General features: G+C 46.7%; 3 protein-coding genes, 1 long non-coding RNA gene and 3 other non-coding genes across 11 annotated transcripts; 1 reads left to right on the top strand and 6 right to left on the bottom strand.

The window, feature by feature from the left end:
* Positions 1 to 56,484: 56,484 nt before the first annotated feature.
* On the bottom strand, positions 56,485 to 91,979 carry Mobp (myelin associated oligodendrocyte basic protein). Of its 4 annotated transcripts, XR_008215068.1 has the most exons (6): positions 91,845 to 91,977; positions 86,491 to 86,571; positions 69,858 to 70,067; positions 64,704 to 64,926; positions 58,313 to 58,392; positions 56,485 to 58,224 (listed from the first exon to the last, which is right to left on the bottom strand). XR_008215068.1 is itself a non-coding variant. In XM_052724386.1 (4 exons), exons 3-4 carry the CDS (start codon positions 70,061 to 70,063, stop codon positions 69,397 to 69,399), a joined length of 486 nt encoding a protein of 161 aa, XP_052580346.1. In that variant the 5' UTR covers positions 70,064 to 70,067; positions 86,491 to 86,571; positions 91,845 to 91,979. The 4 variants fall into 4 exon arrangements, 2 of the variants coding, with proteins under 2 accessions (XP_052580346.1, XP_052580356.1); XR_008215071.1 differs by lacking the exons at positions 69,858 to 70,067; positions 86,491 to 86,571; positions 91,845 to 91,977 and adding an exon at positions 69,401 to 69,515; XM_052724386.1 differs by lacking the exons at positions 56,485 to 58,224; positions 58,313 to 58,392; positions 64,704 to 64,926 and adding an exon at positions 69,397 to 69,676 and having other exon boundaries at positions 91,845 to 91,979.
* On the top strand, positions 70,074 to 111,821 carry LOC128101355 (uncharacterized). The gene is made up of 4 exons (XR_008215075.1): positions 70,074 to 72,769; positions 102,642 to 102,965; positions 103,501 to 104,836; positions 104,986 to 111,821. It is a non-coding gene; the product is annotated as an uncharacterized LOC128101355 (long non-coding RNA).
* Positions 111,822 to 111,946: 125 nt separating this feature from the next.
* On the bottom strand, positions 111,947 to 116,552 carry Rpsa (ribosomal protein SA). The gene is made up of 7 exons (XM_052724408.1): positions 116,419 to 116,552; positions 115,645 to 115,810; positions 114,732 to 114,865; positions 113,105 to 113,350; positions 112,565 to 112,693; positions 112,306 to 112,471; positions 111,947 to 112,108 (listed from the first exon to the last, which is right to left on the bottom strand). Exons 2-7 carry the CDS (start codon positions 115,775 to 115,777, stop codon positions 112,014 to 112,016), a joined length of 903 nt encoding a protein of 300 aa, XP_052580368.1. The 5' UTR covers positions 115,778 to 115,810; positions 116,419 to 116,552; the 3' UTR covers positions 111,947 to 112,013.
* Positions 112,899 to 113,047, bottom strand: LOC128105716 (small nucleolar RNA SNORA62/SNORA6 family). The gene has a single exon (XR_008216460.1). It is a non-coding gene; the product is annotated as a small nucleolar RNA SNORA62/SNORA6 family (small nucleolar RNA).
* Positions 114,483 to 114,684, bottom strand: LOC128105697 (small nucleolar RNA SNORA73 family). Its single transcript, XR_008216454.1, has one exon. It is a non-coding gene; the product is annotated as a small nucleolar RNA SNORA73 family (small nucleolar RNA).
* Positions 115,089 to 115,241, bottom strand: LOC128105712 (small nucleolar RNA SNORA62/SNORA6 family). The gene has a single exon (XR_008216459.1). It is a non-coding gene; the product is annotated as a small nucleolar RNA SNORA62/SNORA6 family (small nucleolar RNA).
* Positions 116,553 to 119,511: 2,959 nt separating the features above from the next.
* On the bottom strand, positions 119,512 to 135,135 carry Slc25a38 (solute carrier family 25 member 38). 2 transcript variants are annotated; one of them, XM_052724366.1, is made up of 7 exons: positions 134,762 to 135,135; positions 128,655 to 128,776; positions 127,289 to 127,373; positions 124,315 to 124,494; positions 123,904 to 124,078; positions 121,356 to 121,527; positions 119,512 to 120,259 (listed from the first exon to the last, which is right to left on the bottom strand). In XM_052724366.1, the coding sequence occupies exons 1-7, from the start codon at positions 134,888 to 134,890 to the stop codon at positions 120,136 to 120,138; spliced, it is 987 nt and encodes a 328-aa protein (XP_052580326.1). In that variant the 5' UTR covers positions 134,891 to 135,135; the 3' UTR covers positions 119,512 to 120,135. The 2 variants fall into 2 exon arrangements, with proteins under 2 accessions (XP_052580326.1, XP_052580335.1); XM_052724375.1 differs by having other exon boundaries at positions 121,361 to 121,527; positions 134,762 to 135,133.
* Between the last annotated feature and the right edge of the window lie 8,188 nt (positions 135,136 to 143,323).

Below are 143,323 nucleotides of genomic sequence, written 5' to 3'. Positions count from 1 at the left end.
ACATACTGGGGTGGCCTGAGGTGAGAGGGAGAGGTGGAGTCTGTGGGCTGAAGGAGAAGAGGAGGATTCGTGGACAGTTTAGATGCAGAGGATCTAGCCAATGAGATTTCACCCCAAGCACCACAACGTTTTCCTAGCAAGGCCAGAGTGAGTCACTGCATTGCTCATGGCTGAGCATGGGAAATGGTCACACCCAGACTCCAGGCTTCATGCCTGTGTCTTGGCCACTACTCTCGTCACTGTGTCAAACTCCTGACAAAAGCAACTGGAAGAAGGAAGGATTACTTCTGACTCACAGTTGCAGGCTGTAGTCCACTATGGTGGGAGAAGCATGGTGGCCGGCTGAGTGTGGGGCAGCAGGTCACACTGAGTCTGCACTCAGAGAGAGCGGAGAGATGAACGCTGGAGCTCAGCTCACTTTCTTATTTCTATTCAGTCCAGGACCCCAGTCCATATTTAGGGTGGGTCTTCTAACCTAATCTAGAACTCCCTCACAGACATGCCCAGAGATGTTTCCATGGTGATTCTAAACCCCATCAAAGTTGACAGTGAAGGCTAACCATCACACTGTCTCATGCAGAACACCTGTGGGTACGAGTGCATGTCTGGGGAAGGAGACAGGAAGACTTCTCTCCAGGACCTTGTAATCTATGCAGGGGTATTTTTTTTACTTCAAATTAAAGCCGAAAGAACATAGGTAGTGAGCAGATTCACGACTCATCAGCAAGCTTAGCTGAAGTTATGACAGAACCAGTTTCCAGCATAGATTATGTTGCTGTGGTTGGGAAGGCTTGGGGATGAGTGTGGGTGGCTCACCAGCTTATGCTGGGCCTGGGGAAGTCTCAGCAAAGACAGGCCTCTTGAAGGAGCTTGCACAAGAAATTGGATTCCTGGGTTAGCATCTTGGCTGCTAAGTTTAAGGTGTTGAGGAAAGCCCCAGTTTGGGAGTGAAGGGGAGCAACTATGGATGGTCTCGTGAAACTCATGAAGGGTCCACTGTCTGTGTCCTCAAGGTCAGGACGCTGTGTGGCCTCTTGGAGTCACTTTTTGGTGACATGCAATCAGCTGAGGTTAAAGGTTCAATTTCTCAAATACGTGCTTTGTGAAGCCACCCCTGAGCCAGGCTTCCAGCACTCAAGAGGCTAATGCAAGGATAGGCAAGTTCAAGGCCAGCCTGGGTAACATAGTGAGACTATCTAAAAAAAAAAAAAAAAAAAAAAAGACTACAATCCAAAATTTGTTCTAGAGACAAAGAAGGCCATTAAATAATGATAAAAGGATCCAATGGGGAGGTATAATAATCATAAAAACATGAATTATATTCTTTATCCCAGGCCTTCATGTGCTCTCCGGCTGGAGTATTGGATCCTGATTATGTGCAAGAGCGCCTGACTTCCACTGGTGGCTCATCAGTCTCTGGGCTGTGAGGACACTCCTTATCAGAGACAAGGCTCCTTAAAGAGCCTCCTCTGTGACCCCAAGGAATAACCTGAGAATCTGTGGGAGCTCCATATTCCAAGCACCAGGACGAAGGAAAGGGGAAGGAAGAGCCGTCTCTTCAAGGGTGGCTCCTGGAAGCCACACATCTGTGTATGCACCATCAGCTTGAGCTGTGGCATGGCCTCACCAGCAAAGCCAGGCCTGCCTGGGCTGCTGTTGTTCTGGAAGGGCAGCGATTCTGCAGTTTTACTGTGGGGAAAGGAGAGTGTACCAAGAGGGCGGTATTCCACTTTTTACCTCTTGACTGGGACACCTCTGAAACTGCTCAAACTGATGACAACTCTATCCTAGAATCCCACTTTAAAATGACCTTCTCTGTGGTCAGTACTCCTGGTCCCAAACTCCATCAATCAAAGTCCGATGGAGTCACTACAAGTATTAAAAAGGAATTTAATTCCAGAAACAGGCAACACAGGTGATGGAAAAGCCTGAGACGCCAAGGGAAGATCTCACAGAAACTCGGAAATTAGCCTCAGCAGGAGCGAAAGGCCAATTTCCCTTCACCGTGAGGATCCTTCACCCAGGCAGTAGCCATCCCTTTGCTGGTGTGCCCGGCCAGCCTCTGTCTTCCGCATAATGGGCCTCCGTCATGTGCTCTGTCCCTAACAAGGCCATTATGTCAACAGTCAAGGCTGGGGACTAGAGAGGAAGCTTGTCAGTGGGTTTCTGTTCAGTGTAACCACGAACAGAAAAGACTTCCAGTCCGTCCCCTGCTTCTCTGTGTGACAAGTGGGGATCCAGTATTTTCAAGGGCAACACCCTGACCTTCCTTGAAGGATTTTCTTTCCTACTGAGCATCACAACCATTTTAAACCAGCTCCTTCTCCATGCTGGGGCATTTGGTGAGTCTAGAGGATTCCCAGGCTGAGAAGTAAGTAAGAAACCCATTTTAATGAAGAAAAATCACTACCACTTCCATTAAGTGGTCCAGTGTTATTCTGTGTTCTGTAGCTCACATGAAAATCTATTAACCCCTCATCAAAATTTGCATTAGGATCATTCTGGAAGAAATAAATTTTCTGTGTGTATACACATGTTTATTTGTAGCTTTCATTCAATACATGTTATTTTTAAGTTTATTGTTACATTTATTTATTTATTTATTTATGTGCATATTGTATTGGGGGGTGTACAGGCCAGGGGACAATTTTTGGGACTTGGTTTTTTCCCTTTGCTGTGTAGATTCCAAAGATCAAACTCAAGTCATCAGCCTTGCTGATAACACCTTTACCCACTAACCTATCTCACAGAGCTCCAAAGAGGTTTTCTTTTTAAGATTTATTTTTATTTTATGTGTATGAGTGTTTTCTTGTGTATGTATATGCACCATGCGAATGCAATACCTGAGGAGGCCAGAAGAGGGTGTTGGATCATCTGGAACTGGAGTTACAGGCTGTTGTGAGCTACTTGTGGGTGCTGGGAACTGAACCCAGGTCAGCTGCAAGAGCAGCCAGTGCTCTTAACCCCTGGGCCACCTCTCCAACCCCAACCAGGATATTTTTAAGATCTACCAAAAAATCTACCAAAAAGAAAAAAAGAAAGAAAGAAAGAAAGAAAGAAAGAAAGAAAGAAAGAAAGAAAGAAAGAAAGAAAGAAAGAAAGAAAGAAAGACCAGGCTGTGGTGGCACATGCCTTTAATCCCAGCACTGGGGAGGCAGAGGCAGGCAGATCTCTGTGAGTTCCAGGACAGCCAAGACTACAGAGAAACCCTGTCTTAAAAAACCAAAAAGAAAAAGAAAAATCTAAGAACCTGGGTAATCAATAGAAAAAAGGAAGTTCTAAAAAGCTTACTATTGTGGAAAACAAGAGTGCCTTGCTGAATTACAGTGTAATCCCTTCTCCCAGCCTGTGGCTCACACACCTAATAAAGTCAGTAGCCTACCCTCTCAGAAATGGCATCCATCGGTTAGAACCCAGGGCCAGGCGTTCGCATCCCATTGGAGAGGCCACATGCCTCAGTGTGTCTTAGCTGTGCTTGCACAGGTGGTGTGGCCGCAGTTGAGAACACCAATCTACTGCAAGATATTTGTATTTGGGGAGTTTTTCAACCATGACAGGGACTCAAGTTTTCAAGGAGATAGTGTGTCTTTAGGGGATAATTAAGTTTAAGGCCTTTTAAAAATCTGTTTAAACATCTGGAAACTCAGAGGCTTAGCTCTGGCTTGAGATATTCATTCATTTATCCTTTTACAGAAGAAATGTGTCAAATGTTTAGCTGGACATGGCGGTTCTTGTCAATATCCCAGCAGTTGAGATACTGAATTAGGAGTACTGCTGTGAGTTTGAGGTTAGCCTAGGTTACCTGCTGAGTCCAAAGCCAGCCTGGTCTACCAAGTGAGACCACAACTCAAAAATAAATAAATAAATAAATAAATAAATAAATAAATAAATAAATAAATAAATAGGGGCTGGTGAAATGCCATGGCAGGTAAGAGTACTTGCTGCTCTTCCAGAGGACATGGATTTGGTTTCCAGCACCCACATCAGGCCACTTGCAAGCCCCTATAAACTCCAGTTCCAGGGGATCTGATGCCCTCTTCCAGCCTCCATGGGAACCTGCATGTATATGATACACATATAGAAAAGCAGGAACACACACATACACATGAATAAAAATCATTTTTAAATTAAAATTAATTGGTTAATTTAAAAGCTCCAGGTACTTTGGTTATCCTATCTCTCTGTACTTTTTCTCTTATTCCCATATTTTACTCTTCCTTTATGACTCAGGCTCCTGGACTTGCCTGAAGGGACCGACTCTAACCTGGAATCCTAAGCCAAACGAACCCTTCCTCGGCTTGTTTTGTTGGGATGTTTGTTGAAGCATCAGAAACAAAATTAGAGCACCTTCTTATTAGTTCTCCAATGGCCCCAGGCTCTTTAATGATGCTTTGCTCTGCTTTCTAGTTTCTTGGTGAGAGGTCAGTCTGAATTATTTAGACATTTTTACTAAAACTAAAAATTACCAGAATGCAGTCTTTGCCTCGAAAAAAATCTAAAATTCTATCTATGTTCCTGGTGTGTGGTTTCTCTACAGAGAGGGCCCACAGACTCTAGCCATAGACCCAATGACCTTGCTCCTGGCTTTGGTTATCACTGTGGTTTTGAAGAGGCTTTTTTCCCAGTCTGTTAAATTCATTGGTGGTGGAGATAAATGCTGCCCTTCTCTTCTGTACTAAAAGCCACATCGCTCAGAGTGGGAGCTGGGCTCAATGTCCTCATTCTCCAAAGGCAAGTCATGTCAAATCTGCAAGCTCAGCCTTGATGTTCCATACGGGAGCTTGGATCACACACCACTGGGTTTTCTATTGATACGAACACTCTGTAGAGGAAGAGCTGTGGCTGCGTTGGGGGGAGGCAACTCAAGTGGCAGAAGTTGAATCCAATTAGTGTTCCCATTGCAGAGGGTTAGACCTGTTGACTCTTTTCCTAGGGAAGAGACTTGGGAGATTTACCTCTTGTTTCTATTCTACAACAAAGCTTTCTGAGAAGGGAGAATGTGGTCTCCTGCATAAAAAACAGATTTGTGCTGGTCCATGGGGTCTAGGGAAAGTTGATGTTCATGCTAATCCAGGTTGTGCTTTCTCTTCAGCCTCATGGACTCTATCCACTCTGGAAGTTGGGTGACGCAGGAGGCATGCTGAGAGTGGAGTACGCGGGTGGCTCCTGGGTGATCCTTTCTAAAGACATCGTGTGTGGCACTGCATCATCATGGGTGGCGCTGCAGCTCCAGCATCATCATGGGTGGTGCTGCATCATCAAGGATGCTGCTACATCTCCAGCATCATCATGGGTGGCGCTACATCATCATGGATGCTGCTACATCTCCAGCATCATCATGTGTGGCGCTACATCTCCCAGCATCATCATGGGTACTGATGCATCTCCAGCATCATCATGGGTACTGATGCATCTCCAGCATCATCATGGGTGGTGCTGCATCTCCCAGCAACACTTCCAATGCCCACTTGTGAGACTTCTCATCTCAGTCATTTTTGTTGCTGTGCCAAAGATACTTGGAGAAACAACTCAAAAGAAGAAACTGTTTGAGCCGGGTGTGGTGGCACACACTCAGGGAACAGAGGCAGGTGGATCACTGAGTTGTAGACCCACCTGGTCTACAGAGTAAATTCCAGGACAGCCAGGGATACACAGAGAAACCCTGTCTCAAGAAAACAAAAAAAGAAAGAAAGAAAAGATAAAAGAAAAAAGAAGGAACCGTTCGCTTTGACATATCGTTTCAGGACTGACACTCCTTCCCTGGCTAACGCCCTCCTTTCCAGGTGGTGGGGGCAGAGACTGTGGTGGAATAGGGCTGCTCACCCCATGGCATCCAGGAAACGGAGAGTGACAGGAAGAGGCTGGACGTGAGATGTGACCTACTTCTTCCTTAATGCCCCATTCAACTACGAACCCATCAAGGGGTTAATTGGTTTTATCTTAATGAACATTGAGGTTGTTACAAGATTGTCACTACTGAGCAGAGTGAAACTGTATTCTTTAAGACTATTTTATTTTATTTTATTTTATTTGTGTGTGTGTGTGTTCATGCATGCATGTGCATGCAGTGCCTACAGACGTCAGAAGGGGGTGTTATGTCCCCTGTTACAGGCATTTGGGAACCACTAACATGAGGGATAGGAACTGAACTTGGGTCCTCTGCAAGAACAGCACTGAGCCACCTCTCCAGCCCCCATTATTGAATTCTTTACGACAAATCTTTTCCCATATCTTCAATTTCAACCCAGATCCCCTCCAACAAGCCATGCTGCTAAATGTGCTTCTCCATATAGAGAGCTTTTAAAGGTGCTAATAAGGAAATATGTTCAAGACATGGTCTTAAGTAATAAAAACATGTTACATAATGGCATATATATATATATACATATATGTATATATATCCTGCATCTGTTAAAATGTATTTATGTATTCACATAAGCATGAAATGTCTAAAGTCACACTTTGGATCAGTTTCTTCTGCAGAGTGGGTTCTGGGCATCCAATACAAGAAGAAGGGAGCCTTGTTTTCTGGCTTTTGTTCAGTTATATTTTTATCACCTGCATATATTACTTTCCTAACGCCTTCACTGCAAAGTATTTAATGAGAACTAGTGGCCATAAGTTCTAGTGGCAGCAGAATCAGCAGCAGCCGCCATGTTGTTAGAAGAGGCAACTCTAGCACTGTCTACAAGACTCAAGAGCAGCCAGCCCTGGAAGTTGGAGGTCCTCTTACCATTTTCCTAAGGGTGGAGATGCTGGTCACTTCTCTGCCTCCTGACAGGAATGCCTGAAGAATTAAATTATCTGGCTGGAGAATACCCTCTCCAGATCTGCCACCCCTAAATCTGCCTGAGGCCCAGAAAGGTAGAAGAACAAACTATTCCTGAGGTCCCCAGTAGGGTCTGGAAAGCACATTTCTTTTGACACAGTCACTGCTTTTATAGTAACTATTTTTGTGGGTTTCCTGTTCTCCCACCAAATGGATTCTCTAGGTGAAGTCAGGGGTTTAATGTGAGTAGAGAATGTAGGGGAGCTAGTGGGAGACACCTCTAGAAGACAATGTACTGTCTGGTGTCCCTAAATTATTTCCATGGCCCTGTGGAGATTATTATCAAGATCTCGCTGGAGTCTGCCCACCTCCTCTTCACCAGCCTGGAATCAGATGAAGGACATGAAGAGCTCATTTGCCCTCTGGCCACATCTTTCCCTTTGTATACTAGAAAGGATGTATGCTGTGCCAAGCGTGACCTCTACCTGCAGGTTTCAGAAGGCTGTTTGATTTTTCTGTCCAAGGATAGCTGCGTAACCCTGGCAACCAGACACTGTGGTACAGATGGGAAATCTAATATCCAAAGGCTGTTTGAAGGAGAAACACACCAACGCTACCGGCTCTGGCGACTCGTTCCTGTGTTCTAACTTAACCACAAAATAGAGTCATCCTTTTCCTGGAGGTGGAGCAGGGCCAGCTGTGGTGTGGAGGTGGAGCAGGGTCAGCCGTGGTGTGGAGGTGGAGCAGGGCCAGCCGTGGTGTGGAGGTGGAGCAGGGCCAGCCGTGGTGTGGAGGTGGAGCAGGGCCAGCTGTGGTGTGGAGGTGGAGCAGGGCCAGCTGTGGTGTGGAGGTGGAGCAGGGTCAGCCGTGGTGTGGAGGTGGAGCAGGGCCAGCTGTGGTGTGGAGGTGGAGCAGGGCCAGCTGTGGTGTGGAGGTGGAGCAGGGCCAGCTGTGGTGTGGAGGTGGAGCAGGGCCAGCTGTGGTGTGGAGGTGGAGCAGGGCCAGCTGTGGTGTGGAGGTGGAGCAGGGCCAGCTGTGGTGTGGAGGTGGAGCAGGGCCAGCTGTGGTGTGGAGGTGGAGCAGGGCCAGCTGTGGTGTGGAGGTGGAGCAGGGCCAGCTGTGGTGTGGAGGTGGAGCAGGGTCAGCTGTGGTGTGGAGGTGGAGCAGGGCCAGCTGTGGTGTGGAGGTGGAGCAGGGCCAGCTGTGGTGTGGAGGTGGAGCAGGGCCAGCTGTGGTGTGGAGGTGGAGCAGGGCCAGCTGTGGTGTGGAGGTGGAGCAGGGCCAGCTGTGGTGTGGAGGTGGAGCAGGGCCAGCTGTGGTGTGGAGGTAGAGCAGGGCCAGCTGTGGTGTGCCAGTTTCAGCAGACACTCCACCACCCTGAAATCTGCTGCAGTTGAACATTTAGTTCCTCCCTGGCCACAAAATACAGAGAATAATATTCAGTGAATGGGCCAGACACTGGGCCAGTGAGCTGGGGGCCAGTTTGTCAAATGCACCAGCCTTTGGGATGAGCAAACTTTGCCTCCCTTGTCAGGGCCACAGACAACTTGGAAATTTGATCCTGATGGCGAGGCCCAGATTGGAGCATCAGCACCCCACTAGCTGATCACTTGGGATGCCTGCATTTCCATATTTCATCACATCTGAACTGGGGTGTTAAATATGGAAATGTATACATCTTAATATGGATTGGATAATAATAGAAAGGATGGGTAAAGGGTGTAACAAATAAACCTCTGAAAGTCAGTGGTATATCTCAGGGATTGGTGATTCCTGGTGTCTAGTACATGGCTGTCCTTTTGGTGTAACCTCGTCTGGAGGAAGGAATGATGGGGCGGGGGGTGTGTGTGTCTGGAGCATGCTTTTAATACCAGTTTCATTTGTGAGGGCTGCTGGGATCAGAAGCACATGCTACCACACTCAGTCCTGGAGTGATGGTTAGGGGTCATTTGGAGGTGGAGCTGGAACATCATGGGGGCACATCTGCCCAAAAAATGAAAATGAGGTTTCCCAGGATAATCTCACTCCACCAGCCTCCATCTATTAGTGTCCTTCGGTCACATGCAGGATGCCAAACAGGGCTCTGCCCCTAGCTCCTTTGTCCTAATTGTCCTATCAGTTTTTGACCAAGCAATCCCATTTCCAGAAATCTCTTCCAAAATACGAGAGAAGGGGAGAGAGAGAGAAAGAGAGAGAGAGAGAGAGAGAGAGAGAGAGAGAGAGAGAGAGAGAGAGAGAGAGACTACCAAGCAGCTGCAGTATTGATAGCAAAATCCTTAGGAAGAATTAACATTGCTACCGACTGTGTGCAGAGCTCCAGGTGGATTTGCAGCACTCAAGAAAGAGCAGCTATGGCTACTCCTGGGTGAGATCAGAAAATGGAGACAGTTTGGAAGGAGGCTATAAGGAAGTGCAACACCAAAGCTTAAAATCCCCACTGGAACTCCCCCTCCTGCCTCCCTGGAGCCTTGGCACTCCTCCTTGGAAGGCCCTTTCTGATACTGCTCAGTGGCTAACATCGCGACTCTAAACGGCCATATTGATTGTTTTCTTCCCTTGGTGAGCAGAGTCCTCCGGGCTCTGTTGACAGAACAGAGTGCCTGCACTACTCTGCCAAGCTCTCTTCTCATGTAGTGCCTGCTTGCGTCTTGGTTAGAATTGAATCATGAGGCTGCAGGATGGCTGCAGAGGGCCAGTCCCTTCCTAGCCAGTGTGTGCAATAGTTGGAGCTGACTCGAAGTCAGAACTGGAGATGTTCACAGGCGCTTTATGGTGCCCGGGAAAGGCAGACAGATGGCACCCGAGCTCTGGTTCATTTGTCTTTGCCCCTCAGACCTACCTTGTTGGCCACACTTACTCTGCCTGGAGAAGGCAGGTGGCTGCTGTCATCTCCTGCTGAGACAAGGCCCCGGAATCCAGAGGCTGAGCCTCACCTCACTGCTTGTGACTCAGCGCAGCCACGTAGAAGACAGCTCAGCCCAGAGACGTGCTGTGAGGATCAACACTAGATGTCTGACCTGATGCCACCTCCCTCATCATGTTTTCTAAAAATGCCTGGCTCTCACAAGATGACGCAAAGAGGCCACCCCCAGGTGCCCTGCAGTGTCATCAGACACTCCTCAGAGCTCTGGACACAGCCCCTCAGCAAACCAACGTGGCAGCTCTTCAGTCCCTGAGATGGAGGAGGAGGCAGGTCATAGGATGACTCCATGATGGAGGAGATGCAGGAGGGAAATCCACAGAGAGAAGATCTCTTCTCTTTCCTGTCCCTCTTGCCCAGAAATATCTGAGAAGTGCCTTCAGACTCGCAAGAACTCTGGAGGGCTCGAACATTCACTCACTTGGGGTTTTGTTGAATTCATGCTTGATAGTTTGAAATATGGAAGAGGCGTGCAAAACACCATTCTATCATGAGAAATATGCATGGGATCATCATATTCCTCAGGAAGAGAATGTTAGGAAGGTGCCAGGAGCCTCCTTAGTCTCTTCCAGTCCTTGCCTCTCCCTACCTTTCCAAAGGTTGTGTGATGAAGGGTTGGCTGAGTCAGCTTGGTCTGTGGTCATGTCTGGGGGGGGGGGTGTCTCAATTGCTAACTGGTGGACCAGTCCTTGAATGTGGGTGCTGCACCCTAGATATGCAGAGAGGGACCTGAGCACAAGTAGGCCGATACGCACTTACTCTCTCTTTGCTCTTGACTGTGAGTGTGATTAGCTGCTTCAAGTTCTTGCAATGATGAGCTGTAACCTTAATTTGGAGCTAAAACAAACCCTTTATTCCATATGCTGTTTGCATTGGGTACTTTGTCACAGTAACAGAAAAGAAATGAAAACGGGCCCTCCCAATACTGACTTGTGTCCTCAGTTACTCCTGTGTCTGTATTGTTGAACTATCTGAGCAGTCTTCTCTAAACAATATAGACAGTTTTTCTAGAGAAAAAAAAACACTTTAATAAATATAGTGTGAGCATCTTCTCATGTTCAGCTTTTTTGGTTCAATATACCATTCATGAGATTTATTGTATTACTTGTTTATCATTCAGTATCATTGTTCTACCATATTTGAGTACATGGTTAAAGCGTGCATTATTTATTCATTTTACTGTTGGTAGACATTTCTGTTTCTTCCAGTTTTTGTACCCTAGGAATAGTGTGTGCTGCCATGGACACTGGATATCCTGGGTAGCTTTGGTTGACAACTTGACATAGCCTATAATCATCTGAGAGAAGAGGCTCAATTAGAGATTTCACACATCAGATTGTTTTGGCTCACAATTCAGGGGACAGCACCCATCAACGCAGAGAAGGCATAGTGGTAGAAGTGTCACAGTCCACAGGGCAGGAACTTGTGACTCAAGTTGTTCACATCTTGACCTTCAGATTTTATAGTTTCAATACTGTCCAAAACTCTAGTTCACTTCTGAGAACTCAAAGCAGTCTCTCAACTGTGAACCCTTGGCAATGTCAAGAAACACACTGTGTGCCTCCAACACACACTGGCACAGGATACATGTTCCTATTGCAGAAGGGATGAGTGAAAGGACACCAGGGAAAATTCACACCAAAGCAGGACAGAAACCAGGAAGGGCAAACAGTAAACCTTGCAGCTCCATGTCTGATACCAAGGGCTCATGGTGGCCTCATCTGGGCTCCAACAGGTGTGTGTAGCTCTGTCCCTCCAAGTAGGTCACCTGAAGCACATAATGGCCTTTTTAGATAGCTTCACTAGGTGGCCATAGTATTTCTTTTCAGACATCTCAGGTCCTGGTGTCTCCAGTGTCCTAGGGTGTGCACTATAACTTGGATTCCTCTGTGCATAGACCACTCAGGGGCTCCACTCAGAAATCTGACTGTACTATGCATCACTCGGACTCAGCAGTTTTAAGAAACATTATTACAAGTCTCATTGACCCCATAACACTTACATTTTATGTGCTTGTAACACTGAAGGCACTACCATCAAGCTCCCACGCCAGCTTGAGATGTTGCCTAGACCTCTTTCACAAGTCCCTGCAGCCTCCTGTGTATAGCCCACAGCCTCATACTCTTCCACATTCCTCCCACAAAACAGTTGCATGGGTCTAAGCATCACATGACTAAGTTCCTCACATCAGCAGCAGTGCCCGTATTCTTGGTATCGATTTTCCATATTAGTTATTTTTCTTATCACCATAACCAAATACATGACAAAGGAACATTTTACTTTAGTTCATAATTTCATGGCGGGCTCATGACAACAGAGGTTTCCAGCACGGCCTGCCCACAGCTCACAGAGGAAGAAGCCTAGGCTGTGAACAAAACAAGATTGTACTATAACCCTCAAGGCTCCCTCCCCAAGACCCACTTCCTCCACCCAGGTCCCTCTTCTCAAAGGTTCTATAGACTTCTAAATCATCAACACCAGCTGGAGGCCAAGAGTTTAAAGATATAAACCTGGAGGTGGGGGCATTTTGCATATAAATTGCACATGCATATGGTTCTTAATTAATTGACTTTAAGTTAATCAAAGGGATAATCCTTACCAAGGGAACCATTGAAGAGATGAGCTGGAGTCCTGCTCTAATTTCAGAATCTCCTTTTAGTTGGGGGTAGTAGTGGTGGAGAGAAGTTGGGGCTGGAAATGGCTCAGATGACAGAGTGTCTGCCTCATGCACATAAGAACCTGAGTTCAATTCCCAGACCACACGTAAAAAGCTGGGTGCGGTGACTGTACTCATAATCTCAGCAGCAGTAAGATGGGAGAGACAGAAAGGCCCTGAAGCTCACTGGGCAGCTCTCCTGGTGATGACAGCAAAGGTCAACGCCAGTGAGAAACTTGTGTCCCAGCTGGCTTTGCCAACTTGACACACCTTCAGTCATTGGATGGGAGAGTCAGCTGAGGAACTGCCTAGGTCAGATTAGTCTGTCTGTGGGAGATCGCCTTATCAATTGCTATAGGAAGATCCTGTCCACTGTGGGCAGCACCATTCCCTGGGCGGGTGGTCCTGGCCTGTATAAGGAGACTAGCCAAGCATGAGTCTGTGGAAGCCGGCCAGTAGCATTCCTCCATGGTTTCTGCTCCAAGCACCTGCTTGAATTCCTGCCTTGACTTCCCTCAGTGATGGACTGTGACCTAGAAGTGTAAGCTGAAGAAAGCTTTTCCTTCCGAAGTTGGTTTTAGTCAGAGAGTTATTACAGCCACAGACTAGTAACCTATGCTGTCCTCTGACTTACACACACACACACACACACACACACACACACACACACACACACGTGCACACACACCTGTGACCTGCTGTTCCCTTCCATAGCTATTAGAAAAATAATTTTACCACCTAAACTTGGGAGGTGACCTTGGTTGATACCACAGGTTCATCTGGCACGTGGCCCTGTGGGCTTTGCCTGGACTCCCGACCCAGTGAGGCCGTTAGGTATAAATGTGAGTCATTTAAGCTGCTTGGTTGGTGACCATTTGTCAGGAGGAAAAAGAAATGAGCATATAGCATATATTCTGGACTCTTAAAGTCTTATTAATTTTACATAAATTGTATCACTAGTGAATAGTATTAGTTTTGCTTAATCATATCTCATCTCCGTAACCTTTCTGCGACCTGCAGCCTTGATTAAGCCCTCCAAAACAATATAATCATTGACTAGAACCAATGAGGATGGGTGTCTTTGACTCGCTGCGCTGTGGGAGAACGCCTTTCACTTGGTCCTCACGCAGTGTTTGCCGAAAGCATCGGGAGACATCTTTCCTCCCAATGTAGGACCTTTACTCAGTTCCCAGTTTCCCAGTTCTTCTACAGTAATCCACGTTGACAGGCTGGGGGGATGGCTCCATGGGCCAAGTGCGTGCTGCACAGGCATGAGGGCCTGAGCTTGGACCCCCCACCATGAGTGCACATCCCTGCAATCCCACAGCTGGGAGTGCAGGGGGAGGGGTGAGGAGCAAGACAGGAGGGCGGCTAGGGCTGCTGGCTGCCAGCCTCCTCAAATAAATGGTAAGCTCAGGTTCAGTGAGAGACCCTGCCTATGAGGGATATGGTAGAGGGTGAAGGAGAAAGACCCAAATATTCTCTTTTAGCTTTCATGTGCACCTGCACACACACACACACACACACACACACACACATGTATACACTCACATATATCACACACACACACACACACACACACACACATACAACACATACACTCACATATACCACACACACACACAAGTAAATGTTTAAATGAATTATATTTTTTAAATGCTTCTGGGGCCAGCAAGGTGGCTCTGTGGGTACAGATGCCTGCATGCAGGCCTGATGACTTTTGACCTCTAGGGTCCCACAAGGTGACAGGAGAAAACCAACTCCTGATAGCTGTCCTTGGACCTCCACATGCACACCATGCAGCTGGGGAACAAATAAATAAATTTCTGAATCTATTGAGATAGTCAGGTGATTTATTCAGCTACATTTCATTAATGTTGAAAGTTTCATTGTTTGAAAGTAAATTAAATTTGATTTTAATTAAATTAACCACACATCCCTAGAATAACATTTGGCTGATGTGCACTGCTGCTGGATTTGGTTTGCTGATATTTAGATATTTACGTCTTTATTGAAGAGTGAGGTTTACTTCCAACCTTTCTTATAATATACACATGTAATCTACGCATCAAAGCTCTGTTTAGCTCATTCAGTGTGTCCAGTGTGTCAACCTCTACTGCCACAAGATCTTCCCAATGCCTTGCTAGCTCTTCTGCCTGAAGAAAGAATTTTTCCCTTTATTTGGGTCTCTACTCTTAACTGAGAGATGAATTATCCAGTCCTCCATGATGAAAGGAAGCAGCCTCACCTCACAGACAGGAAGAGAAGGAGGGAAAGAGAAGGGCCGAGCATCACTATTCCTTTCCACAGGCATGCACACACACACACACACACACACACACACACACACACACACACACACTCCTCCTGTTTTACTTTGTCTTTTATTGCTGAGATAAACAGTGTCTGCTAGGCCTGGAAAGCTGACTGCACACTGTGTCTTATAGTTTTTAATAAATGCAAAGTGATGTGAAGACGAAAGAAGCCTGATGGTTGTCATACATACACTCAGGACATGAGGACAGAGGGAGGGAGCAAATAAAGCCAGCCCCGTTCTGTCTGTTACACGAGACAGATTTTGCAGTCTAGTCCAAACGAAAAATAAAATTCACCACTGGCTTTTTTTTTTATGAAAATAGAGTTGGATAGCTGCCATATCTGCCTTCCTGCTCTCTACACACAGAACCCCAAGATCAAGAAGAGAGTTTGTTTTAAATTTCAAACATACTGAATACTCACATGATTCGGGGCACGCATGTCAATCATCTGCCATCTGGTAAAACATCGTCATCAACAACAGCAGTGAGCAGCTGGCTCTCAGCCCAGCCGAGGTCAATTGTCTGAAAACTCAATTTGTCATAAATGACTAGCTTTTAATTACCTCTCTCAATTATCTGCTGATCAATCAATGGTGTTTTAACTAAATAATAATTCACTGGAAAGACTAAGGCAATCAAATGGCATAGGAGTACTTACTACAGGATTCCCTACAAGTGGTAAGCCTAAAGTTGTAGGCATGGAGGACAGTGAGACAGTTTTGCAAATCTGTGTGGGTTTTTATTTCTGTTCCTCGATACGAGACTAAGAATCTGGAAACACCTGATCCCAACCAGTAACATGCATGTCCTCTGCAAGGGCAGCTGGTGCTCACAACTACTAAGCCATCCCTCCAGCCCAGGCCCTCTAACCTGATTGATAGATTAGCTCATATCATCACTTCTCTAATGGACATGTCTCCATAATGCATCTGATTTTAATCACTGCATGACCAATTATCTTATATGCACAGGCATAAAATGGTCAATGGGTTCTCCCTAGAAATTCACTTGAGGACAGTTTTGCTTTGTTGCATATTGCCGTTGTTTGCTTTCTTCTTTAATTTTTTTTAATTTTTATGTGTCAGTGTTTTGCCCGCGTGTATGTATGTGCACCACATGGGTGTCTGGTACCTACAGAGGTGAGAACAGGGCATGGATCCCCTGGAACTGGAGTTACAGACAGTTGTGAACTACAGTGTTGGTGCTGGGGATCAAACCCGGGTCCTCTGGAAGAGCAGCCAGGGCTCTTAACCAGTGAGCCATCTCTCCAGACCCCAAGGTTGCTTCTGTTGCTGTGTAAGCACCATGACCATAATCAGCTTGGGTTTATTTCAGCTTACAGGTTACAGTTCGTCACAAGGGAAGCCAGGGGAAGAACCCAAGGCAGGAGCTCCAAGCAGAAACTGAAGCAGAAGCCATGGAGGGGCCTGCTGACTGCCTCCAAGGCTCACATTCAGCTACCTTACTTATACAACCCAGCACTCCCACCCCACCACCACCACCCCACCCCTACCTCTGGCACAGGGGTGGTACCACCCACAGTGGGCTGGGCCTTCCTACATCAATTAACAATCAAGAAATAGCCCCACAGAGTTGCCCTCAGGCCACTCTGGTCCAGACTACTCTTCAGTGGAGGTGCCCTTTTCTCCCAGATGTGTCTGGTTGACAATAAAAACTAACCAGCACACGTATACCCCAAACCATTTCAGCCAGTCTGTGCTCAGGCCGGGTGTAGTCACTGGGAATCAGTTTAAATACAGACTGTCCGAGCTGGAGAAATGGCTCATTTATAAATGGACATGGTACACATTCATAAATGTAGGAAAAACACTCAGACACATAAAATAAAGTGAATATCCTAAAACATTTAAATAGAAACTGTCCAAGTTTAGTGGTCACCAAGAGAAGGAGAAACTGCTCTCCTGAGGTTGCCTGGGATTGCTGGGTGCACCATTAGGAGAGGGGGTGTGTGTGGCACACAGGCAAAGGAGCTGGGCTGCCTGCTGCATTAATAAAAGAGGATCCAACCAAGTAGACTCCCAGGTTACAGAACAACTATGCATGCCTGCTTCACACTTTCCACACATGAGAACATGTGTCAGTGCACACCATGAACATGTACTCACACAGTAATAATAATAATTAATAGTTAATAACAGTAATAGAACATTACCCTTTCACATTCACTCTCTGCAGACAGCCTAGACAAATTTGCATAAGACTGCTGAATTATGCTCTAGAAAAGCTGTTCCCATTTTCACTCCCCCAAACTGTGTCTGTGAAATGACAAGAGGAATCCCTTCCTGCTTGGAAACAGGTCCTGTGTTTGTACAGTTCAATGGCACTCTGCGGAGCACTAAGCCAGGCAGCATCATTTCCTGAGTTCCTGCCGACAGCAGCTCCCAGGAGTCCTCAAGTGTAACTAGAAGGATGTACGCAGTACCCACACAGCAAGTGTTTACGGAATGTTTCCTGGCCTCTAGCTTCCTCCAACTCAATTAGACCCCTTGCACTGTTCTCCTAGGAAAGACCAGTCCCATTTTTCCAAATGTGACATCACAAAGAACTGCTTTATTACACCAAGACTCCGCTGGCCCCGGGTTCCTGACTCCACAAACAAGCCCTCCTGCAGCTTCTGTAAAACTTCTCTCATTGCTGAGGCTGTAGATCAGGGGTACCGTGCTTATCTGACATGCACAAGGTCCCGGGTTCGATCCCAATACACCACAAAACAACAGCAACAAAAAATATGTTCCAAAAAATGTCTATAAAGATTTCTTTCACATTTTCTGATTAAAAGACAATCCCAGGGTTGTACACATGGCTCAGCTGTAGAGTGCTTGCCTAGCATGCACAAAGGCCTAGATTTGATCCACGCACCACGTCAGTAGGCCATGGATACACATGCCCATAATCCCAGCACTTACATGGAAGCAGGAATCAAATCCATTCTCAGCTACATATTGAGTCTGAGACTAGCCTGGGCTGCATGAAATCCTGCATGTAAGTTAATTAATTTATTTATGTATGGTGGCTTATGCCTGTGATACTACCATTTGGGATGTAAAGACAGAAGGATCAGGAATTCAAAGCCATCCTTAGCTACATAGAATTGGAAGCTAGCCCAGGAAACAGAAGATCCTGTTGAAGGGAGGGAGGGGAAAGGGAGGAGGAAGGAAGAAAGGAAGAAAGGAGGGAAGGAAGGAAGGAAGGAAGGAAGGAAGGAAGGAAGGAAGGAAGGAAGGAAGGACTTCCCAAAACATCCTAAGTTTAATTACATGAACTGGAGGATGGAGAGGGTGCGGACCAAGGAAGTTTCATAGCTGTAAACATAACCAACAAATAGGCCATTTCCCATTTGGGAACATATGTTGAAATCTTCACTGAAATTCCTGCGTGACTGACCACAGAGCCACTGTGCCTGCCCATTTACATACGAGCTTTCTGGATTTAGTTCCAAGCAACCCAGAAGCAATGATCTCTAGCAAGACAATGATCCTCCTGCCTCCACCTCCAGAGTACTGGAATTACAAGTGTGCATCACCACACCTAGTTTATGGGATGCTGGGTATCAAACCCAGGACCTTGTGCATGCTAGACAAGCTCTCCACCAAGCAAGCCCAGTCCCAACAAGTACCTCTTAGAGCTGTGGAACTTATTCCAGAATCGGTCCTCCCTTCCACACCTGCACTGTCTCAATCACTCCTTGTTGCTGGCTAATGTTTGTCTCTGTTTGCTCCTCTGCTGCCAACTTGACACAACCTAGGGTCATCTGGGAAGGAGGAACCTCAACTGAGAAAATACCCCCATCAGACTGGTCTGTAGGCAAGTCTGCGGGACATTTTCTTGATCAATGATAGATGTGGGAGGGCCCAGCACACAGTGGGTGGAGCTGCCCCTAGGCATGTGGTCCTGGGTGGTATGAGGAAGCGGGATGACCAAACCATGGGGAACAAGCCCGTAAGCAAAGTTCCCTTGTGGTCTCTGCTTCAGTTCCTGTCTGCAGGTTCCTTCCTGAGTTCCTGCCCTGACTTCCTTCATGGTAGACTACAAGCTGAAATAAACCCTTTCCTCTTCACACTGCTTCTGATTATGGTATTTATTTAACAAAAGCAAGCAAGCTAAGACACCATTTTTGGCAATGCCTTGATCTCAAGATCAACACCCTTGGCCTTTTGGCTATTCCAGCGAAAACCCTTTTATTTCCAGGGATGACTGTGTGTCAATCCAACCATAATTATCATAACCCAGCAGCGACTCCCTCTGGAATGTTCACTGTCATGACCCCCATTCCATAATTAGCAACTCCCAATGCAAGGTCTATACCCTCTTGACACAGTTACAATCTGTGACCAGGGTCCAGCTGACTCACAGTCCTGTGTCATTGAATCATGACCCACTGATGACTCAGCCATCTTTCCTTTGTGGAAGTAACAAGAAATCTCTTCAGAGAGCCACAAAATCATTCCCTGAGAGAAAACACTCTGAGATCAGTGTATGAATACACTTTATTCATTATAGTGGAAAGGTCTTATCAAGCCAAAAACAGGGGAGAAAATCACAGACTCTTTGCTGATCTTACAGGGAGTGACACAGACCGACGTGTCCTTTCTGAGTGGAACCAGATTATTCTCCTCCCCATGAGAGGTCTGACGACTGCCACAGTGGCTGAGTTGTTGGGCTGGGAATGTGGACCGGTGGTGTGGGAATAGCAGAAAGATATTAAATGTGATTTGGATCCCTGACGCACTAAGAATAATGACTCAAAAAAGGATGTCTAATAGCCTCAGGCTTTTACAAAGCGCTCTGTTCCCCGGACATGGACAGTCTGTCTCCAGCTCTTCCTCTTGAATTTCTGAGTATCTACCCAGGACCATTTTGGTATTCTGCAGCATAACGTCTCTCGTATTTAGGCTTCGTCCCTGGTTCCTGGTAGAGTTCCTAAAACCTGCTGGATTTCCAGAGGGATACTAATACCTTTCGGTATTCATAAGGAACTATGTGTGTAGTTGTGTGTCTGAGTGTGGGTTCGTACACTGGATCTGACAACACCCTCTTCTGGCCTCTGCGGGTACTGCATGTACGTGGTACACATACACACCCACAAGTCAAACATTTATACACATAAAATAAATTAATCTTTTTTAGAAGAGTGAGGAAAGCCAACTGAACTAAGCAGCAATCAAGAAGACCAAATAGGTGTTGTTTCTCTCTGATCCTGACTACAGCTGTGCTGTGGGATAGTTGTGCACTGTGTGAAGATGTGTTGTTGTGGTTGGTGTAACAAAAAGCTGAATGACCAATCGCTAGGCAGGAGAGATAGGCAGGATTTCCAGGGAGAGAGAGGAGGATGAGGAGGAAGCTGGGCCCACGGATTTTGCCAGCAGACTTGGAGAAGTTGGATGTGCTGTACTAAGAAGAGGTAACCGAGCCATGTGGTAGATTATAGATTTAAAAATATGGGTTAATTAAGTTGTAAGAGTTAGTTGGGGAAAAGCCTAAGCTAAGGCTAAGCTTTCATAATTACTAAGTCTCTGGGTTATTATTTGTGGGCTGGTGGTCCAAAGATAGTGCAACCAGAAAGCTTGCTACACAGCTGTGATATGACTGGCCAGCTGCTTCAGCTCCTGCCTTGACCCATAAGCCCTTGCCTCGTCCTGTTGCTTCAGGTCAGGATGTGTTACCACTATGATAGAAAATGAAATCAGGTCAGTATCCAAGACTGAGCTTGCATTTCTGATCCTCCTGCCTTACCTCCCAAGTGCCAGTGTTACACACACGCACCACGACACCCAGCTCACAGACTCTTGCACAACAAGGTTTAATGATGCTCTGGGTTGCTGCTGCCCTTGGAGGTGTTGGGGGAATGGTCCATGGAGAGGGCCTAAAGTTTAACTTTTCCCATGTCTGTGTGTGTGTGTGTGTGTGTGTGTGTGTGTGATTTTGTGTGTGCAGTGTACATACATGTATGCTGACTCGCATGTGTGTGAGTACATGTGAGTATAGAGGCTATTCATTGAGGAAGTCTCAGTCAAACCAGAGCTGGCCCATATGGCTAATCTCAACAGCCAGCTCAGTCTAGCGATCCCCACATTCCAACACTGGAATCACAGGTGGACCTACACTACGCAGAATTTGCCTGGGTTCTGGGGATCCAAACTCCGATCCTCATGCTTGTTCGGCAAACACTTTAACAGACTCCAGAATGTCTTTTGCTTCTGCTGTGCCTTCCCATGTTACTGCTACATTCTTTTCTCTGGTATCTGACACGGTATATATGATGTGGGGAGTCCCCCACTCTCTATCTGTATTATAGTGTGTTTATCTCATGAAAACATCCCAATCTACTGGACATTTATATCTGTGGATTGTCAAAAAAAAATCATTTCCTCCTTAAGCTGTATTGTCTAATTGACACAGAGTTTAGATGAATAAAAATAAATACTAGGGTGTGTTTCATAGCTAAGACCTATTGTTCCATGAGGCCTGTGAGTCCCACGTAGGAGCTGCTTTAGATCACAGCTCAAAATTATGATTTAGGAAAACATTTGAGTCTCGGAGCCAGCATGGCTCAGTTTCCTTTAATGTTGTGGCTGAGCACCACTAGCTGATATAAAGCTTCAAGAGAGCTTTAGATTAGAACAGATACCTTGCTAATGGTTTTTCAGATAAACATTCTCAATCTCAGCCCACAAGGACACACAGCTGTACTGTTTGACTAGGTTATAGATACAAAAACAGCCTAATTATTGCTAGCTGGTAAATGATTAATTCCTTGCACCCATTCCTGACCTCAATTTGTGAAAATAGGCTAATCAAGGCTACAGAAAATAATTTGACTCTGTAGCCCCAAATGAGGGCTGCAGGTGTTCTTGAATAATCAGAAGTTGTACACAGGTCAAAAAATACACCTTAAGTTTAGGCATTATGGCCATAGTATTGTGGAAAGTGCCTGCTGAGCTGGTATTATAAAATATACAGTAGCCTCTCCTGAACAGAGAATCTGTGACACCCTCAGCTCTTTTTGTCCAAAAACCTAACACTCACCAGGCATCTCGAAGTAAGATTACTTCTCAAGATAGATAATAAAGTAATTGATTCTTTCTTTATAATTACAATTTACACCCTGTCAATTAAAAGAGTTGGTTGAGAAAATATGCTCCTTGTTTGCTCATGACAGGCTACTTAGATGTATTGCACGAGAGTTGTCAGGATGTCTCTGTTTTTAGTCATGTCTTTATCTAGGAATGCAACTTTTTATGACTCCTGTATTGCTTGTAAGAGCTTTGTTGGGATACATAAGCTGGAAAAAGACACGAGAGAGCACAGCAATGAGAGAGAACAGCGTGAGAAAATAAAGAACAAGACCATCAAGAGAATGTGTGAGGGCTTTCCTTCCGTAAGCCCTCAGAGAGAAAAGTCCTGGCTTTGACAGTGCCGTGCATTCCTCTCAAACCCTGTGAGCCGCCCGAAGGCTGGTCCTTCAGACAGCGTTATGTATGTGCATACACACACAGGTGATACACATGAATGAAAAATAAAATAAATCCTATTTTTAAATAACAGTTCTGAAATCATGCATCACAATAGATCTTTTCCTCTTTCCAGGTCGATGTCACAAGTGCTTTGTCACATGGCGGGAAGCTAGCACAGGCTCACCCAACTGTTCAAGTCTGAGGTGAAAGTAATTGCATGTTGACCTTTGGACTGGAACTCTAGCTTCTTCCTGTCTCTGTGAAGATAGCTGCTCTTCCCAAGCCTTCAGCCTCCTCCAGAAACTTACCCACGCCATCTCCTGAGTTCTCATCCTCCAAACTCAAGCCACAACCAAATCATTCTCTCTCCTGGATAGGTAGCTTTCTGACTCACCCTCAGATATTGACACTTTGTCATACTCCATGGTCATGTGATCCATTCCCTTATGATAAATATGTGTGTGTGAAATGTAATACATGATAACAATATTGTTATAGGTGAATGGAATCAACCATTGCAGAGAACTATGTTGTGCTGTGGGATGGTCTTTCTGTATGCTGTGAATCTGTGTTGCTACCACTGATTAATAAAGAAGCTGTGTGGCAAAGCAGGAGACAGCCAGGCAGGGAATCCAAGAGAGATACAGAGAGAAGAAAGGTGGAGTTGGAGGAGACGCTGAGGGCTGACCAGGAAAGCAAGATGTAATGCAACACAGGTAAGTCACAGAACACGTGGCAATACATAAATTAATAGAAATGGATTGAGTTAAGTTGTAAGAGCTGGTTAATAACGAGCCTGAGCCATAGAGCAAACAGTTTGTAATTAATATAAACCTCTGAGTAACTATTTTGTAAGTGGCTGTGGGACTGTGGGTGGAAAAGATTTGTTCAGACTGCGGGACTGGGCGGGACCAAGAAACTTCTGGCTACAGTGTTGTTCAGTAGACTTTCTGGGATTGTAGAAGTGTGTTATATTTGTTTTGTCCAGGTGGGTGGCCACTAACCAGGGATGATGACTAGACAATGCCTAGTAAAGTTGATAAATAAGGTTATTTTCACATTTTTATCACAATTAATTTAAACATGTATTACATTTTTATTATTTGAATTTATATGCTTATGTGTGCACCTGAGTGTGTATATTTGCACTATGTGTGTGCCAGGAGCCAGCAGAGGTCAGAAAAGACATCAGATCCCCTGAAACTGGAGTTATAGGTGGATGTGAGCCACTGTGTGTGTGTGTGCAAAGCGCTGAACCCAGGTCTTCTACAACAGCAGCCAGTGCTCTTAACCACTGAGCCATCTCTCCAGCCCCCTGAATGTATATTAAAAACAACCATTTCATGGCTAGAGATTATCATTGTGAACAGCCCAAAATTAGAATTTCTCCTCTTTATGTAAATCTTCCTTATCTGCTATAGCGTGTGAAATATTTATCAGTATCCATAGTTACAGGTAGAAGGAGAGGCAGCCAAACTGGGGAGGGGAGAGAGCTATTTTCTATTTCCTGCCTTGCCCACAAAAAAGTAAGGTCTTTCAGAGGACAGGGATACCTATGTCATTCCTCACTCTGTCCCCAGCACCTACACTAGGACCCTGAAGGAAACTGAGGCTTCATTAAATGAATGATTTTTATTTACAGATATTTGATAATGAGCTTGATGCAAAATGCTTTGAGGGATCCAGAGATGTCCACGGGCCCAGTTGACATAGATTAGTATCTACCCACTACATACATTTTGACACTGTTCCCAACACAGTTCTGATCCATCTCTCTAGCTTTTAAAGTTTTGGGAAAACCTTGGGGTCATCAAATATGAGAAACTGTTCTGGACCCTGCAAAGTCTGAGCTGAGAAAACGTTCTGAGGAAGCAGCTGAGTGCTTCCACATGCAGAAGGATGTGTGTACCCAAAATAAACAGGCCACAAAGAGGAGACTGATGTAAATCAGATCCCAGTGTGCTCATCTGAGAAAAAGCTGGCAGCATCGGTTTGCTTTGTCAGATGGAGTCTCTCGGGTTCATGGGGGTAGAAGCTGTCCCAGGCAGGGATGAGCCAGCTTGCTTTGTGGATCCCCTGGTTCTCTCTCCACAGCTTTTGGGGAAAAGATCACAACCTCTCTTCGTTCCTCTCCCCAGCTCCTTCTATTCACATGACCTCTCCTGTTCCCTGATCCTTTCTAAAAGTCAGCCATTACAGAGCCAGGGTGAGACCCTTCCAGAATGACCCTAGACGACCTAAGTCATCAGCACACTGCCCTCCCTAAACCCTGAAAAGACAGACATCACTGAGGAGTTTGTTAAACTGTGGGTCATAGGGCTGGTGGGATGGCTCAGCAGATGGAGGCATCTGCCACACAATCTGATGATCTGAGGTTGATCCTTGGGGCCCGTGTGGCAGGCAACAAGAGAGAAGTGATGCCCACAAGTCATCCTCTGACATCCACAGGGGCGGTGTGGCATACATGCACACACAGAAAGGTAGTAAAACAATAATAAACTGGGGCTCCCAAGCTGTCTTAGATTTCTATTGCTGTGGTAAAGTACCATGACCAAAGGGGGTGTGGGAAGGAAAGGGTTAATTTCAGCTCACAGCTCTCAGGCCATACTCCATCACTGAGGGAAGTTAGGGCAGGAACTCAAGATAGGAACTCGGAGGCAAAAACTGAAGCAGAGGCCATGGAGGAACTCTGCTTCCTGGCTTACTCCACGTGGCTTGCTCAGCTTCCTTACACAACCCAGGGCCATCTGCCCAGGGACGGCACTGCTCACAGTGAGATAGGTCTTCCAAGTAGGAATGTACAACCATTTATTAAGAAAATTAACACAGGCTAATCTGGTGGAGGCAATTTCCTAATTGAGGTTCCTTCATCTCAGATGATCCCAGCTTGAGTCAAGTTCACACACACACATACACAATCCAGCGCACAACCCCCGGAGAGGGTCATACAACCGGATTATGGGTGTCATAAAAACTTGGCGATGGTAAATGTTTCTGAACATTCAGCAGTCAAACATGAACTCGAAGTCAGATGCAGAACAAACCCGCATTATTCCTGGCATCACTTACCCGTGATGTGTCGCATGTTGTCACTACCGTTCTGGTTGTGAACACACAACGTGTGCACTTTGCCCTGTGCATACCATCACACCAGGCAATGCCGACACGTGCTGGCTGAGGAGGCGAGGTGGGTGGCGGGTGTGGCAGTGCGTGCTTGTAACCCCAACACCGGGGAGGCAGAAACATTTCAATAATGGTTGAAAATGCTGCCCTGACCCTGATCCCAAGCCAAAGCCCACTGAATGAAACTCAAGTCAGCAACTGAAACAGTAATCCTTAAAAATAAACATTTGGACACAATAGGATCCAAAGATACACTGATCTGATTGATAGTCACATGCTGACAGTAAAATGATGTAAAATTCTTATTTTCCATAATTGAGTCATTTTGTTTCTATTAAAGCAGAAACCTCGTGATGCACTGTAAAAACATCACAGTATATAATGTATGAAGTCCCACATCTGAGCTGAGGGCTGCAGCTCAACAGTAAATTGCTTGCCTTGCAAGCATTAAGACCCAAGTTGGATCTCCAGAGCTGATGTGAACATGTTGGGCATGTGGAACAGGAGTGGGATCCCAGCTCTGGGATTAGAGACAGGGGCTCCCTGGGGCTCCTGGCCAGGCAGCACAGCCCAATTGCCATCTCCAGGCCTGTAGCAGTTTAAATGCAAATAGGCTGGATGTTTTTGAGCACTCAGTTGGTATGCTGTTTGGGGAGGTTTAGAAGGAGCCGCTTTCCTGGAGGAAGTGCATCACCAGAGGCAGGCTTTGAAGCAGTTTGCTCTTTCTGCTTCCTGCTGTGGTTAAAGATGTGAGCGCTCAGCTTCTGCTCTGGCCTCCATGCCTGCCACTTGTTGCCACACCTCTGTTCCACCAACAAGGACTCTTATCCCTCTGGAACCATAAGCCAAGATAAACTCTCTCTTTCTTGAGCTTCCTTTGGCCACAGTGTTTTATCACAGGAACAGAAAATAATTAATACAAGGCCAATAAGAGCCCCTGCTTCAAAAAAGGTAAGTGATGTTCCTGAGGCTGACACACAAAAAATTGTCCTCAGGCCTCCGCATGCACGCGCGCGCACACACGTAAATACACAGATTTATTGACAAGCATTAAAAGAAGAAAAACACATATGCACACACATACACACTAACAGGGCCAGTTAGAACTCTTCCAACCATTGTCCCAACAAATATTTATTTATTCTCTTTGACATGAGATGACCACATTTTTTTTTTCAGACAGGGCTTCTCTGTGTAGCTTTGGAGCCTTTCCTGGAACCCACTCTGTAGCCCAGGCTGGCTTCGAACTCACAGAGTTCTGCCTGCCTCAAGGGTGTGCACCACCACTGCCTGGCCTACATTTGTATTCTTAGAGATGCTTGGGGAGCAGAGAAGGGGCTGAGTTAGAGAGAAGAAGACAGAACTGTTTGGGGAGCAGGGATTTCAGTTGGTGAGGCTATGAAGGAATTCCATCTATGCACAGACACTCTCACACTGTCATGGGCCATGCTGCCCCTGTCTACCTGGGTGGGCTCTGGTTGAGTCATAAGCAGTGAGGTGGGGCTCAACATATGAATTTCTGGGTTTTGCCTTAGCAGGAGATGATGGCAGCCACCCCCCTCTCCAGGCAGAGTAAGTGCAGCCAACAGAGTCTGAGGGGCAACAACAGATGAGCCAGAGCTCCCAGTGCCCTCTGTCTGCCTTCCTCTAGCATCCTTAGGAGCCTCTGAACATCTCCAGTCCTGACTCTGAGTGAGCTCCAACCACTCATGACTTGCACGTGTTGGCTAGGAAGGGACAGGTCCTCTGCAGATCTGTTCGTTTCTCCCACCAAAGGTGAGGAGCTGGTGCTGGGCACTGCATGCAAAGAGAGCTTGGAGAAAAAGCAGTGTGAGCACTCTGGTGTGTCAACAAAGCCTGGAGGACTCTGCTGGTCAAGAGATGGGAAAATCAATAGACTGTTTAAAAATGTAATGCTGGTTGCTGAGCAGTATCAGAAAGGGCATTCCAAGGAGGACCATCAAGACCTGAGAGAATGCCATGCCCCTCACCTGGAGGAAAGAGTGGACGTGGGAGGAGGGGCCCTCGAGGGAGGAAATATCCAAGACACTCGGACTTTTCCACGTGATTTTTCTTCTCGTTCTCAGTCACCCTTACCACAAGAGCCCTTGAGTCTCGTCAGACCCACCCCACTGCAACTCACAGACCTTGAGCTTGTGTCAGATTTATTCTGTACTGACCCCGCCCTGTAAAACATGCCAGACACTGTTCACCAAAATTAGTTGCAAATATTCTCACTTTACTCCCTGGTATCTCTCTTCCTCTCTCTCTCTCTCTCTCTTTCTCTCTCTTTCTCTCTTTCTCTTTCTCTCTCTTTCTCTCTCTCTCTCTCTCTTTCTCTCTCTTTCTCTCTCTCTCTCTTCCTCTCTCTCTCTCTTTCTCTCTCTTTCTCTCTCTTTCTCTCTCTTTCTCTCTCTTTCTCTCTCTCTCTTTCTCTCTCTCTCTCTCTCTCTCTCTCTCTCTCTCTCTCTCTCTCGTGTGTGCTTATATGTGGTTTTTGCGTTTGTGTGGGTGCACTTATGTGTGGGCACACGTGCATGTAGAGGCCCAAGGTTTGTGTCAGGGACCCTCCTCCTTTGCTATTTCACTTTATTCATTGAGGATCTCTCAGTCAAACCCAGGGCTCACCAACGTGGCCACTCTCACAGCTGGCTTGCTCCGGATCCCCTATCTCTGCCTCAGACTCTGACATCACATGCAGGCCACCTCCTCAACTTGGCATCGTGGATTCTGAGGATCCAAAGCCCATCTTTACCCTTGCTGGGCAAGGCAAGGGATTTAACCACTGAGCCATCTCCCAGTCACACTTTACATTTGAGGAAACTTGGTTGAGAGACACATGACTAACTAGGGAGTAGCCGGTCTGAGGATTTATTTTTCTTATTTAAATTATTTTCCCTTTGCATTTAAACAGAAATTCAACTAAGTATTGCCTTCTTTTATTTATTTTTACATGAATTACATGTGTTGGATTCTTACTCTTTTGCTTTCTGCTGGATTGTTGGAATTCTTCTCCAGTTTATCCTTAGTTTGTTGTGGGTGTTGACCCTGTTCACTGATAGGAGAAACCTCAACATTCTGCAATACTTCATCCTAAAATGCCATTATTAGCCAATTACAGTAGATTAATGACATTTATATCCACCTATTTTTAAGATTTATTTTAATTATGTGGGAAGGTGTAGTGCCCATGGAGACCAGAAGAGGGTATCAGTTTCCCCTGGAGCTGGAGTCACAGGCAGCTTTGTGTCACTCAGTGTGAATGCTGGAATCTGTAGTCTGTGCTCTTAACTGCTGAGCCATCTCTCTAGCCCCTCACCATACTCTGTATGACTGCTGACATGTCTTTTTAATTCTACAGATGGTTTTACCCCTAAATACACAAATGTGCACATCGGCATTCACCCATAGTACACACTGATTTCTCCTTGGTAACAGGTCTTCTGGCCTTGCTAAGACCCCAAGAAACAATGGGGTTCTGAAGCTGGGTCTTAGCATTTGTTCTGGAGATTTCTCTCAGGGCACCATCCTTCAGATGGCAGGCCGTAATCCAGCTACCCACTGGCATCAGGAAGTTTGAAAATGGGAGCATGGAAAACAGACACACAGAACTACCCTTTGCCAATCCTTGGGGCCCAGAAGAGGAGTCATCTGTGTCCTTTAGTAAAAAAGCCAAATAGTAAAAAAGATCAAATCCCTGTGACCTTGGACAGCGTCCACAAAGCCCCAGGGAACAGGTGCTGTGTGTGGTCTCATCAGCTTTCACTTTTTTTTTCCTATTATCATCTGACTTTATTTTGTCTATTTTGCTTTTATTCCTTTTTTAAACTTTTCTTTTTATTCTTTTTTTGTTTTTCCAATTTTATGTGTATTAGTGTTTTGCCAAGGAAGTTTCAAGTCCCTTGAAGCTGGAGTTACAGTTGTGAGCTGCCATGTGGGTGCTGGAACTTAAACCCAGGTCCTCTGGAAAAACAGCCAGTGTTCTTAATCACTGAGCCATCTCTCCAGCCCTCTTTTTATTCTTTCACGCAGTCTATGTGTCTCTAACTGCCATCAAATCTTTGTACAGAATAAATGAGAGGAATGCGGGAGATTTCATAGACTCCAGTATCTTCTAAGCTCCCTTTCCTACCATCACAAAGAGGCAGCTTGGAGAGCCAGGAAGGATCTGGTCCTAGAATGTTCTGCCACAGGAAGAGGCAGTGAGTGAGTGAATCCAGCCTTTTGCATTCTTTGAAGGACTCAGCTGCTTATTTCCAGCTACTGGCCAGGAGGGATCTGCTCACAACGGGGTACTTCAGAATCCTCCCTGGATCCCCAAAACTCTGATTAGGATTATTGGAATTATTTCCTTTTTAACATTTATTTTGGAGGTGGGGCTGGCATGCTCTGGCACATGTGAAGATCAGAGGACTACTTGTAGGGACCAGTTCTCTCCTTCCACTGTACATCCCAGTAATCAAAATCAGTCAAGCTGAGCAGCAAGCACCTTTACCCACTGACCAATCTCATCAGTCCTTGGCTGTATGTCTCTAACCCTGTAGCCCCCATAGGTGAACATCTGAGGGCCAACTGTGATTCGAGTGCCTAGCTGAGCACACTGGCACACTTACACACAGGCAGAAAACACATGGCTGTTTTGTGTGTGAGGCCAAAGACAGCTGGCCAGGTTCTGTCTCTGCCAGCAGCAAAATGTGCTGTCAATACAAAATGGTCTTTGGGCAGAGAATGCCTTGCGTAGCTGCTGCAGAAATGTTATGATGGCCAGGCTCTCAGCCAGGACACATTGGAAGTTGATAATAGTGTGGTATTTTTGTCTCTCCAATGCTGCTCTTTCTGTGTGCAAGGACCCTGCCAGCTTGGCCACGGACCACACACCACAGACACATTCAGGACTCTAACCAAGGTCATATCATTGGTCTCCAACAGGCCACCAATAGGCCTATTTACATTATATACTACAATAGTATCCCATTTACAATACCTGCCTTTGGTCATTACAGGTGCCACTGTGAGACAGGTTTGCAAAGACATGGTTGACTTCAGTTGATATGGCTCATCATAAAAATGTACTAACTTAAAGAGACCCTCAGGGAGCCAGAAAGATGGCTCAACAGTTAAGAGCGCTACTCTTCCAAAGGTCCTAAGTTTGGCCACCAGAATCCATATCAGGTGACTCATGGACACCTCTAGCTCCAACTCCAGGGAGATCTGATGCCTCACAAATGTGCATATACTACACACACAAACACACACATACACAATTAAAAACAAAATAATTTTTTAAAGACCTTCTAATTAATTTTCTGTTGTTTTTGTTTGTTTGGAGACAGGGTCTAGTTTAGCCCAGGCTGACTTTGAACCTCTGATCCTCCTGCCTCTACTTCCCAAACACCAGAATTGCAAGCATTAGATGGTGCCTGGCTCATCCTTCTGATCAATTCCCTGATCACACAGTGATTCGCAGCCACCCACAGCACCTTCTCATATCTATCACACTCTGAATTTGATACTGTTTATCCCTTCTAGTATAAAAAGTCCCCAAGGGGAGTGCTGGCGGCCTGGGGGCTGCCAACAGCTACCTTCAAGCACCTTTGTGGTTCATTGGGAATTGGTCCTGGGCATGACAGGCTCATGCAGGACCACATCAAGGAAAACAACAGCATTAAAATTATAAATAATGTTTGACCCATGTTCTTTCTTCTGTCTTTATCTTTGTAACTGGACAGCCAGACACTGAAGCATTAATCTAATCTTATCAATTGAAAAGTCAGGAGTCAAATATTGGGATAAGAACCTGAAAGATCAGAGAACTGGAAGCAGCCACCAGCTGCTTCCTACCTCTTCCGTTCCTCCATCCAAAACGGCCAAGAACCTCTCTCAGCCCCGTCTTACCACTTCCTGTCTCCTCTCTGTCTACAGTCCTCCAAACCTCTATGGTTTAAGATAGTGACTAGCTCTGCCCTCTGACTCCAAGCAAACTTTATTTGTCAGAATACAATCAAAATATCACACAAGACATGGTGCTGTCCCCATGCTTAACTAGGTTCCAAAGGAAGTCAAGTTCTTCCTTGAGATTGACACTCTTGAACCAAGACAATGTAGCATCTTTCAAGGGTTCTAATTAAGATTTAAGTCACACTACTCCTGGTCTGGGTAGACCAGTTGTTCTTCTCATCATAGGTAGGGAGCATGACTCCATTCCAAGTTCCCTGGGTAGTTTAATGTAGATCAAGTTGACTAAAGATGGACATTGTAGCCCAGGGTGAAGTTGGGTAGGGTGGAAAGACAATCTGTTGTTGGTGAGCATGGCAGGTTTCTCTACCCAGAATGTGAATTATAAAGCCAAGGTCCCAGAAGCCAGTCATGGGGGTGCACATCTATGACCCCAGGGCTCAGAGATGGAGGTAGTACAGCTGTGAATTCAAGATCAATGTGAGCCACATAGAGAGAACCAGAACAGTAGCCTGTGCTTACATCCTGGGGTATGCAGTTACCTGCATAAAGAACCAGAGGCCTTGTCATCCTGGTGGTTCTATAGAGGGTGTGAAGGAGCAGGAATGATATATACGCCGAAGAGTTGAAGACTTCAAGTCCTTCTGCAAAGGACTTGAACCAGGAAGCCCAGCCAGACTTTACTTCCTGTGTGGGGCCTGCCGGCATAACCCCTTTTCTTGAATCTGCACATAGCTCATTCTACCTCTGACTGCACGTAGTGCCCTGAGGCAGACACTCCTGTCCTCAGTGTGAATGTGCAAAGATGGCAGGGTGGAGAACAGAACAACAGTGTGGCTATTGAGAGCACAGACTGCCTGAACAAACACTGTCCCAGGCCTCAGGCTGCATCCCTGAGACACAGAGATACAGACACCAAAGGAGGATGGAGGCACACAGAGTTACAGACACACAGGGAGGCAGGCATACACAGGGAGGCAGGCACACAGGGATGGAGATATACACAGGGATGGAGGCACGCACGGATGCAGGTATACACAGGGAGGCAGGCACACAGGGATGGAGATATACACAGGGATGGAGGCACGCAGAGATGCAGGTATACACAGGGAGGCAGGCACACAGGGATGGAGATATATACAGGGATGGAGACACGCAGGGATGTAGGTATACACAGGGATGCGGGGACAAACAGGGATGCAGGTATACCCAGGGAAGCAGGCACACATGGGTGCAGGCGCACAGGATTACAGACACACAGGGAGGCAGGCACACACAGGGATGGAGGCACACAGGGAGGCAGGCACACATGGGTGCAGGCACACACATGGGCACACACAGGGATGCAGACATACAGGGGCATGCTAGAGACAAGGCCCTTGTGATAGGCAGTGCTGCGGTAGAATTGCTCATGAAGGGAAAGTAACACTGTTAGAAATGAATCAATTTATTTCACTGATTTGAACATACTCTTTTATAGCTCAACAGTTGTGAATATCAGGATATGTGACAATCACTGTTAGACAAACAAAATCACTAAAGTTTCATTAGGAAACTCAGCCACACTGTTCATAATGTCACTTCAACTGAGCTGGATGCACTGTCACACCTACAATATATTGAGACTAACTTCAGGGAAATTTCCATATGATTCAGCAGTGGGACAAAAAAAAAATTCATTATGTGGAGACTGGAAGACAGATCAGTCCATGAAGCAGCCACCATGCAAACTGATGAGTACTTGAATTTTGTAGATGAACAGTCTTATTAAATAAGAAACACAGAGTCAAATGCAGAGTTAAAAGCCCAAGAGGTCAAAGCAGTAGCTGAGAGCTGAGACTTAAAACCGCCTTCTTACCCTTCCTGCCACTGCTGTCCTTCCTCTCAGCAAGAGACCTACTTCCTGTGTATCTGTCTTTTTATTGACTTTCTTTTCTGCCTTCTCATTGGTTGTAAACACAACCACATGACCTCCTCATCGCTGCCTGTCTAAACAGACCTCCAGATCTTCTATGGTTGGTATTGAGATTAAAGGCGTGTGTCTCCATGCTAGCTGTATCCTTGAACACACAGAGATCTGCCTGTCATGTGATCCAGATTAAAGGTGTGTGCCACCACCGCCTGGCTTCTGCTATGGCTTGCTATTAGCTCTGACCCCCAGGCAACTTTATTTATTAACATGCAAATAAAATCACATTTCAGTACAAATAAAATATCACCATAGAATTTGGACCTCTGGAACTCATCTAAAGGCTGGGCACAGCAGTGTGCATCTGTAACCCAGCACTGGGGTGAGGATTAGGAGATTGGCATATCCCTAGAGTTCACTGGCCAGTCAGCCTAGCTGAATCAACAAGCTCCAGGTTCAGTGAGATTCACTGATCAAAAAATAAGATAGAGAACCATTAAGGAGGATAATTGATGCCGGCTTCACAAATACATGCACTCACTTACATACCCTCACATGCACACGCAAACCTGTACATCCAGCACACAATCATTGTGTGTATGAGTTACCTTTGTTACTGTAACAAAATGTCTGACAGAAGCAAATTAATGATGGGAGGATTGATTTTGGCTCAAGGTTTGCAGAGATATAGTCAGTCATGGTAGAGAAGTCATGTTGGCAGAAATGTGGCACAGTTGATCACATCACATCTGTCATCATGAAGCCAAGAGAGAGATATAAATACTAGTTCTCAGCTAGCTTCCTCCTTTGTATTCAGCCCATGACCCCAGCCCACGGGATAGTGTCAGGAAACACCCTCAGAAGCACACCCTGAGGTGTGTCTCCTAGGTGACTCCAAATCCAGCCAACCTGACAATGAAGACAAACCCTTGTGTTTGTGCATGGAAATGGAGCAGCCAGATTTATATCTGGGGGCTGGACATGCAGCTCAGATGGTCAAGTGCTTGCCTAGCATGCAAGAAACCCTGGGTTCAATCCCCAGCATCTCTTGTGGTAGAGCACATGGTACCAGATTTAGGAGCTGAAAGCCAAAGGACCAGAGGTTCCAGGTCATCCTCAGCTACAAAGTGAGTTTGAGATCAACCTGGGACACATGAGACTCACATATTAACGAAGCATATTTGTTGTTGAAGGAATTATTGCTATCTTGTATTTTTTTCAAATGAATAACTAAATACCTTAGGAACCTTGTAGGGAAAGAAAGTGTACATTGTTTCTGAGATAAATGTGCAAAAATGGTTCATCCCTCAACACAACACAACTAAACACAGGGTAGTCAGACCCCTCAGAGCTTAGCTTGCCTTACTGTGGCATGCACTGTTTGAGGGCCTCTCATCTGCAAACATCATCCTTCAGCTCCCCACAGAGTTTACCGCCTGCGGGTAGATCCCGTCTTCCATGCCTGTTGGCAGAGGGGTACACTTCTCCCATGGAGAGCTCTGTGAGCCGCAGGCATTTAATGTTCTCTTCTAGCTGCCAGACAGAAATCTAGAGGGAAATCCAAAGACGAAGACTCAATTACATTCTTCAGCTACTGGGAAAACTTTCCATGCTTGTTTGAACACAATGGGTTTGCTTCTTATTCTTAGAATACCTTCTCCTTTGGGAAATGCTAGTGATGTCCCAATAACATTTACACTCAACACCAGTAAGAAAATGTAAGTCTATTCTCCTTCTTTAAGATTGGACTCACTTTTATTTATGTGTACCAGTGTTTTGTCTATGTGTGTGCCACATGTATACATACCCACAGAGGCCAGAAGGTGACACCAGGTCCCTGGGGCTGAAGTTACAGTCTGGGAATCAAACCAGGGCCCCATATGAGCAACCGGCATTCCTAACCATGGAGCCATCTTCCCAGCCTCAGGTCACTTCTTTATGTTAGTGTGTAGCCTTGGGTTAGGAACTCGTATAGGGTAAATTGACTGGATACCTTTGATTTCAAGGCTGGATTAATGATATGTTTATATTTGTCACTAAGATATAGTAACATTCAAAGGACATATAAGCTCTGAAACATACATTTGCAACTGAGAGTCATTAGCACGTGACAGTCACCATTTTTAATTAGTTCTGTTTAATTCACATTATGCTAAGAAAGTCTCAAGTCTTTCAAAGCATTGAGAATAAAGGATCTCCAAGAATCTGGTCACCACAGGTAGAAATGATCTTAATAGCATCTCTAATCCATTTGTAAAGAAATAGTTATTGGCTGCATATTGTGAATTGGTTTTTAAAAGGTCGGGGGTGATGAGGGGTTGAATAATAAGCGTGTGGCCTGTTGTGCTGCAACACCTAATCCACCATGCCGTTCAGAGCATCCCTACTGATGAGAGTCACACAGACCATGTGTAACTATCTATTCAAAGTAGCACTTAATTGGTGTCCATCTCTCTCAAGAGGAGAGGGGCCTGTCCAGTTCTAGAGAGCCTGGCATTCTACAGGTAAGACACTATCCTGTGTTGTGGGCCTCAGTTTCCCTGCACAGGAACAAAAAGGAGCTGTCTCATGGCTCAGCGGGTGAAGGCACCTGTCCTCAAACCTAGATCTAACAACTTCGTTCAGGCCCAGGACTCAATGGAGAAAACTGACTCCTGAAAGTTGTCCTCTGGCCTCCATTTGCATGCCACCGTATGTGTATGTACACATGTGTGCACATGTGCGTGTTCACACACACACAAATAAACAAAAATTAATTTTAAACAAATTTTAAGGGATCAAATCATAGCCAGAAAGGTGCCCAGGGTCAAGTTAAATTAAATGAGATGATAAATAAGTTTGTACATGGGAGGAGCTTAAAGAGTCACATGTCACAGGTCTGGGGAAACAACAAGTAAGGTGCTTGCTACATAAACACGAGAGCCCGAGATCAGATCCCCCTCACCTACATAAAAAAGCTGGCCATGCTTGCATGCCTGTAACCTCACCACTGGGGATTGGAGATGGGTGCACCCTGGAACTCACCGGCCAGTCAATGTAGCCAAGGTCATGGTTCTGTGAGAGACCCTTCATCAAACACTAAGCTAGGTCTGGGAAGATGCTCTGTGTAAAGGTGCTGGCCACCAAGACTGATACTTCAGTCCTGTCCCTCAGACCCGCAGAGGGGAAGGAGAAAACTAGTACTTACAAGTTGTCCTGCACATGTGTGCACAGAGAGAACAGGGGATCACATGAAGGGTAAATGTTTCAGACCTATATGACAAAGATATTTAAATGACCTGCAGTCTCTTTTTTTTTTTTTTTATTAATTTATTTTGCAATACAATTCAGTTCTACATATCAGCCCAGGTCAGGAAATGTTTGAAAGATGTCCATACTCATGATCATCTATCTTCCCACAAGGAAACATCTTGTGGTGGGGATCCCGAGTCAACTACCAATGCATCACTGGAAAAAGACTCGAGGCTGAAAGACTGAAGCATCAAAGATGGAAAATGACTCAAGATGAAAGACCGAGACTCTGAAAGAGAATAAACATTTGCTGACAAATTGTCTTGTGTTAAGTCTCCAGTCCCAACATCAGACCTTCTTTACAGTTAACAGTATGAAGTTCAAAGACAGGAAAAGTCAGTTTGCCAGGCTCCTTGGACCAGATCCCACTGATTCTGAACCGCTTCTCCCCAGTGCCTCACACACTGAAGCCCTAAAATGAAGAGCGGGGAGGACAAATTCCACCAAAGCTATTGCCCTGAGAATGCATCGGCAAACATTCGCCTTTAATGTTTTATTCTTTGTTTCCCATGAGACAGCCTGACTTATAATTACAAACATCAAATGTGACCTGTCTCTGGGATTCTGAGAGTTAACCTGACAGTCCCAGACACTAGAATGTCACCAGCATGAATACTGACATTTCCTAGAGCCCTGTTCATGAAATGGTCTCATTTAATCGAATCTCAAGCAACCACTGTCCATGCTTCACTAGCCTCATCATGTACAGAGAATCCAGAATACAGGGTCTTTTGTGTCGGTGGTCTCAGGGTTCAACATTGCTGTGGATGATCCTTCTGTATGCTGTGAATATACGTTGCTCTCATTGGTTAATAAAGCTGTTTGGCCTATGGTGAGGCAGGGTAAGGTTAGGTGGTGCAATCAAACTGAGGACTCTGATGAAGAGGGGCGGAGGCGAGAGAGACCTAAGCCAGCCCTCCAAGAAGCAAGATGCCAGAGGACTGATAAAGCCATGAACCACATGGCAATACATATAGATTAATAGGAATGGCTTAATTTAAATGTAAGAGCTAGCTAATAATAAGCCTGAGTGATTGGCCAAACATTTATAATTAATATAAGCTGCTGTGTGGTAATTTGGGAAGCAGCTGCCGGGTATTTGGGATCGGGTAGATGGGACAGAGAACTCTGCCTCCATTTACAGGACATGGCAGCCACAGCCGAGAACATGCTATTGGACTGGCAATTCCATTTGTGAGGAAATCTAGTTAGGAACGCCTAGGAACCTCCCCACCTGTCAGTAGCCCCCGACCTTAGAAACAACTCAGAGAAGCCGGAATCTGACAAGTAACCGACTATGAAAACCAGGCACACAGCTTTATTCAGTGAATAAGGCAAATCTATGGAAAAAGTCAGTAAATCGTGTTCCTTCATGTCACGAACCAGCTCTGCTTTAAAAGTTCTTCTCAAAAGGGAAATGTTTTCTTCTCTCTCCCACTGCAGATGTGTATATGTATGTGTGTGTGTGCATATGTGTATACATGTGTGAGAATGTGTGTATGTATACATGTGTGTGTGCATGCATGTGTACATGCATGTGTATGTAATGTGTGTAGGGCTCTGAAGTCAACCTTGCTCCTCAACATAACATCCATCTTGTTTTGTTTTTTTTAAGCAGGATCTCTCACTGGCCTAGAACTCACCAAGTAGGCTGGCTGGCCTCTGAGCCTCAGGAACATGCCTCTCTCTGCCTCCCCGAAGTCAGGATCACCAGCGTACAACACTACTGCTGGATTTTGTCCCTGGGTTCTTGTGCTCTTTGCTAACTGAGATACCCCTCCAGCCCTGTAGAGTGCCGCTGTCCTGGGGAGAAGCGAGCATGTCTGCTCACTCCACACAGCTGTGGTGGTCTGAATGAGATGGCTCCCACAGGCTCAAGTCACACATCTGAGTGCTTGATCCCCAGTTGGTGAAAGACTCAAATGCTTAGTTTTCACAGTTCCAGAGGCTGAGGAGTCTACAAAGCGTGCTATGGCCTCTCGCAAAGGCCTTCTGTTTTGCCATCCAGAGTGGAAAGCACCATTCAGCAATCTCATTCCTCTGTTGTCACAGCACATACCCTGAAGGATTAGGAGGCGTGGCCTTGTTGGAGGACCTGTGTCACTAGGGTGGGCTTTCTTTCCCCCAAAAGAATAGCACCTTTCCCAGTTATCTCTCTGCCTCGTGCTTGTGTCTCAGGGTATAAGCTCTCAACTACTGCTCCAGCGCCATGCCAGCCCTCCTGCTGCCATGCTCCCGCCATGATGGTGATGGACTCACTCCCTAGAATTGTAAGCTCCAAAAAATCTCTTTCTTCTTTAAGTTGCCTTGGTCATGGTGGGTGTCTTAGTAGGGTTCCTATTGCTTCATCAAAACATAATGATCAAAGAGCAAGTTGGGGAGGAAAGGGTTTATTCAGTTTACTCTTCCACATCATAGTTCATCACTGGAGGAAGTCAGAACAGGAACTCAAACAGGGAAGGAACCTGGAGACAGGAGCTGATGCAGAGGCCATGGAGGGGTGCTGCTTACTGGCTTGCTCCCCCTGCCTTACTCAGCCCACCTTCTTATAGAACCCAGGAGCACCAGCCCAAGGATGACACCACCCCCATTGATCACTAATTGAGAAAATGCCTTACAGCTGGATCTCATTGAGGCATTTCCTCAACTGAGGCTCCTTCCTCTCTGATGACTCTAGCTTGAGTCAAGTTGACACACACAACCAGCCAGTATAACTGATCCCTTGTCGACTTGATACACCAACACATCACTATTAAGCCACAACCTATCCTTTCTTATTAATCCCCAAGATCTCACATTAAAATAAATAATTTTAAAAGTTCCACAATCTTTACAAATTCCAACACATTAAAATTTCAGTCTCTTTAAAATATCCAGTATCAGGGAAATCTATGCATCCCTCTTTGGGCCTCCTTGTTATCTAGCCTCTCTGGGGCTGTGGACTGTAGGTTGGTTATCCTATACTTTACTCCTAATGTCCACTTATGAGTGAGTACACACCCTGGGTAGGCGAGATTGCAGAGATCTCCTAGGTAAGCTGGGGGCAGGACTGGGGTGGGGAGATGGGAACTTGAGGGAGTGGGTTGGGTGGGCTGGGCACGGGAGGTGGGATGGAGTGGGAAAGAAGTCTTGATGGGGGGCCATTTCAGGGTTAGGGAGAAGCCTGGTGTCTGGGAAACTCCCAGGAATCCACAAGGATGACCCCAGCTAAGACCCTCTAGTAATAGTGGAGAGGGTGTCTGAACTGGCCTTCTCCTGTAATCAGATTGGTGACTACCCTAATTGTCATCAGAGCCTTTATCCAGTAATTGATAGAAGGAGATGCGTAACTGTGGATCTCTGCACTGGGCCAGTCTCTAGGAGTTCTCCTGAAGAAAGGAAGGAGGGATTGTAGGAGCCAGGGTGTCAACATCATAGGGGGAACCCACAGAGACAGCTGACCTGAGCTTGTGAGAGCTCATGGACCCTGGACCAACAGTTAGGAAGCCTGCATGAGACCAACCTAGGCCCTCTGTATGTATGTGACAATCTGTAGCTTGGTCTCCTAGCAGTGAGATCAGGACCTGTCCCTGGCACTTAGCTGGCTTTTGGGAACCTGTTCCCCATGTTGGATTACCTTGCCCAGTCTTGATGCAGGGGGAGGAGCTCGGTCCTACCTCAACTTGATGTGCCATGCTTTGTTCAAGCCCATGAGGGGCCAGCCCCTTTCTGAATGGAGATGGAGGAGGAGTGAGTGGATGGGGAGGTGGGTAGATGGGAGGCAGGTGGGGGGAACAGGAGGAGAGGAGGGAGGGGAAACTATAGTCGGCATGTAAAATAAATGAAAAAATGTTAAATAAAATAAATTTAAAAAATAAAATATCCAATTTCTTCTAAAAGTTCAAGTCTTTCATCTGTGGGCTCCTTTCAAAACTAAAATCAAATTAAATACCTTATTCAAGAGGGAAAAACCAAAGCACCATCACAATCTGAACCATGCAAAACCAAACTCCAACAGTATAAATAACTCAATACCCAATTATCTGGAATTACTTACGGTCTAGACTTCTCCAAAGGGCTTGGGTCTCTTCTCCGGCTCTGCCCTCTGCGGCACACACAGCTTGTCTTCTAGGCTCCAGCTGGCTCCACTCCACGGCTACTGCTGTTCTTAATGGTCTTCCCATGATACTGGCATCTCTAAAGTGCTGGGGTCTTTTGCTGCAACTGGGCTGCACTTTCACCAATAGCCTCTCATAGGCTCTCTTCATGGTGCCAAGCCTCAACTTCTCTGCATGGCCCCTTCAGTCCTGGGTCATCAACTGTCACTGAGGCTGCACCTTCACCACTGGCCTCTCCTGCCTCCCACAGAGCCAACCCTCAGCTGTTCTCCATGACCCCTTCATGCTTCCAAAACAAGTACCACCTGGGTGACTCTTACACAGTACCAAGTCCGGCTGCCAGCACAAGGTACAACCTTGGCCATCTCTGGAATACAGCTTCTCTGTGCTCTCAGGAAACACTTCTCAGAAAATTTCACCTCAATGATGCTGCTCTCTTTTTAATCACCACTAATTTCTTAGCTCCAACAATTAGCATCAAGTATCCTAGTGAACCAAAGTTTTGTTTCAGTAGTTCTGGTATCTTGTTAATCACAGCTGATTCTTCAGCCCCAGCTAACCAGAACCACAGAATCTTAATGCAGAATAATAAATGGTCCTGATAGTCTTTAAACTTCACAAGCCAGGCCTCCGTCCTCTGCACTGCTCTCAACGTTATCTTCCAAGTTACCACACAACACAAAGAGCTCTCAACACTCAATGGCTCTTCTAACCCAAAGTTCCAAAGTCCTTCTACAATCCTCCCTAAATCATGGTCAGGTCTGTCGCAGCAATACCCCAGTACACTGGTACCGATTTGTCTTCGTTAGGGTTCCCATTGCTGTGGCAAAACACCATGACCAAAAAGCAAGTTGCGGAGGAAAGGGTTTATTTAGTTTACACTTCTACATCATAATCCATCGTTGGAGGAAGTCAGAACAGGAACTCAAGCAGGGCAGGAGCTGATGCAGAGGCCTTGGAGGGGCGCTGCTCACTGGCTTGCTTCCCTTGGCTTGCTCAACCTGTTTTCTTATTGAACCCAGGAGCACAAGCCCAGGGGTGGCACCACCTACCTTGAGCTGGGTCTTCCCCCACTGATCACAAAATGAGAAATGCCTTACAGCTGGATCTCATGGAGGCATTTCCTCAACTGAGGCTCCTTCCTCTCTGATGAGTCTAGCTTGTGTGAAGTTGACACACAAAACCAGCCAGTACAGTGGGTTGGTTGGTTGTTTCTCTGTGTAGCCTTGGTTGTTCTGGAACTCACTCTGTAGACCAGGCTGGCCTCAAACTCATAGAGATCCGCCTACCTCTGCCTCCCAAGTGCTAGGATTAAAGACATGTGCCTCTACTGCCTGGGGGCGGAGGGGGGGTCATGGTGTTTTATCACAGCAATAGAAAAGTAATGAAGACCAGGGGCCCACGACAGACCAAAGTAATGATTACCCCACAGTCCACCATGGTGAACAATGGTACATCGGGGTTACACAGGAGTACAGGTGTGAGGGGTCACTCACAGGAGCGTGCACTACTCGGACAGCTACATCTGAACACCCACCCCAGCATGGGTGATAACCCATGAGAGCTGGAACCTGGGAGCAAACTACCTGACTGGATAGATTGGAGAGCCTCAGCCAGGAAGCTCTTCTCTTCACAGTCTGGGCTCCTATAACTTTGGGGAGGGGTCTAGTGAAATTTGTTTCATCTTCATTAATTTGAGAAGCTTGTTTACTTAATTCTCAAAGGGCCCCGTCCTCCCTCCTGGGAGGAGCTTTTCAGTTCTATGGAAACTGCTACACAGCACGCCCTTGTCCTTTATCAATTATCCCATCTCAGGCCTTTTGTTACAGACACAGAAAGCTGACTAGGACATGTGAGGTGAGCCTTCCTACCCTCCCTCAGTGCTGGTACTCAAGGTTGACTGAGGGAGACAGGACCAGCTCTGGCATTCAGGCCACGTGTGGTCCCATTCACTCACTCATCCCACTGTGTGTGTGTGCACATCCTTAGCCCATTTCCCAGCCTCAGCGCTGACTACAGCAATTCTTCCTCTGCTTCCTGTAATTGCTCACAATTCTAAATTTTCTGCCATGACCAAGTGTTCTGAGCAACTGTTTTTGCATCTCTAGCAATTTTCACTTGCAGAAAGTAAACTAGGGACAGAACACAGAAGAGTGCTTCTCACTCCCCACAGCACTGGGCAAGAGGTAGCCATGACTACAGACAGCAGTGAGGCCAGGAGGAGCCCCATGCCCTCAAGCCACGGGCCTCCTTCATTTCCCCTTCTCCGAGGCTCCTCCTGAAGGGTCCAAAAATATGGGAATAAGATAGAAATATGGGAATAAGATGGGAATATAGAAATAAGATAGAAATATAGGAATAAGCTTAAGAGATGGAAACTGACAGCCGTCAGTTTGGCCAGCAAAAAGAGATTAACCTTTAACTGGGCTCTTCCGTGTTTTATGATGGGCAGCTCTGTCAGCAACCCAAATGTTAGTTTTTTACTAAAGATTGCCCTCTGTAGCCCGGGGGTTAACTCTGTTTTTGGTAAGTTCCTACCACTCACTACCGAAGCCAAAGTTAACTTTTAATGATTTCTACGTGACAACCTGCCTTGGGTTGTTTCGTATTCCTCTCTATGGGAACCCAGCTATGTCAGGAGGAGTTGCAGGTTTGGGCAAACATCAATTAGCTGTGTAAGGAAAGACTGCAGGGATATACAAATATCGTTTAACTGAAACCCTCTAAAGCCTTGTTAATGGGAAAACCTAAAAGCAATTTTCTCTAAAAGTTTAACTTCGAAATTGTAAAATTCTTTTGTCCATGCCTAATGCTTTCCCCTTACTATAAAAGGAGCTCATAACCCCCTTCAACTGCCACAGCCCCAGAGTCCCCAACTCACTGTGGTCTCAGCTGGCTGATAAGCTTTCGTGTCCCTCGGTGATTTTCTCTTCCTTCTTTGCTTTCTTCTGCAATAAATTCTGCTTCTGGTTTAATAGACTTTGGTGGTCTGTCCCCCATTATTGAGTGACCCCGGACCCAACATTCCAACTCTGAGGATGGAGCTCAGAGGTTTGCATTCAGCTCCACTGACCTGCAGTGTCCTTTGCCAAAGCTCTTTTCTGAAGGATGAGCTTCTCATTGAGAAATGGAATGAGCCCACTCCACTGGATATGGAGCCTAAGTTAGCCAATTCAGTTGGTTTGAGCTGAGCCATGTCTCTCTTCCTTAATACCTAGTAACCCTGAGAAAAACCACACCGACTCTGTATTAGTTATTTCTCTCGTTGCCATGATAAAATGCCTGAGCATCTTGAGGAAGGGTCCTGGCTTGAGGGTGCAGTCCATCATGGCAGGGACAGCATGGTATCATGAGCATGAGCCAGCTGCTCACATTCCCATAGCCAGGGAGCAGAGAGACGGATGCTGGTCCTCTGTCTGCTTCCTCTTTTCTGTTCGGGCCAGGACCCCACCCATGGGATGATGCCACCCACATTCAGGTTTGGCCACAGAAAGTCATAAAAATTGGCTTGTTTTTCTGAGAGATATGCCAACATTTTGGAAGATCTAAGTCATGTCCATTGCCCCTGTTTCTCAGGGGCCTCCGGTGACAAGATCACCAGTTATGACCACACCTTCAAGAGTAGCCTTGACTAAGGCAAAGGTACAGACAGAAGGATTGCTGTGAAGCTGGGGCCAGTCTGGGCTATGGAGTCAGAGCCTGCTCAGTAAATGCTGCTCAAGAATGAGGACCTGAGCTCAATTCCTAGCACCCAAATAAAGAGCTAGGTGTGGTGGGATGCCCTTATACCCCAGCCCTGGAGCTGTAGAGGAAGGAGCATCCCTGGGGCTCTCTGGCCACCCAATCTAGTCTACTCTATGAGCCTCGAGTCCCTGCAAGAGAGCCTGTCTCAATACGCAAGGTAGATGACTACTGAGGAGCACCACCTGACGCTGACCTGTGGCCTCCACCCGAACACATGTGCTCACCTGCACCTGCATTTGCACACAGACACCCAAGAACTGTCTGATATTCCCACCCTTGTAGATTTCCAGTACAAGTAACTCAGCTGAGGGCAGTGCAACCCAACCCTAAAGACAATGGTAAGACACTCCAGACTCTAGAGAGCTGAAGACCTGACATGTCATGTATGACTCCCACAGCACTACATAAAACAGGGTGTGGTGGCACAGGACTTAGGAGGTAGAGGCAGGAGGATCAGAAGCTCAAGGTTATCTTCCACTACATCATAAGTTTGAGGCCAGCCTAAGCTACATGAGACCCTGTTTCCAAAAAGAAAAAGAAGACACTTAAAGTTTTTGTAAGTTGCTCTGTGTGTTTTTTTTCTCCCTGTTAGTTAATGTGAAAAATTAGACAATTTAAACTTGAGTTGTATTTACAGAACAATGAATTTATGCATATGTTATCATCCCTTGGAAATTAAAAATCGACATTACACAGACATATACATATATGCATATATATTTGAGTAGAGAACTCTAATAGAAAACGCTGAGTGGTTTTTTGTTTTGTTTTATCTTTTTGTGGTGCCTAGGGCCTCCTGTGTGCTAGGACACCTGTTCTACCACTGAGCTGTATTTCCAGCCCTTTTTTGTTGGTCTGTGTTTTGAGACGCGGTTCATGTAGCCCAGGCTTGCTTTGAACTCACTGTGTGGTCAAGGGTGACCTTGAACTCCTGATCCTCCTGCCTTCGCTTTCTGAGCAGTGGGATCACAGGCCTGGGCCACCACACCAGGCTGGAAGTGAGGAATTCTTGCCTTTGAAGGAAGCTCTGAGCCAAATCTCTTGCAAGAGCCTTGTTCGGGCAAAGCAAACACACATAAACGCAGCTGGTGAAATCAGCCCAAGCCTCAAGGAACAGCTAAAGTGGGCAGGGCTTGCAGGCGTGCTCCTGGGATAGTCACATTGGTTGACGCCTCCATGTTCATGGCCAGGGAGCGACCCAATTCCCCTAGTGCGATCTTGCAGGGTCGCACCTGGCTGATAACCAGTTATTGAGGAATTAGATTTCATCTGACCGTTGCCATGCAACTGAGTGTTCCCAACCACGTGTTTGCTTCTGTGAGAAATTACAACTGGAGCCACGTGTGATTCTCGCTTTCCTCTCCAAGTTCAGTCTAAATGGAGAGGACATAATAAACAGGTTCGATCTATTTGATCAAGGGGTCTGTAACCATCTGCCCAAAACTCTGGAAGCCCAAGGCAGAACTGCTGTTTCAGACACAAAACAATAAAAGAATGGACTCCTGAAAATTATCTTCCTACCCCCACACCTCCACACATGAGCTGTTGCCTCCAAGTGTCTACATATATACATATGTGCATTTATCTATGTATGTATGCATGGGATATTTTTATGGGGAAGAATAAAAGTAGTGGAGACAGAGAGGTTCTTTCTTCCTAAAATGTAATCACTGGGGGGGAGGGGCATTCTGCAGCCCCTACGTGCCGTGGCCCCTGCGTGCGGTGGCTCCCATGACATCCTCTCCCTTTCACCCTCCAGACAGGAGGGTTTGCTCTTTCTGCAAGGTTTGCTTAACATCTCATGACATGTCCTCTCCTTCTGTCTTCATTGCATCAAGACCTCCTGGACTTGAATCAAACTCACAAAAGAGCTCAAAGCTCCATTTGCCTGCGGAACACCTCCAGCTGCATCGGCAGAGTGACACCAGAGTGCTGAGTTAGCATACCGCAATCCATGCGCGTGCTCTGTAAGTGGATTAACCATTCTGCAGGCCTCTTCTGCTGACCTCAGGATTTCTTCTTGTCTTTCCAAAAGCTGGAGAATGCTGAGATCACAGAGTGAGGATTCTGAAGCTGTGCCAAGTGGACTCTGGGTAGGCTACAAAGAGAATCAGACTTGGCATCACTGGGTGACCCCCTCCCCTTGGGAATCATGCACTGTCCAATTCCAGGCAGGGATGCATCTGCAGCAGAAGTGAGCTCAACCAACGTGATAATGACAATGTTTCCCTAAGACTGAAGCAGGGATTTTGTCTGCCTTCATCTCTGTATGTGCATGTTTGTGTAGGAGTGCGGGGACACGTGTGCCACAGCACACATGTGAAGATCTGAGTACCGTCTCAGGTAACCATCCTCACCTTCCATTTTGTTTGAGTCTCTGCCATAGGAGCAGAAGGGTTACTGGCCTATCCTTTCACATGGGTTCCTGGGGTCCAAACCGAGCTTCTCACACATGCATGGCAAGCATTTTACCCACTAAGCCCTGAAGTATCAATGTAGATTTAATAACGAAAGGGTGTATTTGCTGGGGTTTTGTTTGTTCTGTTTGCTTGTTAGCCACGTAAATGCTGAATCGTTGGTATACAAATATTTTCTCATATATTGTTATCACACACCAATCACTGAGACTTTAAGGTCCAAATTAATGTGGTGGTATTGTGTTCCCCAAAATATTGTGCACGCTAATAAACTTATCTGGGGTTACAGAACAGAACAGCCACAATATTAAACATAGAGGATAGGCAGTGGTAGCACACACCTTTAATCTTAGCATTCCAGAGGCAGAGATCTACCTGGATCTCTGTGAGTTCAAGGCCACATTGGAAACAACCAGGCATGGTGACTCACGCCTTTAATCCCAGGGAGTGAGCCTTTAATCCCAGGAAGTGATGGCAGATAGCAGAAAGGTTTATAAAGAGTGAAGACCAGGAACTAGAAGCATTTGGCTGGTTAAGTTTTCAGGCTTCTAGCAGCAGTTCAGCTGAGAGCCATTCAGATGAGGGCTCAGAAGCTTCCAGTCTGAGGAAACAGGATCAGCTGAGGAATTGCAAGGTGAGGTAGCTGTGGCTTGTTCTGCTACTCTGATCTTCCAGCGTTCACCCCAATAACTGGCCTCAGGTTTATTTTATTAATAAGACCCTTTAAGATTCCTGCTACATACGTCCTGATAATCATCCCACCTCATACCACTGTTCAGAGCTGGTAGGTATCTCAAAAACAAGGTCTGCCCGTGCCTTGGTTTTGCCTCCCGTGTTTCTGTCTGCGAGTGACCTCAGTCTCTGAGAGCAGCGTGTCTACCATCTGCACCCTCCCCTTTCTCCTCTGGAACAAGAACTTGGCTGTGGCTCAGGCTGTACCAACACTGCCATGCAGCCTGCATTTGCAAGCTGTGTGCCGTTTCTCTGGCCCCGTTAGCCAGAAAAGGAAAACAGTAAGTGTGTTTCCCCTCAAAGTCATTTTCATGTCCTCACGTCAGAGTCAAGACGAATTCTCACTCAGAAAGCTGGCTCTGTGAGGAAGCTTCCAATTGCCTCTTACTCCTGAAGAAGAGAAAAATCTCTCTATGACATGAGTACAATGATAAGTAGAAGTCAACCTTCATCCCTGGCATCAGCTCAGCCAAAGCAAGACACAATGGCCCAGTAGCACCGAAACTGTCAACACAAATACCAAAACAGCCCTGAAACCTCAGGGCAGAAGCTCCTGTGAACACCAGCAGTCACATAACTGAGAACATAGGGTTCAAACCGTCTTTCAGGACCACTCGGTAATATTTCCGAGATGGTTGCCCTTTGCGGGGAGGGGAGAACAGGTTTGGATTTTTTTTTTTTTTTTTTAATTCTAGGTCTCCTAGGAAACGTCTGAAGACTCCAATGTGAGCATCTCTGCCACTGTCATTGTTCAGAGAAGAGACTGGCCGGAGAGAGAGGAAGAGGAAGCCACTGGCTCAGGGGGCTCCAGCTATTCAAGACATGGCTGGAGGTTCCACCCCCACAGCTCGCTCTTCCCAGCATTCATCTGTTGCATCATGGAGTAAATCTGGCCTCAGTTCAGCTTCACAAAGGGTGTTGTGAAAGGATATATGCTACTCAGTGTTTCTAGGACTTGCATATTATGTGCTTCTATCAAAGTAGGTGAACTTGGCCTTCCAAGTTAACGTCTTCAATGGGGGGTGGGGAGGCAGCCGAACTTCAATATGAAACTGCAACCAGCGCTCCCTCTAGTGGCTGTTCATTCAGGTGTCGAGGTCTTTGGAAAACAGGCTTGAAACTGAGAAAGGCTACGTGGGAGAAGGGTGAGGAGGGGGCAGTGCTAAGTGGTCTAGTACTGAACCAGCTCCTAATGACTTCTACCCATAAATCAGAGTCTCTTAACCCTGGTCAGAGAAGCTTCTTTTACAGTAGATGGCGGTTAACACAGAGACCCATAGACTAGGCAAAGCGAAGAGTGAGAGACTCTGGAGAGTGTTCGGCTGTAACGTGGTATCGCCATCAGGCTCTGGGACCTCTGCAAGAGCAGAGGCAGTGGATAACGACAAGGAAACAATGTCACCTGGACGCAACAGGACAGCTGTAGATATGAGCTCACAATGATTGTGACAGCATGCACACTGTGCAAACCCCAGCCGATCAAACCCCAGCCTGGAAACGGGAAGCACCCCTAGATGAGGAGCTCTTGGCAATGAACGGGCTGCTGGAGAGGAAGAGTCAGTTTTCTGTGTGTGGGCCCTGGTAACTGACCACACTCCAGTGGGCACACATCCGAGAGTACGTGGGCAGTACCAACTGTGCTTGATGGGGGGGCACTAAATTGGGTGGGTAGGGAAGAGGGATGGATCTGGGAGGAAGCGGGAGGAGTGGGGAAGGGATGGACATAATCAAAGTACATTGTATGAAATCCTCGAAGAAGAAGGAAGAAAGAGAATGTCTGCTTTTATTACTGTTTAATGAGTCATGGTTTATGTGTGTAACTAGATGATTTTTATCCCCCTTACTCTATGAGTTTTAGAAATTCTGGGGAAAAGAATCTTTTCAGCTTAAGTGGAAAACAAAGCTTGTTTGTTGACACTTGCTTGGATGGGGCATCATGGTCAGTCATGCTAGTGTGTTTCTATGAGGCTGTTTCCGGGTCGGGTAAAAGTCTAAGTGTGGCCTGATATGACGGAGAGGTAAAGTGAGTGGAGAGAGCATAGGCCTCGTCCAATCAGTTTAGGGCCCACATCATGGGCAAAGGCTGACTGCCCTGCCTTGGGAGCAACTGAGACATATGGTGATATTTTATTTGTACTGAAATGTGATTTTATTTGTATGTTAATAAAGTTGCCTGGGGGTCAGAGCTAATAGCAAGCCATAGCAGAGCCTGGCGTTGGTGGCGCACGCCTTTAATCCCAGCTCTTGGGAGGCAGAGCTAGGTGGATCTCTGTGTGTTCAAGGATACAGCCAGCATGTAGACACACGCCTACTTTAATCTCAGTAACAACCATAGAAGACCTGGAGGTCTGTACAGACGGGCAGTGATGAGGAGGTCATGTGGTTGGGTTTACAACCAATGAGAAGGCAGAATAGAAAGTCAATAAAAAGCACAAACACACAGGAAGTAGGTCTCTTTCGGAGAGGTAGGACAATAGCAACAGTGAAGGGTAAGGTTTTTAGCTCTTAACTATTGCTCTGACCTCTTGGCTTTCATCTCTGTATTGGCTCTGTGTTTCTTATTTAATAAGACGGTTACATCTACAGAGACACTCGCTGTTGTTGGACTTTGTGTTAGTCAGTGTTCTATTGCTGTGAAGAAACCCCATGACCACGGCAACTCTTATAAAGAAAACATTTAATTGGAGTGGCTGGCTTTCAATTTCAGAGGTTCAGTCCATTATCATCATGGTGGGACATGGCAGCATGCAGGCAGAGGTGGTGCTGGAGAAGTAACTGAGAGTCCTACATCTTGCAGGCAACAGGAAGTGGTCTAAGACACTGGGCGGTATCTTGAGCATATATGAGACCTCATAGCCTGCCTCCACGGTGACACACTTCCTCCAACAAGGCCACACCTCCTAATAGTGCAACTCCCTTTGGGGGCCATTTTCTTTCAAACCACCACAGACTTAAAGCTTGTTTAGAGTTACAAGCTTACCAGCCTTTGGATTGGAACTGACACCAATAGGGTCTTCCTGGCCTCAGGCTCTTGGATTCTCGCAGAAGAAAATCTCTCCATCAGCTCTCATGTCCTGAGTCCTCAGCTTACAAGTATAGATCTTAGAATTTCTCAGCCTTCAGGCTCACAAGCCAGTTCTTTGTTTGTTTGGGATTTTGTTTTTGTTTTTGAGACCGTGTTTCTCTGTGTAACAGCCCTGGTTGTCCTAGGATTTGATCTGTAGACCAGACTGGCCTCAAACTCAGAAATCCACCTGCCTCTGCCCCCCAAGTGCTGGGATTAAAGGCGTGTGCCACCACTTCCTGGCACAAGCCAGTTCTTGATAATAAATATCTCTACACAAACAGATTGATTCTATATCCTGAGAAGCTTGACAAACACATTTGACTTCAAGGAGCTTGAAAAAAAAAAGTGGTAATCTGGGGACATTGCTCCTGCTAGCCCACAGTTGGTAGCAGTGTTGGGGCACAATAAGAAAGAAATCAGGGAAATGATACCTTTCAAAATAGCCTCAAAAAAAATCTGGGGAATGGAAAGATCTCCCATGCTCATGGATCAGCAGGATTAAGATTGTGAAAAAGACCATCTAACAAAAGCAATCTACAAATTCAATACAATCCCCACCAAAATCCCAACATAATTCTTCACAGACTTGAAAGGACAATTTTAAGCTTCATATGGAAACACGAAAAACCCAGGATAATCTAAAATAATCCTGAATAATAAAAGAATCACTTGAGGTATCACTAGCCCCAATTTCTGTACTATAGAGCTATAATAATAAAAAACAGCATGGTATTGGCCTAAAAACAGACACATTGGTTGATGGCGTCAAGTTGAAGACCCAGACATAATTCTACATACCAATGGACACCTAGTTTTTTTTACAACTACAACAAAAAAGCCAGAACTATACACTTGAGAAAATACAACATCTTCAGTAAATGGTGCTGGTCAAACTAGATGGCTGCATGTAGAAGAATGCAAAGAGATCTATACTTATCACCCTGCACAAAACAACTCCAAATTGATCAAGGACTTCATGTAAGACCAGATACCCTGAACCTGATTAAAGAGAAAGTGGGGAATAGGCCTGAACTCATTGACACAGGAAAAGACTTCCTGATCAGAATGCCAATAGCACAGACACTAAGAACAACAATCAATGAATGAGACCTCATGAAGCTGAAAAGCTTCCATATGGCAAAGGGCACCAACATTTGGACCAGTCAGAATGACCAAGATCAATAAAACAAATGACAGCTTGTGTAGGCAAGGATGTGGGTAAGGGGAACACTAATTTATTGCTGGTAGAAGTATAATTTGTACAGCCTCTGTGGAAATCATTCAGAAAACTGGTAATAGATCTACCTCAAGATCCAGCTATACCACTCTTGGGCATGTACTCAAAGGACCCTACATCCTACTACAGAGATACTTGCTCAACCATGTTTATAGCTGCTCTATTCATAATGGCCAGAAATTGGAAACAGCCTAGATGTACATTAACTGATGAATGGAAAATGAAAATGTAGCATGTTTACACAATGGAATATTACTCAGCTGTTAAGAAAAAATAGTTATGATGGAGCTAGGAAAAAAATCATCCTGAGTAAGGTAACCTAGACCCAAAAGGACAAACATTGTATGTTTTCTCTTACATTTAGATGTTAGCTTTTAAACTTCCTATATTTGAATAACCACAGAGTTTAGGTACCTAGGAAGGGACCAGGCAGAAGTAGAAGACTCCCAAGAATGGGAAGTGGAACCACAGTGTTACAGAGATAAGCAGGAAACTGGAAAAGGAGGATTAAATAGGGAGGGGGATGGGAGAGAAGGGTAAAGAGGGAATCTGGGGAGGGACAACTAATACCAAAGGCCATTTGTAATACCATATGGAAACCTACTACTGTAGAAGTTTCCTAAAATGTGTACATATATGAAAATAATTTAAATGGAACCACCAAATAATAGGTAAGATAATTCCCCAACTAGACATCTCACGCCACCAAGTAAAACCTCCAGAACTCAACAATTTGTTGTCATTAGCCAAAGAGGTCCCATGGAAATCCTCAAACATCACAGGCCATTGCCAAGGCTATTAGCTGCTTTTCACAACCTGATGATAAGGTTCTAATGCTGAAGACACCACTTGTTTATGTCATTGAACACAGAGAAGTTGAGCTGGTACCCACAGCAGGAGCTTCATCCCTACTGCCTAGTGTCCATGGTGCTGGAAGACTCTCTGCACACTATTGGAGGAGAAAGGTAGTCATCAGTGTCACCCAGCTGCAAGGGACCAGCCTGTAAGTGGCCACTGGTGTAACGGTGGCACCTGGTCTCCCTGGGTCTCGCTTTTCTCACTTCTGCAGCTTGGGGATTATTCAGGATCAACCAAGTTTGCATTTGTTTCTTCAAACACCAAGGATTTTTTTTTCCCCCATTGGAACGATTGCCAGTAATTTCACCAGTTTTATTCATAAACTTCCATGAAAAAATCTTTATTCAAGTCTGAAGACAGCACAGAATACATTCATTGATGACGAAAAACATTTAAAGGTAAATCAAAGACACTGAATTTAATTTCTTTTTTTTTTTCTCCTTTTTTTTTTCCAGAGCTGAGAACCGAACCCAGGGCCTTGCACTTGCTAGGCAAGCGCTCTACCACTGAGCTAAATCCCCAACCCCTGAATTTAATTTCTAATTATCTGATACGTTTGTAAATACCCTGGGTTTCTTTTGTTCTGTCTCTAGGAAAAGCCATGCAGGCTCGAATTCCAGCAAGCATGCATGCCACTATCCCCTTGATACAGACATCTTCAAGGTGCCTAACCACAAGAAGGATGTCACCTCACTCCCAAAGGAACAGGCATACAGCAGTGAACAATATCCAAGGTGAAACTTTCATCCTGTAAGTTGTTAGCTAATGTCACCCAAATGTGTACCCTTTCTTAAAGATGAAACAACCTGGTGTTGCTCTACCTGTGTGTTGAGAGATGGCAGCCATTTTACATTTCTATTGCATTGCTACTGAAGCTGATTGTATCATCTGCCTTCTTTCTCTCCTGCTGCCTTCCAGAGACAACCTCAAGAATTGGGACTGGAGAGATGGCTCAGTGTTAGGAGCACTGGCTGACCTTCCAGGGGAGGTGGGTTTGAGTTCTGGCACCCACATAATGGCTCACAACCATCTGTCCTCCACCTGCAGGGCATCTAGAGCCCTCTTCTGGCCTCTGTAGGTACTGCACACAAGTGGTCACAGCTATATATGCAGGCATCCCTCATATACATAAAATAAAAAAATCTTTAAAAACAAATTCAAAAGAATTGCATCATGACTAAGTAAGACAACATGTTGTCTTATGAAATAATAATTGGGTGTACCACAATAAACCTCGGGCACAAGTCAATGGAGGGGGGAAATGGTGTCAGTATGGTCTGTGCTGATGGGTTCTGCAGCTGGGCTGAGTGTGGGAAATACTCAGTTTATTCTATGGAAGCATTCATCTTAATTAAACACCAAATGATGCCCTATGGGGGAAGAAAGCAGTTGGTTGCAGTACGTGAAGTTCCTTTAAGAACCCATGAGCAAGTGTTCTCTATTTAGCCACACCTAGAGTCCTCCTGGCCTAGGGCTTCTTTTAGATGCTCACATCACACTTCATTGATCCTGTTGTCTCAAGGGAGACACCCCCAGCCATGGGACACCTCATCAGCCTCTCCAGGTGTCTGCTTGTGGCCAATATCCTCAGTTACCATTGCCCATCTTAGGACCCCAAAGTCACATGAACTCTGTGACTCTGCCCAACCTTGCCTTCTTCCAGCATCCAGGATCACAGGTTGATTCTGACTCTTTCCCTGCCCTGAGATATGAACTCAACTGTCCTTCACGGATAGAATCACTTCAGAATCCAGAGGCACAGGGCCCACAAACATCTTTGGTCCATGTTCCAAATAGAATTGTTCAAAAATACACAATAGTGCAAAGTATTGTAAGGACAGAGCAGATAAAACCTCTAAAACACATCCACAGATTTGAGTTAGAAGTGTGGACTTGTCATCCCAACACTCAGGAGGATGAGGCAGGAAGGTCATGAGTTCAAGGCCAGCCTAGACTATCAAGATTCTGGCTCAAAAGGAAAAATAAAAGGCTCCTGGATTCTGCTGGGCATTCCACGTCATCTGTCTTAGTCCCTTAGCCTCAACTTTAGTAAAGAAGTTTATTCGTCTAATTTTTTAACTTCTGAGCAGCTTTTTTCTCATTTTCTAGATTGTTAGGGACCATGAAACGTTGTCTCTCACCCCACCAAAGCATAGGTCCACATCCCAGTGTTGCCCACTGCCCCATCCCACCCACAGCTCATGACATATCCATGCTCAGCCATCCCGAAACTGGCTCCACAGCATCCGGTTCTACCAATCCTCAGGTCTCTGGCACTCTAACACCAACATCAGACAGGAAAGAAGCCCCAGTTTCTTAGGGAATCTCCCCAAAAGCAAAGAGCTCGGGGCTGGAGAAATGGTCCAGTGGTAAAGTACTTGCTGCCAAAAACGACCTGAGCTCGGTCCCCAGGGCTCACAGGGGAGGCGAGAATCAGCTCCTGCAAGTGGTCCTCTGACTGCCACGTGTGTGCGCGCACACACACACTCATACACATGATTGTGTTCACACTCACGCTCATACACACTCACACACCCATACATATGCTCATGTTCTCTCTCTCTCTCTCTCTCTGTAAATAAATGTATTTAATAACTTTAAAACTGAGAGCTTAGGACCTTGAGCACGAGATCAGCTAGCTTCTTGACTGATAACGACAGTTAAGGTAGAACAGCCAGGGTAATGATCTGTATGTGACCATTGTGTGAGAGCAGAGGAAGGGACTGTCAGCCGCAAGGGAGGAAACGGGCATGAGGGGTGGCTAAGGAGCAGGATGGCAAGGGGCCGAAGGAAGCCCAGGGTACCTGCTGTAGTTCATATGTGCATGGAAATACCACTCTGACACTCATTGCTTTGTGTGCTAACTTAAAAAGCTACAAAAAGACAAAAAAAAAAAAAAGAACAAAAGAATAACAGTAGAAAATGTAAAATAGAAACAAATACCATTTTCAAGTTTAAAAAAAATCCCAAGTTGAGACAGGCAGATATCTGTGAGCTGGAAGCCAACATGGTCCACTCAGGGAATTCTGGGCCAGCCAGGGCTATGTAGTGAGACCCTGTCAATAATAATTTTTAATCCCATGTCAAATTTTTCCACTGAAGCTCTACAAACTGAATTTATCTTATATATTCCATGTAGATTTTCTTTGGTAATAACATTATATATTAAATATACATAAAATAAATAAATACACTTATTTATTTTATGTGTACAAGTATCTTGTCTACACATATGTATGTATGCCCTGTCTGTACAGTGCCCATGGAGGTCAGAAGGGGACATCAGATGCCCAGGAGCACGGTTTTGAGTCACCATGTGGGTGCTGGGAACTGAACCTAGGTCCTCTGGAAGAGCAGCCAGTGCTCTAACCACTGAGCCATTTCTCCAGTCCGTGACTTTGTATATTAGAGGCCCACAGGTAAGTAGACTTGCTTTGCACCAGCCTGCACCAGTTCATAGTTAAATGATAGTAAAGTGTGGGACAGACAGTAGAGAGCAATGAACATCCTACCTGCGGGAGCCCATTGGGCAACCTCTTCCCATTCATACTGAGAAAATCATCACCGTGGGAACATTCACACTACGGGAATTAGCAAATGCTAACCCAGGGTTTCCTACCTGGAGACCCCAACAACTCCAGGCACATGCCTCAATTTCTCCCAAAACCTAAGATTAATTAACATCCAGGATAGTCTACCATATGCCAGACATTGTGGCTATGAATTCCTACTCAAGAAACTTATAAAGAACAGCTTTTGGAGTTTTATGTAATTTCTCTAGTATTTACTGGGGAATGTTCCTCAGAATCCATGTTAAACAGAAAAACAGTACATAATGATCACATCGCGCTTTGGCTATGATGCCCAAGGCACATTACGCTGTGACCCACCAGCTTGAAGGAATCTCCAGACAGTCTTGATCCACCCCCAGGTTTTATTTCAACAGAAGACAGACAAAATGTAGTAGTTTCTGGTTATTCACATTAATGGGCTAATATCCAATGCTGTGCATGGGTTAACAAGCGCTCTATGTCTTGGGGGTGATGTGGAGGGGAGGGTGAGATGAGCGAGCACTGGGGATGGAGTCCCCATGATGTTTCCTTAATGGGCTGGGGTGAGGCTCACCAGTGGGCTACTGTGCACTCTTATGTCACCCTAGTTCTTCCCAGCCCAGTTACTCTCGGGAAGGTGATAGCCTCAGGCAGCCCACCATTAGAACCTGTCTGTCAGAGAGGTTGTCACTTAAATGTTCATTTAGCACCAGAGTTTCTGCATGAAGTTGTTCTGCAGATAAATTCCCCTGCCTTCGCATTGGCACTTCTGGGGCCACATAGCACCCTCAGGTTAGGAAGTCGGGACCCTTCGGGGATCGTGGGACCATATTTGGCCTGCTTCTTCTTGCTGGGGCACAGCATTCTGAGGCGTCTCTTCCATCCTCCTTGCTGTCTTCCTCTCTCTCCAGCTCCACACCTTGAACATGGCCCCCATCCCTGCACTCCAATCCAAACTTTACCAGGTCTGGCTGTGAGGGTGCAACGGTGGCCTTTGGGGTCTTCGGGCATCTGCCTGTGCTTGGCCACCCCAGCTCCCAGCACAAAGCCATTCCTGATGCTCTTTGTGTCCCTACATTGAGTGTGCCTCCACCCAGTACTGTCCATTTTACATCCCTCCACATTCCCCAACATCCTGTTGTCCTCTCCTACTTACCTGGTCCCTAAAGGAAAATTTGAGAGCTGTATTCCAATTGGTTCCCTTTTTTCACAAGCCAAGGACTCTATCCCACACCCAAAATTGATTCAAAGCAAATGTTTGGTGTTTAAGATTTATATAACCATGGAAGCATCCCAGGTTGTTCACAAATTTCCCATTTACCCTCTCCAAACAAATGTATGTCCCCTAGTATTGTTAAACTATTTCTATGTAGCTTTTAGTCTGGGTTATTTCTTCAAGCCAGGAATTATTTCTTATACTTTTATTTCTGAGAGGATTCATTTTTAATATCTTTGTCTTTTGCTATCATTTTAAATTCTATTGCATTATAGAAAAAGTATGAGATTTTATGGCTTCTCCTTATTGAGCAATAACCAATATAGGATTGTGGGCTGTCGATATTTATACCTAGGATGTCATACTGGGTTTGCCGCCTTATGCTTGCCTTCTATAGTCCTGGCTCTGCTGTCTAGATTCACCTGCTTGATACAGTCTGCCTGACAGACTGGCTTTAGCTGATGTTTAGGACTTTATTTGCAAATATCCCCAAATTGATTCTCTCATTCCCTTATGGATAGAGAGTTTGGCTAATTGCATTCTAACTCCTCTCTTAACTACAAACCCATGATCTTTTAAACAAATTTGTGCATTTCCCTCTTCTCTAAAAGTGTGTAAGTGTTCTCCAGGATGGATGCCTAAAATTATAGTCACTTGATTAGAGGTTTTAAGATACCCTGCCTTGCTAGTGTCGCGGGGTACAGTGGTATGATGACATGTACCATAACAATGTATAAATTCCCATCAGTAGCATCTAGGACTTTCCTCACGTCATTGCCAGCGCTTGACAATTTCTTTTTTATATTTGCCGTTTGGATAGTTGTGCATCACAAACTTGTTTTGCATATCCCTGAAGACACACACATCTTCAGATAGAGGGACCTGAGTTCTGGGCAGAATAAACAGACATAAATCTGTACTTAGTGACATTACAGTGGAAGTTCAGACCAAATAAACAAAGGGAAACAGAATCTTACCATGGAGAGCCAAGAAGATGGATGGCAGATCTCTCATTGGCAGTTACAGAGGGAGGTGATGGAATGGCATCGCCACAGTGCTGAGGGGAGAGAAAAACTGTCAACTACAACGCTAAGCAGGGGTGTTCAATCCCCAGCTCTTCCCGCAGCTGCACCCCTGCATTTCCCATGGGCTGCCTTCATTCTTCAGAAGCAGGTACTCCATTCTCATGAAAGGGATGGACATGTCTGTGGAGGAAGACAAACACCTGAACCCCATGACCTACATATAGCTTGTATGTTTCTGATTCTTACATCTGAGCTTCCTGAGAGGAAGCCTTTTCTGAGATATAAACCAAAGAAGAGATGTCAAGTAAAACTCAGAGAAAATAAGAGGAAAACAGTACAACTTAAGAGGTTATAAATAGAGCTGGCAAGATGGCTCGGTCTGTCAACCTGAGTTTGATCTTGGGTCCCATGTGATAAAGGAGAAAACTACCGCCTAAAAGTTGTCCCCTGACCTACACACATGCATACACAAACAAGTTCCAGCTGGATTAGATACACTTTTTTAGTTTACTGACTGGAATTGTAAGCTTGGTAGAGGGCAGGTGGACTGTGTAGCTCACCCAATGTGAAAAATAAAAAGAGGGGCAGCCACCGGAGAACAATGTACCAAAGCATTGTCCCTCAGAGAATGAGTTTGGTAGACCTACCTGCCAGCAACTTCCCACCCAGGAAATAGAGGGACTCGATTTCTCTGTGTGCATTCCCACCCTGAGCACAGAAACCACACAGGCCCCCATGCCCTGGTCTTGCACACACATGCTCTGTTTATTGGGGTAAAAGACAACACAGTCCGTGGGAACGACAGGATTGCAGGGCTGGGGACTTTCTGGAAGTTTCTGTAACCTGAGTTTGTCATTGAACAGGTAAATGACTCAAACGCCACAGGCTGGGCTGTTGGGACGACACCACTGGTTAGTGTCAGATTTAGAGAAAGCCTGGATCTGCTAACTCTGAAGTCACCTCCATTCCCTCGGACACAGCATCGCAATTTCCGTGATGTCCCTCGGGAAGTCAGTCACCATTTGGACACGCTAAACCTTAGAGTCTAAGCTCTTCCTTGGCATACCCAGCAGCACTGTGGGACAGGCAAGACGGTTGTCACCAGTCTCCTTCTGCCAGTCAAGAAAGTGACGGGTTAAGGGCTGTGCAAAGTCCTGCTGCGTCCCAGCTTCATTTCCCTTGATGGGATAACATATCTTGATTGCAGAAAGAAAGAGAGAAAGAAAGGAAGGAAGGAAGGAAGGAAGGAAGGAAGAAAGAAGAAAGAAAGAAAGAAAGAAAGAAAGAAAGAAAGAAAGAAAGAAAGAAAGAAAGAAAAAGAAGGGAGGGAGGCAGGAAAGAAGGAAGGAAGGAAGGAAGGAAGGAGAAAACCTTAGGGGAGAAAAGGCTTATTTTGCTCACAATTCCAGGCTATAGTCCATTACTGCAGTAGCTGGAGTCAGCTGGTCACACCACACACCCAGTCAGGAGCAGAGAGAAATGAATGCAGGCATGCTTAGTGCTCAGTCAGCTTTCTCCACTCTGATAGCATCCAGAGCCCCAAATCCAGGAATGGTGCCCGCCACTTTCATTAAGGAATTCCCCACAGACATGCCCGCAGCCCAACCTGACCCTGGAGACTCTGCCATGTCAAGCTGACAGTCCTCGGAACATTTAAATTATTGTTTCACTAGCCAACATGGGCCCCATTGACCAATGACATGGTAGTGAGTAGACCTTGCTATGAACTTGAGGGCGGATGCTTCTAGTCTGTCTTTTAGATATAGTATAACAGTGTTTAGGCTCTAGGTTGGTTCCAAGACAGATGGGCTCCTGTAAACTATGAGTGAAAATAGAAATCGGTTCACCCCTGAAAGACTTTAAATAGGAGCCTGACATCTTGAGACGAAATGAATTACATATTTATGAATAAAATCATACACACAAGCCTGATTTTGTTTTTAGTCATTTAAGAATACTGCCCTGGGCTAAACAAGCCGCCCACCTCTTTCCCTGCATGAAAAAGTCACTCTGTGTGACTCTCCTACAGCATCATTGTCTCCATGGAGGCCTAAGCCATCAAAAAAGCAGCTGCCTTGGCCACTTCCCAAGCTTTGCTGGAGGATAAACGTGCAGGAAAGGTGTCTTTCGTTTTCACAGAGACTTGGGGAGGCGACGAAATGAACTGTGGGATAAACAGCATCTTACGTGGCCCTGTGGCCCAGAACCTCACGGGAGGAGAGGACTGACTTCCGCAAGTTGTCCTCTGACCTCCACAAGTGCACCGTGGCATGTGAACAAACACCAAATAAATAAATCATTTTTAAAAATAAAACATTAAATTCATTCAAAAAAAGGGGAGAGATTAGGATAGGTCTCACAGAGGTGATTTGGAATCAGTTCTTCATAGTCCTCCCCTCCGCTGTCGTTTCTCCTGTCCCTAACCTGTCCTTGACACCACCACATCACCACATCACCACATCACCACACCACATCACCACATCACCACATCACCACACCACATCACCACATCACCACACCACCACACCACATCACCACACCACATCACCACATCACCACATCACCACACCACCACACCACACCACCACCACACTACCACATCACCACACCACACCACACCACACCACCACACCACACCACACCACACCATACCACCACACTACCACACCACACCACACCACACCACCACACCACACCACACCACCACACCACACTACCACACCACACCACACCACACCACACCACCACACCACCACCATCACCACCACCATCACCACCACCACTACCACACCACCACCTCACACTACTACTTCTCACCACTACCACCACACCACCATCACCACTACCACCATCACCACCACCACCATCACCACCACCACCTCACACCACCACCATCACCACCACCACTCCGTGTGAACTAGCTGCCTCGTGTCCTACATAAGACACACAGGAAAGCAACACCTTAGACAAGGGCCACCCCACCCCCACCACTGAACTCAAGAACTCACTGTAATCTGCAATTCTCCTCTCCTCTTTCCCTTTCCAGTTAAAAGGCCCCTTTATTCATGGACGTTCCCCTCACTGGTGTCCCAAAGCTCCCTTCCCACCTCCTAGGTTCTCAGCTCCATCAGCTAATTGTCCCATGCCTCTTTGTCACACACTCTGCCAACTCTTACCCAAGAGCATTTCTTTTTTGTTTTTGTTTTTGTTTTTTGTTTTTTTAGGGGGGCAAGGTTATGGTTTTTCAAGACAGGGTTTCTCTGTGTAGCCCTGGATGTCCTGGAACTCACTCTGTAGCCCAGGCTGGCCTCAAACTCTCAGAGACCCACCTGCCTCTACCTCCTGAGTTCTGGGATTAAAGGTGTGCACCCCCACTGCCCCCATGAGCATTTCAATATACTCAAACAGGTCCTGAGTTAACAACCCATACCCTGCTAGTCCTCGACTTCCTTCAATGCCAAGCTGAGGGCATTGTGTTTACATTCATGAATTCTTGCTCTTCATTTCCCATTTTCTCTACGCAGAGGGGCCATGCAAAGGTCACCAGTAATTCCTTGTGAACTACAATAGATGTCTCGGATTCCTCAAAAGGATTCAGACTTTTGGAAATTATTTTTAAAACTGTTTTTTAAAAACAAATAAACATTCTTTCAGTCAACAAGTATTTATTGAATTCTTATTAGTGCCAGATAACTGAAGACAGCATAAATCAGTCCTGGCAATCATGGGATTTGCATTAGCCAAGGCATTGTGCAAGAATGAAACAATAAATAAGTGAGCAGGATGATTCCAGAAGACTACAACCAAAATTAGCGTTACAGAGTCAGGTGCCATGGAAGAATCTCTGAGATGATATTTGAGCTGAGGGCATGTGCTCGCGAACCGTGGGCCAAAGCATGACAGGCTCTGGGGAGCAAGCACACGGCCCCATGATGAGCACAAGCCCCGAAGACAGACGCCGCATTTGTTCACATGTACACAGAAGAGACAGAAAGAAGAAACCATGTGGTCTTGCTGGGTAGGGAATGGGCTTCTGAATCATGGGCAGGATTGGTCCAGCCTGGAAGGACCATGAGTCTGGTTCTCTTTCATTTTCTTTTTCTTTTTCCATTTTCATGTGTATGTGTGATGTGCATGTGCTTGTGTTTATATGTGTGTGGGCACACGTGCACAGAGGTGCGTGTGCCTGGAGTCCCTGAGGCTGATGTTGGGAGTCAACCTCTATCTTCTACCATATTCACTGAGGCAGGGTTTCTCAATCAATCCCAGAGCTCACTGATATGGCTAGTCTTGCTAGGTAGTTGCCCTGGGGATCTCCTGTGTCCACCTCCTGAGGCTGGATTTAGAGGTGGGTTGCCAGGCCACCCGGCATCTATGTGGGTCATGGGATCTAAACTCCAGTCCTTGTGTTTGCATGGCAAGCATTTCTAACCACTGAGTCATCCCCCACGCCCTGAGCCTGGCTTCTTCATGAGTAGAGACATGGCCTCCTTCCTCCTAAGTGGAAAAGTGTTGGGAGGGACAAGGAGTAACAAGGGTGAACATCTACTGCCTGCAGCTGTCTCTCTCTGGTTCTAGCATTTGGAGTCTATAACTTATCTAAGTGTGGGCTTAGAACACTGAAACTGTTTCTGGGGCAGACCCAGAGGGAGCCTGACTAGAGACGGATCTCCAGTTCCTCTCCTTCCACCCCCCCTCAGTCTGGGCTGAGTAGGGAAAGTGGCCCAAACAGAGCACCTACATGGCCTCTGATGGGAACGCAGTAGAACCCTGAGTTTAGGCCAGGTCTCTGAAGTGGTGTGTGTACCAGTGTGGACTTTCATGGTGAGCTTCTGTGGATGAGGTCTTCAGGGAGACAAGAATTAACTTGGGACTTCGAGGGGTCCTCTAGTATTTACACTTGGGCAAGAAAAGGAGAGCTGGCAAATGTTCTCCCCAAGCTAATCCCCGTGCTCACCTGTCCACTAGAGTCCAAGGCTCTTCCATCTGGCCCAGTCTCTGTCCTCACAGCAAGTGAGGATGGGGTTAAGGGTCCAGAACAAGAACCCACACTCAGGGCCATTCTTTCCCAGAAGTCTGAGGCTACAGATCTTGGGGACAAACACAAGCAGAGATGGAAAGTTAACTGCCAGCCTTTTCAGCCTGTACAGTTGAGCCCAGAGACTCTCATCCAGGAGTGGCCTCATCCAGGAATGGCCTTGTACTCAAGAAGTCTTGGATTACTAGCCCCCTACTCCCCAACACACATGCACTTTACTCCCCTTCCAGAAGATCAAGTTCCTTTCCCGTTCTCTTGATCTCTCTTTACCACAGACATAGATACAGAGGGCCAGCCAGGGAAAGCCTTAGGGCACCAGGCCTCCTATCTCCCCAGGAATTGGGGGAATTCTGATTGGGAAACAGAAACTTTCCCAACTCTCTTTCTAGACCTACGCAACTGCCTAGGGACATCTAATCAGGTCCAGGATCCCTCACAGCGGGGAACAGGATGGGACAACAGGGCTGACGCCATATGATCTTTCCAAGTTTTATAATTTGAAAGCAGTTGGAGCTGTGCTGGTGAATCTTTACAGGTGACAGAGCCATGTAGAAGACACAGAACTATCCAGGTGAGCGCTAACTGTCCAGGTGACAGAGCCATGTAGAAGACACAGAACTATCCAGTGAGTGCTAACTGTACAGGTGACAGAGCCATAATACAGAACTATCCGGATGAGTGTTAACTGTACAGGTGACAAGATTTCAAAAGCAGTGCTTTAAAGGAGTTGTTCTCACCCAGACAGGGACAGGAGTTGATGCTCTCAAAGCCCTGTGTGAGGCTGGAGACAGGCCTGCAGAGGGGACAGAGGCTGCTGCTCCTAATCTTTTCTCTGTTTCTTGTACAAGTTAGCTACATCTGACATGGGAATTAAACACAACTCCTTTTGTCTAGGAACATCTCAGCACTTAAGGATCATACAACAATTAGTATCTTACTCTGAAAATCACACAGACCTTCACCAGCGTCCACTCTGGCTCTAGCTGCTAAGGAAGGGGGTTCTCTAAACAGAGAGCAAATGGCATGGGAAGAAGAGGGGCCCAGGCAGAGAAGTAGGAATAGAAAGGTTTAAGGATCAAGAGCCAGGTTCAGCCGCCAGATGCAGGGGGAGAGGGAAGAGAAAGCAGGAGGAATCTGTGTGGATTCGCTCTGCAGACCTTTGCCAAAGACCCTGGAGGCCCGTGCACTGCCAGAGAGAAAAGGATTGCAGATGAAACCAAAAGACCCCTTTCCTGAGCTCTGGAGCCCAAGGGGTCCTTTCAGGACTCAGTGACTGGAGTGTGGTACAAAGAGGCCCCTCCTCACCTCCAGGCAGGCTGCCCTGAGGCTCCCATACCGTGAGGACTGAGGGCATCTGTAGCTGTCACATCAGCAGGTGTCTGACCCTGCATCATACTTGAGGCCAGGTAACTTGTCTGAGGGCAGATGGGTTGCGAAGTAGTAAGTCCACAGGCGGAGGCTGTCCATTCACAGGAAATCCCTTCTCTGTCACTTTTTTCTTGGGGTTGACCTGCTCCTCCTTTTCAATCTGATTTACAAAGAGAAAAAGAAAGTTTCACAAACTGGTAAGTGGTAATGTGTACTTCCTATATGGTCTTTAATACAACTGTGACTTCATGGACCTTTCTAAAGGATGTATTTATTTTTATTTTGGGGTGTGTGTGTGTGTGTGTGTGTGTGTGTGTGTGTGTGTGTGTACCACATTCATGCAGTTCCCATAGACGCCAGCAGAGGGCACTGGAACTGAAGTTACAGTTTTGAGCCCCCATGTGGGATGCTGGGAACTGAACTCAGGTCCTCCAAGAGCAAGAAGGGCATTTAACCACTGAGACCTGAGTAAAAACTTGTGACTTTATTTTTCTCCTCAGAAATCCAGCTTTAGAACCTCTCTCTGGTTTCTCAACTCTTGTAGTCTCTCGTCAAAATGGACACAATTTTTTTTTCTGGATTGAGCCTAGGAAATATATATTTTTTAAGTCCACCTGTCTCTATGCATAATAATAATTTTTGGTTTTCTGGCCACTCGTTGTAAGCAAATTTGCAACACAGAACACAATAGCAGTGACAATACATTCTACCCTAGAACAGAAACAAAAACATTTTACAACTTGTGATGACTGAGCTTCGCTGTCAACTTGCCTGGATTTAAGAGAAGCCAAGGAAATGCACCTCTGTGTCTAAGGAGGTGTTCCCACAAAGGTTTAAACGAGAAGGCTCAGCCTGAATGTGGGGGGCACCAGCTCATGGGCTGGGGCCCTGGGACTGAATGTGAAGGAGAAAGTAACTGAGCACCAGCACTCATCTCTCTCCGCTTCCTGACTGACGATGCAATGTGACCAGCCACCTCATGCTCTTGGCACCATACCTTGACACACGATGGACTGTGTCCCTTCAAACTGTGAGTCAAAATGAACCTTCTTAATGTCGCTTTCCCAGTTATCTCATCACAGCAATGAAAACAGTAACTGATACCACGGACTTAGATGTAAATGTGTGCACATATGTGTAGAGTATATGAACTCAGTTATAAAATTCTGACCAGGTTGGTGTGTCCCTAATTTGATAGGAATGAACTACGTTCAAAAAGATAAACAACATTTAATAAATTGATTACAAGTATGTGGCCCCAGACAAGCACTGGTCGCAAGTTTATCTAAAAGCTTGGACTCAAACCTGATGCTGAAGTCCTTCACCTTGAGCTGTGTCAGACTGTGAGGTATATCATTTGGTCTCAGTCACTAACATCAGCCAAACCCTGAGCTAGGCTCTGGAGAGAAGAGTATAAGATTGCCTGAGTCTGACTACACACAGTCTTGCAAGGGATACATAGAGGTAAACAAATCCATGCATGAGGATAGGTGTGTCAAGAGAGCCCAGCAGAGGACAGACGTCTGCTCAGCAGGAAGTGTGAGGGGTCATGAGACAAAGGGCTGTGCCAGGGCTCCTCACCACTGATGATACTGGCAACTCCCTAGATTCAAAAGAGGAACACTCTGCCTCCAGGAGATCCCGGACACATCATTTGAAGATTAGAGGGTGGTGGCCCACGAGAGTCAATCCTCGTGTAAAATGCCCCCATCTTGCTCTGGTGTAGCTTTCAAAGTTTAAAGTTACAAAGATTTCCCACAGAGCAGAGCAGAAGAAACAAACAGCTCAGGACCATGGGGGTTGGGGAAGCACGTGCCCTAAATCCACTCACGGAAGGTCTGCACAGCAGTGTGGGCTCCCTCCAAGAACAGGCTGCCTCTAAATGCATCTCAGAGTTGAATTCATCACATAAACTGAGTCCAAGCACTCCAGTGCGTGTCTCTCATTGAATAACAGGGTGATGTCATTATCTAATGATTGGCAATTGCTGCCGCAGAAAGTCTAGCAGGGATTAGAACTTCTGTCAGTAATCCAAAGCATGTCTGAGGCCATTCTTGACAATAAACCTTGAAGATACCAAGCCATACCTCAAAATGTGTTTTCAGCACAGAGAACAGGTCAAAACATACACACCTAGGTATACAGATTGAAACAAAAAATGCACTGGGCAGTGGTGGCGCACACCTTTAATCCCAGCACTTGGGAGGCAGAGACAGGCAGATCTCAGTGAGTTTGAGGCCAGCCTGGGCTACAGAGTGAGTTCTAGGACAGAACTAAACAAAGAAAACTTGTCTAAAAAAAAATTAAAAATGCACAACTGTCTGTACTGAAGGACATGATTATGATGTATAAAATCCAGACTCTACCCAAAAAAAAGCTAGAATAAGTAAAATCACAATATATAAGATCAATGTGCAAAAGTAAATTATCTTCAATAGTAATAATGAACAGTGGAAATTGAAGTTACAAAAAGGTACTTTTTAATTTTGTGGCCTGATTTCTCTGGGCTGTGGATCTGATCTCAGAGAGTGACAGTGTCTTTCAGTGGCAGCTCTGTAATCTTAGGATCCTGACATTAAGGATTCTGAAAACTAAGCCCATTCATTTCTAAAACCAAATTATTCTCTGGTTTCTGCAAAAGACCTATTCAAAAGAGTTATTGTAGATCCAAAAAGTCCTTTGTCTAAATTGTTTGACCTCTCCACACAATACCTCAGGAACAGCATCCTATCTGAAAGCATGTTGGCTCTTTAACCCTTTTCAAAGGTCTGCCCTAGCTGCACTGATGGACTGTAAGTTCTTCCCTGTTAATGTGCCTCCTACGCCCCCGATTTGAAATAGTCAATCAGGTCAATAAAGGAAATAAACAGTGCAGTGGTTAAATATCTGTTCTGGTGCACTGCCTCAGGACCTCTGAGATCAGAGAAGAGAAAATGAGTGTTGCAGGTGGGGCTCAGAGGGAGCGTGAGAGCCACAGGACACTGGGGACCTGGTCCTGTCCAGGGTGGGAGAGCACAGTCTGTGGAGACACCTTGGCTGATGTCTCTGAGTTTGGTGAATATGGTGAGCGAGGCTGGGTCCAAACAAACCTGTGTCTGAGATGGAGTTTATTCTCTTCTTTTCCACTCCAGCTTGGACTCCAACCACTCAAAATGCCATCACCTGACTTTCCATGAAGGACTGCCTCTTCTCTATAAATCAACGTCCTGGGCTCCCTACGTTCTCTGTGTATCAGAAGTCAGTCGGCTGAACCAACCATTTACTGCAGTCCCTTGGAGGGATTTAGTGACCAGTCAACCTGGATTCACCTCTCTGCTAAGGTGTTAGTGAGCCGTAGCCAGTTAGTGCCCTTGCTAGGTAAATCATTTGACCTGGCCCCTCACCAATGCTTTCATTTGGGGGTATCACAAACATGGCAGCTGCCACAGATGATGTGGGTCACTTATTTAGGGATATTTAAATCAGGCTTGTTTGCTGCATCTGAAGATGAAGACACCCCCAAGATTCACTGGTGACCCTTGAATGAGATTCTCAGGGGGCTTCTGGAATGCTGCTCAGGGGCTGAGCAGCAGAGTGGAGAGGGGGTAGTCACAGCTAGTGCTCACTACTGACTCACCAAACAAACCTACTTCCAAATATTAAACTGTTGTCGGCCATGGGGTGGGGGTGGGGGGCAGAGATGGGGAATAGAGAAGTTTCTGTCTTCCCTCAGTTTTGCTGTAGACCTAAAACTGTACCAAAAAATAAAGTCTGGAGAGAAGAGGAGAGAAGGAGGAGGAAGAGGGGTGGTGACTGCCAGGCATGTCATAATCCAACCATATGGGGCTCTAAAGCAGTAGGATCTTAGTGGGTTTACAGAGTAAGTGCTGGGCTAGCCAGGTGTGAGACCCTGACTCAAAAAGAAGACAAGAAACTGGTCCACCTGAGGCAGAGCAGATGGACAGATGCCTCTCTGGCCATCCTCCAGTTTGCCCACTCACAAGTTTCTGTGACGCCTCAGACTCCCATGACCAGCTGGTACATCTCTGTTTGGGGCTCCCATAGGCCATGTACATCCTGACTATGGCAGTATTGGAGTGTTTACTCTGTACACCATGACCAGCTAGTCTCTTCCTTGGTACTCAGAAGTCACAAATTACATTCCTCTCCCCGGTACAGCATATAAAACCTTACAGACAGGCAGTACACTTTGCTGAGTGACTGACCGAGTGAACGAATGGGTGGCATTGCCACTAAGGCTAATACATGATGGAATGTGTCAGGAGGGTGAGCGGGCCCTCTCCTTTCACACATGCACAGATATGGCTCCTGGGTATCACCTCTCCTCCTCTCTGAGGCACGGGAAGGGGAAGGGCTGACTCATATGTCAGCCTGCCACTGTGGTCAACAGAATGAGCTGGTAAGTAAGTGGCCTGCAGTCCTGTGGGATGGCACAAACGCAGCCTTCTGAAGTGTGGACAGTAACATCTGGGAGGAAAACAGAAGCCACGCCAGGTGTTTCAAACAGAGGGGGTTTAATGAAGGGAGTGGATTACACAGGCTTGGCACTGTGGAGAGATCCCCCATGTTAGTACTTGCAGAGAGCCGCTACTGACCTTAGGCTAGGGGGGACAAAAGGCAAGAGATGGTGTTACCAGAACCTAGGAGCTCTGGTGGGAGACCCCCCACGGCTGGCGCCTGGCCCTCTGAGGGGGCTGCTGCGTGCCGGTTGCTTGGACTTCTGAGGGGCCTTCTGCTTGGCTGGTGGTGGTCGGACCTCTGGGCGGGGACGCGGCTGGCGCTCAGTCCTCGAAGGGGACCTTGGCTTGGCTGGCCTCGGAGGGGACTTTGGCTTGGCTGGCGGCGCTCTGACCACCACGGGGGACGCAGCTGGCTGGTGCTTTGGCCTCTGAGGGGACGTGGCACGGCGGCTGGTGCAGAGAGGGCCAAAAGAAGCTGGAGGCTGCAGCCCGGGCTCTGCTGGCAGGAGCTGGAGACAGCAGGAAAGCCCCGCCCGCCCGCCCGCCCTCTGCTTGCCCTCCTGCCTTCCTAACAGAGAGCTGACAGTCACAGGGGAACGTGGCGCAGACCTGGCCCAGAGCCCGCGCTCACCTGGTCTTCTGGCAGGCGCAGCAGATCCAGTCCTCCTCCTTCTTCTGGTAGAAGCAGCCGCTCTTGCAGATGCTGTACTTGCGGTCCACGATCTCACGCTTGGAGTTGAGGAAGGTGAAGGGTGGGCAACAGTGGATGCTGAAGTGCTCCGAGAACTTCTGGTTCTTGGAGAGCCTGGGGCCCTCCTTGGCCATTTTCTGACTCATCTCACTGGAAACCATCGACGAGGGGGTGGGAGAAGACACAAAACAGCAGGTCAGAGCGGGCCCTTTGCCTTCAAGTCCACATTCCACATTGCTTTGTGGAACAAAGATACAGAGCTCTGGTGAGGGCGTTTAATAACGCTTATCTGTGTGTTTCTCTCTCTCTCTCTCTCTCTCTCTCTCTCTCTCTCTCTCTCTCTCTCTCTCTCTCTCTCTGTGTGTGTGTGTGTGTGTGCGTGTGTGTGTATGTTTTTATGGTGATGTGCATGTGTATGTGGGTGCTTGTGTACAAGCACGTGGAGGCCTGAAGACACCCTCAGGTATTGTCCTCAAGGGCCATTCATCTATGTTTTTTATTTATTTCCTTCCTTCCTCCTTTCCTTCCTTCCTTCATTTATTTATATTTGAGATAGGGTTTCTTTCTAGTCTAGAACTCATGAAGTAGGCTAGGCTGGCTCCTGGGGAGCCCAAGGATCCGCCTGTCTCTGCCTCCCCAGCCCTGGAATTACAAGCATGCCCCATCATGCCATGTTCTTTAAGTCTGTATTCTGGGAATTGAACTCAGATCCTCACACTTGCAAAACAGGCACTATACGGACTGAGCCATCTTTCCAGCCCTTGATACAATTAATAAAATACAGCAATGAAAAGAACATCTTGCTGGGTGATGGTGGCACATGCTTTTAATCTCAGCATTCAGGAGGAGGAGGCGGGCACTTCGAGGCCAGCCTGGTGTACAGAGTGAGTTCTAGAACATCCAGAGCTACACAAAGAAGCCTGTCTAAAAAACAAACAAACAAACAAAACAAAAAAAAAAAAAACATCAGCTAGATCAACATATGGCTCTCAAAGCACAACCCTGAACAAAAGAAACCAGAAAGGCTGCCTTTCTCTTTATACGGGGTCACAAAATAAGCAAAACTGACCTGTGGCACCAGGAAGCAGAAGCATGGCTGCATGTGAGATTCGCAGGGCTGAAAACCTTCTTTGCAGGAAGGAGACACTAACACAGGAATACTAATAGTACTAACACAGCACACGGGAGCTCAGACGACCTCATCAAGAGTTGACAAGGATACACACAGGTAGTGGACCTGTGCTGGACACTGGAAACATGCCAGGTCTCAGCACACTCAAGGTCTCACACACACACACACACACACACACACACACACACACACACACACACTATAATACATAACTCCAGTACCAGGAGGTATAGAAAAAAGAATCAAGACTTCAAGGTCATCTTTGACAGAATAGGAAGTTCAAGGCCTGGGATATGAGAGATCCTGTCTTGAACTAAAATCAAACAAAACCAGTAATTGTGCAGTAAGATTGCTCAGTAGTTAGAACCCTTGGCAAGTAAGTCTGATGACCTTGTGTTCGATCCCAAGAAACCACAGTAGAGACTTTCAGAAGTTGCCCTGTGTTTCTGTCTCAAAAAAAGGTTTTAAGCCAGGCATGGCGGTGCACACCTATCACATTATCATATGTAAAGTACAGGCGAAACAGAAGCACACCATAGCTTTGTACAGCAATTCACACCATGACAACAGAACATCAAAAAACCTGTATTGGAACCTAGAAAACCTGGATAAATGAAAATAATGAACTCTGAGAGTCTTACTTCACAGTGAACCGCCATAAACCTCTGAACACTTATCCCTGGAGGATATTTATGTGTAAAGACACAGTGAAGGGCTGGAGGGATGGCTCTTCACTTAAGATCACTGGCTGCTCTTCTAGAGGACCCAGGTCCAATTCCCAGCACCCATGGCACCTCACAACCATCTGCAACTCCAGTTTCAGGAGATCTGATGCCCTCTTCTGACTTCTACAGGCACCAGGCACACATATGGTAATAGACATACATGTAGGCAAAAAACCCATACCCATAAGAAACAAATTTTAAGTAATTTTTAAAAATTAAAAAATACACAGTTAAGAGAAAGGAATTTATACACTACAGTTGGGCGTTATTACTTTTTAGTTTAATGTCATAGACACAATGTTACCTGCAGTATTTTCTTAATGTTTTATAAAACCTGTAGTACTTGCAAACTTATAAACCCACTTATAGTTTATATCATATATCCGAGGAATCATTTTTGCTTTTTCATGTGTATGTGGCATGCATGAGTGTATTCGTGGTTTTGTGGGGGGGGGGGTGTGCATGTGTGTATGCATAATTTTGTGTGTGCATGCATGCACACACACATGTGGAGGCCCAAGGGTGATGTCAGGACTCATCCCCCACACTTCTCCACCTTATTCACTGAGGCAGGCTCACTCAGTCAAACCCAGAACTTGCAGGTGATGGCTAGCATTGCTAGCCAGCTCTGGGGTCCCCTGCCTCTGCCGTTCATGACTGGAACTACAGGTGGGCCTCCACACTAACCCGGCATTTACATGGGTTCTGGGGATTTGAACTCCGGCCCTCTTCTTATGGAAAAGCACTTTGAGCACCGAGCATCTCCCCTCCTCTTCTGAGTGAACTTGTAAGTTCCACACTTCACTTCTCTTCGTCAGGGAGCTCTTTGCTTTCCCCAGTCCATCAGTTTCCATGCAGACTTACTATTTCCTTTGATTTTTCTTTAGGTTTGTTTGACTCGGAAGCATCCCATGTCGGCCTTAGCAAGGACAGCTCCAACTGGACACCACAAAGTTCACGGTCAGCTTTTCAGCTTCACTTCTTTTTCAATATGGGTGAGTTCTTAAGTTTATCAACGATTTTTTAATCCGTTGTCAAATTTCCAAACATATAAAGTATTTTTGTTATGTTGCTGTCTGATCTCAACACATCAGCCAAGAAGAGTAACCATATGATCAGCTCTTTGATGCTGGCCCAGTGTGTATTTAGTATTTGTTAAGAGTTCCATATTTGATTTAAAACATTGCAATTGTCTAGTGTCCTAGTTAGCTTTAACTGTCAACTTGACACAGACTGGAGTCCCTAAGAAGGGAGATTCAATGAATGGACTGCCCAGATCAGATTGCCTGTGGCATGCTGTGGAGATTGTGTTGATTGATCATTGCTACAGGAAACCACTGTGGGCGGCACCATTCCATAGGCAGGTGGTCCTGGGCTGTACAAGAAAACTAGCCAAGCATAAGCCTGGGAGGAAGCCATCAACTAGCATTCCTCCATAGTTTCTGCTTCAAGTTCCCACCTGAGCTCCTGCCACAACTTCCTTCAATGACAGACTATGACTCGGCATCTGAAATAAACCTTTACTTCCTTAAGCTGCCCTTGGTCAGAGTGTTTTATCACAGCAAGAGAAAAAAAGTCATACACGTGGTAAAGATTTTGTTTAATGCGCACCAACTATAACCTAACAATCCTGGGTGTAGTAGTTATCTTGGATCATGGCTCTATCTTGCAGAGACAGTGAATCCAACTCAACATGCCTGTTCCCAGCTCCAAGAAATAGGATTATTTCCAGCCTTTGGGCCTCACCACATAGCTTCTGCCTGTCCCCTTCCCATCCAACAACTACACAGCTCACTCCTTGCCTGCACGAGACCCTGCTCAAAGGGAAGGCTCCTTTCAGAGTCTTTACAGAACTGTAAAGACAAGAGTTTTCCAAAATAAACTCATGGATGCTGTGCCCTTCTTACTAAAACCACCAAAGATCTTGCATGAAGAGTTTCCGTCTGACCCAATGGAGCAGATGAGAAACTCTGGTGATGCAGTTAGCATTCGGCACTCACAAGGAGCAAACCCCAAGGAATCATGGAGAAGAGTCTAAAATCCAAAATCCCAGAATGGAGAAGGGGGAGGGAGGGAGGACAGAGTCCCCCCCCCAAGAATCAGTGGCTGCTGGAGGGTAGCATGGAGTGACATCGAGTATGTCGCCCACACTTAAAGGCAGGCCTCGTGCTCAGGAGCAGCAGCCAACATAAATCAGACTCCATGTTTTTGGTGGCAGCGGAGAAGAGTTGGGAAAGGGGAAAGAATATATCAAAATACATGGTATAAACTTCTCAAAAATAAATAAAAAATTAAAAATGGAGTAAATTATGTTTTAAAGTCCTAAAAGAGTAACAACTATTTTTTACACCATGTATGGGAATGCATTCCTGAGAGTCAGAATTTAAAATAATCTGACACACTGTAATGTCAACACTTGGGATGAGGCAGCATGGGGATCATAAACTCAAGGTCATCCTTGGCTACACAGTGAGTTCCAGGCCAGCTCAGGCCACATGAGACTCATTTACATATTTTACAACATATTTTGTATTATATATCACAACATACTACAACAAATACCATAAATTTACAACAATTTAACTAATTAAAATAAAGAACATAAAATAGTGTGGCAATGGCCTAAAGCTAGACAAATGGAACAGTAGGGTAGAAAACTAGAACTCCAAAGTAGATCCACATATACAGGAAAACTTGGTGTGTGGCAAAGATGTCCTAAATCAACATCAGAAGGAGGGGATTCTTTTTTTTTTTCTTCCAGTTTTTCAAGACAGGGTTTCTCTGTATATTCCTGAGTGTCCTGGATCTTGCTCTGTAGACCAGGCTGGCCTCGAACTTACAGAGATCCACCTGGCTCTGCCTCCCGAGGGCTGGGATTAAAGGCGTGCACCACCACCCGGTGAAGGAGGGGATTCTTTGTGAAGAAAGCTAACATAATTGGTACAAGTTGATACGATTAAAGGAATCAAAATTAAAACTACTCCACATCAGGGACTAGAGAGATGGCTCAGAGGTTAAGAGCACTGGCTGCTCTTCCAAAGGTCCTGAGTTCAATTCCCAGCAACCAAATGGTGGCTTCACAACCATCTGTAATGAGATCTGGTGCCCTCTTCTGACCTGCAGGGACATATGCAGGCAGAGCACTGTATACATAATAAATAAATAAATCTTTAAAAAAAAAAAACAAAACAGCTACTCCACATCAAAAGACCCAATATCCACAGTCAAGAGAAGCAACATCAGAACAATACAACACATATAATATACAAATAATTTCTTTTTTTCATTTTTCGTGGGTATTTTGCCTGCATGTATATATGTGCACCATGTGCATGCCCAGTACCCACAGAGACAAGAAGAGAGCATCTGATTCCCTGAAACTGGAGTTGTGGAGGGTTGTGACCCACAATGTAGGTGCTGGGAGTCCAATGGGAAGCCCCCAGTGGGTCAGCCAGTGTTCTTCATTATTGAACCGTCTTTCCAGCCCCCAAAGTCTCAAATTTTTGCCAGTCTGAGAGGTGAAGTATTTTGCAACACAGGCTGGATAAAGTAAATTAAAATTCAGAATGGTTTAAATTTGAAAACCCTGTAAGTATAACTTACTGTATCAACAAATGAGAGGAATGATATCGGCAGTGGTATATTAAGGAAGCATCCACTAGGGGGAACTGGGTGATGGCTCAGTAGGACCTGAGGACCTGAGTTCAATCCCCAGAGCCTACTGTGTGTATCTGTAATCCCAACAGTCCTACAGCAAAATGGGAGATGGAGACAGGAGAGTCCCTGGAGGGTCATGGGCCAGCTAGCCTGGACAGCAGAGAACAGGAAAAAGACCCTGTCTCAAACAGGGTGGAAGGTGAGGACCAACACCTGAGGTTGTCCTCTAACCCCACAGTGCCCATATTCACACATATTAACACACACACACACACACACACACACACACACACACACACACACACACACACCATATATACACAAATTAACTATTAACAAATAAATTAAAAAGAGATTGCTCAGTGAAACTCAGTGTCCACTCCTGACTAATCTCTCAGTATAGTAAGAATAGAATGTGACGTCTTAACAGCTTGGCATCCTAGTCAGACACCTGAAGAAGGACACCACTGACCACCACTGTCAACCAATGTTGTGTTTGAAATCCTAGTCAGTACATTTTTAATTTAAAAATTGTGCTGGGGAGTTAGGTCAGTCAGTAAAATGCCCACCACGCACACATAAAGACCTGAATTAATCCCCTAGAGCCCGCATTTTAAAAGTACAAAATAAAAAGAGAGCCAAGCGTAGCGATGTGTCTATAATCCCAGCAGTGGGAAGGCAGAAACCAAAGGATCTCTAGCGCTTGCTGGCCAGTCACTCCAGCCTAATCGGGGAGTTCCAAGTAACTGTGAAAGACCCTGTCACAAACAACAGTGTGAACACTGTCCTGAGGAATGAGACTCAAGGTTGGCCTCTGGTCTCCACATGCACCCACATGAACATGCACATATACATACACATACCAAAAGTATTCTGGTGCTATCAAACTCTACAAGCCATTAGAGAGAGGGAGAGAGAGAGACAGACAGGGAAGGTTCAACGAGACTCCTGACACAGGGACTGCAGGGACGGCTCAGTGGTTAAGAGCATGACTGCCCTTCCCAAGACCCAGGCTTGATTCCCAGTACCCACATGGCAGCTCACAACCATCTCTGTGGTAATTCCAGCTCCATGGAATCTGGTGGCCTCTTCTGACCTCTGCAGGTAGCAGGCATAAACATGGTGCCCAAGACATACATGCAGACAAATGCCCATACACATAAAAATAATAAATAAATAAATTGAAAGTATGCTTCAAAAAATCCTTGATATAGGTCAATATACAAGAATCGAAACATTGGCAATATATTATATCACATAATACATAATATATAAAATAAAAGATGCTATTCACACTGACCATAAGACGACTGGACATCTACAGATAGAAATATATCAGACAAAGGAATCAAAACCTTTCCTTAAGAAATGTACACAATCAGGGATGGAGAGATGGCCCAGCAATTAAAGACACCTGCTTCTCTTACAAAGGATGTGGGTTCAATTCCTAGCACCCACAGCTTACAACCTGCATATACACAGGTACTCATACAAACACATAAAATAAATTAAACATTTTAAACTAAAAAATTTTGAAGGCTTAAAAGGAAATTATTTAATACCATAATATGCTTACTATCACCAGGTAAATCTACATGGTTAATATAATTCTGATCAATATCAGATTTGCATGTAACTGACAAGGCCATCCCATAGTTCTGAAAGCATGAAGATCCAAGGATAATTGAGATAGTTTTGAATAAGAAACCTATGCCATACCAAATATCAACACTCACTATGAACTACACTAACCACATATTAGTTTGGAAAAGGACATAGATCAATGAAACAGGACTGAGATTCAGAGGCAGTTCCACATATGTATAGTGGCATGATTTATAACAGAGAGATTGTTTAAAATGATCAGTGGGCAGTTTGGTGGTTAATTTTAGCTATCAATTTAATTCAATCTAGAAACACCTGGGAAGAGAGTCTCAATGAGGGATTTTCTAGATCTTGTTGAGCATTTGAGCATGTCTGTGGGGATTATCTTGATTATGTTAATTAATGTGGAAAGACCCACCTACTGTGGGCAGCACACTCCCTAGGCAGGAGATCATGGTCTGTATAAGAAAGGAAAAAGTGTCTGGCAGTGGTGGCACACACCTTTAATCCCAGACTCAAGAGGCAGAAGCAGGCGGATCTCTCTGAGTCGGAAGCTAGCCTAGTCTACATGGTAAGTTCCAGGACAGCCAGAGCTATATATAGAGTGAGAACCTATCTCCAAAATAAGAAAGAAAGGAAAGGAAAGGAAAGGAAAGGAATGAAGGAAGGAAGGAAGGAAGGAAGGAAGGAAGGAAGGAAGGAAGGAAGGAAGGAAAAAAGAAAGAAAATGGAAAAGGTACTAAAACAAGCACTGGAGGGCCTGGAGAGGTAGCCCAGTGGTCAGCTTTGGCTCTTAAATGTCAGTAACTTCAATTCCCGGGGAATCAGATGCCCTTTCTGGCCTCTTTGGGCATCAGCCATGCATATGATGCACAGACATACATGCAGTCAAAACATCGATAGAATTAAATAAATATATAAATAAACATAAAAGTAAACAAGTCAATGAAAATAAATAAGATGCGAGCAAGTGTTAAGCCCAGCACTCAGATGGCAGAAGCAGGCTGATCCCTGAGTTCAAAGCCACTCTGGTCTACATAGTGTATGGTGTGTGGAGAAGCTGTGCATCTTCGTGGCCATGGCAACCCTGGTCACAGACTTCCAGCCTGCATAAAGATGGAAAACGTAAGCCAGGAACAAATTTGTTCTTAAAATTTTAATAAAGCCAGGCGGTTGGTGGTGCACGACTTTAATTCCAGCACTCGGGAGGTAGAGGCAGGTGGATCTCCATGAGTTCGAGGCCAGCCTGGTCTGCAGAGTGAGATCCAGGACAGGCTCCAAAACTACGCAGAGAAACCCTGTCTCAAAACATAACAAAAAACATTTTATTTGAAAATAATTTTATTTTATTTTATGTGTATGGGTGGTTTGCCTACATGTATAGCTCTGCACCATGTGTGTGCCTGGTGCCCAGAACCATGCCAGCTTAACTGTCATTTCTTTGTGTGGTGGTATTTTACTTGTACTGAAATGTGATTTTAATTGTATGTTAATAAATAAAGTTGCCTGGAGGTCAGAGCTATTAGAGCCATAGCAAGTGCGTGGCGGCAGTGGCACACGCCTTTAAGGACCTGGAGGGCGGTACATACAGGCAGTGACGAGGCAGTCACATGTTTGGGTTTACAACCAATGAGAAGGCAGAACAGCTAGAGTATATAAAGACATACACACAGCAAGTCGGTCCCTTTCAGAGAGCTCTCTTGGCTGAAGAGGACCCCTGAATCAGGAAGGGTGAGGCTCTTAGCTCTGACCTCTTGGCTTTCTTCTCTGAATCGGCTCTGTGTTTCTTATTTAATAAGACCGTTGGTTACATCTACATCTTTGTCTTGCTATTTGGTTCATATTTTGTCCCTCTTGAGGCAGGGTCTTGCTGTATAACCCACGGTGGCCTCAACCCCGTGGTCCTGCTGTGTCTTCCTCCCAAGTGCTGGGGTTACAGGTGTGCATTGCCATGTCTGGTGTAGTCTAATTTGAATGCCATACATCGGTAGTGACTGATCAGATGAACAGCACCGAGCCACGCAATGCAATGTTTTGTGGCTGGGAATAAAAGTAAGATGGGTCTACGTGGAATAATAAAAAGCATTCTGAGCCGGGCGGTGGTGGCCCACGCCTTTAATCCCAGCACTCGGGAGGCAGAGGCAGGTGGATCTTTGTGAGTTCGAGGCCAGCCTGGTCTACAGAGCGAGATCCAGGAAAGGCGCAAAGCTACAGAGAGAAACCCTGTCTCGAAAAACCAAAAAAAAAAAAAAAAAAAAAAAAAAAAAAGCATTCTGAAACCAAAAAAAAAAAAAAAAAAGAAAGAAAATGGAAAAGCAGACCTGAATTAATCAATGCTCTGTGCTCTCGACTGAGTATGATGTGACCAAATGTCTCAGACAAAGACCCTGGAGAGGTGACAGCAAACAGGTGGTGTGGAGCACGAGCCGGGCACTGCTGAGTGCTTTAACTTTCTTTGCCCTCATGATATCACCGTCACTCTACTTTGCAAATGGGAGATACAGAGAAGTCACCTGAAGGCAGAGAATTGGGGAAAGTGTTGCCAGGACCCCAACCAAGGTGGACTAGAGTGGATTCTAAACTCTGAGACGATATTCGTTCTAACACAGGAAACAAGAAGAGTAGGAAGAGAAATGGCGGGAGAAGGAAGAAGACAGATCAGACAGACTGCTTCATGGAACAAAAAATAAATTCACTCTGTGGTGCTGTCACCCACTAAGGGAGACAGGCACCCTCAATAATGACCCCCACATCAACACACCTTCAAAGCAATCTTCATTCATTTTCAGCCAAAATTGATGGTACATGGTGCATGCAAATCATGCCCAGCAGTACTCCTGTTTATCCCTTTAATCTTTATTTTATTTTTTTTCCAGAGCTGAGGACTGAACCCAGGGTCTTGCACTTCCTAGGCAAGTGCTTTACCACTGAGCTAAATCCCCAACCCCTCCCCCCCCTTTAATCTTTAAACATGTGCTCCATGGCCTTAACCTGAGCATCCTTAAGAGGGCACTCCTTAACTGAGCATGCTCAGGAATGAACTCCTTAGCCCATGATGCTCATGAATGTGCTCCTTAACTGAGCATGCCCAGCAGTGGGCCCTCCCTGTATGGATCTGTAGACTCCCTGAATAAAATCCCAGGCTTCCTTTGTTCAAGGACAACATGGCTTTGGACATGACTCCAGAGCTCTCTTTGCCTGTGGCTGGTAAGAAATCTTCCTCTGTTCTTTCATGCCTCGCTTGGGCTTATTATGGCATTGCATTCACCGAGATATGAACGAACCCATTGCCTTTAGTCATGTAATGACTTAAAGCTACAAGGTCAGAGGTGTGCACGTCAGGGTGCATGTGAAGGTCAGAGGACAATTTACCAGACTTGATTCTCTACCTCCAGCTTCCATGTGTCCCAGGGATCACACTCAGGCTGCCGCGCGTAGCAGCAAGTGCCTGCACCTGTTAACCCACCTTCCTGGACCAGTTGGTAGTTATCTACAGATATGCTTGACTCTGTAGTACTCAGAGAAAAAGAATTAACACAAGGAAATATCAGCTCACTTCCATCCCGATGGGCCCACAGAAAAGGAAAAAGTGGCATCAGCAGAGGAGAGGAGAGGGCAGCCGATGAGAGGTGCTGGGGAGGGGCACAGGGCAGTGCACTGACTGCTATAGACACTTAGACCAGTGATCCTTGGGTTGTCAAAGAGCCCCTGACTCCTTGTAAGGAAGGAATGTATGCACATGCTGGTATACATCCAGTGTCTCCACTGTGAAAACAATGATCACGGGGCAGAATAAATCCTCCAGCTCCCTTAGAGAACATTAGCAGCATCTCACACCCACTAATCTTCTCTTGGGCCAGAGGCTAATGCTTCCCTCTGAGTGTAGATTTACACTGTAAATACAGCAGCTTCTGTGTTCATCAATCCACAGCAACCAAAAGAGAAAAGAGAAGGAAGCCAACACTGGCCGGAAGGTTATGAATTCATGCCCTCCAGGGATGTTATTTTTTTCCATGTGTCCCCTTGATGATGAGTGTGTTGCACGTTAATACAATGAAAACTGAACAGCTGGTCATTGGAGACAAACCAGCACCAGGTAATGGACAATGATAAAAGCATTTATTTTGAATTAGGAGCCTTTCTGCAGACAGCCACAAGATGCCAAAATCCAACAGGGATTTGGCGACTATGAAAAACACAACTGAATAAAAGGGTTCCAGTTATCCTGGAGGCAGTCGCCCATTGGGAACACAAACAAAACCATGTCAAATGTCTTGTTGTATTGCTTTGTTTTAGGCAACAAAGACAACCTCCTATAACTTCACCTCCCAAGGATCTAGTGCCCTCTTCTGGCCTCTGCGGGCAGTATGTGCATGCACACACTTTTTTTTTTTTTTTTTTTTTTTTTTTTTTTTTTTTTTTGGTTTTTCGAGATAGGGTTTCTCTGTGTAGCTTTGCACCTTTCCTGGAACTCACTTCGTAGTCCAGGCTGGCCTCGAACTCACAGAGATCCGCCTGGCTCTGCCTCCCGAGTGCTGGGATTAAAGGCGTGCGCCACCACCGCCCGGCGCACACACTTTTTAATGAAATGAGGAAGGATAATGGAGCCAAATGAAGTTCTCATCCACTCACGTCCATTTGTCCAGTGAAATGGGAAGCCAGGGTGCTGTGGATGATTGACTGATAAATAAAACACTGATTGGCCAGCAGCCAGGCAGGAAGTATAGGCGGGACTAGCAGAGAGGAGAATTGGAAGAACAGGAAGGCAGAGTGGGAGGAGACATGTAAAGGAAGCAGCATGTAAAGGCAGCAGGTAAAGCCACGGAACACATGGCAACATATAGATTAACAGAAATGGGTTAATTTAAGATAGAAGAACTAGATAACAAGAAGCCTGCCATGGCCATACAGTTAGTAAACAATAGGAGTCTCTGTGTGTTTACTCAGTTGGGTCTGAGCGGCTGTGGGACTGGTGGGTGAGAGAGATTTGTCCTGACCATGGGCCAGGCAGGACTGGAGAAAACTTCAGCTACAAATGGCGCCCAACAGGTTGGCAAAAGTTTCCACCTAAAACCTGAAAAAAAGATTCTAAAACGGAGCTAAAAACAGTTTCCTAGTTGTCTCTCTCAAGTTAGCAGCAGCCTACAGGTTTGAGCTACTATGGCGGGTTCTGGCATGTGCATTTGACCAGCAATATGGCAGGAATGAACCATCTACAAGCAGCACATTACGCCGCATGGTGGATTTAGTCTTTGCTAGTACAAAACAAAAATAAAAAATTTAAAAAAAGAGGTTTCTGGGCTACATGCTGCTTTGATAGAAGCATAGAACCACTGTTTCTAAGAGTTGATGGCTCCCAAAGCTGGCGGTAAACGTACCACTGCCATGTTGGGAAGCTGAGGTGGGTGGAGCCACCAGCCAAAGCTGCTATTTTAGCCCTAGTAATGCTTCAGTTTAAAACATTAGATTCACAATAAGACAGATTCAGATGCAACAAGATTTTAAATGCTTTACAATGTGTGTAAAAATGTACGTAGGCTTGAAAGAGAGAAAAAGGAATATATACAGTGATATAAAGAAATAGTTTTTAAAAATAAAGTATTTAAAGAGACAGAAAAGGTAGTATAAAAAATAAGCCGTGTAAAAATGGATATTATACAGAGAATCTGGATTGTGTTGTCTTTGGGATTTTTAACTGCAGAAAAACATTTGATCATAAAAGCTGTTGAGTAAAGCCAATATGTATATTTTAAAGGTACCTTGACTTCAAAATTTGGATGTAAGGATATGTTGCTTTGGAAAGGAGCCTCTACTTTTGTTTCCACAGAAAGCAAGAGGCTATGGATTTGTTCCAGATTAAGATACATCAGGTTTGAGCAGCCAAGACCCCTTAAAAGGTCTCCGATGACACCATGGCCCAGATGATCCAACATCCAGAACGGTTTCAAGGCAACTGGCTCAGACGATACACCCTCACGGACTACTCCATAATCCTAAAATCTTCTTTGTATCCCCATAAGATACAGTGCCCCGCCTCCAGCAGGAAGTAGTAAGAGAAGCTACGCCCAAATTCCCAAATATACCAAGCTGGCTTTGGAGATGGAATTGGCTCACTCCTTCTCTAAACCCAAACATATTACTAAAAAAAAAAAAAAGGTTAAGATATTCTTTTGTCCTATATCAGAAGAGACCTTTGGTGTGGGACAGAGAAAAACCAATATTTTTATTTAAATCAGGTTGATTATAAATGCAATCTCTTTCTAAAGAAGAAAAGGGGATATGATATAGATATGATAGGATGAAAGGGTAGATTATTGAATCTACTTTTAAAGAGCAACTTGTTTAAAATGTTTTACATTGCTATGGATTTTAGTTTATTGATACAAGTTTAAACTTAATTTTGTTATACTGTATATATATTCCTGTTCTCCTTTGAGGTATTATGTTTATGTAACTCATTTAGATTGTAATGGATAATTAAGAAATACAGATTAATAATTAGTCTTCTTTTTTTTTTTTTTTTTTTTTTTTTTTTGGTTTTTCGAGACAGGGTTTCTCTGTGTAGCTTTGCGCCTTTCCTGGAACTCACTTGGTAGTCCAGGCTGGCCTCGAACTCACAGAGATCCACCTGGCTCTGCCTCCCGAGTGCTGGGATTAAAGGCGTGCGCCACCACCGCCCGGCTCAATAATTAGTCTTCTATGGTAGTCAAACTTATAGTCATGTTGTTTTCTAGGTATACATAGATATAATTCAATTAGGTAGGTAATCTTCAAACACTTCAAAGACCTACAGATTATGGCATTTAAAATGTTTTAAAAATTTAGACTTTCTGGACAGTGAGACATGTCTGCTCCTGGCAGCACTGATTTACTTCAGAGAGGAAGATGGGCATCAAAGACATTCTATATGGAGTTTATCTTCACCTTGGCAAAAATAGCCATTTGGGCAAGAAACTGTTCTTGTCTGGACTGCTTGATTGACTAGACATGCAGGATCCATGGGAAGGTGACCACTGAACTTTGCTTGGCAGAATGGTCCTTCAGGTTCCTGCTTCACAGAGGAAACTGCCAGACATTCTACAGGACACAGAGAAGTGACTGAGAGACTCTAGGCCTGTGGACTGAAGACAGATGCCTCAACTTTTCAAAAGAACTTTGGATAACTGTCCAGGCTGCCAGCTGTCTCTGTCTACTCTGCAAGACTCCCAAAAGTTGCTTGCATCCTTCTCCCTTTTCTCAGAAAATAGTATATCCTTCTGAGGTCTTTGATGTAGTTGAAGACTAGATAGTTATAATTTCCTCAGTTATGATAAAAGATAAGTTAGATATAAAACCTTGGACTCACAAATATAGTATAGGATATCTTCTTTAATATTGTAACTGTAATTCTTGCTTGATAATTGTTTTGTTATATGTAATTTTACTATGTTAAAGTTAAAACCTTCCTTTTTGAAAAAAAAAAAAGAAAAAGAAGTGCTGTGGATGATTGATTGATAAATAAAATACTGATTGGCCAGCAGCCAGGCAGAAGTATAGGTGGGACTATCAGAGAGGAGAATTGAGAGAACAGGAAGACAGAGTGGGAGGAGACACCAACCTGCCATCCAGGAAGCAGCATGTAAAGGCAGCAGGTAAAGCCACGGAACACATGGCAACATATAGATTAACAGAAATGGGTTAATTTAAGATAGAAGAACTAGATAACAAGAAGCCTGCCACGACCATACAGTTAGTAAGCAATATGAGTCTCTGTGTGTTTACTTGGTTGGGTCTGAGTGTCTGTGGGACTGGTGGGTGAGAGAGATTTGTCCTGACCATGGGCCAGGCAGGACTGGAGAAAACTCCAGCTACACCAGGGTATCAGCTGAGAACAAGAAAGGGAAAGATTTGAGGATAAAGAGGGCAAAGGAAATCTTGCAGCAATGTGGACAGCAGTCCATCAGCAGCTTTCCAGGTCTGGAGGAAACCCAGACCACAAGCCTGAAGTGTTCCCAACCTGCTCAACTGCGCTTGCACTCAACTGTTCTCAGTAGCAGGATGTATACATGAGGGGACACTTCTGTCTGAGCTGAGATTTGCCAATGAATTTGCAAGACTGCAATGATGGAATTTAGAATCTGTCAAATGACAATAACAACAAAAACAAGCTAGAAAAGAGGGATTGATGGACAGATGTATGGACTCACAGACAGACAGAGAGTGAGTACCATGTAGACTAGAAACGCCTGAGAAAGAATGACAGTGATGGATACTTAGAAGAACAAATTGCAAGGAAGGAAGACTGCGAGTGAGCCGGCTGCTTGCCCAGTTGTTGATGTGGTACGGTACAGACTAGGTCCACAGCGCGGAACGGACGGATGAGACGGGATGATAATACCCTGGAGTGTGGTACGGTACTGACTAGGTCCACAGCGCAGAACGGACGGATGAGACAGGATGATAATACCCTGGAGTGTGGTACGGTACTGACTAGGTCCACAGCGCGGAACGGACGGATGAGACGGGGTGATAATACACTGGAGTGTGGTACGGTACTGACTAGGTCCACAGCGCGGAACGGACGGATGAGACGGGGTGATAATACACTGGAGTGTGGTACGGTACTGACTAGGTCCACAGCGCGGAACGGACGGATGAGACGGGGTGATAATACACTGGAGTGTTGAATCCTTGCATGGAGTTGGAGCAGAAAGAGAGAGGGAAATTCTATTTAAAAACCATCAGTAGAGAAAGGGTGAGTGGGAAGCCAGCTGCAGACCCCCGGGAACAGAGCACAAGCTTGAATGCTGGTTTAACGGCAGAGGGAAGGAGCTGTAAAGGAAAGGATGATACTGACCTCATTCTCAAAGCTAGAGGGATGTGAAGGACAAAATAGCCCCCATTGGAGAGACGAGGAAACTTCCTTCCAACAAGACTGGGAAGACCCAGCTCAGACAAAGACACAGAGGGAGCCCCTGAGTAAGTTCGAGGGTCTGAGAGAGAACACTCTTTCTCCATTGAACGGTATTGTGTGTGGTACAGGGGAGTGTAAGTGGATAAATAAATGGTGGCTTGGTCCCACTTTCTCTAACACAGAGAATTTGTTTTCATATTTCTGTTCTCTGGACCTAGAATACCAGAAGAGAACTGACAAGCTATAAAAAGTGTTTAAGCTGCTGGGCATGAGGGCTCACACCTTTAATCCCAGCACCTGGACAGAGGCAGGTGGATTTCTGTGAGTTTGAGGCCAGTCTGGTCTACATATGGAGTTCCAGGCCAGCAAGGACTTTATAGTGAGACCTCATCTCAAGAGAAAGGAAGGGAAGAAGGGAGGGAGGGAAGGACGGAGGGAAGAATAAGAGAGAGTGTGCCTATGGACGGTGCCTTTACTCAGTCTCTTGCTGATTTTACATTCTTCTGTGACATTCTGAATACCTGCAGTCATTTATGTGACAATTTAGATGCAAACCCATACCTGTTTTTTCATCCGCACACATCCGGCGGCCAGGACTCTGTTCCCAGCTTGTCTTTATTCTCATTTGGTTCGTCGTTGCCCCTAGGAATGAAGTGGTAGCACACACTGGTCAGTTAGCATGCTAGACTTGGCTGCAATTCAGTCAAGTGTGTTTCACGTGGAGGCTTGCTCTCCCAGTTCTAAGGTGGAGTTCACATAGAGGCTTGCTCTCCGAGTCCTAAGATGGAGTGTGATGGATCTGGACACTGTCTGAAAGTCTGGGGATGGAGGAAGGACATTGTGTACCATCTTATCACTATGGAGAAAAAAATGACACCCATCCGTTAAGTAAAAAGCCTTAAGTCAGGACTGGGAAGACAGCTCAGTTGATAAGGCAGCTGTTGTGCAGGCGTGAGGGCCTGGTGTAGCCAGAGGCCTCTTCATCAGGGAAGAACTTCCTGGGACTGTTAGGACGTCCCTTTTTACACCTTTCCAGGTGTCTTTTCTCCTCCACATTTAATATCATTCCCGTGCGGTTCTTTGAATGTTATCACTAAAATGTGAAGCCTGAGCTCGGCACACACTTGGATCTCCAGGTGCTAGCTCAGTGTTGGCCACGGGGACTTCCAACAAATATTTGTTAATTGAATGGGTGAATGAGTAGAAAATAAAATGTGCCACAAGCTTTAAAAAAAATAAAAATAAAAACCAACAGGAAGAATGCCTGAATGTAGACTTCCAGTTAATTCAGAATTCTTTAAATTATCTGTTCACATTTTTTTTTAATTATTTTGTGTGTGGCCACATGCATACCATAGCCCCAGAATTCTTTAACTTCCTCTTGATGACATCAAGTTTTAATACTAAGTTAACTACACATTGGTGACTGGTTAGCATCAGTTAATCAATAGTATTTGGTGGTGCCAAGACTATTCCAGGTGTGACTACTGGGAACCTGGATGCCAATGAAAAGCTCCATGTGGTAGCAGGTAAACTGAGGTATAAAGGAAAACCACTTCTGCATATCCTCAGCATTGGGAAGGCACTGTGGTTCTGGAGTTCCCAACTCACTCAAAATCTATGATTTAGTGGGTTATTCACTTGTGAGACTGTCATTGCCTTATGGAAGGACTAAGTCATTGTGAAGAAACATGGATTATAAGGGGAAGTGATGTCTGTTTTTTCAGTGAACTTGGACCCCCAGGAAGATTTAAAATGTAGATCAATAACAACAACAACAACAATAATGATGATGATGATGATAATAACAATAATAACGACAATATAAATATAGGCTCTGACACCTGGTTTTCATTTGTCCCTCAGGAAGCTAGTGCCTCCCTTGAGGCCCCAAGGTGCAGATGCTCCTGGGAACTACGAATAACAAATCTTTCTGTCAACCCTTGGCTTCCTCCTATCAGAATAGTGACAAAATCTAGGTTAGTTTTTAAGCAGGCTGGTTCTGTGGTCACTCTGTGCATAGATGCTGCGGAATTATTATTGGATGCTTTAAGGATCACAGGAAAAGCAGGAGTCAGGGTAAGCTGCACAGCCAGCAGAAGGAGTCACTTTCAGAGCCCAGCTGATGTGGTCTAAGCCAAGGGACCTGGCCCAGCCAACTTCTACGTTGTGAGAAGCAGACTAACTCTCAACCATGAGACTTTCCTGGCCTCCCAGACTTTGCATATCCTGGTCTACAATTCTTTTGACTGAGAAAAATGGGACTTTGTGTCTCCTTTCCACACCAAGATGGCTCATCATGGGAATGTTTAATTCATTATAAAACACTCTATTGACGGTTGTAGAAATAGCTCAGCAACTGAGAGCACTGTCTGCTCCAGCTGAGGTGTGGGGTTGGTCTCCAGCAACCACATTGTCATTCACAATCATCCTTACTCCAGATCCAGGGACTCAAGATCCTCTCCTGACCTCCATGGGCATCAGGCACACACATGGCACGCATACATACATGCAGGCAAAACACCCATACACATGAAATCAAAACACAAAATAAAAGCCTTTTGCCAAGCCACGTGGTAACTTCTATGGCCTTAACACAGCAATCAGGATACCTAAAGCTGTTACCAGAGCGGGACCCTGGCAGCACAAACAAGGTGGCCTTCTGTCCTCACAGACAGTTAAAGAGACTGGTTAGTGAAAAGCTGGAAAGGATTTATTCATTGTGGCCAGGTGTGATCACAGAGTGGTGTGGTCAGTGTGATCACAGAGTGGTGTGGTCAGTGTGATCACAGGGTGGTGTGGTCAGTGTGATCACAGGGTGGTGTGGTCAGGTGTGATCACAGAGTGGTGTGGCCAGGTGTGATCACAGAGTGGTGTGGCCAGGTGTGATCACAGAGTGGCGTGGTCAGTGTGATCACAGGGTGGTGTGGTCAGTGTGATCACAGAGTGGTGTGGCCAGGTGTGATCACAGAGTGGTGTGGTCAGTGTGATCACAGGGTGGTGTGGTCAGGTGTGATCACAGAGTGGTGTGGCCAGGTGTGATCACAGGGTGGTGTGGCCAGGTGTGATCACAGAGTGGTGTGGCCAGGTGTGATCACAGGGTGGTGTGGCCAGGTGTGATCACAGAGTGGTGTGGCCAGGTGTGATCACAGGGTGGTGTGGTCAGTGTGATCACATGGTGGCCTCTTTCTGTTCTCTCACCTGGGAGATGTGTGTATATTCTGCCTCACAGGTTTTGAGAGTAAGACGACCTAACTGACCTTAGAAACATCTTGAGGTTTTAATTCCCACCAAGGAAGAAGTCTATGCTGGGAGTAGGTGTTGGAACACACAGAGATGCTTGGTCTCAAACCCACTAAACTCAAGGACATACAACTGTGGCATTCATTTATATCAAAGGGCAATTCAGCTGCAAACATTTATGAGTTTCTTATAATTTCCATGTATGGAGATCTTAGGTATTCCCTTAAAATCCTAGTCACTCTTCAATGGAGCTTGGATTAAAAGTCTACATAATCAGTAGATACAATCACCCTAGTCCAGTCCCAGCCCAGCAGAATTCTAGATCATCAGGAGCAGGTGCCATTCCCAGATCCCCTGCCTCCTAAGCCCTCTCTACCCTGATCCTCAGTTGTTTTAACTGAGAAAAAAGAGGGGTCTAACACCTTCATTTAAAACCCCTGAATGATTTATCATAGGAATACATAATCTGTCTGTCTATCTGTCTGTTTGGAGGCAGGATCTTTAGCTCAGCCTGGTCTCCAGTTCTCTGTATATCTGAGGATGACCTTGATCATAAGTATGTGTCACCGCAACTATACAGTTCATCCAGTGTCAGTGATTGAACCTGGGGCTCTGTGCATGCTTGACAGGCACTAACTGAGCTACATTCCCAGCCCCATAAACCTTTAAGCATAAAACTCATCAAACTACAGGTGACTCTTTAGATACAGCAGTCACGGTCCCTAATGCCATGCTTTCCCAGTGAGGGTGAGATCTGTGTTGAGTGGAAGTGCTGGAGCCATGGGAGAAAGTGTCTTGACTGGTCAGGAGCCTGGTCATAGCATCAGCCAATATAACTCTATCAAAAACTGCTTCCTCTCAGCTTCATTCAGACCACTCAAGGACATTTGACAACAGCTTCAAAGCTGCCAATGTCTTAACTGGGGGGATGGCTCAGTGGGTAACGTAGTTGCTATGCAGGACCTGAGTTCAGATCCCCAGCACCTACATAACAACCCATCATGGGCACTGAACATTTTTAACCTCAGCACTGGAGTGGAGACAGGCACATCGCTGGAGCTTCCAGCAAACCCATCTAGGTCAACTAACAAGGCTCAATGAGGGACCCCGCCTCAAAAACTAAGGTGGAAAGTGATAGAGGAGATCACATGGCATTGGCTTCTAACCTCTACACATTCACACATGAGTCTAGGCATTCATTCATAATACACACACACACACACACACACACACACACACACACACATTACCACTACCACCAACAATAAACAAGACTGTCAGAGAATGGCTGTCCTAGGCACATTCGCAGGTTAAAGGAATCTGAAGAGACGAGACAACCAAAAGCAATATGTGAGCCTGGACAGGCTGCTAAAGGCATCAGTGAGCTGGGGGGTGGGGGGGGGGGGGTGAGGGGTGGGGCTCTAGATTATACAGCAGATTAGTATGCTCCCTGTTGACATTCATGATGTGTGCACTTCATCTCAATGGCTGGGGGAGGGGTAAGGCGCAGGTGTTTGCACATACAGAAAGAGTAATCAGGCAAACGTGGAGAGCATTAGCATTTGCATGAACTAGGCACAGCTGGAATCTTCATACTGTTCGCAACTTTTCTGTAGATCTGAAGCAATTTTGAGATCTACTCATCAGCAATCCCCTGCATCCTAAATATTCCCCAAACAGCAGATCTGTGCACCTGGCTTTAGCCCATTTCCTGCCCACCTGTTCTGTTCACACAGCATTCAGACCCTTTTCTCCATTTCTTCCCCTAATACTATAGCCAAGTTCATTGCTTTATTCCCCTGGCCCAAATCTTTCTTTCACTGTTTCCCTCAGGGACTGAAGACTCCCATGATTTCCGAGAGATTTTAAATGAGACCGAGCATTAACAGCACTCCAGTTGGGTCTCACTGCTGCACACCCCAACTTACAAACCCAGCTGTGTGCCTAAGGAAGAAGGAAAGCTCACTTGTATTTCTTTTTTAACTTTAACTCCATCTACTCCTTTTTAAATGTTGTTGTTGGCATATATTCATTGTACATAATCGTGGGTTTTGATATATCATTTTTACACATGTACATAATTATTTCAGTCATATCTATGCCATATCCACCCTCCCCTGTCTCCTTCCACTCCTGAAGATCCCCTTCCTCTTCCCAACTAGCCTCCCCTTCTACTTTCACGGTTTTTCGTCCCTGGGGGAGGGGTAAAATCCAATGAGTTTCATTAGGGTTCTTTACAGGAACATGGGCAACTAACCAGTGCTACCTGGTTGCATGACTAGGGACAGTGTCTCTCTTCCCCGTTAGTCAGGAACTGTACATAAATCCTCAGGGAGGGGTGGGACCCCACAAAAACTCATTTTTAAGTCATGACGATAAATAAAAGAAGAAATAGGGTTGGGGAAGACACCAACAGCACCATTGACCTCTCTCCAGCAGCACAGGTGTAAAACCAAGAAAATACAAGCATCTTTCCTGGGACAGGCAAACCCAGATACCAACAGGGACATGTTTGAGGCCCCTTTGCCCAGGTAAGAGTAGAGGACTGTGCTTTCTCTCTTCGGCTAGGTCCATTCTTTTACAACCTCCCGTCCCCCACTGCCATCGTGGCAGGCTTCCCCTGCGACCCAGAATGTGTGTCCTTGCCGCGAGAGCCTCCCGAGTCCTCTTACCTACAGGTAGTAGTAGCTGCTGTGTGAAACAGATTCCTGTGGATACCAGGCCCTTGTGGAGCTGGGCTACCTCAACACATGCAGAATATATAGGGAGAGGTTATACGTCGGGGTTTTCGTTACAGAAAGTGTTTTTGATGGGTCCTCAGCCAAGTCGTACTTTCCAACAAAAGCCACACAAAGACGGTACAAAGGCCACACAAAGTCTAAACAAAAGGCTAAAGAACGACCAGACAAAAGCTAAAGAAAGTTGGAACAAAGAGTGAAACAAAGAAAACAAAGGCCAAACAAAGACAGGGACAAAGGCCAACAGAGTGAAAGAAAAATCTGAACAAAGGCTAAAGCCACACCACGCACGCACGCATGCGAGCACACCGCATCCACACTGCAGCCCATGCTCACTCCAGCATCCCACCACCACATAGTCAACACCCACGCACAAAGCCTCCCCTCACCGAGGCTCATCCCTCACCACTCTCTACACACGTGCCACACCTCTCCATACCACACGGCTGCTCATCTCACGGAATGGCCATGAGCCCACTACGCTGGAGACGTGGAGGGATATGCTTACGCCTTCCCACAATGCCAAAATGCATTAACAAAACGTTTCCAAGGTTGGCTGTTCTGGGTAATCCTGACTTCCCTTGGACCCAGGGTTGTTTATGCCAAATTTAATGACTAGTGTTAGCTCTCAGGTCAAGCATTACGCGTCACACTGTAAACTGTATCTGTGCAGGCTGGAGAGTGAGTCCAAAAGGATTCAGAGCCAAAGAGGCCCCACCCTAGGCAAAGCTGAGACAGACAGCATCACTACAGGTGTCTTCTAGCTTCCTTCTGCTGCTAATAGAACACTCTGGTCAAAAGGGACTTAGTGGTGGGGGAGTGGAATTATTTTAGCTTAAACATCCAGGTTACAATCCATCATGAGGGAAGTCAGGGCAGAAACTTATGAGAACTTGAAGCAGAAACCATAAAGGAATATTGTTTGTTCCTAGGCTCATGCCCAGCTAGCTCTCTTACAGAGCCTAGGACCACCTACCTAGGGAATGGTGCTGCCCACAGTGGTAGGCCCTCCTATATCACTAATAATCAAAGAAATCCCCCACAGACATGCCCACAGGCCAGTATGACCTAGGTGGTCCCTCGGTTGGGACTTCCTTCTCAGGTGATTCTAGGCGTGTCAAATTGCCAGATAAAGCTAACTAGGACAAGGTGGTTAGGTAAGTAGCAAGAAATTCAGATGAAGAGCTTCCAGAGACCTGTAAAGGTGAACAATAGGGCACAGCAGCTGAGGCTTGGGACCATGGAGGTGGGGGTCATTTGGAAGGGTGGATGGACAGATTGATGTTCAGATGATGGACAGGCAGATGGCAGTTTGACTGAGCCTCGTCAAGCACTGGGGAACATGCTAAGCTGAAACCCTGTGTATAAAGGCAGGTGTGCATGAGTGTGCGTGTGTGTGTGTGTGTGTGTGTGTGTGTGTGTGTGTGTGTGTGTGTGTAAGAATAATCTACTCAGAATATGAAGACAGGAATTTTGAGTGTGACTCTCATTGCAATGTGGCTTGGAGTGTCGGGGGCAAGCTGTGGTGTGCTAGGCAGTATGCTTACTGTGGCATCGGCACGTTGGTGGGCCTGTGGTTTGTGTGCAGATCGGCTGTGCCCTGCTCAGTCACTCCATGTTGTACGGAACTGTGGCTTTCAAGCTGTTCCTCACCCTGGGTGGCTCCACCTTACTAGTGGCATTTTGGTTCCATTTTGAGTGCAAACGCGGAGGCCAGATGGCTCTCGTGTGTGCACAGAAACACCACCTGTCCAGTCCCGGCTATGAAGTGCAGATGTGTAAATATCTCATTCCTGAAAGTGGCTTGAGCAAAAGAGACCTCAAAGGTCACCCCCACAGTGACACACTTCCTCCAACAAGGCCATACCCACTCCAACAAAGCCACACTTCTCAATAGTGCCACTCCCTATGAACTTATGGGGACCAATTACATTCAAACTACCATGGGGGGGAGGGGCGGGGTGTAACATTTATTTATTAATGTGGAGCAGAGACTATAGAGGAACGCTGCTTGCTGGGTCACTCCCGGGCTCATGCTCAGCTAACTCAATTGAGAGTCCCTCCTCAGATGATTCTAGGCTGTGCTAAGGTGACAAAGCTAACTAGAAGGAGGTGAGATCACCGTATGTGTGAAGATCAGAGACACATGTACCTACCATATACATACATAGTAAATAAATAACATACTAGTGGTTTTGTTCCTGTTTTTATTTTGCATTTATTTATTTATTTTTGCTGTTTTGAGAGAGGATCTCACTGTGAAGTGTTGGCTGCCTTGGAACTTGCTATGTAGACCAGGCTAGCCTGGAACTCAAGAGATTTACCTGTCTCTGCCTCCTGAGTGCTGGGATCAAAGGCATGTGCCACCACACCTGGCTTGTAATTTAAAATTTTAACATTGTTTTATGTAGACAAATTTCTAAATGGTCTTATTAAATAAAAAATACAGAGCCAGATATAGGGGTGGAAGCCTGAGAGGTCAGGGAAACAGGGAAAGCCACAGCTAACCTCACCTCAGCAACTCGGCAGCTTCCAAATGCGAGTTACTTCCTGTCTACCCACGCCTATATGCCTTGCTGTTCTGCCATCTGATTTGCTCTCTCTGTCCAGCTACATCACTTCCTCTTCCTGCCCAGCTCTATCACTTCCTGTCCGTCTGTATAGACCTCCACACCTCCATGGTTAACTAGTGTTGGAATTTAAGGCGTGTGCCACCACACCTGGCTGTTTCCAGTGTGGCCTTGAACTCACAGAGATCCAGACAGATCCCTGCCTGCCAAGTGATAGGATTAAAGGCGTGTGCTACCGTTGCCTGACTTCTTTGTTTACTTAAAATGGCTTGCTTTTTCCTCTGATCTCCAGGCAAGCTTTATTTATTGAAGCACAAATAAACTATCACCACAGTTTTCTGGTGGTACACGCCTTTAATCCCAGCACTCAGGAGGCAGAGACAAATGAATCTCTGTGTGTTCGAGGCCAGCCTAATCTACAGAGTTAGTTCTAGGACAGCCAAGACTACACAGAAACCCTGTCTTGAAAAACAAAACAAAACAAAAGTCTTATGATTTAAGACAGTGACTTAAGGGAGTCTACCACTGTACTTCCCAGACTGTGTCCAATCTCATCAGATGGCAACAGACAAAAGGCAGGCAACATTTACATATGTTTTGTTGTATAAATATGAAAATGAGCATTTTGTTTTATAAACAGCTCTCAGGCCATTGTAGTTATTGGGGGTAAACAATGGTGATGAATGGACTGTTCAAATCTGGGAAAAACAAGCCCAAGTTTCTCCTCATTTGCCCTCAGTCTTTGCTTCAGGGCTAAGTCTGGCCCATCTACAGCTCTGACCTCTGCCTCGCAGGTTTACTGCCTCTTGGGTCTCTGACTGTGTGGTAAATAGAGGACTCTGGTGCCAGCTGGACTGCCAGCCGCTCACACAAAGCTCCTGTGTGTCCCCAAGCTCCACGCCCAGCGTCACTATCTGCCTCCCCATGTTCTGCGAGGGCCCAGTCACAATTGTTTGTGGTCAGTGATGACCTGTGTGAGAATGGACACCATGTTCCCTAAGTAGGGGACTGTTTTCCCCCATTTTGCTGTGTTAGAAGTCCCTTGACTTATAACCAAGTCATGTAACCATTCATTTCATTCACTATTACTTTGGAGAAAGAAGCCGTGGAGTGGAATGGCACTTGCAAGGTCTAGCAACACGAGAGCCCCAGAGGAAGGCCGTGCCCGAGAGACACCAGTCTGCTGCAGTGATGCTGATTGCTGATGTCAGCTGTCTAGAGATGTGTGCAGTGGGACGGGATTCTACAGATGGAAATCATCTTGGAAAAAAGCAAATCTCTGTGTTCTAACCCTGTGCTTACTAAGCAGTGTCTACTGGGTTGTTAAGAGAGCGCCCAAATGGCCCCATGGATAAAGATGCTCAGGACAAGCCTGACAAACTAAGTCAACCCACAGCATCAAGGAGATGACTGAATCCCATAAGCTATCTTCTTACCTCTACACTGTGTACTATGGTACACATACACACACACACACACACACACACACACACACACACACACACAGAGAGAGTAAGAGGGGGCAGAGCACACTCATACACACACAGGAGGGCAGAGCACACTCATACACACACACAGGAGGGCAGAGCACACTCATACACACACACAGGAGGGCAGAGCACACTCATACACACACAGGAGGGCAGAGCACACTCATACACACACACACACACAGGAGACCAGAGCACACTCATACACACACATACAGGAGGGCAGAGCACACTCATACACACACACACACACACACACAGGAGGGCAGAGCACACTCATATACACACACACAGGAGGGCAGAGCACACTCATACATACACACACACACAGGAGGGCAGAGCACACTCATACACACACACAGGAGGGCAGAGCACACACACACAAAGAGAGACATATACATACACACACACACAGCACAGAGACACACAAACACAGAGACACAGACCACATATATACAGCACACAGAAAAACACAGCCACACAGACACAGACAGACAGAACACAGACCACACATACATATACACAGCCCACAGACACATACACAGAGACACACAGCACACACACATACAGCACACAAGATGTGCGGACGTGAAGCAGAGTGGGGAGCACTTGGGAGGAGGGGGAGGAGGCTCAGCAGGAGTGGGAGGAGGAGGAGAGAAGGCGTGAGGGAGACAGGCTCGCAGGCACTAAAGATGACCTGTCTATCTAAAATATATCTGCTCAGTCTTGAAAACATACCTAATATGACTACAAGTTCTATTATAATGTCTAACTACTAACTTTCATTTCTTTATATCCTAATAGTTGGTAATAATAACATTCAAGGATCAGAAAATTGCATTACGTTGTTAAATGAACAGTATAAGTACAATTAGAAATATACATATAGCATTTTCTAACAATATCAATTTCAATATATATATAATTTGTATACAATATAAAACAATCCAATCCAATGTAAAGTATTTACATTTTTCTTTTTTTTCTTTTTTTTTTTTTAATTTTCCAGAGTTGAGGACCGAACCCAGGGCCTTGTGCTTGCTAGGCAAGCACTCTACCACTGAGCTAAATCCCTAACCCCTGACAAAAACTTGTAACCAACCCTCCTAGTCAATGAAAATTATCCCAGACCCCAAACCCATTAAAAGACCAAAAAAAACCCCACCCACCCCACACCACCTGTTTGGGAATGTGGGCGTCGTATTCTTAAAATTGCTTCCTGTTGGGTATGGGCGAAGGTATCTTTATCCTGAAAAGAAAAATTTTAGGTTAATTGTCAAATTCTAGGAAAGGTAACTATATCCTTCGTTATCCAGTCTGTGTATAATGCCAAAGTTCAGGGTTTATCTCAAATCCTTATTCAAGTAGTCTTTGAGACTGGATCATCTCAGCTAGTCATCTCAAAATTGCTCTGAGCACTTTGTAGTCCAAAGCTGATCTGTAGATGGTGTTTGTCAGCTTAGTGATGTTGTTATTGTCCGTGTGGAATTGTTGTTGTTGTGGGGCCCCATCTTCTTCCTGGAGACTTCAGTTGATGTTAGGCCTGGCCGTGAATTCCTGCAGAAAACTGATAAGAGACTCGAACACAAAGACATATATATGCAGCTAATTGAAGCCTTTTTTTCTTTCTAGAATTAATTAGTACTCTATATGACCATTTACATCTTAAAGTTTAAAATGTATATATCTATATATATATATATCTATATATATATTAATCTTGTAAATTTTGATATAAAATTCATACTTTAAGAAAAGTTTAAAGAATCAGAATAGAATCAAAGAGTTGAGATAGTAATAGACTAGTCCCTTAATTAATTTGGCTTTTCTCCTGTCCCATAGCAGAAGATGGCTCTTTTCTTCTGGCATGATACAGGGAGTTTGCATTTTCCTTTTAACAACATGCTTGAGTTTAAAGAAGGAGAGGGACACAGGGAAGAACTGTCAGAATGGACATGAAAAACTGACGTCCTCTACTGCCACACACCAAGTGTGTTGGGCCACCAAACTCACACAACAGACTTTCTCCAGGGAAGCTATTGAAAGCAAAGAAACCGCATGCTCTCACCCTGAAAGACAGAGAAGGGTGGAGAGGAGACCCTCTGTGTTCCATCTGTTAACTTTGAATGGAGGGTCCTATTTCTAAGCAGATGAAGTTTTCCTGTGCCCCTAGAACTCTGTTTTGCCTGGTCCCCCGGAGCCACCCAAATAATGATCTCCACTTTACAGCAGATGACACCAAAACTTTTTAAAAGACCTATTTTCTTTTTTCTCTTTCTTTTTTTATTTTTATTTCATGTGTATTGGTGTTTTTTGCCATGGGTGTCGGGTCCCCTGGAACAGGAGTTACAGACAGTTGTGAGCTGCCATGTGGGTGCTGGGAATTGAACCTGGGTCCTGTGGAAGAGCAGTCAGTGTTCTTAACCACTGAGCCATCATTCCAGCCCCCAAAGACCTATTTTCAATGAGGGGTGTGTGTGTGTGCACAAGTGTGTGAGCATGTGTGTGAGTGTTTTGTGTGCGTGCCTGTGTATGCGTGTGTGTGTGTGTGTGTGTGTGTGTGTGTGTGTGTGTGTGTGTGTATGTGTGTGCATGTGAGCACATTACCCTCAAAAGCCAGAGGAGGGCCTTGAATCCCTGGAGCTGGAGTTGTAGACTGTTATGAGTTGCTTGACAAGGGTGCTGGAACCCAGGCTCAGGTCCTCTGCAAGAGCAGTTTTACTTTTAGCCACTGAGCCATCTCTAGCCCCAGCCAAGACTTCCTCAAAATCACAAAGTTAGTTGTTCTGTGTTTTAATAGCAGCCACAAAAATCAAACCTAGAAACTCCTCCTGCCTCAACTGTGGTTACAGGCATGTTCCACCAAGTCCACTGGAAGAACCAATTCCAGTAAGAAAGGGTCTGTTCTGGCAACCACTGTGCTACGCTGCCCCCTGGTGGCCAGAGTGAGTCAGTACCAACAGTTGAAGGGCATAGAATGACTACACATTGGCTCTTCCTGGATTGTCCCTGCAGCTTCCTTATGGCCACTGAAGGCTGTGATATTAACCAACACAGTTTCCACACCCTACCAGGTCCCACAGCAGGTGACTGCCATGCTGACAGAGGTAAGAAACTACTCAGAATCTGGGCCAAGCCCTTTACATCTCTGTTCCCTGTGTCCCTTCCAGTTCACTGACTATCCGAGAGTTTCCATGTTGTGACAGAACTGCTCCTAATCACTGCATTAAAATACCCAGGATGAGCTGGGCAAGGGGATGCTCACCTATCTTCCCAGCACTCAGGAAGCGGGAGCAGGAGGTCTCTGTGAGTTCAGGGCCACATAGTGAGACCCTGTCTCAAAAACAAAACAACAAAACCCACCAGGAAGGCTGAGGATGTAACTTTTGGTACAGTGCTTACTTCCTATACACAACACTCTGGGTTCTATCCAAGCACTGAATAAAAACCAGCAGGACGGCTGTTGTATTATTTTTTTCCTCAGGAGATGTAAACAAACATTATTCACTTAGATACGGTACTAACAACAGAGAAAAAATTCTGCCCAAATCTAGTTTAGTGAACAAAAGAGTTTCTGAGTGTTACAAGAGTACGGGTGAGGACTTACAGGAGCATGGATGACTCCAGAGCAGCTGCATCACCCAGCATAGGCAACAACCCACAAAACCTGCATCTCTGAAGCTCCCAGCACAATTTGCAGACAGCTCAGCCTGTCTGAGAGTAACTGTCCAGCAATAATGGCTGACTGTATAACCTTGGGGAGGGGCCTCGTGAATCTTGTAAGTTTCAGGAACCTCCTGAGACTTGTGTATTTACTTCCTGGATCTTAATGAGCCTTCCTCGCTCTGGGAGCAATGCAGAAAACATGCAGTTTTTCACACTGGAACCTCTGTCTGTGATACCAAAGCCCTCTTGACCTTGTTATTCAGACTGAACCCTTTTACTGGTGCTTCCCTATTTCCTATGTTGATTGATGTGTCTTTCTCGTCCAGGTCTCAAGCCTGGCTGATTGGCTCTTTAAGTGGTGGATAATTCCCAAAGTACACTTGCCCTTGGGAGCAGTGGGAAAACAGCACAGGGCTGTCAGCCCCCTCCACCGAGGTAGTTCCAGAGACTAAGGTTCCCTCCAAGTAGTTTTGAACTTATTTTTAATGAGGTGTGTGTATGTGTGTGTTTCCCATTTGTTGTATAAATCTCTTTTTTGTTAATCTTATTTATTTTTATGTATGAACACTTTGCTTGTGTGGGTTCATGTGCACCAAGTGTGTGCAGGTGCCTGAGGAGGCCAGAAGTGAAGAGTGGATCACTAGAAGCTGGAGTTTCAGATGGGTGTGAGCAGCCAGACATAGGTGCTGGAAACCAAACCCAAACAATATAATCTTTTTTAAAAAACTCTAGCCGGGCATGGTGGCACACACCTTTAATCCCAGCACTTGGGAGGCAGAGGCAGGTGAATCTCTGAGTTACAGGCTAGCCTGGTCTATAGAGTGAGTTCCAGGACAGCCAGGGCTACACAAAGAAACCCTGTCTCAAAATAAAATAAAATAACAAAACAAAAAATCTAGACACAGTAGTCCACACTTGTAATCCTAACACAAGAGAAGCAGAGACAGGAGGAGCCCTAGCCCTCAGTCTAGTTAACCTATTTGGAGAAATCTAGACTACCTAGAGCAGTAGTTCTCAACTTTCCTAAGTTGAGACCCTGCGACCCTTTAATACAATTCCTCATGTTGTGGTGACCCCCAACCACAAAAATATTTTCATTGCTACTTCATAACTGTAATTTTGCCACTATTATGAACAATAATGTAAATATTTGTGTTTTCCAATAGTCTTAGGTGACCCCTGTGAGAGGGTTCTCTGGCTCCTAAAGGGATTGCCACCCCACCAGTTAAGAACTACTGACCTAGAGAAAGTGGGTGGTATCAGAGCAGTGGCACCTGGGGTTGTCCCCTGACCTGTGCGCACACAAACACACAATCAGTTCCTATAACTTTTAAGTCAGGTGTGGTGGCACACACCTCTAATCTCAGCACTGGGGAGGCAGAGGCAGGTGGATATCGGTGAGTTCAAGGCCACCCTGATCTACATAGTGAAGTGAGTTCCAGGCCAGTCAGGGCTACATAGTGGAAGCCTATTTTAAAAAAGAAAAAATGCCTGATGGTGGTGGCACATGCCTTTAATCGCAGCCAGGCAGATCTCTGTGAGTTCGAGGCCAGCCTGGTCTACAGAGCAAGATCCAGAACATGCACCAAACTACACAGAAAAACCCTGTCTCGAAAAAACCAAATAAATAAATAAGAAAAGAAAAAAAGAAAAGCATATACTTTTTAAAATAAGTGGTAAAGAAATGCCACAAATATTAGCCCCCTCCCCCCTCCCAAAAAAAGCTGCCATGCAATCGAATTAAAGAGGAGGCAGAAAATGATGAGGTATGGTAGGCAGACTCAACTACAACTCAACTCCAGTACTCAAGAGACTGAGACAGGAGGTCTGCAAGTTCAAGGCCAGCTTGAGCTACATAGTAATGTTGAGGGATATTTGATCACACTGTGAACCCCAAGTTTGCATTTGTGTTAATTAAATAAAATTAACCTTGGGTCAGGAGGCTGAGTTGGCAACTAGTTGGCAGAAAGGAATCATAGATCATCAGAGGGTATCCAGGAGAGACAGACACAGGAAGTAGTAGGGTGGGGTTTGGAGTTGCTTCCTGGTTTGGGGAAGCAGAAGCATAGGTCTTTTGGAGATGCCGGCAAGGAGGTCAGCTAATTGTGACCCAGCCTCTCTGGGCCACCAGGTTTTCACCCCAGCCTTTGAATCTTGAGTCTTATTTATAAATAGAACAATGGAGATTCAGTTAAAGCTACTTTTAGTAGCAGCAACAGAGCAGGCGCCTGTGGGAACAGAATTCCCGCCAAGTCACTGCTAGAGAAGCAGGCCGGTAACTGCAGAGTTGCAATTGCTGGTTGAAATAGCAGTAGATTAGCCGGGCGGTGGTGGCGCACGCCTTTAATCCCAGCACTCGGAGGCAGAGGCAGGCAGATCTCTGTGAGTTTGAGGCCAGCCTGGGCTACAGAGTGAGTTCCAGGAAAGGCTCCAAAGTTACACAGAGAAACCCTGTCTCAAAAAATTTAAAAAATAAATGAATGAGTTAATTAAATTAAGGTGCTAGTTTAACTACTTAAATTGATTTAAGAAATATTAAGGTCCACGCCTCAAAGCCACATGTGTTTCTAAGGTGTAAGTTTTAAGTCCTGTTAGAGTCCGCAGAACACCCTACTAAACAAAGACCACCACCCACATAGGCAATCAACAAGAGCGCTGTTTATTCCAGCTGCGATCCCCACCCCCAACCCCAAGCATGCTCCTTTTATAGGCAGCCAGGAGGGGATGAGGTAATCCTGAACATGATTGACTGGGGCTCCTTTTCCTGCTTTAACAGGGTATAGAAATCGGAACATAAACGAAATTAAAACTTAGGCCTAGTGGAGGCTGGGCCAGGAGAAGCCTAGCCATGGGGTTGCTGTGGCCCGCAGTTTCCTTCCTTGGTAGTTTTCAACGTGCATCTTGAAGCCTTCTCCTTCCTCGGAGGCACATTCAAGGTGTGAGTGGTGTTCCCAGGGCCCTTACAGGAGGCACCCCTTGTGCGACTCAGCCTCCCTCCTTCCTAGGTCATCTAGCCACCCCTTGAAATCTCCCGGCCTCCACTGTCTGGTCTTGTTTCCTCGGTCTCCACAACAGCCAGAGCTTCCTGCGGTCACACATGTGCGGCCTCCTCCGTGGCTTCTGCCTCTCCTTTCCTCTCAGCTGTATGTAAGCACCTCAGCTCAGCTCCAGATCCCTAACTGGGTTCCCGGATTCCTTCCTGGTACTTACACCATGTTACCCTCGGCCAACGGGCTCCTCGTTCAACCCAGGCTTTTCACTGGTCACTACACACTCTGAACTCCAGGGAGGCTTCTGGGCCCACGTGCCAGACCAGCCCCATAAGGCAGGTAGGCTGAGGTCTAACTGGCACCTTGTGTGTGTGTGTGTGTGGGGGGGGGGGCATTTGAGGACCCTTGCGGGGATGGGTCAGGAGTGCTGGAGCGAAACCCAAGGGTCCTTGAAGTCAACGAGGGGGGCATTATGGACTGGTGTTGCATTTACTGGGGGACACTGGGGACAGGGTGGAGGCTGTTGGAGTTGACTGGGGGCCGTTTATGTTAACTCGGGGCAATTGGACCCAGGCGGGGGTCTGAGTTGACTGCGGGCCATTGGAGACAGGCCCAGGACGGTTGGGAACAGAGGGGTGTGGCTAGGAACTGACTTCCGGCCTTTGGGGACAGGCTGGCGGGTATCTGGATTGGGCTGGGCGCTGTCAGAAACTAACCGGTGACCGTTGGAGCTGTTGGGGCTTGGCAGGTGACCATTAGAGACAGGAACTGTTAGGACCGATCTGGAGACACTGGGAGCCGGCTGGGTTGGGGTCACTAGGAATGCATGAAACCCAGAGGGAGGCCAAACGTGTGCCTTGGTTGGATCCTCCAGGACCACAGAGGCCGGAAGATGGGAGCCAAGGAGCAGGCGCAGCGGAGACACATGCCCACCACAGAGTCCTGCCCCGGTGGCCTCAGCCCAACCTGGACCCTCGAGGGGTGAGGAGGAATCCAACTTCCCACCCAACTGTGGAGCCCGGGCTGATGGGCGAGAGCATCCAGGGCACAGAGAGGCAAGCCTGGAACTCAGCAAAGCCTGACCTGCATGGGGCTCAGCTGGTCCCCGAGTCACGGAGCTCGCCTACGCAGATCCAGGAAGCCCCCGTAAGTGGGCTGCTGCATCCACAGGAGAAACACAGGGTCTTGGGTTGGACTGAGTCTCCTGTTGTACTGTGGATGTTTCCGGATCTGTGCGAACACAGACTACAGTATTAGAAGTCTGGACAGGGCCGGATCACCTCTGACTTCTTTCTCTCTACACCTGCGAGTGTTAATCCAGGTAGCCTGGGCCAGCTGTGAACCTTGTCCCCAAGTCCGGGCCTAGGCCAGTGCTGCTCCATGTCAGGAGTGTGCATGTATGTAGACGAGTTTGAGCTAAGCATGCGTGTGTGTACATGTGTTTGTGTGTACATTAAGCATGTGTGCTAGAGGTCACTGAGTCGAGTAGAGGGTGTCAGATTCCCTACAGCCCTCTGTAAGAGCAGCGAGTGCTCTTAGCCACTGAGCCGTCTTCCCAGCCCCAGGAACCTCCCTTTGATCCAATGACAGTGGCTTTCAGAAATGCTGTCCTTGTTCCCTAGGCTGCAGAGCGGCTCATGAGCTTCTCTGTGTACACTGTTGGGTGGACTCTCAGGTCCTGATGCCAGGCTTGTTGTTGGCGGATGACAGTGAGGCCAATGTGACAGTAGCAAAGGCAATGTGATTAGAAAGTGGTGGATTGTGTGGTGTTTCTGTAAAATCAACGCCTGGCTGTCTTGATAATATGACTCAGAAACCACCCCCAAAACACCAGAGGTGCCATCGGCAGCCATGCAGCTCCCAGCCAGGCTGCCTCCTGCCTCCAGCCATGTAGCCCACCCCAGGATAGCTAAGCCTGAGGGAAGCTTGAGCTAAGACTGGATGTTGGGAAGATCTATAACCTACAAACCTGGTTCAAGTCTCTGTTCTTCCTTCCCACCCCCACGTCTCTCACCTGACCATACTGTGAGTACTGAGTTGGAGAAGACCCGGTGAGATTTCTAAAGAAGTTGTCCAACTTTTAAAAGGAATTTTAAGAAGTTTATTGTGGGTTCCTGTGAGGCGGCCAGAGGACAACTTGCAGGAATCCAGTCTCTACTTCCACCGTACAATCCTAAGGATGGAATTCAGGTTCCCAGGCTTGATGAGAGGTACTTTTAGTGGCTGAGCCATCTCAGTGGCCCAGTCAACACATTTTTTAACATGGACCCCCCTTTAAAGAGTCACTCTTGGGGACAGCATGAGAGACTCTTGCTTTGTTCTCCCACACTCTCTGACTCTTCTCCTTTCCCATCCACAGGCATCACTCCAGGCCTTTGACCTAAGATGGTTATGGGGACTCAGGACCAACCTTCTCTCTGACCCTCACACCCCAGGGCCAGTGCAGCAGAAGGAAGGCCGTGGGAAGTGGCCCTGCCATGTCTGAATTCAGGAATTAATGAGGGAGATGGTCAAGTTTTCAAGAGTTCGGTCCCCACAGTGCTGTTCCTGGTTTGCTTTCTACATGGAAAAGGCCCAGAACTCATGCCCTAAAGAGAATCTGTCCAGGCCCCTCAGCATCCTTTGCCTGGCACCTCCTTTCTTCAGGAAGTGTATTCCTAGACAAGGACTCAGCACACAGCTCCCTGCCCTTCCCAGTACTGGCTCTTCATCCTGGCGAAGGGTATGTGAACAGAAATCCACAGTTCCGTGTTTATGACCAACTCATAGAACTAAACTGTTTTGTTCTTACACATTTTTTATCTTTAGCCTACCAATGACTTGGGCCTTAAGATTTCCTGACATTTGAAGTCTCTCTGCTCCGTATTTATGAGACCATCACCCATGGACAGACAATTCTTGTTTTACTCGACAATCCCAAGCTCAGAGAAGGGACAAGAGGAAGTGAGCGGACAGTCACGGTGCTGCTGTTTCTGAGAAACAAGGAGAAAGGCTGGCAGCTTTGTGTGCCCACCCCAAGCTGTGCCCTGGGGCTGGCAGGTTAAAGTGGCGTCCTTTCTCCTTGAACCTTGGGTAGATCCTACGGTAGAAGCCGTGAAGGGTCCAGAGTCAAATTCAGCGGCAGCTTTTCTTAGTTCTCTAGTTTTTTATGTATTTTGGCCATTTCCCAAGTGTTTATCTCTCTTCAGTTACAGCACCATGTTAAACAGCCGTTGCTGTTTGCCTAATTGAAATACAAAATCTGGGAACACATGGCGAAGCAATGTACTTGCTCCTGGCAGTGGGGTTTGCAGTTGATTGCAGCTCGTCCTCAGTCCATTCTGGTTCTTTGCACTAGAGAGCCATCACATTCTACCCAGATTTTAGCTGCCCTGCTTGAGGTAGTCTGAGGTCTACCCTGTGCTAGAAAGTGTGAAAGGCAGGAAGAACTGCCCCCAGGGACTTCCTTCCTGGTAAGTCAGTGTCCTCCAGAAAAGACTTGCCTTTATTCCTTCCCCACTACCTTCTCCCCATTATTTTCTCATTTCTCCCCCCTCAGAGTTAATTGTTATGTGCTCCTGATAGGAGCAGCTTGACCGTTATGGTCACAGTCTATTAGCTAAATATGGGTAGACAGAAAATTCCTGCACTGCTGCGGAATATTTGTACACTATGTGAAGATGTGTTGCTATGATTGGTACAATCAAGAGCTGAATGGCCAATAGCTAAGCAGCAGGTATAGGTGGGACTTCCAGGGACAGAGAGGACTCTGGGAAGATGAAAGGTGGACATGCCAGGAGATGCAGAGCAAGCAGGATGTGCAGGAAGAGAGGTAACAGCAGCCATGAGACATGTGGCAGAATGTAGATTAATATAAATGGGTTAATTTAAGTTATAAGAACTAGTTAGAAACAAGCCTAAGTAAGGTATAGGCCAAGCCTTCATAATAAATAAGTCTCTGTGCCATTATTTGGGAGCTGAAGGGACATAGAAAGACCTGTTATGTTACATTTGTTCCCAATGCATGCCATGTAAATCCACATAAGGCCTGAGAAAGCTTGAAAAAAAAAAAAGGTTCCAAGTAGGCTCAGTGCTTACAGCCTACACAGGCGTGGCTACCAAGCACTTGAATGGGGTTTATGAGCAGCAGGTGGTGCACTACTTGGTGGCGGGAGACTAGGTAGAAGTGCCTACAGGAGCTGGGGCAGATAGACTGGCTCCAGGCCAGGGCCACAGGCATGAGGCTCCTCTCTCACTGACCCGAAGTGGGCGGCCACATGCTAAGCAGAGTCACATAGCAGAGGCCTAGCCACCGCCTAGCAGTGAAAGGTTTGGCTCATGGTCAGAAAAGGCTGCAGATACGCAAAAAGTCAGGTCCAGACTGATTAAACCTCTAAACAGGTACAGTAAGCTTAAAAATGTGCTTAGATGCTGAAGAAAGAAAAGAAAATGGGTATGGACAGTCATAGAAAAAGTTTTAAAATAATAAAGTGAAGTCTTTATAAAGAAAGAGTAAAGTAATATAAAAAGGATAAGTCACATACGGATGGGAAATACTATAACACAGGGAGTTTGGGCCTTATATGGTGTTTTGTTAATTTTTTGAATGGTAATGAACAGAAAACACCAACTGCTGAGAGACATTTTATTGTGGGAGGGACTGCCAAATTAAACCAGACTACATACTTTTAGGGATGTCTTAACTTTAGAATGGAAGCCAGAAAACGTTGGGGGAGAGGTTATGTTTGTTTCCACAGAAAACGAAAAGCTGTGGATTCCTTCAGAATTAATAGACCAGAATTGATCGGGGGCAACCTCCTGAGGACCTTGTCTAGAGATGTGGGAAAAAGCCAAAAAAGACTACAGGACAGGTGACTTATATGCTGATTCCTCTGCATGGGAACAGCTCTGAGAATAGATGAGACATGATAAACCTTGTTAGCTACAGAGTTATGATTTATTACATACCATCCTTTCATATGGCATGGATAGAAAGGAGCCCAGGTGATCCAGCCTCTCCAAGTGCCTGTTAGTTTCCTCAAAATTCTGCATCCAGAACAACTTCAAAGCTGCTATCTCAGATGGTCTAGCCTCACAGACTACTCCAGCCAGACCTCATAAGCTCTACACTTTCTCATCAAATAGACTAAACAAAAAATAACACAGCTAGCCCTCCCAGGCCTTGACCAGTGAGTGGCGAGTGGGACAGCTGGTGGCAGGCGTGGCCACCAGAGCAGCCTGGGTCTCTTTTGGCTCTCTAGTTAGGGCTACCTTTCAGTTCCTGAAGGAAGCACCTTGCATTTTGCTTCTATTTGTGTTGTGTGAAATGGCACTTGCCATTCATTTACCTAATAGGAACAGAAACAGATGATACGAAAATGCTCAGACCCATGGTGATTATGGGCAGTGGTCAGGTGGAACCTGGAGACTTGATGCAAAATTTTAATGTCTTAAAATGTCCCATGTTTGGGTTGGAGAGATGGCTCAGCCATTAAGAGCACTGGCTGTTCTCCAGAGGTCCAGAGTTCACTTCCTAGCAACCCACATGGCGCATCACAACCATCTGTAATATGTTGCCCTCTTCCGGCCTGCAGGCATACATGCAAGCAGAACATTGTATACATAATAAATCTTTACTAAAAGAAGTCCCCCATTTTAATGCCGTTAAGTACAAGGGACATCAGTATGTGGCTCTCTCAACTGCTTTGGCTTCCTTCCAAACTGTGAAACAATGGCATCAAGAAGAAATGTCCCAGAAAGTCCAGACCAAGGTTGACAGTGTGTCTATATTCTTAAGTCGTGTAGCTCAGACTGGAAGCTTCTGTGTCCTCATCCCAAAGGCTCTCAGCTGAACTGCTGCTAGAAGCCTGAATGCTTAACCAGCCAAAATGCTTAACCAGGCCAAATGCTGCTAGTTTCTGGTCCTCACGCCTTACATACCTTTCTGCTTTCTACTACCACTCCCTGGGATTAAAGGCTCGCTTTCTGGGATTAAAGGCGTGTGTCACCATGCCTGGTCTTTCCAATGTGGCCTTGAACTCACAGAGATCCAGAGGGATTTCTCTCTGGAATGCTAGGATTAAAGGTGTGAGTGCCACCATTTTCTAGCCTTTGTATCTAGTGGCTGTCTGTTCTCTGACCCCAGATAAATTTATTAGGGTTCACAATATTTTGGGGAACACAATACTACCACACGGGTATTTAAATACTTTGTCTTTGGCACACTGGTTTCTCCTCAGAATGCATCATCCCACCTTTTTTGCTGTCTCATGTAACCTTGTCCATTTTTAAAAAGTATTTTCTAGGGGGCTGGAGAGATGGCTCATGGGTTAAGAGCACTGGCAGCTGTTGCAGAGGTTTTGAATTCAATTCTCAGCAACCACATGGTGGCTCACAACCATCTGTAATGAGATCTGGTGCCCTCTTCTGGCCTGCATACATGTATGCACACAGAACACTGTATACATAATAAATGTATATTCTTTGCCTAAATCCTAAATTAAGATTTTGTTAAGAACTTATATTTCAGGGGCTGGAAAAATGGTTCAGCTGTTTCTTCCAGAGGACTGAGGTCCAATTCCCAGCACCCACATGGCAGCTCACAACTGTAACTCCAGTTTCAGGGGATCTGACCCCCTCAAACAAATGTGCACTTAAAAAAAAAAAAAAAAAAAAAAAAAGCAGACACTTGTGTTGGTAAATAATGCCAAACCGTACCAATCTCTACTCCCACCAGGGACTACATACGAAGAGACCTTTGTTCCTATAGTCTGGTTTTACCCAGCTTTTTGTTTCTGGCCGATTTGCAATGTAATACAGCCCTTAATAATCACCTTAATGCTACCTAGCTGGACAGTAAGATTACTTCTGCAGGCTAGCTGGATCCGGCTGGAATGCCTATCTCTTACAGGACACTGCCCAGCAGCTGAGGAAATCCTTCCATTCCCCTAACACCACTAAGGTTTGGTCAAACAGTGGTCCACTCTATAGCAGTGCAAGCCCTCAAACCTAACTGAACGCTTTCCCTCCATTTGATGAGGCATGGTAAAACTCAGGATGTTACTATTACAAGCAAGGAGTGTGGACCTTAGTGATCCAGCAGCTGGTGCTTTCTTCTTAAAATGTTCCATCAGATGACAGAACTGACCACTTATCTTTCTCATCCTGTCACTGTTGGTAGCCAGCACTTAAGTTTTTTCTTTTTCCCTTGGCTGCTTTCAAGACACTTTTTGGTTCAGGGATTTCTGTGATTCTTGACAACAGCCCAAGGCAGGTTTGTAAAAACAATGTTAGGAACAGAGTATCTTTTGGGTTTTTTTTTTTTTCTGAGACAGGGTTTCTCTGTGTAGTTTTGGTGCCTGTCCTGGATCTCTCTTTGCAGAACAGGCTGGCCTTGTACTCAAGAGATCTGCCTGGCCGCCCTGCTCTATTTTGGATTTTTTTTAGGTATACAGTATTCTGTCTGCATGTGTCCTTGCAGGCCTGAAGAGGGCACTTTACAGATCTCATTACAGGTAGTTGTGAGCCATGTGGTTGCTGGGAATTGAACTCATGACCTCTGGAATAGTCAGTGCTCTTAACCGCTGAGCCATCTCTCCAGCCCCCTAAACTTACAGGTTGGGCCACCATTCCAACATCTATTTTCTAGTTCACAAAACCCCTCTCCAGCATGCTGATCCTACTATTCATACCTAAATTGCTAGTTTTAACAGATTTTGAAGCAGCCATTATATGGCCCAGCATTCCTCACACCTGTGCAGACCTGGTCAGAGGGACCCTTTGGACTTTACTTAAGGGTATGTCTTTCTTTTACCAAATTCAGGGGTCAGTACTTCGGTGGTACAATGTCTTCCATTGAGGACATGCTGAGAAGTTCTAGGAATCCTGATTGCTCCAGCAGGAACCACTGGTCACCCAGGCAACAGATGCTTAAACTGTACTGTGGAGTCCAAGGAGGCTCCTCTAGGTTTTCTTGGCTCCCACTGGATTTTCTCATCTTGTTTCCTTTTCTGCAGCCTGATGTCTGTAACTCAAGCCTCCATCTCCACACCTCTGCTCACTGCTGTATCCTGGGTGCTTAATAGGTCTAGTATAAAAATTTGAGATTCTTGGATCACTATAGGACTATTCCTAAATCTAGCGTGCATCTAGATGATGCATAGGTCAGAAACTCCAAGTTCACCATGGGACAGGAAGTAGAACAAGCACCTATACCCCACCTGTCTACGTTCTTCTCCTTCAGCCTCCCAGTGCTGCACTTAGAGACTACCACCAGGCCCATCTAGATGTGCTTCTACAGGCAAAATTTATGTCTCAAGTACCTATGAATATTTAGTCAAGTGCAGAAAATCTCCACATCAAAATTACAAAAACAGAACTTGTAGACTGTTAAACAGACAGCATTGCTCAAGATCATAAAACCACTGCAAGTCTAGGCTGTTGTGGGGCAGACGTCTACACCCAGCCTGGTGCCAGTGGTAAGCTTAGTCAGTTACAGCATACCATAAGCAGCACTTAGTATTCTTCAAAGCTTACACCAGCAAGAGAAAAAAGCTAAGGAGATATGCTGAGTTTCACTTGCTTCTCCAAAGAACCAGAGTTCTGTTCCCAGGACTCAAGTTAGGAAACTCCAAATACAGTGGATCTGATGCCTTCACACTTTAAAAAAAAATCCCTATTCTGCTTATCTTAGAAGTCTGGAGCTTCAACCTACTTACTGGCTCCATAGTCACAAGTGATATGACACATGTCAGCAACTGGTAGCACCAGCAAGTGCAGCTCTGCCTTCAAGACACTTCTCCATCACCCCAGCAGATCTATGCTAGCACAGTACAAACAGCATCAGCAGACCAGCACAGATTTGCTGCCAAAAACAGTGAGGCTGCTACTGCTTGGGTATTACTACCTCAGGACTATAGGACAAGTTCTGCATGGACTGACATAGTGTTCATGTTAACTGTTATGGGACACAAAACCCCAGTGGCACAAACCTTAAGTCTACACCCCAGAAGAAAGATCTCTGCATCTGAGGGAAGTCAGAACACAGACCCTGTATAAACACCACACCCAGATAGATCTCCCCTATGCAATTTCCACATAGGCCCCAAGCAGCTTGTTATCCTAAAGACAACCTCAAAGCAACCTAGATTTAAAGTGGACCATGAATGTGCTCTAACTGTATTTTACAAACACTCTTCTAAAGCCTGTTCACAAGCTGAGGTATGTAACACAGACCAGGTCACTAGCCCCTCCCCCAAGCCTGTGTATTTACTTCCATTCCCTCAGCATCTTTTACACTCCAAAAGCCACCCCGGCCCCAGTATGGAGTAAAGACCTCAAGAGACAGCTCGTAGGAACTTTATTTTCCTTCCACCTTTTTTCCCTTTGCTCAGGTGTCTGCAGAGGAGCTCAGGACCACTCAGTGGTGGCTCCAACCCACTCGGTGGCCTGCGCTGTAGGAGCTGCGGACCAGTCCTCAGTGGCTGGCTGGGCACTCCAGTCTTCTATTAAAAAAAACAAAAACAAAAAACCATCAGTTCTAGGAACAGAGTACTACTTTCCCCAACCCAACCCAACCCAACCACCAAGTGTGAAGACATATGCATCCATCCATCCTCCCAGAGAGGAACAGCCCACAATGCAAGGTCAGACAACAGCCTCAGGTTCCCTAGCAGCCCGATGCCCTGGCCTGGATACCTACCAGTAGGGAACTGCTGGATGGGTACAGAGGGCACCTGTACACCCTCAGACCAGTCTGCCACCTCTGGCTGAGCAGCAGTGAACTCAGGAGCTGGTGCAGTCCATTCACCCTGGAATTCCTCCTTGGTCACAGCCTTCTCAGCAGCGGCCTGTTCCTCCTTCTCAATCTAGTTTTTAAAAACACAAATTTAGCTTCACTGAACCAGATCAAAGCACCCCATTCACTTAGTGGCAACAAGCATTTGCAGTGTAAGCCTTACCTCCTCTGGGTCTCTGTAGAAGTAAAGATCAGGCATAACTTCCCATGGGTGCTCACGGGAGATAGTGCCACGCATGCGGAGTACTTCCCGGGCCAGCATCCACCACATCAGACCCACTGAGTGCGCTCCCTGAAAGAGTGGAGGGTCATTAACCACCAGTCAGCACAAACACAAACCTGTCCCCACTCACTTTACTTGCCCTGTACCCACCCACCGGGCAGCTCACTACCTGAGGGCACAGGAGCACATACATGCAGGCAAAACTCTCATACACAAAATAATAAACCCCCAAATTACTTAAAAACAATCATTCAGGAGAAAGCACAGGCCTTAAGCTTGTAGCAAAGGTTACTATCAAACTCCACTCACGGGAACAGAGTGGGGTGTTAGCGAAAACCTTGCCGCTCGTTTAGCACACTACCTACACTTGGGAGTTCATCGGCCAGTTTAGGACCTCAACTCCAAGCTCTAACAATGTGCAGAGGAACTTGAGGGTTTTCCCAGAGTGCTCACTCATCAACTCTCCACCAGAGCAAGTACCTTATTGTTGCATGGGATGGCAATGTCCACATAGCGCAGAGGAGAGTCTGTGTTACACAGCGCAATGGTGGGCAGGTTGACATAAGACGCCTCTGTGAGGGGCTGGTGGTCAGCTCTGGGATCAGTCACCACTAGAAGCCGCGGCTCCCTGAAGGCTGCTTGGATCTGGTTAGTGAAGGTCCCAGGGGTGAAGCGGCCAGCAATCGGAGTGGCTCCAGTGGCGGCAGCAAACTTCAGCACAGCTCGCTTGGAAGGGAGACTGAGTCAGCATTTCCAAGCTTGGTTTCGTAGGAACTGTTGATACCCACTCTAGTCACAAGCCACCCTTCAGACACCAAAGCAGCACTTCCTTGAGCACACTCTTCTCAGGCTAACTGTAACACTTGCACACCCCCATCTCATGTAGTCTGAGGAACCCAAATCACCTATGCAGCAGGTCACTGTTGGTGATTTCAAGTCACTTTACATGTCCCAAGTCTCTCAAAGGACAGTGACAGGTGCAGCAAACACCTCTGGCTTCTCACTAAATTCCTATCAGGACCCAAGGCAAGCATATCTTCCTTCTCCTCTAGAAAACACTTTTTTGTCTTATATTTGAGTGGTTTTACTTGCAATGTATACAAGTACATCACCCACGAGCATGGAGATGGGGGGGTTGGATCCCCTTGAACTGGAATGTGAGTGCTGGCAGCTGTCCCCATTTTGAGGGGTACACAGGGTTCCCATCTTTGTGGCTTTGACATTCACAATGCCTATACTTCTCATCCCAGTGATTTCCTGACACCCTCCAAGAGATGATCCTTTCTGCTTTATTCAAGCACCTAAACACTTCCTGCCAGGTAACAGTATATTCTATCCTGTTCCGTAACACAGGAGGTCTAGTCAAGTCCACTCTTGAGGAACCACTTGCTAGCACACTCACAGGGCCCTTACTGCAACATTAAAACAGAAAAGTCTTGCTAGAATTTAAGTCCCTCAGAACCTATGAATTGCATTTTCACTGACTCAGCCATCCTACATAAGAAAAATATCCATTTCCTTAACAGAAAAGATACACTTCACCTCACTTTTTACAACTGAGACACTTAAGTTAGCAAATAAGAACTCTGAAGAACCTGGACAAACCTTTACAAGGACCAGGCTCATTACCTTCCTTTTAAATCAGAAGTAACAAAAACAACTTTTTGCTTGTTTTTTGAGATGGGGTTTTTCCTGTAGTTTTGGTGCCTGTCCTGGATCTCACTCTGTAGATCAGGCTGGCCTCAATCTCAAGAGATCCGCCTGGCTCTGCCTCCTAAGTGCTGGCATTAAAGGTGTGCGCCACCACACCCAGCCAAAAACAATGTGTTAAGCACACAGCACTGTCTGAGGGATGTAGGACTGTTTCCTGCATGGTTTGCCTCCTCATTCATTGTCCATAGACTCTGAGAAGTTGTAGGAATATGCAGGCGCAGGCACCAAGCCCAGCTTCATCTCCAACGTTGTGGAAAGGGACTGTACATCACTGGACAATGCCTATGTTCCCCCACGCCACTAGGACAGAGCCCAGGTAGAGTGACCTCCTGGGGTATCCACGTTGGAACGCCTCTACTCTTCTACATACTTCCAATGTCTTTTGTGGATTAACCTCCATTCTACAAACCTGCCCAGTGTTCCTGGAGGAGATGACGCTGACATCAGCAGGGTTCTCAATGGCAACAATAGCACGGGCTGCAAGCAACAGCTTCTCCCAGGTCCTCTTCAGATTTATGATGTAGATACCTAGGTGAGAACGGTGGAAGGGCGGGCGTTTTCAAGAGTTTGTCACCCTGGCACTCACTCTGCAGACCAGGCTGGCCTAGAACTCAGAAATCTACCTGCCTTCCATATGTTACTGACAACAAATGAATTTTAAAGGGGCTGTTAGGGATTGACCCCAGTGCCCCAGATAGGTCTGCTAACAGCCTAGCTGCGCAAATAGACACTCTGTAGGAAGGCAAACAGTATATGTGGCAGTGACCACTATCAACTCCAGTCATAGAGGCACGCTCTACTGGTGTTAGCGAAAATCCTGCCTCGTTCAATGTAGCACACTTCCGACACTCACAAGTTCACTGGCCAAGCGTGGCCTCCACTCTGAGCTTTAATAGTGTGCAGTTTCAGTTCCATCGGGTACCACCGCATGCAGATCCAATCCATCCTACCAACCCCTCACAACACTCCAGTATCTCAATTAACTGGTAAACTCACTACCCTCCGCTTCTCACAACCCATCCCGCCAATCTTTCTCAGGTTATCCTCACATCTCATTCTACTTCCCACTAAACCCACATAGTCGATGCCTATGACACTGTCTGTGATACAGAATGCACTCTAAGAAATAATATTACCCGACCTCTTACACACCCTCCAGGATCCAACCCAACCCAGCAATTGTAGTATCCCTCCAAACGACATCAGAACATTCAGTATCGGTACTAGCCCAAGGCATCCACCACCCACAACAGTGTAGTCAGAAGCTTTAAAGAAATTTACCCCAATTATCAAAAGCGGTAACTGACCATCACTTTTCCTTTTGTAGATGTACTGCTCCATCTGAAAGTCAAGGTTGGTGCCACCTAAGTGGGTTCCTGCAGCAAGGAATTTGAGGACATCCTCCTCCTTCATCTGCAGGACATCAAGGGCTCCGGACATTGTGTAAGTTTCCCTTTAAGTTACGACGGGAATCTGAAAAAGAAATAATTCATCTGGGTTTTCTCTCCCTTTTCTGAGACTAGGGTCTCAATGTGGCCAGAGCAGTCCTAGCACTCACAGAGATCCCCCTGCCTCCCGAGAGCGGGGATTAGAGGCGTGTGCCGCCAGGCTCGGCAGGTGAAGCTGAAGTGGGGTGTATTCTTATTCCTATCGCTTTCAACTTCTCTGGTCACCTATCACACTGCATTAGGCCTTCCAAGTAAGTGGCTTTGGTAGCAGGGAAAACAGCCGATTGGGAGTTAACGCTTCCGCAGGCACACGGGAACTAAGGGAAAGTTTGACACGTTACGGAGTCGTGCAAGGCCAAGCCTGTCTGGGGTGTCCGGGTTATGTGTTTCCAGATGTGACCGGCAGCTCCGGACCCATCTCCCCGCGCCTCACAAGCACTTCCCCAGCACCCTGCCGACAGGGCCTCGGGACGGCGCCCGCCCCACCTCACTGGAGGCCGCCACGTGGCCACGCCACCGCCGGGAGCGAAGCCGCTCGGGTAGACGCGGCCTCGGCACCCTGGGCAGCCGGCACGGGGCGGGCGGTCGAGCCCGCGGCGTCGGGCGGCACCGAGGAGCCCACGAGAGACTCACCAAGAACAACGCCGTATGGACCCGTCCCAGAGTAGCGCGGAAAGGACTGGCGGCCGGAAATGACGTCCTTAAGTACCCCCACAGCCAGCCAATAGCAAAGCAGATTAAGCGAAAAGAGGGCAGACCTTTCGTTTCAGAGGGAGGCGGCGGCGCATGCGCAGACTCGGCAAGCGAGTAGGCTACAAAGCCGAGGAGCGGAAGTTGAAATGGCCCGCGCCTGGCCCTGCTCTGGAGAGCGCATGCGGGCCGGAAGTAGCCGGCTGACCGGGGTGCAAGGTTCGCTAGTCTCGTTGGAAGGTCTTTGGAAATCAGGTCTGGGTACAGCAAGCACAACCTGGAGGATTGCACGTGCTCTCTGGAGGACGAATTACCAACGCGCAATTCAGACTTTTATCTCTGTGTTTTCTTGACAGTATAAAGGACAAGACTGTATGCATAAAATTATTTTTTAGTCAAAGAGAAAATGCAGTTAACAAGTTTATTATGTTCAGTAAAATACTATGCAGCCATCTGAGGATAAAATACGTCCCATAGTACAAAAGCATTGGAACCTCATAACTACAAATATAGAACTGACACCTATGTAGAAAGATGGCTGTAAAAATAAAAACTAGACTGTCAGTAAAACAAAATGCATTTACTAACCCCTCACAACCAGCTGTGGAGGGGCCCCAAAACAGCTTGACCACACAGCAGCCATGACAGGCTTAGGGGCCTAGGCACAGCTTCTGTGACAGGCTTACTGGCAGGTAACACCCAGATCCAGGAAAAGCATACCACCCAGGGATCCACCCAGGGGTGAGGAAGGATCTAACATATCCCCCCCCCCCGCCCCCCCCCGCCCCCCCCCCCCCCCCCCCCCCCCCCCCCCCCCCCGCGCATTAGATAAGGTGGCCAGATGTCCTTGAGTCTAGCACACACCTCTTTTTTGTTTTACAAATACCCCTAGACAACTGTCAACCAATCAGGGTCCTGAACTCTGGAAATTCCCTCACTCCAACCTCTGCTATGATAAAAACCCCACCTCACCTGAGCTCGGGGCTCTCTGCTTTGTCGGAACCAAGCTCCAGAACTTGAAATAAAGGTTCTTTGCTTTTACGTGCAGGACTCGGTCTCCATGGTGGTCTTTTGCCTAGGGCATGTGCAGTCTTCCTCTCCCCACTTCTTTGACAAGGCCTGGGTCATCTGTGTCAGAGCTTTTTTTTTTTAAGGTTTATTTATTATGTACACAATGTCCTGCCTGCATGGATGCCTACACTCCAGAAGAGGACGCCAGATCTCATCATAAGTGGTTGCTGGGAATTGAACTCAGGACCTCTGGAAGAACAGCCAATGTTCTTAACCTCTAAGCTGTCTCTCCAACCCTGTGTCAGAGCTTTTTAAACACTGGAGCACATACCCACCTACCCCTCTGCTCCTTGTAGAAAGTAATGGCTCCTTCCTAAACTTGAGACCACCACAAAAAAAAAAAAAAAAAAAAAAAAAAAAAAAGATGGGCACCCAGTAGATATGACAAAGTGTTGAAGGGTATGTGGAGAGACTGGATGACTGGTCATCCATTCACATCTTTTATGCTGTTTGTACTGCTGAGTGGTAGAGTGCTTGCCTCACCTCACAAGGTCCGAGAACTTCAGAGGAAAATCGGCTCTGGCCTGAGTATGGTGGTACACCCCTGTTTAATTCACACTTTGGAGGCGGGGGCAAGAGGATCGTGAGTTTGAAGGTGTATTAATACCCTATCTCAAAAAAAAAACAAAACCAAAAAACAAAACTAAAACTAAAAAGAACAAAGTATTGAACTTCCACATCAGGAATGTACCTCAAAATATTTTGATGAGTAAAAGAATACAGAATGTTCTAGAATCTATTAAATGAATGTGTTCAGAAAGACAAAATTACAGAAAATGAGTTGTGGGCTGGGAATGAGGATTAAGAGATCTTACAAAGGGATGTTCTAAAACTGATGTGGGGTCACGGCTGCACTTTTTGGACAGGGTCTCACAGGGGTGACTGAGTTTCCTATGACAGGTGTACTGGGGATCGAACCCAGGACCTTGCATGTATTAGCACTCCACTCAGCCATACATCAAGCTCCAAACCACTGGCCTGTGTACTTCACACAGGTACATTGTGTAGTGTGTAAACTGAAGCTGCCTTTGTTTTTTCCTTTGGTTTTCTGGGACAGGGTTTCTCTGTGTAGCCCTGGATGTCCTGGAACTCACTCTGTAGACCAGGCCGGCCTCGAACTCAGAGATCTGCCTACTCTGCCTCCTGAATGCTGGGATCAAAGGTGTGCACCACCATACCCATCTCTAAAGCTGCTTTTTAAAAATTAAGTTTTAAGGACTTATATGACAGGTCAAAACTTAAGTCACCTCAAAATTCCTCTGCTATCCTCAGGGAGTAAGACATACTATTTAGATTTACCAAGAAGTACGTTTTCCTTTCCTTTCTTTCTTTCTTTCTTTCTTTCTTTCTTTCTTTCTTTCTTCCTTCCTTCCTTCCTTCTTTTTTCTTTCTTTCTTTCTTTCTTTCTTTCTTTCTTTCTTCTTTCTTTCTTTCTTTCTTTCTTCTTTCTTTCTAAATAAAGACAGGCTGATTATGCAGCCCTGGCTAACCTGGAACTCTCAGACAGCCACCTGCTCTCGCTCTCAAGTGCTGGGATTAATGGCATGCTTCTCCTCAATCTGCTATGCTTATTTTTGTTTTTCTGTTTTTCAAACAGATCTCAATCTAAGGTCTTTACTTTTTCCATCTGAACTTTATGGAAAATGTGAGAATAACACAGATTAAAACAGTACAGTTGGGGGTAGTAGTGGTGCACACCTTTAATCCCAACACTTGGGAGGCAGAGGCAGGCGGATCTCTAAGTTCAAGTCCAGCCTGGTCTACAGAGTGAGTTACAAGACAGCCAGGGCTACACAGAGAAACCCTGTCTCAAAAAACAAACCAAACCAAACAATAAAACAGTACATTTGAAGCCTAGGAAGTGATTGTGTCCATTCTCTGGGGCCTACAGGAGGTTCCCCAGGAGCAAAATTAATTCTATCTTATTTTGGGAGTGTTTTTTTGTTTTTATCGCCTCAAACAGTATCCAGCCTGTTGATGTCTTTATTTAAAAAAATTACATTTATTTCCTTATTGGGTATGGGTGCTTGCACAGTGCACGTGAGGGAGTCAGAGGACATCTTGCAGGAGTTGGTTCTCCTCCTCCATGGGTCCGGGGATCCAATGCAGGCAAGCACCATAACTCTCTGAACCACCTCACCGCTTCACGACAGCTCCCGTTAGGTCCAGTCCTCCCTAACTTGAGACTCCTGCCTTCAGACACAGCAGGAGGCCCGCAGCTTCTCTACTGTGGGATTCCGTGCTCACCAGCATATCTAAGATGCCCTATGACGTAGGTAGGTGGCTGAAACAGAGCATTCTGGCAGAGGTCTCTCTAGAAATGCCTCTCAAGTAGCCTTGTGGGGCAACCAAGCTCGACTCCCAGCTCCCTGTGTGTATTGGCTGGGAGTGTGTCTGGAGCTGTGGCGACTCCACTTCGGAGGCTCTGGGGGCTCCACACTCCTCCAGTCTTTGAATGGGGGCTAAAGGCAACAGCATTTATGCCTGGTTCCTCAGACGGCGCTTCACCTGACTCCAGGACAGCAAGCTGCAGCGGCCCATGGCAGGAACCAGGCAAGACAGCAGATCTTCCTTCCCGGCCCTCTCTTGTCAGGACTTGAGGCCCATCCTGGCCATCATTTCTTCATAGACAGTCCATGCCATGGCAGCCATCAGAGTTCTACGGAGGGGCCCGGGGAACCCCGCCTTGAAAGAAGCCACGCAGCCCATGGTCCTGTGATGAAAACCAGTGTCAAAACTTCAAAAGCCAAGTTCACCGCAGCTACTTAATCACCTGGCGGTTTGCTCTCCATTTTAGAATCTTAGTTTTCAACTGTGCGCCAAACCTGTGGATTATGGCCCCACGGGGATAACCAATGACCCTCCAGTTTTCCTGTAACTGTGGAGGGGCCACGTCTTTAGATCTGCACCACCTAGGGACACTTCTTAGTTTAAAAAGGACATTTAGAACCTAGAGCGGTGGTGCAATGCCTTTAACCCCGCCACTCTGGAGACAGAGGCAGGTGGATCTCTTGAGTTCCAGGTCAGCCTGGTCTACATAACAAGTTCCAGAACATTCAGGAGCTGAGAGCACTTGCTGTTCTTCCAGAGTTTGCTCTGCAGCACCCATATGGCAGCTCACAATCGTCTCTTAACTCCAGCAACCAGGGGGACGAAGTGCCCCTTCCAGCTTCCATAAGCACACACCACTAACATGTACACACATACACATAAATAAAATTGAAGGGATTTTTAAAAGAACATCACGAGATTCTTCTGGGGTGCCAGAGATTGGAACCAGACCCAGGCAGGGGGTTTAAAAGCTCTCTATACTGGGAACTCCCTTATGCAGGGTTGGTGTGTGCATTTGGTTTGTGTGCATATGGTTCTGTTTACGTTGTTCTGGTTTGTTTGCTTGCTTTGAAATGGGACACTCACTACTGCAGCCCAGACAACACTGGCTTCAAACTCATGACCCTCCTTCCACAGACCTCAGAACTAGGGTGACAGGTGTCCACCACTATGCTCAGCCAGCTGCACCATTTATACACGGCAAAGAAGTGCCAAGCAGCATAGGAAATACAGACTAGGGCTGCTTGCCAAGCCAGGGATCTGGATCAGGCGGTCAGAACTGGCGATACCATTGGAAGCTGGTAGATATAACGTCCTCTACAAGAGCAGCATGCACTCCTAACTGCTGAGCCATCTCTGCGGCCCCTGGGAACACACAATTCTAACGCTCCCCAGGGTTGCTAGCACACTGGAGGAGTGTGTGCTGCTGCTCTACAGACATCCCTGACCACGAGAGCAGCACACACTTTGCAGCTTACCTTACCTTGAAGATGAGGGTGGCCGCTTGGCCAATCCACTGAGACTTCACTGGGGAGAGCTGCATATGAGTTTTGATCACGTCTGCAGGTTGGGTCACCAGCGAAGCCAGAATGCCAGCAAACACCCCACAGCTGAAATTAACCAGGGGCATCAGAGCAGCAGCCAACTGATCTGAAACAGCAAGGGCAGCGTGAGGTTACAAAACTCACATTCTCAGACAGATGGTGGAGAGGCAGGGTTAACCAGTGTGCTCAGGGCCAGGCCTGACCAGGGTCCTGGGATGTGTCTGGATGATGGTGTCACGGAAAACGCATTATTCAGTATAATGATTTAAAACAATTAATATGTTAATTATATCTGACAGTTAATTAAAAATATCTGACAGCTCTGCAGCACCTGACTGGACAGTGTAAATGTGGACACCCTCTGACTGGACAGTGCAGGTTGTGGACGCCCTCTGACTGGACAGTGCAGGTGTGGACGCCCTCTGACTGGACAGTGCAGGTGTGGACGCCCTCTGACTGGACAGTGCAGGTGTGGACACCCTCTGACTGGACAGTGCAGGTGTGGACACTCTCACCTTTTTACTAGCTCTAGGTAGGAAAACTTGAGTTTTTATTCATCAAGGACACTGTTGGCTTTAAAGATTCAATATACACCAGATGGTGGTGGCGCATGCCTTTAATCTCAGCACTTGGGAGAAAAAGGCAGACAGATCTTCTGTGAGTTCAAAGCTAGCCTGGTCTACAAAGCAATTTCCAGGACAGCCAGCATTGTTACACTGAGAAACCCTGTATCAAAAAACTAAAAAATAAAAGATTCAATACACATTTCCAAAATTAAAAAATTACTTCATTAATTCCAATTTTTAAGGATTTATGGACATGAATTTTATTAATTTTATTTATTTATTTATTTATTTATTTATTTTGGTTTTTCGAGAAAGGGTTTCTCTGTATAGCTTTGCACCTTTCCTGGAACTCACTCTGTAGCCCAGGTTGGCCTTGAACTCACAGAGATCTGCCTGCCTCTGCCTCCCGAGTGCTGGGATCAAAGGCGTGTGCCACCACTGCCAGGAAATTTCATTTTTTAATTAATGCATATTCATTGTACACGACAGGTCAAGCTTGGTGATTCCTATATTAATCCTAGTGCTCTGGAGGTGGAGGTGAGCTGATCTCTAGGAGTCTGAGGCCAGTCTGGTTTACAATAGTTGAGTTCTAGGCCAACCAGGGATACATAATAAGGCCTGGTTTCAAAATGAAAATAAAATACCACTTCTACATTTCCTTATTGTCTTACATTTCTATTGCAAAAGAAGGCTGTGACCTGCAGGGTCACACCTGGCCCCACGTAGGAAGGAGGAAGGAGCCATTCCCCCAAACACGACAATTGCAGCTATCAGTCACCAGGGTGGTATTCCATTCCCACTTCCCCAATTATTCCGACAGCTTGTTGAGTTCAGGCTCACTCTGCAGAAGGGGTTTCAAGCAACTCTGCTCTGCTCTGTCAGCATTTACCACCCACAGACTTGGCTCACGGGTGGCCCACAAGCTTGCTGGGGGTGGGTCTGCACAAGCACCTCAAGTTTGCAGTTCTAGCCCCCGCCCATCTGGAGGGCTCAGCAGAACAGCAGCAGGGACACGGCAGGGGGAGTAAAAACTTTTCCTCAAATCCCCAACCAGTCACTGCTCCCCAGCTGGCCTGATGGGGACCACACCAAGAGCTCACCGAAAAACAGACTGGCAGGCTGTACCCCCCAAAGCTTCTGCCCTGGGGTTCCTTGATCATGTCTGGGGCATGCTATTGCAGAACCTTGGCAAAACACACTTTGTTTCTCACCCAGCCTACCCTCTCTCCTTTAGAAGACATCAACTCTATAGGGCCTCCTATCACCCAGCCCCCAAATGGCTCCTGTGGTAGTTTGAATGTTACTGGCCCCCACAAGCTTATTGAGAATGGCACTATTAGGAGGTATGCCTTTGTTGGAGTAGGTATGGCCTTGTTGGAGGAAGTGTGTCACTGTGGGGGTGGGCTCTGAGGTCTCATATATACTCAAGCCACACCCAGTGTCTCAGACCACTTCCTGTTGCCTGTGGGTCAAGATGTAGGACTCTCAGTTCCTTCTCCAGCACCATGTCTGCCCGCACGCCACCACACTGCAGCATGATGATAATGAACTGTAAGCCACCAATGAAATGCTTTCCTTTTTTTTTTTTTTATTTTTATTTTTTTTTTGTTTTTCGAGACAGGGTTTCTCTGTGTAGCTTTGCGCCTTTCCTGGAACTCACTTGGTAGCCCAGGCTGGCCTCAAACTCACAGAGATCCGCCTGCCTCTGCCTCCCGAGTGCTGGGATTAAAGGCGTGCGCCACCACCGCCCGGCGAAATGTTTTCCTTTATAAGAGTTGCTGTGGTCATGGTGTCTCTTCACAGCAATAGAAACCCTAACTAAGACAGCTCCATTCCTAAAACTCCTATGACTACCCCAGAGAAAAGGCAAAAATCCAGTCTCTCAGAGACTCCTCTTGCCCACCACACCCCCTTACCTGTGCCACGGAGCACTGTGGTTTTGGTCTGGCTGTAAAACATCAGGTAGAGTCCTGAAAAGGGCGCATCGCGGAGGAGAGTTGCTGTCAGGCCCCTGAAGAGGCCTCGGTGGCCTTCGCTGCAATAGATGCTCCTCAGGGCTGCGTAGATGCTCTCGTAGCTGTAAGTCCCACTCTACAAAAGGAGGGCACATCTAGTGACTGGCACAGACTGGCATCCGAGCAGTGGCCCAAGCAGAATTCAGGTTACATGCCATCACCAAGGAACCAGGCTCTAGTTCACACATGGCTTGCCCTGTCTACAAAACTGAGTTATCTGAGCACGTTTTACCCTGAGTCTGACTACACTCCTGGGGTTGGCACACGTGCTCACTACCCGGAACCCGAAGGTTCTAAAACTGTTAGACTTACCTCGTAGCGCGTCTTGATCACCGTGATGGGTGACATGCAGACTCCTGCGACAGAGCGTGAGCCCATGCCCAGGATGACCGACTCCAGGGCGGTTGGAGGATGGCCTCGAAAGAAATACTGCTTCAGAGAGTACAGAGTGCCAAAGTAGATTCCGACACCAGGGACACACCTCACGATGGACTGTAGGGAAAGGCAGAGAGAGGAAGGATGAAACCAAAGACTCAAACCTACAGGATGCCTGCTGGAAGGTGATCCCTAGGAGACCCCAGGGTGATCCACATGCAAGCTGCTTGTTTAAGGTGTGAAGGGAGCACCAATGGGAGGAGGGGCAGAGACAGGAAGGCATCAGTCAGTACGGAGTATATCAAAGCAGTTCCAGCTGTGATTAAGTTAGTCCCCCTCTGCAAGCTCCAGCAACCAGTGAACACCCCACCCCTGTGATCTTTCTGCTGAAGGGGCAAGGGGTGTAGTTAAACATCACTTTCCATCTTTCAGTGGCTGAAGGCTGCTGTGGGTGGAGGGTGGGAACCAAGGCTTGGTACTTCCAGCAAGGTGGGTCCTTGGGGCCAGAAAAAGCCTTTGGGCAAAGAAATAAAGGTGTGGCCATCCCAGCGAGCTTTCACGGTGGTGGGGAAGGTGAGGCTGCGCTGACAGCCAGTGGGATGCCAGCTACGGAGCTGGGGCTGTGCTGACAGTCATGAGTGCAGACATTAGTGACCGTACAGGAGACGGGGGAAGCGAGCGGCCCCTCACATCTGTTGGGAAGGGGGTAGCCAAAACAGTGGACGGCACTGAGTCCTATGCACACTGTTCAAATCCAGGTAACAGAGCTTCATTTATAAACAAAGCATAGTAACAAAATCTGGATGACTGCAGCTTCCCTTCCCTTACACCCCACTGGCCTGCTCCCCCTCTTCTTGTGATATTTAGAGCCAGCGAAACACCTGGGGGAGGAGATAAGGCAAGGTGATCGACAGAGGCACTGGGGGAGGTCAGGCTCCTACTGACCTGATGACCTGTCACAGGGGACCATGTTGATCATCCATGATGATCCCCATGGCTGAGGAGCAGGAGATGCTGACAGCCAGGACATCCTGACAGAGGAAAAGCTGATTTATTTGTGAAACTGTTCAGAAGAACTGAGACCAGGAGTTCAACTCCTCAGAGCCTCTGCAGGAGTCGCAGCTCTGCAGGGCACTCAACGACGATCTGACCCCATGGTTTAGTCCTTTAACGTGCAACCTAAAACACTTCAGCAAATTTTGGTAACATTCACATTTCTTCTTCTCTTCTGATATGTGACTCACAAGGTCTTCCCATGCCTTGCTTGTTTTAGTTTTTGTTTTCAGACTGGGTCTCACTATATAGCCTTGGCTGGCTGCTAATTCACAGAGATTCCCCTGCCTCTGCTTCCTGAGTGCTGGGATTATGTCCAGCAGTTACCTTTTTAAAAAAATTGTTTATTTTTGTTTATGTGTATAGATGTGTGTCTGTATATGGGTTTGTACATGTATATGAGAGAATGCAGAGTCCAGAAAAGGACCATAGATCCCTTGGACCTGCCTGGAATTATAGGCGGTTGTGAGCTGCCTGATATGGGCGCTGAGATGGAACCCAGGTTTAAACACACGGTTTGTTTGCTCAATGTAGGCTCTTAACCACTGAGCCATCCTCCAGTCCATTAGCACGCCAAATCTGTTCTCTCACTCCCTGTCAGGCTTGGCCACATCTCATACTCAGCTGTACCCGCTCTGTTGTGGACGCAGGTCCCACTTGCTGGCACCTCAGAGCCTCACTGCTTCACATCTGGCCCCTTGCTCAGTTTCCTTTATCCAGTCACGTCAGCATGCCAGAATGTGGCAGCCGCTTCAGACACATGGACAGCTTGTTCCTGCCCAAGGCTGCTTCCAAATGCAGGTGACTGTATCCCCGCCTTGTGCTGAGTGGCTTGTGGTCACTCATTGCAGGGGATCTCTTGCTGAAGTCTTCAAGCGGGCTCCCTGTCCTCTGGTGCAACACACTGCCATCAGTTAGACCATATTTTCTGTTCCTGTCTCCACCCACAGATGCAGCGCACTGTCCACCTTAGCCTAGCACTTTCCACACGCCATGGCTATGATCACACGGGGCTGTTAACTTCTGCAATCTGAACTATGACAACAAAAACAGCCTGGATTTCTTCCTCCTTCTCCACCACTTCATGGACACAGCGCTCCTTCCTACCACAGTGTTTTTTCTTTTCTTCTTCCACCTTTCCCCGCCCCCAAAGCCCTGTACGGCTTCCCTTCGGCAGGTCCCACTGTCAGTGCCAGGGTGTGCTGAGGACATCAGTAAGTAAGATACGGGTAACCTCACGGTTCCCCAGCAGGTGAGCTGATAACCTGCCAGCTACTGAGTGATTGACAGGTGAGTGGTGAGCACAGCTCCGAGAGTGAGTAATGCCTCACACTCAGAACAATGCACCATTGAAATCCTATGTGTTGTTCATCTACAGAACTTTCTATTTAATGTTCTGGAGCAGGGCTGACTGCAGGGAACTAAAACCAGAGATTATGGTTTGAGAGGAAACGTCCCTCACAAACCATGTGATTAAACACCTTGTCATCAGATGGTGGTGCTGTTTTGAGAGGCTGCAAAATGTCAGAAGTAGGAGGCATGACAGCTGGGAGGCATGTCCTGGCCCCGCCTTCTTCCAGCTAGGCTCCTTGCTTCCTGATTTGCTGAGATGTGACTAGCTGCCTCATGCCCCTCCCACAAGGCTGTGGAAAGCTATTCCAGCTCCCATGCCTTTCCCACCAAGATGGACTCCGTCCCCACACAAACCCAGACAAGCGTCTCCTCTCTTGAGCTGCTTCTGTCAGGGATTTGGTCACAGCAATGAAAAGTAACTAATACACACAGACTGGGGAGGAGCCAAATAGTCTAAGCAACAACCGGTGAGGTGGAGGAGAATCCGGACCAAAAGGCAGCTTACAGGAGACATCCCTTTCCAGAGGCCCAGAGGGCTTTCCGTGCGGACCACCTTCAAGAACACCGCCAACATCCCAACACGCTTGGAACTGAAGGAGACAACATGGACAGGGAAAGAAAACAAATGTCAGACGGCACCCTCACAGCGGAGTTCCCACCGAAGACTGTCTACAACACAGGGCTCTCCATACTGCATCTTAGAATTGCTCTTTTAAAAATCTATTATGTATCGTGTGTGTGTGCGTGTGTGCGTGTGTGTGTGCGTGTGCGTGCGTGTGCGTGTGTGTGTGTGTGGCGTGTGCGTGTGCGTGTGTGTGTGCGTGTGTGTGTGTGCGTGTGCGTGCGTGTGTGTGCGTGCGTGTGTGTGCGTGTGTGCGTGTGTGTGTGTGCGTGTGTGTGTGCGTGTGCGTGTGTGTGTGCGTGTGTGCGTGTGTGTGTGCGTGTGCGTGCGTGTGTGTGCGTGTGTGTGTGCGTGCGTGTGCGTGCGTGTGCGTGTGTGTGCGTGTGCGTGTGTGTGCGTGTGTGTGTGCCTGTGTGTGTGCGTGTGCGTGCGTGTGTGTGTGTGCCTGTGTGTGTGTGTGTGCCTGTGTGCGCGTGTGTGTGTGTGTGTGCGTGTGTGTGTGTGTGCGTGTGTGTGTGTGTGTGCGTGTGTGTGTGTGTGTGTGTGTGTGTGCACATGCACACGTGTGGAAGTCAGAGGACAACTTGCAGGAATCAGTTCTCTCCTCCCAAGTCGGTCCTAGGGATCAACTCGGGTCGTCAGGCACCAGGCACCTTCACCAGCTGACCCGTCTCACCAGACCCAGAATTCTTGACTGCCGTGCATTCATGGTTTGGCACATACGCATATTTACTTGTCTATTCACACCACAAGCAATGGGATAAACTCCACTTTACATACACATTGTGTAGTTCCCATAGTGCTGAGAGACACAAACTCATTCAAAATGGATGGTATTTCAAAAACAACAACAACCCAGGACCAGGTAGCACAGTCATAATGTCACAAGCTAGCACGGGAGCAATGCAAATGTTACTGAAGAAGGTCCTCTGGTGCTCTTCAAAAGGACCCCAATTTATCAAATTATAATGTGTAGGTATAGAAAAACTGTGTTAGCTTTTTTTCTTCAGAAAACAGTATCCACAAAGCACATGACCCAGCACTCAGGAAGCTGAGACAGGAGGATTGCAAAGATCAAGGTCAGTGTAGGATACACAGCAAGACTCTTGTCTGAAGCAAACACAAGAACAGAAAGGACTTCCAGTCTGGCTTGTGTTTCTCTAACGTCATAAAGTTGATGTAACTTGGAAGGCTAGTCCTGTGTCTGAGAAGTTGCTAAACCCGGCCATGAGGCAGGGCAACAGCCTACCGTAGGTCTGAGGGCTGGAGGGTCTGCAGACGGGTTTTGAGGAGATCCAGAGGCTGGAAGAGGAGGGTGGAGCAGGTCCCACTGATGGAGCCGCAGAGGAAAGCCTTGATCACCGGATGTAACTGCAAGAGACAGTGGCGTCGGCAGGCTTACCCACCAAGCCCAGCTCCTTTCCCCACTTTCCCATGCTTTCCCGAGGACCTTCAGGACCTTCAGGACCTTGAGGACCTGTCACAACCCCATCCCAGCCTACTTCTAGCTGGGCTCTCTGCTTCCTGATTTGCTGAGCTGTGACCACGTGCCTCATGCCCCTCCCACAACGCTGTTGGGAGCTACTCCAATTGCCACGCCTTTCCCACCAACACCGGGAAAGTAAAGTCTACAGCCAGTACTGAAATGTGCACAGCAAAAGGGACCTCTCTGCTCTCACTATTTCCTGCTCTAATGTTGGCTCCACTCGGCAACACGTCCATTTTCATGGCACGCTTCCCTATCTGTCCTCATGCTGTCTGGATCGTAGGAGCTGCAGGTATTTATAGGAACAAGTCCAAACCCACGAGAGCATAAGCTTGGCCACTATGTATAGCTTCCAGTACTCCATTAAAACTCTGCCTTTCAAGCAAGGGCGGTAGTGGCACACACCTTTGACCCCAGCACCTGGGAGGAGGGGCAGGTGAGCTTGAGACCAGCCTGGCCTACGGAAGGAGATCCAGGACAGCCAGGGATACACAGAGAAACCCTGCCTCGGAAAAACCAGCAAAAACAAAAACAAACAAACAAACAAAACCTTCTGCCCTTCTTCTACCCACCATCTCACGGGACCCAAGCAGACCACACTGTGCAGAGCAGTCCTTCTGGCCTTCGGGCCTTCCCTCAAGCCCTGCACTGCCACGCAGGCTTATCTTCTGGCTCTACTCCTTTCGGACACTGAAGTACCTCCCTCAGGCACACCCCAGGAGTGCACCCCCACTTCAGGGTACTGGGTTTCCATGACAGCGTCCCCTTTCTGGAATGCATCGGAATCACCAATGACAACGAACAGACACTTCACAACTCTCTCTCCTCCAAACAAGACGCTTGGCAGAGCCCATCTGGAGACTCCTGTTCCCCCATTTAGTGGCACCTGTACTCCCCACCCTGGCCGGCTCCCGAGATCAGACAAGATTAGGCGCATTCCAGGTGCTGTTGCCATAGACTACTTTTTAAAATAACTGACACACTGTGGCTCTAACGGCTTACTGGAATGACTATGAAGTCTCTGTTACGTCAAATTACCAGGAATCCAAATGTTATCTGAAGCACCCATTTCAGAGAGAAGAGAGCCCACCCTAACTTCCATCCAATACACCTGGAGTTGGTTTCAAGACCACTGGGACTAAAGAAGTTCTGAGAGTTGAATACTGGATGGGACGACAGTCCTGGGGTGCCAGCAGGGCTCTCAGAAGACAGCAGGCAAAACCAGGCGGTGTGTGTACTTCAGCACATCTGTACTGGCAGCCAGTGCCCTCTCTCCAGAAATGCCAACTATTCTGCTAAGCAAAACTCCCCACAAAGCTGCTCCTCAGCCTCACCTGAGCACTTGCAGTGTTGGGGGATTCAACCTCCTCATATACCAGGTCCCTCTCTTCCTTGGACATCTTTTCTCTGCCTGGAAACCTGCTCCAGAGTCTGTTTCCAGTGCCACACTGTGCCTGTCACGCTTCAGGCTTGCCATCTAGTCAGAACTCCTCCGGTACGGTTCCTTCGGACTCACTGGGGCCTGCACATCCCAGGCCTCCTCTTCCGCCCCTGTCCTTAGCTTACTTGAATTCTTAAGTGCATTTGATATCAGCGACCACATCTCTCTCGTACTGGTTCCTTCCACGCCCTCCCCCCCCACCTCACCCCGGCTACAGGTCTCTCCCCTCTACTTGAAGATCAGTGCGGCTGCACCTCTTATCTCCTCAGCCCGAGCCTTTCAAAGCAGCCCCACCCACAACGGGGCTTCACACACACTCCCATTCTGCCCTCACCTCCAGCCACTCTCTGCCATCAGGGTCCCTCCTGCCCATGGGGGCCCACAGGAGTCTCAAACCCAACAGTTCAAACTGGAAAGTTGGGCAACAGTCCCCCCACACCTGCCTCCTCCCCAGTCTCTGGAGACTCGCTCTGCTCTGCCTGCTGCTTCCTGAGTATGTCCTGAGGACTGACCCATCAGTCAGCCCTGTCTGTCCCTCCAACCTAAGCAACAGAGAGGTTCTCCAAAGAATGAGTTTATTCAGGAACGAGCAGGGGTTTGAAAATGTGGTGTGTGGGCCAGGAGAGATCCCATATTCTTGAGCCCCTCTCCTTCCAGCCCCAGCAATGAGCCCCGTCCTGAGCCCCCTCTCCTTCCAGCCCCAGCAATGAGCCCCGTCCTGAGCCCCTCTCCTTCCAGCCCCAGCAATGAGCCCCGTCCTGAGCCCCTTTCCTTCCAGCCCCAGCAATGAGCCCCGTCCTGAGCCCCTCTCCTTCCAGCCCCAGCAATGAGCCCCGTCCTGAGCCCCCTCTCCTTCCAGCCCCAGCAATGAGCCCCGTCCTGAGCCCCCTCTCCTTCCAGCCCCAGCAATGAGCCCCGTCCTGAGCCCCTCTCCTTCCAGCCCCAGAAATGAGCCCCGTCCTGAGCCCCCTCTCCTTCCAGCCCCAGAAATGAGCCCCATCCCCTCATTTCTCTGGCCACTATTCACAGCTCTTCTTCCACTGAGCCAAGCTCTCACATCCCTCAGCCAGCTTCCGTTTCCTTAGTTTCGAGCCTCTCATCTACACACAACCGCTCTATGGGGCTCCACACAAACCCACACTGCCACTGCTCAGATGTCACCTCAGACAACATCTGTAAACCTGAACTTATCTCCCTCCTTTACTCCAACCTGTTGCTCCTTGGCATGCCACATCCAAGTGAACACCCTGCTGTTTGTCCATCCTGGTCTGGGCCTCTCCACACTTGCTCATTCTGCTTCTTCGTCAGCTCTCAACCCATCTTCTGGACCCATCCAGGCTCCAGGGTCCACCTCTCCTTCCCTGCTGATTGCCACAACCTTTCAACCTCAACTCTGACCCCTCAATCTACTTCCTATCCTAAAGCCAGGGTCATCTTTAAACACTGCAGACTGGAGTCTGCAGCCTCAATGAGACGTGTTCTGTTCACGTATAAATTACCAACTCATACAAGCAAACAGGATGGAACAAAGGTTAAACATAATGGTAAATGTACTAGAAACTACTAAACACGACAACTCTGTCAGTAGTACTCATCCAGAGTAAATCAAAAATATGATTCAGGCCGGGCGGTGGTGGCGCACGCCTTTAATCCCAGCACTTGGGAGGCAGAGCCAGGCGGATCTCTGTGAGTTCGAGGCCAGCCTGGGCTACCAAGTGAGTTCCAGGAAAAGGCGCAAAGCTACACAGAGAAACCCTGTCTCGAAAAACCAAAAAAAAAAAAAAAAAAGATTCAGCTGCCCCCTAACTCTCCCAGACAGTGTCACCTACTGCCGCAAAGTCCTCGGCCAGCACACAGGCCCTCCTCACCTCCCTGGCCCATACATTTACCATCCGCTAGTGCTACAAGGTGCTCTCCCCACCTCCCTCTCACCTCTGAACACTCAGACATTATCCCTCCATCTCAGGTCCTGTGTGCTCGCAAAGCCCCAGGTCAGGTCCCGTGTGTCTTCCTGACACCTGGGGCAGCCCCCTGTGGCCATCATTTTATGACACAACCCCGTCTCCTTCACGGTCCTGTCAAGAACTGACATGGAAGCAAGGCAGCCAGAGGAAGAGGCAGGAGAACTCTGAGATTGAGGGGCAGCCTGATCTACATATTGAGATCCAGGACAGTCAGAACTACATAGAGAGACTCTCTCTCAAAAACAAAACAAAACAAGACAAGAACTGGTATTCAGAAAGTGTGCAACATAGACAGATGAATGGTTCTTCCTAACAGGAAACCTGTACTCAGTTCTCCCTTGAGCGGAAACCCACAGGACAAGGTCCAGTGGCCCCTGAATGTCCTATCCCAGAACAGGAGAAAATCACTCCCAGCAAGGTTACTAGAAGGAACAGTAACACAGCTTCTGGGCAGTTCTTCTAGGCTCTGCTTCTCAAAGGCATCGCACCGTTTATCTATCTGTTCCGGGAACTGAACCTAGGGCCTCAGGCATGCTGGACAAGCATGTTATCACTGAGACACTTCCAGCCCTGCACCCACTTTATTTGAAGGCTGCCATTCTTCACCTCCATGCCTGATGGCGGAAACTGCACTTTAAATGTCTTATCTTCACAGCACAGTGACTGAGAACATCACTGGCCCAATAAATACTCACTGAATCAACAAAAAGAGCCAACAGCTTTTGGAGAGGGGGGTGAGGAGGGTTCAAGACCAGGTTTCCCTGTGTATCCCTGGCTGTCCTGGAACTCACTCTGTAGGCCAGGCTGGCCTTGAACTCAGTGATCTGTCTGCCTCTGCCTCCTGGGATTAAAGGCCTGTGCCACCACTACCCAGCCACAATGTCGATTCTAATAGATAAACCAAAAACTAAAAAAAAAAAAAAAAAAAAAAAGCAGGTAACGTAAACAGCACCGTGACTTTTGTGTGTGTACTGCATATCCTTTGAGTGGATTGAGTTTTTTGTGGGTCTACTGCCATACTTGCTTTGAGACAGGATCTCACTATCACACAGATCTGCCTGCCTCTCTACAGGAGCCACTGGGCAGGGTCCTGGGTTTAGTTTTATTTGTTGCTGAGGTGCCTTACCACAGGGCTACACCTCCAATTTTAAGAAAGATTTATTTTAGTAGCTCAACCTTTTTCACGGCTTAAAGAAAGGTGAATATTCCAATTTTCTTTTCTTTCTTTCTTTTATTATTATTATTATTATTTTATTTTATTTTACTTTTTGGTTTTTCGAGACAAGGTTTATTTGTGTGGTTTTGGTGCCTGTCCTGGATCTCACTCTGTAGACCAGGCTGACCTCGAACTCACAGAGATCCGCCTGGCTCTGCCTCCCGAGTGCTGGGATTAAAGGCGTGCGCCAACGCCGCCGCCGCCACCACCACCACCGTTCGGCTGAATATTGCAATTTTCTAAGCGTGAGAACAGACAAAAACAATCAGAAGGGGCTGGAGAACAGTCAAAAGCGAGCAGTGTTCTCCCAGAAGGCCATGGGGTTCCCAACACCCATACCACCCTGTAACTCCAGCTCCAGGGGATCCCAACACCCTTTTGGTCTCCATGGGTACCTGCACTTTTGTGCACATACCCCCACCACACACACATAAATAAAAATAAATAACAACTAAAAGCATAATCAGCAAGTAGGACTACACACAAACACAAGTCGAGTATCATTTCAACAGCCAATCAGTTCCACAATTTCAACCACTCACAACAAAACCACAACCAACAGAATCCCTCCGTCTAATACACAACAGAAGGGGAAAGATGGCAGTCCAGGGAGAAAGGGCATGCAGTTTTGAAAGACATGATCCTGGAGCTGCCACGGTTATCTTTAAAGATTTCCAAAAAGCCACACAGAGGGGAGCACACGCCTTTAGTATCTGCACTCTGGAGACAGAGACAGGCCAATCTCTCCGAGTTCGAGGCCAGGCTGGTCTAAATAGCGAGTTCCAGCCAGGACTGCACAGTGAGACCCTGTCTCAAAAAAGGATAAAAAATGTTAAAGACATCCCAAAAGGACTGTGCGTGGTCCTCCCACTAAGGAGCATCGCCACCCAGGTAGGTCCGCCCCGCCTCCCGACGCACCCCGCCGCCGCCTATGGTTGGCGAGGCCCCGCCCAGGCTGCGGGAGACACCGCCCCGCCCCCGCCCCCGCCAATGGCAGCCCGGCGCCCGGCCGCGCAGCCAATCTGACTGAGGGGGCGTGGCCTCCGCGAGCCGTGGAAGCGGAGGCAGCAGCCGCAGGGAAGCGGGACAAGGGAGGCGGCCTGCACCCGGCGGCCTGAGGGAGGCCCGGGGTGACCCGAAGCGCTCCTACCCATTACCGCTAGAGGGTTCTAGATCTGGAATGTTCTAGAAGCACTGTCCGCCAGCACAGGCAGTTCCCGACCCGGTCCCCCTGTCCCCAGGAGCTCACCATGAGCGTCTCCACCGTGTCCTCTACGTCCTGCGGCGGCAACAGCGCAGAGCGCGCCTTCTCGATCACGGGGGACGCGAGCCCGGCCCCGGCGACTGCGAGGCTCCGCGGCTCCGCGCTCACGCCCATCCCTCCCCGCCAGTCCGCCCGCCGCAGGCAAGCCTCAGTACCCGAGTCTAGAGGGTCTGTGTTTCCGGAGGAGGAGAAAATAGAAGGAACCAGTCAGGAAGATGAGATTCCACTTCCGCTTCCGTTGATGTTGAGCATCATGCGCCGAGTAGCGTTCTGATCGCCACCTGGTGGTTACATGAAGAATTGCAGAGTCCGCAGTTCTTGCCTTCTTGGGGCATTTCGAAACGTGTGACTGGCTGAGTTTTAATTGTATTTAATTTTAATTAAATTATATTTAAGAACTGAAGCAGGTTGTGATGCCTTCTTTTTAGACACGACTTTTTAAAAATAGAATTCACATTTCTCCATTTATTTATTTTTGTTTCTCGAGACAGGGTTTCTCTGTGTAGCCCTGGCTGTCCTGGAACTCACTCTGTAGACCAGGCTGGACTCGAACTTACAGAGATTCACCTGCCTCTACCTCCCGAGTGCTGGGATTAAAGGCGTGTGCCACTACAGCCCAGCTTTTTAAATTTATTTTGTAGATTTCATTTTATTTATTTTATTTTATTTCTGGTTTTTCGAGAAAGGGTTTCTCTGTGTAGCTTTGAGCCTTTCCTGTAACTCGCTTTGGAGACCAGGCTGGCCTTGAACTCACAAAAGATCCACCTGCCTCTGCCTCCCGAGTGCTGGGATTAAAGGCGTGCGCCACCACCGCCCGGCTGTAGATTTTATTTTTAATTATGTGTGTGGGTATGTACATGTGAGTGTGGTGCCAGTAGAGGCCAGAAGAGGGCCATCAGATCCCTGGCGCGTGAACTGCCCACATGGGTGCTGAGAACCAACCTCAGGTGCAGTACCACATCGCTTTTTTTATTTCCTGAGAATTTCTAAATGCATATAATGTGTCTGATCAAATCCAACCCCCATTCCCTCTATAATGATACGGCGAGCGGGAGGCCCTGGCTGGCCAGGCCAAGGTGTCCCATGGCTGGGGGAAACATGCTAGGCAGATGGGACGGTGGGGCTCGTGAAGAGAGTTTATTATGAGAGGGGGGGGGAGGGAGGGAGGAAGGGAGGGAGGGGGAGAATGGAAAGCAGAGGTGTGCACACCTCACGGCGGGAAAGGGGGGAAAACAGGAGAGCTAGCGAGGAAAGGGGGAGGAGTTTTTCTTAAAGGGAACGTAGAATGGCGGCGTCAGAGGATGCTGGGCGGGTTCCCCAAGGGGCGGGTCAAAATACTAACACCTCCCCTCCCATTTCTTCCCTACCACCATCCACATTTCTCTTTGAACACTGAGCATCTGAAATGGGAAATGACATGCACTGTATGTCAATCGCATGCTTGGCATCTAAGATTTACATAAGATAAAATATATCATTACTTTCTTATTCAGTTTTGGTGTTAGAGATGGAAGCCAAGGTTTCAGACTTGACTGCACCTGGTTCCATTCACTCATTCATTCATGCATGCATGCATGCATTTTTTCATTCATTTATCTGAGACAGGATATTGCTATACACCCCTAGATGGCCTAGAACTCACCAAGTAGATGAGACTGACCTCAAACTCACTGAAATCCACCTGTCTCTGCCTCCTTAGTACCGGAGTTAAAGATAAGCGCCACCACGCCTGCCTCATTAGTAATTTTTGTCATGTTGAAATGATACTTTAGATCTATTGGGATCAATGAATTTTATTATTGAAGTTAATTTCACTTGTTTCTGGTTTTTAATTTTTTTAATTTTGGGGGATTATTTTATGTGTATAAGTATTTTACCTTTATGTATGTGCACCATGTGCATGCAGTGTCCACAGAAGCCAGAAGAGGACATGAGATCTCCTGGAACTGTAGTCACAGATGGTTGTGAGCCACAGGGGTGTTGGGGACCAGACCTTGGTCTTCTGTAAGAGCAACAAGTGTTCTAACTGCTGAGCCATATCTCCAGCCTCTTCTTTGTGCTTTTTAAACTATGACTACTAGACCATTTAACATACCACATTGGTTTGCACTATATTTCTGTTGGATGTTACCAGTCTGGATATCTAAAATTATATGGTTTGTGGCTCACTCACACATTTTGGCTTCCAACTTCCCATGTGTCTATGTGGTTGACCTGTGGAAGAGATCCTGATGTCTTTCTTGAAAATGCATGCACATAGCGTCAGCGCCTGGCCATCTGGAGAGTAAAATCTGAGCTTATAAACATGTGGTGTCAGAACCCACCTGCTGCTCAGGCACAGCCCCTACAGCAGGCTTTCCCTCTCGCAGGTTACACCCTGTCTGTTCGTCCCTAACTAACAGACCTCCAGTGTCAGGACCTCATGGGGGGAAGTGAGTTTACATCAAAGGGATGTTGGTGGCCACACATCCAGCTCCCAAACCCCTTCCCTGCTTCCTACCTGGAAATCAGAAAGCCTGCCTGCAGGCTTGTGCTGGTGTTCTGGCTAGTTTTATGTCAACTTGATACAAGCTAGAGTCATCTGAAAGAAGGGAACCGTAATCAGGAAAATGTCTCCTTAAGATCCAGCTCTAAGGCATTTTCTTAATTAGTAATGAGTGGAAAGGGAAGCAGCCCATGGTGGATGGTGCCATCCCTGGGCTGGTGGTCCTGAGTTCTATAAGAAAGAAGGCTGACCAAGCCATGGGGAACAAGCCAGTAAACAGCTCCCCTCCATGGCCTCTACATCAGCTCCTGCCTCCAGGTTCCTGCCCTGTTTGAGTTCCTGTCCTAACTTACTCCAATGATGAACAGTGATGTGGAAGAGTAAGTCACATAAACCCTTTCCTCCCCGACGTGCTTTTTGGTCGTGGTGTTTCATTGCAACAATAGAAATCATAAGACAGCTATCAACCCTCACCTATCCTCAGAAAGGTGCAAGAAGAACTCCCCACTTCTATGTGGGCCTGGATTCCTCCCTTGAGAGCCCCTGCCACGATACTGTCTGTCTGTCTGTCTGTCCACGGCATTAATAACTCTTCTAATAAACTCCTTAGTCCCAACAATCCATTTCAGTGTCCCCTGAACCCACATTTGAGGTCCCTTTGGTGCTGAACACCTCTAGTTCTTTTTTTTTTTTTAAGTTAAGTGTACGCCTATGTACCTTCATGAGTTTATTTGTATCACGTGCATTGGATCCTGTGGTGGTATTGTGCTCCCTGAAATATTGTGCACGCTAATAAACTTATCTGGGGTCACAGAACAGAACAGTCACAATATTAAACATAGAGGATAGGCAGTGGTAGCACACACCTTTAATCCTAGCTTTCCAGAGGCAGAAATCTACTTGGATCTCTGTGTGTTCAAGGATACAGCCAAGCATGGTGACACATGCCTTTAATCCCAGAAAGTGAGCCTTTAATCCCAGGGAATGATGACAGAAAGCAGAAAGGTATATAAGGCGTGAAGACCAGAAACTAGAAGCTTTTGGCTGGTTAAGCTTTCAGGCTTCTAGCAGCAGTTCAGCTGAGATTCATTCTGGATGAGGACTCAGAAGCTTCCAGTCTGAGGAAACAGGATCAGCTGAGGAACTGGCAAGGTGAGGTAGCTGTGGCTTGTTCTGCTTCTCTGATCTTCCAGCATTCACCCCAATACCTGCTCCAGGTTTGATTTTATTAATAAGACCATTTAAGATTCCTGCTACAGGATCCCCTGTAGCCAGAGTTCCAGGTGATTGTGAGCTAACAGGTGAGTGCCGGGAAACAAACCTGGGTCTCTGCAAGAGGGGTAAGCACTCTTATCTGCTGAACCACCTCTCCAGCTCCAGCTCACCCTGGTTCTTAACACCCTTCTCTTCAAGGGGTCCATCTTCCTCATTTGCCCAGCAGGTAAACAAAGCCTGGGCTCTGGGATGTGTCAATGAGCAAAACAGATTGGGGGTCCTATCCAACAGGCAGGCAGATGACTGCAGCTGTATCACAGACACTGTTGGACATGTTTGCCCTGCTTTGCTTTTCCATATGTTCAATCCCATAGTCCAAATCTAAGTTACCAGATGTCCCCAAAGCATCCTCCATACATTTCTTAGGTCACATATTCCAATAAGCCATCCTTGAGTCTAGGACAGCTCCTCAGCCTTCCCTTGATGGACATGTTCTTCACATACTGGAACCACTGTAATGGAGAGAACTTGTGCCCCTCCCATTGACTGTGAGACTATGGCAACAACAGACTCTAGAGAATTAAAGCTCCCCAGGCATCTCATGCTGGGGGAAGGGAAAGACTGAAGCCCAATGCCAGCCAGAGGAGAGACTTGAACTTGCCTCCAGCAAGAGATGGCGCACAGTTTTGCAACTTGCCAGACCACCTTGCAGAGAGACAGAGCCCAGACCGTGATGGTGGGCGGGACCACACCCTGCCCAGGACTGCTGAGCTCTGCACACTGCTTCCATCTGTTTAAACCCAGGCCTATGTCAGACTTGGAGATGGACTTGGGGGTCCCTGGGCCCCTTTATTTGTTCCTCTTCCCAAGGTGGCCACATTGAATAAACCTCTGCATTTCTCTATGACTTTTCTTGGTTTTAAAAAAGCTATGTGGCGGCGGCGGTGGTGGCGCACGCCTTTAATCCCAGCACTCGGGAGGCAGAGGCAGGCGGATCTCTGTGAGTTCCAGGCCAGCCTGGGCTACAGAGTGAGATCCAGGACAGGCTCCAAAGCTATGTGTCTGGGGTGGGTGGAGTATGTGCTCAGGCATCAGATTCCCTAGAGCTAGAGTTACAGGCACTTATGAACTGCCAGACCAACCTGCCAGACATGGATACCGGGAACAAATTCAGGCCCTCTTGCAAGAGCAGTCCGTGCTCTTAGCCACTGAGCCATCTCTCCAGCTCCATGACTTGTCTTGTTTAATTGGCGTGTTTGGGAGGGGTGGGTGAACGTAGCTTTCTGGCACTCCAGGAATGGCATGGCATGTGGGCACACAGTGGCACACTGAGGGAAATGAACTCCAATCCTTTGCATCTGTAGGCCTCTGGTGGTACCGCTAGTCTATGAGCAGCAGGTGGCGCCAGAGCACAGCCTCCTTGTTCTGACCAAATCCTCACCCTGTGCTTGCTTCATTTTTAGCTCCATTTACCATGGAAGGAATTGGAAGCAGCAAACAGTTAAATCAGTTACACCGTTTGATAACTTTAAAAAAAGGCTATCTACTGTCTAGTTTATTACACTAGTAAGAATTACCTTTTATGTGTGCAAAAGGAGTTGACGGTTACATAAAGATCTCAGGCAGCTGGGTGGGCAGGCGGGACAGATGGCCCCTCTGTGGTGATAGATTGTGTACCCCAATAAAGCTTGCCTGGGGATCAGAGGACAGAGCCAGCCACAATATTAAACAGAGGTCAGGCAGTGGTAGCACATGCCTTTAATCCTAGAATTTGGGAGGCAGAGGTTCATCTGGATTTCTGTGAGTTCAAGGCCACACTGGGAACAGAGCCAGGCGTAATGGCACACCCCTTAAACCCAGTGCTAGGAAGGAAGCAGGGCATAGAAAGGCATATAAGGCGTGAGTAAACAAGAAGTCTCTCTCTTGAGGCTGAGGATTTCATAGAGGTAAGAACATGGCTGGTTTGTGCTGTTTCTCTGATCTTTCAGCTTTCACCCCAATATCTGGCTCCGGGTTTGGTTTTTTTGTTTTTTATTAATAAGACCTTTTAAGATTTGCGTTACACCCCTCCGTCTCCATTCACCCCATCTCAGTCTGACTCTGGCCTCCTGAAACTCAGGGGACTTATCTCAGGCCAGATGTACCCAGAAGGTACTTGGTTGTGTCAGGAAAGCTTGGCATGATTCAAGATAACAGAGTGAATCTGACTTCGGAAGCATGTCGGGGGGGGGGGGGGTGTGCAGAGAGGGGAATGCTGGAAGCTTATAGCCTGATAAAAGGTCTGGGACCCCCGCTCTGCTCCCCAACTCTCACACTGACTGCAGAGTTACCGGACCCACTGCACACAGCATGGTGTCATCCCACAGGGCTGGGGGTTCCTTCAGAGAAGCACGGAGCTTGTGTGAAGAGAACAGTGGCCTTGCTAGCCCATACAGGTGATGGGGTTAAGAGCTGTGGCTTTGGTGGCATTCTACTGTAAGCCTGGCAACCTCTTCTCATAACAATAATTATTTTTTCCTTAAACCTTTTTTATTTTTGAGACAGGGTCTTATGCATCCCCTATTTGAAAGGATGAAACGGCGCTGGTGGGTTGGTGGGGGTGGCAGAAAAGTTCCGGGCCAAAGCTACCAGAGTTAGAAAGAGCTTTATTAGAATGAAACCAGGCCTGGAGAGACAGAAAGATGGCAGGAGCAGAGCAGAGAGGAAACAGAAAAGAGGAGAAGCACAGAGAGAGAGGGTGGGGGTCCGTGTGCGGCTTTTTGAGTCAGGGACACAGTCACCCATTGATGACATTAGGTGCCAGACAAGACCCCCAGCTGCACATGTACAGAATCCTAACATTCCAGACTTTTGCTTATTATAAAAAAGCAAGTAAATAGGAATGGGGTGTCGTTTCTCCCGGAAAAACTGCTTCCAGCTGACTTGGTGGGCGTCGGCTGGCTCTTAGGGGGAATAAGGAAGGGGGTCTTCCAAGGTAGACAGGCATTGTGGGATGATGGGCTGTCCGGCCGGCCGTTACTCTGGAGCCATGCATCCCTCTTGGCTTGGCACCCTGGCCGCTTTTGTGTCTGACAGGATGCTGATGAGACAGAAAAGGCCTGAAGCAGATCTGACCTGTCCAGATGGATTTAAGCTGGTTTCTGGAGCATGGGAAAATTTTTGAACATGTTAAGAAGCAGCCATGAGAAAATCAGTGACCATTTGTGGTGTTTAGTACTCTGCTTGTATTGGTTAGTGTTAATGGAAGAGACAGAGAGATTGGAATATGTTAAGCTTTATCCGAGAGAGATTATTTTAAGGCACCTGTTTCCTTTACTAGTTTGGCATCCAGGAGACAGGTGATCAATTGTTAAAAGCATTTAACAGTAATAGATGGTCATATTAAAGTCTGTTTTTGTAGAGCCCAGACACTTTTGGGTCTGGGGTGTAAATACCTTTCAGCTGTTACAGTTTCTTACTTGATGATCTCTGGACTCCGGTTCTGTGGTGGTCCTGTACCATCAGCTGAGCAGTGAGTTAGTTTCCTTTTTTTCTTTTCTTTTCTTTTTTTTTTTTCCAGAGTTGAGGACTGAACCCAGAGCCTTGTGCTTGCTAGGCAAGCGCTCTACCACTGAGCTAAATCCCCAACCCCTGAGCAGTGAGTTAGAACAGGGAACTGGGAAGAGAAAAGCTTGTGGTGCATGAGAACTTATCTCTTTGGAATTAGGGACAAGGCAAAGATCAGGGCCCTGTAACCACAGGCAGGTGGGTCTGGAGTGAGGCACATGGAAGGGAGCAATGAAATGAAAGCTCCTGTCTTAGCTGGAAATCTTTCCCATTAAGTAACCCTGAAAGTGCAATTAAATCTGGTGAGGTGGGTAAGGCTGTCCTCCCTACCCTGACAATTTGGAAATGAGGAGAGGCAAGACCCCAAAACTCCCAGGACTGAGTCAGTGGCTCTGGTGTCCAGAAGGAAAGAAATGGATCACTTCCCTGCTGCTTTCTGGTTGTTTGGTGGAAGAGTCACGAGCCATGGCTACCAGAGTTAGAATGGGCTTTATTAGAGAGAAAAGGGGATAGGATGGGTAGGCCAGGCCTGGCAGAGAAGAAACAGAAAGAGGCACAGAGAGAGCGTGGGGGTGCACATCCAGCTTTAAGGCTGGGACACAGTTGCCCGTTGATGATGTAATAAGGCACCAGACAAGACCCCGAGCTGCACATGTACAGAATCCTAACACTACTGACCTCAAACGCCTTTAATCTCAGCGCTCTGGAGGCAGAAGCAGGTGAATCTCTGTGAGTTCCAGGCTAGCCAGAGCTATGTAGAGAGATCATGTCTCACACCCACCACTCCCTCAGAAAGAAGTATTACTGGGCAGGAAGGGAATATAACAAAATATAACATAGTAACAAAAGAAGCTGTTTAATTAAAATCCAAGGAGAGCAATCCTTTATTTGTCTGTATCCAATAATAGCTTCAAAATATACAGTAAAACTAAACAGTAAAATATACAGTAAAAATAAACAAGCCATAATTAAAGTTGGGTGTTTTGATGTGCCTCTCAAGAGAGAGAGCTAGGGACTCATCATTCCGCTCCACATTCTATTCTTTCCCTTGTTTTATATATTTTAAATTTTTTATCGGTGGATTCTGCTGGAGTTTATCAGTAGATTCTGCTGGAATATCCGATGCAGATAAGCACTGGAGGGCTCCTGTTGCAAATCACCCTCTGGAGCGATGGAAGGATCTTTCTACTAGCACGTGGAGGAGACCCGATCTAGTGTTGGTGTGGCCCCGGGGTTCTGTTTATGTCTTTCCTCAGGACAATGAGGTTCCTCTTTGGATTCCTGAGCACTGAACATGCCCT

Source organism: Peromyscus californicus, unplaced genomic scaffold (assembly GCF_007827085.1).
Source record: "Peromyscus californicus insignis strain IS unplaced genomic scaffold, ASM782708v3 Scaffold_11__1_contigs__length_118956290, whole genome shotgun sequence".
In the NCBI taxonomy this organism is placed as follows: domain Eukaryota; kingdom Metazoa; phylum Chordata; class Mammalia; order Rodentia; family Cricetidae; genus Peromyscus; species Peromyscus californicus.
This window is presented reverse-complemented; position numbering and strand designations above follow the sequence as displayed.

Excerpts from the sequence above, each read along its gene's own strand:
- Mobp (XM_052724386.1), bottom strand. The coding sequence starts at position 70,063 with ATGAGTCAGAAAATGGCCAAGGAGGGCCCCAGGCTCTCCAAGAACCAG. Across the intron at positions 69,677-69,857 it reads TGCGCCTGCCAGAAGACCAG|CCGCCGTGCCACGTCCCCTC; the intron begins GTGAGCGCGGGC and ends TCTCTGCACCAG.
- Rpsa (XM_052724408.1), bottom strand. The coding sequence starts at position 115,777 with ATGTCCGGAGCCCTTGATGTCCTGCAGATGAAGGAGGAGGATGTCCTC. Across the intron at positions 114,866-115,644 it reads CTACAAAAGGAAAAGTGATG|GTATCTACATCATAAATCTG; the intron begins GTCAGTTACCGC and ends GTTCTCACCTAG. Across the intron at positions 112,109-112,305 it reads CATCCAGCAGTTCCCTACTG|AAGACTGGAGTGCCCAGCCA; the intron begins GTAGGTATCCAG and ends TTTTTTTAATAG.
- Slc25a38 (XM_052724366.1), bottom strand. The coding sequence starts at position 134,890 with ATGGGCGTGAGCGCGGAGCCGCGGAGCCTCGCAGTCGCCGGGGCCGGG. Across the intron at positions 127,374-128,654 it reads CTCCAGCCCTCAGACCTACG|TTCCAAGCGTGTTGGGATGT; the intron begins GTAGGCTGTTGC and ends TGTCTCCTTCAG. Across the intron at positions 124,079-124,314 it reads TGATCAAGACGCGCTACGAG|AGTGGGACTTACAGCTACGA; the intron begins GTAAGTCTAACA and ends CTCCTTTTGTAG.